The sequence below is a fragment of the Callorhinus ursinus genome, unplaced genomic scaffold (assembly GCF_003265705.2).
Source record: "Callorhinus ursinus isolate GAN/ISIS: 27379988/994484 unplaced genomic scaffold, GSC_fseal_2.0 scaffold9, whole genome shotgun sequence".
In the NCBI taxonomy this organism is placed as follows: Eukaryota; Metazoa; Chordata; class Mammalia; order Carnivora; family Otariidae; genus Callorhinus; species Callorhinus ursinus.
The window spans coordinates 37,596,709-37,740,887 of NW_027397071.1; the positions used below are offsets into that span (position 1 = coordinate 37,596,709).

Sequence of the window (144,179 nt, forward strand, 5' to 3'; positions counted from 1 at the left end):
TTAATATCTGCCTTCCCTGCTATTTCTAAGTTCTATGAGAGTGGGGACTGTGTTTATCTTATTCCCATCTGCATCCTCAGTTCTTAGCATATTCTCTAGCACGGGGTAGATGCTCAATGAATAACCATTAGGTAAATGAATGGATAAATAGAAATAGAACATCCATAATCTCAATACCCAGGACTAGAAACTGATAACATTTTAGTAAGCTTCCTTCTTATTTTTGCTTTTTTTTTAGATGGTTAAGAAATTATTCCATATAAAATTTTCTACATTATTTTCACTTAATATTACCTAGTTTTTTTAATGATTATTTTTATTTAAGATGCTGTATAAATCCATGAGGATTTCAGAGAAGTTCAAATAATATTGAAGAATGGAGAGTAGAAGCCCTCTAAAACCCCAACCTGCCTTCTCAGGTCTCCAGGGGATAACTACTGTTTACAGTTTAAGTACTGGTAGTAGTCCTCTTGCTGCTGTAATGAATTACCACAAACTTAACAGCTTAAAACAAACAAATTTACTATCTCATAGTTCTGGAACTCAGATGTGCAAAATGGGTTGGTAGAGCTGAGTTTCTTTTGGAGGTGCTAGGGGAGAATCCATTTCCTTGCCTTTTCCAGCTCCTAGAAGCTACTCATATCCTTGCCTGGTGGCTCTTCATCACTCTGACCCCTGCTTCTGTCACCACATCTTTTCTTCCCTGACACTCTTGCCCTCCCCTTATAAGTACCCCTGTGATTACATTGTGCCCCCCCCCGAAAATTCAATATAATCTCCCTTAGTCAAGAACTTAATCACATTTGCAAAATCCCTTTTGTCCTATTAGGTAGCATATTCACAGGTTCTAAAGATTAAGACATGGACAACTTTGGGGAGCCATTATTCTGCCCTACCAAAGTAACTTCCCTGCAAGTTTCTGTAAACACACAACTCCTTCTCCTCCTCCACACCACTCCTGTGTCTTCCTAAGAGAGGCCTTCCAGGATGTCCCATGTTTTATTAAAGAGTGTAATTAAAATATTTATTAAACCTTCTTGGGACTTCAGAGAATTTCACAAGATGCTTATTGGATAAAAGCAATATACAATTGAATAAAAATCAATTGAACAAAAGCAATTGCACTTACAGGAAATTTTCAGCTCATGGAGAGTTGAACTCTATCAGATAGCTTTGTACTGACAGAACCAGATTGACAAGAGATGATTACACTGCTAATGCGATATCAAGTTTTACATCACTAAAGCATTCAACATGATTTTCTGTCCAGGTCATTATGGCATTTTAATGACAACACAGGATTTCCAAAAATGAGACTGTGAAGGGCAATTGCTCTATTCTTACATTGAAGCATTGTTATTATGAGTTAGTTCTGAAGCTAATGAGAAGGTCATGAGATGGAAATTGATTACAGCAGGAAAACAAACTATTATTAAATGGCTCACTGGAAAGAGGGAGGGAAAGTATTTGAAGCCAAACTGAAATGGAATTGAAGGTGGTCCAATATCAAAATTAGTACTAGGAAATGATACAAATACACTGGAAAGAAAAGCCTTTTCCTTTATTTTAATTGATTTTTTTCTATTTATATTTTACTAAATATCTCATTTCCTTTTTGAATTTTATCTTGCCGGGGGCACCTGGGTGGCTCAGTCATTAAGCGTCTGCCTTCAGCTCAGGTCATGATCCCACGGTCCTGGGATCGAGCCCTGCATCGGGCTCCCTGCTCAGCGGGAAGCCTGCTTCTCCCTCTCCCACTCCCCCTGCTTGTGTTCCCTCTCTCGCTGTGTCTCTCTCTGTCAAATAAATAAAATCTTTAAAAAAAAAAAAGAATTTTATCTTGCCAAAGAACCATTTTGACTGTTAGAACTGAAATGTTGTATACATCAGATCCTTGTGGTGCTGATTATTGTAGGAAACAGTTTTGCCTGAAGCAATTAAACTCTAGGTAGTAAAAACCACATTGCAAAATCTCTCTGCCCGGCCATGTTCTGATCCTGATTAAATGTATCCTTCCCACTCATTTTATTTTGTAACAACATTTATTTAGTAGCCACAAAAGTATTGGTAATAAGTTTATGCAAGTTAGTCTTCCAAATTGTTTTGGGTAAATATTTAAACCAGATCTCACTTGTCTAGGAATCCTAAACCTGGTCGACTTCCTGTGATCCTTATGTTTAAAAAAAAAAAAAAAAAGGTACTACAAAACATTTGGTTGTACAAGTTGATATCCAAAAGTCATTCTTGAAATTGTCCTCTCTCCTGCTTTCGAAATATAATCCATCATTATGTTCTGTTGGTTGTGATCTTAAAATTCTATTGAATTTCTATCATCTCCACCCTCGCTGGTCCAAGCTACCATTGCCTGGACGGTAGCCATGGCCTCCCACATCCTCTACCTGCAGCCATTCTCATTGAAGCCAGCATGATTTTTGCCATTCTGAGGCTTTCCTCGACCTGACCCCCAAGGCTTTGAAGGGATGTGACACCTGCTTAGCAATGCAGTTTGATCTTGCAGCACTTTCTCTTTCATTCTTTGAACTGCATGCATAAAGTCATTCAAAAAGTTCCTTTAATAATCCAAGCTTCCTTCTTCCATAGGTTCTGTGTAAGAGCTGGTTCCTGTCTTGAAAGCTCTTCTCTTCATCTCTGCCTCATTAACTCATTAATTTCAGCTTAGTCCATTTCCTCAGGGAAGCCTACTCTGGTTTTTCTTACAAGGCTGGTTCCCTACTAGGAATTCTCTTGTTAGACTTTTACATTTGTTTAAGTGCTTCTACTGTTAATATCTGTCTCCCCTAGATGTTAAGCTCCAATGAGGAGCTCACTTTTTGCTCTCTCTCCTATTGCCTGTGACTAGCACAGTGCCTGGCACATAACTGGTGCTTAATAAATACTCTCTCAGTGAATGAATAACACAATGGTGTTCTTGGTGCAGACAGGAGGAGAGAGAAAAAGGTAACAAAAAAGAAGAAACAGTAGGGGCATAAATAATAAAAAAGAGCAAGAACGAACACTGATCTAACACTACGGTCAACAGAATCAATCTGAGTTATCATTTGATTGAAGAACAATAGTAACAACATGGATAGACTCTGGTGCACTCCCTGTGAGGGTCATGCATAAAAACTTTTATTAGAGATGCCATGGTTGTGTGTGATTTTGATCTCATAATCAAATGCTTGTTTTCTCTGTTAGTTGCTAAGTTAAGTCAATTATTCACTAAATGAGTAATTGAATGTTAGTCTAAATGCAGACTCTCGTTAACAATTTTTTTAATTGAGATATAATTGACATAACATTGTTATAGTTTCAGGTGTATAGTTTTTTCCTTGTGATGAAAACTTTTAAGATCTACTCTCTTAGTAACTTTCAAATATACAATACAGTATTTTGTGTGTGTGTGTGTGTGTGTGTGTGTGTGTTTTTAATACAATGCTGATTTTATTCCAGCTAAATAAAGCAGTGCACCAGTCGCCTGGGCAATGCTCACTCACGGGGCAAAAGCCAAGAAAGAAGGATTTTTCATGTTTTCTTTAATTATCAGTCACTACACACAGCTCTCTTGCATACCTCCTCTCAGAAAATGTGGGCTAACAAATCCTGTGCTAAGAAGGAAAGAGAAAAAGGGAAAATGGAATTCATCTAACATACTGTTGAAGGTGGTTTCTCCAATTTCTCTTCTATAAATTGCTCCATCAACACGGTCCATTCTGGATTATTTTGATATCATGACCACCTTCCCTGATTTTCATGCACAGAGTACACTCACTGGGATAAGCAGACATGTCCTTTCTGCACACAGGGCTAAAGTCTCTAGGGCATCCTGGGAATTTATACCAATCGCAGTTTGGTTTCTGTATTCTGAAGGCTGGCTAAACTCGAGTTCAGAGTCCAAAGAGGTCGCCAAGTCCCGGGCCAGGAGCAATAGCACCAAGTGCAGTGCCAAGAGCGCCATGCTCCCTCCGTGGCCACCATCAGGTTGCTGTCTGCTCCAGTGCCAGTGGGACACACAGTGTGCTCCAGGGTCCAGCAAGTGACAAGCTGGGGTGGGGTTGGGGCTCAGAATTATTAACTAGAGGGCACCTGGGTGGCTCAGTGGGTTAAGCGGCTGCCTTCGGCTCAGGTCATGATCCTGGGGTCCCTGGATTGAGTCCTGCATCGGGCTCCCTGCTCGGCAGGGGGTCTGCTTCTCCTTCTGACCATAACCCTTCTCATGAGCTCTCTCTCTCAAATAAATAAATAAAATCTTAAAAAAAAAGAATTATTAACTACAGTCAACATGCTGAACTTCACATTTCCAGGATCTACTTATCTTATACAGCAAGTGGAAGTTTATACCTTTTGACTGCTTTTACTCCTTTTGCCCACCCCTGCCCCCTGCCTCTGGCAACCACCAATCTGTTCTCTGTATACATGGTTAACAATTCTAACCAAATTTTAAACAATGCTATTTCACATATTAACAGATAAAAAAATTATTTCCTATGTTGAGTGGTGCTTAAAACTGTTCGTGTGTCCTACATTAGGGTATGAAGCTGGCTCTCTTCCATACTTGAAATCCAGTGATTCAATGAAAAAACAAAGAGAAATAGAAATCTACTTCTTTAACATGGCAATGAGTACTCTAATCCTACAGCTAATGATAGACTTAATGGAAAAATGCTAAAACCATCCCTTTTAAAACAAAAATGGAAAGAAAATCTTGCTATCAACATTATTAGTTAGTATTCAGCCATAATATAAGCTGTGAAAAAGAAATACAAGAAATAATATTGGAAAGGAAGAGACAAAAAGGTAATTTGAGGATAACATTAAAAAACTAGAAAAGCCAAAACGATTTGTCAAACAAAAGTTTTAAGTAGTTTTCATTATTAATATAATTAAATACTTCTTATTAAAATGATGGAAGAGTACTTGGACAGAAAAGATGATCTGCCTATCAGCAATAACTGATCAGAATACATAATATTATAGATATTACCTATTTATAATTATTATATATATGTATTTCCTATGCAGTGAAAAAAGAAATCCATTAAGAATAACAAATGTTAACAATAAAAAAACCCCCAAATGTTACCTATGCTTAGGACGTAGCTTGATTTAGATATCTCTGGCTTAAAGTTCTACTGAGAAATTTAAAAAAAGGAACCACAAATAAATGAGAGAGTTCCATATTCCAGAATGAAGGACTAAATATGATAAAGATATCAGCCTTTCTCAAATTTATTAATAGATTTTCTATAATCCCATTAAAATCCAAAAGTATTATCTTCTTGTAACTTGGAAAAATTATTATAAAATTCACTTGGAAAATTACCAGGCAAAATCACAAAAATCAAAGAATTTTTGTGAAAAATTAAGTATACTAAAATGATTAGCCCTAATGGCCAAATATTAAAGCATTTAAAAACAACAGCGGCTAAAATAACATGGTACTGGCCTCAAAATAGACATATATTTTAACTGAAGAGAACAGAAAGTCCAAAATACTTTACTTCTGATAAGTGTTTAATAAGAGAATTATTATGAGTCAATGGGTAAGGTAAGTGTTATGTAGAAAATCCTGTTGGGTAATGGAATACCAATTTTGATAAAAGTAGTAGATCGTTATGGCAATGGCTCCCTAGAATCATGTCTCCATTTCTACACCCTTGTTTCTCTAGCTATGGACACACTACAAAGTTTTGGGTGGTTTGTTATGCAGCAATAGATAACTCACATAACATCTCATGGCATACACTGAAATATAGTCTAGATAGTTGAATAGTTAAATATAAAATCAAAAGAAAATAAAACTTGATCTGAGACCTGCATGAACTTGTGACATTTCAGCTTGTAGGACACTCTTGGTAGTGTGCTTTCTTGGCTTTACAAGGGAAAACCTGAAATTTGACTACCTAATATTAAACACATCACAAAATACAATAGCAAAAGAAACAAAATGGAAAGAGAGACAAAGAGACTGGGAAAAACAATAGCATAAAATATGGCAAGGCTTAAGGTCACTTCATAAAGGTATTCAAATTCATAACAAAGCTATGAACAGAATATTTACATCAGAGTACATAAGAGAGTTTATAGACACAAGGAAAGACATCAGATTTTGATAGCAATCAAGGAACCTGAAGTATAACAAACTAGAGGTAACATTTTGTAGCAAGGAATTTAGAGGGAAAAAATGGCATAATTTGGTGTTAGGTTGTATTTTGATGGCACTGTGAGTGTATACTTTGGAAAGCGATATTATTGATAGGCACTAACATTTTTGTACCTTTTGGCTTATCGGAAATTATCCAAATAATATAATTCAACAAATGCACAAAGGTTTGCTTTACAATATTATTTTTGTAGCAAAACTTGGAAACTTTGTATTGTCCAGTAGAGGGGCAATTACTTTGTCTCAGGCAACAATAAAGGGTGGAATTCCAAGTTACCATTCAATTTTAAAATTATGAAGATCATGAAGCTGCATAAACATGTTTATGTAATGCTAGATAAAAATAATTTAAAATTGAATGCATATAATAAACATAATGGAACGAATACACAAGATCTTATCAAATCCTCAGACTCTCTTTGAAGTAAATTTTAGCTCCATAATTATGGAAGAAACAAAAATTTAAACAATTTCTCCACGTTCAAGCTTTTAATGATAGACCCCCAAGCCTGTTCATTGCAGCATCCACCCATTTTTCCGTTTAATCCAATTAATCATCCTTTTGTGCCCAAAGGCTTGCACTTCCCGCTACATCATATTTTCAAAGAATTGACAGCGCTATGCAAAATAGGAAATAGCTTTTAAAGTTTACGGGATCACAAGTTTTCCTCCTTCGCCTTTCAAACAACTTTTTAAACGTTATATCTATTTTACAATAAAAAACTGAAAATGCAATTAAAGATAAAGGATCAAAGTCTTCCAGCTATCCTGCCCCATCCACCCCTGGAACTTGAACTCTGTGCCAGTGCTGTTTACTAAAGGCTGGCAAAGGGCCGGCCTCAAGGAGGTGGGGCTGCGTCGCAAAAAAAAAAAAAAAAAAAAAGCCACGCAAAAACCCGCCGTGCTGCTTTACGGCACTCGCTCCGCCCCTCCAGGTGCGGGAAGCTGAAGCCGGGAAACATGGTGGCCGCCTGCTTTCTCAGCAAGGGTTTGACTACCCTGGTAGGGTTGTTGCTTTTGTCCTTCGGCAGCTTGGCCGCTAGTCAGATCGAGGTAGGAGTGAGGCCCTCCGAGCGACAGGGCTCTGGGAGGACAGCTCTGTCGTGGCTGTGAGCGCACCAGCAGATTGCGATTCACAGCAGCCGAGGGGAGCATCAGCATCTTACTAGGCTGACCGGGCTGTGTGTGGGGGAGGGTGTCTGTCACAGGGGATGGGATAGGACAGTGTCGATCTGTTTCGCCCTTTTAAAACGACGAATTTAAAGAATCAAATCTCAGGAGACGGGGGAGGACCTGATCCACTGCTCGGACGAGTGTGCAGTCCCTAGCAGTGGAAATGTGAGCACAGGAGTGAAGCACCTACCTTCCTACTACTAAACTACACTGCTCCCCTTTGATAGGAGTCAGATGTCTACGGTGTTTTATTTTTGGCTCACAGGACGTTCTGGCGCTTTATCAAGCTTTTACTCTATCCAGTACTCTGACAGTACTTAAGGCCAGTTCTACAGTCTAGATATTTTCAGGCCTGCATATCCTGTTGGCTAGGGGGCCGGGATAGTTGGCCGACATTTGAAAATCTATATCCAAAGTTTCATCTTCTGCCTAGCCCACCTCCTATGGGATTGCTACTAAGTCAGAAACCTATTTGTTGTTTTAATAAACTCTTTTTATCTCACGTGTTGATCACTAAATTCTGTGTTCTGAACTTTAAAAAATTGCTTTCACCCTTCCAATTCCACTGGCATAAGGTGGGCCTTGGTCATTTCTTGCCTACACTATTGCAAGAACTATCTTGTTTCCCCCCAGGCTTTCAAAGTCTCTCACTTAGATGCTAGATTAGTCTTCATAAAAGGCAAACCCAGTCAGTTTATTCTATTGATTTAATTCTTTTCCCATTGCATACACAGGAAAGTCTAAAAATCATAATCTGGTCTTTGCCCACTTTTTGATCTTCTTATTGGAGTCCATTCTTTCTACCGCCTAAGTACCTTGAGTTTAGACCAATGAGTTCTAAACTTTTTGAATGCATACCCTCCAGTTAGGAAAGATGGCGCATGCACCCTCTCTCCGTATCCATGAATTACTGCTAATCTACATAGTCAGTATTTATAAGGTATATTTTTTATGTAATACAAATATGAATAGAACTTCTGCTATTTTCCTCCTTTATTTCAGTGCATTATTTTGTATACTTCATTTTGGACACCATTATATTTTTTGTAGTTAGGTTGTTGCTGTGCTTTTTCACATTATCCATGTTTTTTTTTAACCTTTTGTTTCTTCTTTCTTTTTACTAAGATGCAGTAAAAGCATAACCTCTGTAGAGCCTTTCCTTATCCCTTGCCTTTGCTTATACTGTTGTAATTTGTACACTTATCTACTTAGCATTCATCTGCTATAATCCATATATGCTTTGCAGTATCTATTATTCCTTCATCTTTCACTTAAGAGTGCAATAGCTCCCTAACTGGTCTGCCTCAAGTCTTTCTTTCTGCCAGTCTGTTTTCCAAGCTGCAGCCAGAGTAACTTTTAAAAATGCAAATCAGATCATGTCACCCATAAACACCTTAATGTTTCCTTAAGGATAAAGAACAGAATCTTCATTATGGCCCATGAACAAGGCCCTTCTCTCTGACTTCGAGTTGTGCTAATCTTTTAGTTTCTCAAAGCATTTAAGCTCCTATCTGCCATTAGGGCGGATGTTCCTTCTGTCTGGAATTATCTTCCCTATTCTCTTCATCTTTTGAATCCTAAGCTAAATGTCACTTCTCTAGGGAAAACTTCGCTGATGCCTTCCCATGTGTTACTGCCAGAATCAGGTCAGGTCAGATCTATCTGGGAATCTATTGTGCTCTTTCATGATACTGTGTGTCTTATCTCTATAGAATTTATAGTTTGCCCTATTCTGCTTAATGTTTGTCTATCAAATTGGATAGTGTTCTCTTTGGAGGCAAGTACTATGAATGTTTTTGCCCATCATTGTATTCTGAGCACTCAGGACAGTGTCTGGCACATGGCACCCAATGAATGTGATGAATGAATGAATGTTACATTGCAGTGTAACATGTTTGCTTGCTTCTTTATTGAATTCTGGGGTTCTTGAGAGAAAGCAGCTTGCTTTTTAGTGATTTTTGTATCACTGTACATTACATGTAACTGGCACATGATAGGTGCTCCATTCATTATATATAGAATGAATAACTTTGCAATGCCTATATTGTGTAAACAATCACAAAAGAGTTTTGCCATATCAGATTTTTCACTAAAGTCTTAATGATGTAAGAATTTTCAGCTAGAAGGGACATGTGAGATTATTGGGTCAGATCTTACTTTCTACGAGGAAAGTCAAGTCTAAAGAGCTAAGTGACTTATCCCAGTCTCATAGCCATGTTCAAAATTTTAAACTAATGCTTTATCCACTATAGCACATTGTTTTCTTTTGCATCGAGGCAGCTCTTGAGAAAGGTTAAAAAATATATATGTACATATGATAAACAGATTTGAGGGAATTTTTTATTTTATTCTCCCTGAAATTTTCTTGCCAGATGAAAATTAAAACAGCTAACATTTGTTGGGCAATTACTATGTTCCAGTCACCATTTCTGCCTTCTGTGTGTCAGGTAATATTACTACTCTTTTATAGATGGGGAAATGGAGGCACAGAGAAGCTTTCCTAAGCTTTTACAGCTAGTAAATAATAGGGCCCAAATTTGAATCCAGGCAGTCTGACTTCTCATAATTAATACTGTTTGGTAGCAGATCTGGGGTCATTAAGGTTCATATTCACAGTTATTTTAATATATAATAAATATGTTCTTTTGGTGTCTGGATATTATTGGATGTTGAAGTTTTCTGCTGTTCCACAATGGCAAATATGGTTCAGACTTCTCACAGATTAGCGAAATGGTACATGGCAGCGTGCTAGAGAATGTGCTCAATCAAATATATTGATGTGTTCAGATAAAGTAATGGGAAGCATCCACTACAGAGTAGGAAATAATGAATGAGACTTCAATAAGAAGGGTATTAATTGGGGTGCCTGGGTGGCTCAGTCGTTAAGTGTCTGCCTTCTGCTCAGGTCATGATCCCAGGGTCCTAGGATTAAGCCCCACTTCCCTGCTCGGCGGGAAGCCTCCTTCTCCCTCTCCCACTCCCCCTGCATGTGTTCCCTCTGTAGCTGTCTCTCTGTCAAAAAATAAATCTTTAAAAAAAAAAGAAGGGTATTGTTATGTGGGGAATCAAGGCATGAAAATAAGTCATTCACAATTTGAAGACTGAATGGAAAACTAGAAGCATATGAGGAAGAGCTGGTTGTGTTTGAGATAAAAGTGTTTAAAAACAAGCAGCCCCCACTTCCAGGGCCCCCCAGTGAAAAATAAAATGTCCTTTATAAGGTCAAATACTAGAACTTTTATAAATTTGCATAATGTTAATTTACTGTCATTATAAACTAAAGACTCCATGAATCTTAACTGTTCTTTATCAGTCTTTATTCTCAGAAATGTGGCTTTTCTAATGTTTTTGAAATTATTTGATTTGTAGGATCAAGCAGAACAGTTCTTTAGAAGTGGCCATACAAACAACTGGGCTGTTTTGGTAAGTATGTTCTATAAAGGTAAATGTTGTTGTTCACATTAGATATGTGTTTGAGAACTTTTGTGTGAACCAGATTTTTGAAAAAAAAATTTTCTCTCCTTATTTTGATTTGACTATATTTTAAATTGACTTTATATCAACTAACATTCTGGCCTTCAGTATATTGTCAAGTGGTGATGTGTAAATAAACATAAGAGTATACTAGGGATACTATTGTTAAAGGAAGCATCTTATAAAATGTACAATTATTTTAATGATGGGAACTAGTAATTGTATTTCTTATCTCTAATATTAGTTTGTAGATATTCTCTATTTAGGCTATTTTTTTTTACTTTTTTTTTTCTGCCCACAAAAATAAATGATCGTCATAGAAAATGCAAATTATACGGAAAAGTTTAGGAGCGGACAGATTAATTTTATCTTAGGTGACTCTCCCCTCAATTAAAAAAAAAAAGGAAGACAGAAAATATCTTCAAGTCCCATACATACCAGATTTAATATTTTGATTCTTCTGGCCTTCTTTCCCTTCACATATAAACATAAAGATAAATGATTTTATGTAACTAGGGTCATCTAATACCTGTTATTTTGCAGCCCCATAGCAGTATATCTTGGAGATCTTCCTCTGTCAATATGGAGGTGCATAATCCTTTCCAAAGACTGTATTATTTTGTATTTTATGAATGAACCGTAGTCTCTAGTTCATGGGCATTTAGATTCTAAATTTTTTATTTTAAACAAGACTGTGTTGGACAGCCTTATACATACACCTTTGTGAACTTGACTAATTTTCTTTTAGGATAAATTCCTAAGCCATAAGACTCGTAAGTTATGGAGCATAATTGTTCTCTAGAAATGCTGTACCTCTTTTTTCTAATTCCAAGACAACTGTGTATTATTAACTTTGCCATTTCTTTTTGACTGCTGGGTAACAAATTAAATTTTGTTTTAATTTGAATTGTTTTGATTCTTAGTAAGGTTTGCTTATTGGCGCATTTTTTTCTTTTGCCTTTTTTTTTCTTGGTGTAAATTACCATCTTAATTTATCTAGATTTATAAGTTAGTATTTTTAATTTCCCTAATAGAATATATGTCATCAATTTTGTTTTTCCTGCACTTGGAAAGTATTTGGATAGTAGTTTCACTGCTGGGGATTTATTTAATGACATTTACATGATTAGGAGATATAATAAATTTGACTTAATGAAAAAATTGTAGAAAAGGGTTGACTGGAAGAAAGAATGAGGAAATAAGGAGGTAGGAAAGGAAGTGAATTTTTGTGAAAAAGAAAGGGGGCTCATGGGTCATTTTATTATTTTTCAACAAAGAACACCTATATGCTACTCCTCAAAAGAGATTTTATGAAGGAATCGAACAAAAAGGAATCCTTATCTCAAGATAAGGAGACAGGTTTTCAGTGACCACTTAAAAGAGAGGGAAACTTACCAGGAGGCAGGCCATGATCTACCAATTCCATGGGATAACTTGCTTTTCAGAAACCAAGGGCTTTTCAATAACTAGTTTCTCTATGGGAATTCCTAAAAAAAGGGAGTAACTGCCTATGTTCAGACAATTAATTGCCAAAGGGCTCATCCTTTAGAATAAGAGCCTATTCGCTTACACTGCACACACACACTGAAGCTTTCCTTGTCTGGAAAACCTCTAACTGAGCCCCTCTTCAACCTCAGTAACTTGAGTCTCAGATGAGAAATGAAATGAGGATGAAAAAGAATTATTACTGAGCATTTCACAATTGCAGTTTCGTATTGTGTACAATAGTTTACACATTAACTCAGACTTTAGTAAAGTGAGACTTTAGTGAATTGTTTTTTCTTAAATGAAAAATCATGAAATTTGACCAGAGCCAAGTTGAAAGTACTAAACATACATTTTTTCAATGTTATGTAATTCAGATTTTAAAAATACACGTTTTTCTCTACCAGTTTGAATTACTTTGTTTTTACTCTTGACTAAAGGATGAGAGGTAAATGGAATGCCCCTTTGCCACTGTACTGTGACTGAGAAACTTTCGCCACCAGAGGGAGATAGAAGGAAAATTGGATTCCATTTTAGTTTCAAGATCTGCTGAGTAAATCATTTTTGCTCCTGTTTAATAAAAAAAAGTTAAAATGATAATCCTTACTCATGGTTAAAAAAAAGTACAATGAGGAAGGGTATAAACTGAAAAATCATTGTACACTTCTTTGATTCCCATTTTTATTCTCTATGATCACCATTATTATTTTCTTGTGCATCCTTTCAGGAATTTCCAATGCATAAAGTTACATTTGTGTCTACCCCTCCCTCCTTTTAAAAAGACTAATGGATCATATCACTTGCTGTCTTACAACTGGCTTTTTTTTGGTATTTTATTTTGAGAATATGAATAATTTATATTAAGTTGATATTTCTTGGTCCCTTCTCTTTTGCCACCATTTCATGTCTAGTAAATTACTGGTGAAAATGAAGGCAGTTTCTTAGGTTTATGCTTAAATACTATAATAGCTGAGAAAAGCCTTTTGGGTGTGGTAAATTGCACTGAATATACAGGTTTTTATTATGACTAATTCAGATATAAATTATTTCTGCTTAAGTTATGTAATCTATAGATTTCTAGCTTTTTAATTTCGATTTTTGCTATACAGGCAATGTTATAATGAAAATTCTTGATTACATATTTTTGTATACTTATATAAGCTAAGTCGAAAGATAAATATATATTCAAACTTGATATATGTTGCAAATTACCCTTGTAGAAGGTTTATATTAGTTTACATTCCCAACAGTAGGATATGAGTTATTCATTTCCCCACACGATTGCCAATACTATGAATTGTCATGGACTTTTGAATACTCAATTCGATTTGTGTTTTTTAAATTATGATAAAAGTTGAGCATCTTTAAGAGTTTATTGTCCATTTTGAATACCTTTATTATGAAATGGTTGGTCTCATCCTTTTCCCATTTTTGAAAATTGGGTGGTTCATTTTTCCTACTGAGTTATAATTATTTCAAGTTTTTTTTTTTTTTAAAGATTTTATTTATTTATTTGACAGAGAGAGACAGAGGCAGCTGGAGAGGGAACACAAACAGGGGGAGTGGGAGAGGGAGAAGCAGGCTCCCAGCCGAGCAGGGAGCCCGATGCGGGGCTTAATCCCTGGACCCTGGGATCATGACCTGATTCGAAGGCAGACGCTTAATGACTGAGCCACCCAAGCACCCCTGTTTCAAGTGTTTTATCTCACTTAGGACTTTATGGTATTTTTGACACACGGAATTTTACATTTTAATGTAGTCAAAAATTATAGTCTTTCCTTATTGGATTCCAGGTTGAAAATTCATTTTAATAAAAAAATCTTGTAGTACCTTTCCGTTTGCAGGGGCAGGAACATTTATATGATTCTCAAAGCTGTCATTATACCTACGACCAGCAAAGGCATGTAGTAGGAGATAGGGAGGGTGCTCAGGGGTAGGTATACTTCTTTGGAATGGATTTCCCAGGGCGCTGATTTTTTGAGGCACGGTGTTAGATTTGCCTTGTACCTTTGGTATCATTTTTAGGAATCAGTTTGTTGTTGTTTTTTTAAATGTAAAACTTAATTTGGATTGTTTCTAGTTTTTTATTAGGTTCAACAGCTTCTTTATAATGTATTCTCTTGTGTACATGTAAAAGTGTTTTGTGTTATCTATCTATCTAATGTTTTTCATAACTAGAATTTGGAAGCAATCCAGAGTGAAAGGAACATTATATAACCCAAGAAAGTTAATTTTCTATTCTGTGAAGAGATTATGGGCATTGCCTTTGATTCTAAACAATTTAATCTTTTAGACTTAGGAACATTATAGAATCACGTAAATTGAGAGTAACTAAGTTGGTTCAGTATTTGATTAAATTCCCCAAAGATTTGGTTTCTCTTAAGCTGAATGGCCTTTTTATTTAATAGCAGTTATGAAAGACCTCTTTCTAGAGAGATTGTTTTTTTTTGACAATTCTTTATATGCTTTCCTGTTTGTAAGCCTATATTATGATATACTCTTTTTCTAGGCATCTCTAAATCCTACTTAAAGAGAAATAATTCTATAAGTTGGTGGCTTATTTTGATTCATAACAATAATGTATTTGTTTTAATACTTTAGGTATGTACATCCCGGTTCTGGTTTAATTATCGGCATGTTGCAAATACTCTCTCTGTTTACAGAAGTGTCAAGAGGCTAGGTATTCCTGACAGGTAAGAATTCTTAACAAAGCTTAACTCTGAACTTCAGGGAAAATTACCCCTAGACAGTTGTTATTATTTTTGCATTTTTGTCTTGCTTTGGAAGAGATAAAGAAACCTGATTTGAAGGGTTTTTTTTTTTTATTTTTGTTAGAGCATACCATCATGTATAAAATAGCTGTTACTTAAGACCATAATGTCAAATTATATAAAACAACAATCAGTACCTTATAAGGTGAAAAGATTTGATAAAGTATAATTGTTTAGTGTCATTTACTTAATTATTAAATGCTTCAGTCTTTGTGTTTAATTGCAGGCAACAGAAGACAATTTTGACTGATTCAAGTAGAAAAGTAATTTACTGAAAGCATATTGATTAGTTCACTAAGTTGCTGGGAAGGCTGTAAATGGCCTTAAGTCAGGACCATGTTAGATTAGGTAGCAAGAAAGACATCTGAAAATCCTGGCATAAAACCATGCATTGACAATAATGCTGTCACAGATTGCTGGCTAAACTCTGCTGCTGCATAGCTGCTACCATTACCTTGGGAAACTTAATGTTGCTGCTGCCAAAATCCAGCCTTTGCTATCCCAGCCTCTTACTGTCTCTAGCTCTTAATTTAGACTCCTTGGTGGGAAAGTCATATTGGCAGAGCACGGATTAAAGTGCCTGTGTTCACGCTCAAGGGGTGACAGGAAGAATGACTGTATGGCATTTTTAGCTTCTATAAATGGGGGCGGGCTCTGCCTTCTATGGAGACTCATAAAGTGGGATATTTCCTAATTACATGAGGGAGTTCAGGTACGAGGCAAAACCCCTGTGCCTCCACCCAGATACATGTTCTCTGCATTTGGTTTGTCAGGTACGATAGAGCTGTTTTTGCTACCACCAACATAGTTCTAGAAGAAACTGCATTCAATTTGCTTATTTAGGTTTGATTTATTTAGTCCTATGTTCCTCTCTTCCTTTGAGGCAGAATAGAAAGAACTTTGCAACCAGATAGATCTGAGTTTGAAATCTGGGTTAGTGGTGATTTTCGTTAAGTCACTTCATCATGCTAAGCCTGTCTCCTTGTCTACTACATGGTCATAATAGTACCTTCTTTGCAGGATTCAGATCCTCGCAGTAAAAAGCAAATAGAGATATGTATAAAGTGCTGCAGGAGCAGAAAGGAAGCAGTGAATGACTCAGGAAACAAAGATATGTTACATTCTATGTAAATAGATCACGTTAGCCTGAGACGCTGACAAGAACTCTTAATTTAATTCCTGGATTTCATCTGGAAATTAAAGGCAACTCAATAATATTACCATTTTAAAAATTATATTAAATTAAGTCTGAGAAAGAATGCTTTGCTATATCAAGTTTACAGGTATTATTCTTGTAATTAGCCAATTATTATAATTTGTCAATTGGTTCTCTTCTAATAGGGCTATGTGGTTAGTCCTTTGGCTTTGAACTGCCGTTGCTTCTATACCCTATGTCCTCCAAGGAGTTACTATGCACAGTTTGGCAATAGTTTTCACTTAGGAAATGAGTCTTTGGTCTATAGGTTATTATGATATGTTTAAATGGTCTAAGTAAGATTTAGAGGGACTTTTTAGAAGTAGAATATAATCGTAGGATGTATTTTATATATTATAATTGGTAGGTTTCCCCCGGGTTTCTGAAGAATGTTCTTTAAAAGCTTATTCCTGTTTCGCCTGTTAGCCTGTCTACGTCTCTATTTATGACATCTTTTTTGGGGAATGAATTGAGGATTTAAACCATTTGTTATTTTATAAACAGAGATCAATATAAAAGATTCAGTTTAGCTTTTAGCCTATTTATGGTGAATATTCCTCTCATTGGTGACTTGTCTTACTTTACTCCTACCTGGAATTAAGTATAAAGGTATCTCTAGCTAAATTCTTAGGAAGTAACAAATTATTATAAAGTAACAGTTTGGAAACTTAAAATCATTAAGAACAGTTTTTAGTTTTAAAGCTTGAATTTCAAAATACAGTTTGAATTTATTTTTATACATTATGGAACATTTTTAAGTTAAAAATGTTATAACTTTTGTTCATATTCGAGGTATGTATGCTGAGAAAAATGATTGTTACATTTAATAAAAATTATGAGTAGAGCTCTGTTTTGGTTTTGTTTTTTAATTTGTTTGATTTTCAAGGGAGCATTTTGCCTTTGTCTTGAAATGCAAGGATTTACATTTAATTTTCCCAGAGACTTCCATAAGAAATTAGTTCATGTCACAAATCATTTGTTGAAATACATGACACAAGTGATTGCCTTTTATTTTGGAAGTTCACGTCACTTCCATAGGTCTCATTTGAAATGTCACATTAGTCATGTCACTACTCTTGTTCTGATTCCTCTCTCATCTTCTGTCTGTATTTCACACTTCCAACCATACTGAGCCATTCTCTCTGCCTGGAATGGTTGTCTGTACTTCTGGCTCACTTCTGCCAAAACCGGGCTGTGATTCCAAATCTCTTGTGGTTAAAAATACAGATTTCTTGGCCCACCTCTGGTGATTCTAATTCACCAGCTCTTAAGTGACGCCTAGACACCAGGTTTAGATGGAGTTCTGATGCACAATCAAGTATAGGAAGCACAGCTTCAATTTATACCTGACCTTCCAAACTTACTTTACTCTAATACTTCTTTAAAAAAGCCTTTCCTGACGCCTTTCTTTGCTTCTGTGGTATCCTGTGTACATCTTGATTATAACATGATTATATGAATTATAGTATGTCTCCCTCATTAGATTATAAACTCTTTGAAAGGAATACGGATATTTTATTTCATTTTGTACTTCTAGCATCTAGCACAGTGCCTGACATATAGTAGACTCTTAATAGGTATTGGATAAATAAACAAGTGACTTGGAAATACTTTGTCAGGTAGGCAAAGCAAACACAAGTTTGTACTTTAAAAATAAAAATACTTCTCTTTCCTAAATTGTGTTAGTTTAGTTTTTAGCAAATGTTAATATGATATAAAAGACATTTTAATAAGTAGTTTGTCAGAACTTTATAATACTATTTCAAAATGTTGACTCAGGGGAAAGGATTTTAATGGTTATGGGGGAAAATAAAGAGACATACTGTTATTGTTTTTATAAGTAAGTTCCATGGAGGACAGGTGTTTTATACTTTGTGTCCATGCTTTCTGTAACCTTACCCGCCCTGAGGTACTTTTTTTTTATTTGCCTGGTTTTAATTCTTTAAACATTTTACTTTTTTGGGAATTTTTTGCTCTCAAATAATTGTTTTGGACTAAATCCCTGTTTTGCTACCTTTAATATGCTTAAAATGCTTAGGAATGAGGGAGAGAAAAGGCATAAAGCAGAGATTAGGCCCCAAAATTGGTATGTGAAACAAAAATTGAGCCAAAATTATTCTTGAAAGTTTCTTAAATAGCACATAAAGTACAATATAGTATTGTCTTCCATCAAGTCTGACACAGCCAGTTTTTCCTTAAGTGCTAGGGCAGAGTACTGTTTTCTTTTTCTTTGGTGGAGCACTTGATGAAGTGGTTTACTTAGGACTAGGGGATATGTTATGTGAAAGTACATCTCCTTAAGAGTAGAATTATAATGCTCATGCTGTAAGAGGCATACAGGGATTGAGACTGACTGAGAAGATATAGAATCAGAGCTTCCATCTCATGTTTACTTTGGAGAGTAAATGCATTGACTATTAGGGTGGGTGAGATCTGTCCCCCTACTTTTTTTTTGGCTGAATGCATAAGATTAGCTTTATGGAGTTAAATGTGTACATAGTTTTTCTTAAAATATGATTTAGCTCTACTACAAATAGGGTGGATGTGAGTTTTTGTAATGATCCCTGTCTGATAAACTATTTCTGTAGTTAAACCCAACAGCAGCTTTTCTGACTCCATTTTTCCTCCTTACTCTATATTTTAATCATTATGTAGGATTAATATTCCTGTTTTAAACCTTTTTCTTCATCTCCCCTTATTCATAAACTCTTAGTGTATGCAAAATAAAGTTCAAGTCCCCTATGCTAGTACTCAAGGCTTTTGTAGTCTGGTTCCAAATCTGACATTCTGATAATTTCATTTCAGTCCCTATGCTCCAGCCACTTCCTTCTTGCAAATTCCTGTATTGGCCTCTGTCATTGCCTTACACTGGTCATTCCACCTATGGTTCTTTTCTTCCTCCCTCTATCTAGTTTTCCTACGCCCAGATTCAATTTGTACATTCCCTAGAGCTTTCTTGGTCCTTCTTGCATAAATATTTTATTTATACTTTTGTCATGGGACTTTTTTTGTATGTATTGATCTAATTTCTTCAGTGCTGGTTCTCATACTATGTAATCCTCACAGTACATTCTTTAGTATACTGTACAGAGTTGAATGAATGAATGAATGAATAGTATGCTAAAAACTACTAGCCAAGTGGAATTGATTGGTCTAGGCTAGAAAGGAAATATTTATGAATACTGCTTATTTATATTCCTTTTATTTATTTATTTTTTTAAGTAAGCTCTACACCCAGTGTGAGGCTTGAGCTCACAAACCCAAGATCAAGGTCAACAAATTGTGTTGGGAAAACTGGACAGCTACATGAAAAAGAATGAAATTGTACCACTTTCTTTTGCCATACATAAAAACAAACTCAAAATGGGTTAGAGACCTAGATGTGAGACCTGAAACCATAAAATTCCTAGAAGAAAACATAGGCAGTAATCTCTTTGACATCAACCATAGGGACATTTTTGTATTTATGCTTCCTTTGGCAAGGGAAACAAAAGCAAAATTAAACTATTGGGACTATACCAAAATAAAAAGTTTTTGCACAATGAAGGAAACCATCAATAAAACCAAAGGCCAACCTACTGAATGGGAGAAGATATTTGCAAATGATGTATCTGATAAGGGGTTAATACCCAAAATATATAAAGAACATACAACTCAACACACACACACACACACACACACAATCCAGTTTAGAAATGGGCAGAGGATATGAACGGACTTTTTTCCAAAGAAGATATACAGATAGCCAGCAGACACACAAAAAGATGCTCAACTTCACTAATCATCAAGGAAATGCAAATGAAAACAACAAGTGAGATACACAGTTGTAAAAATGGCTAAAATAAAAAAATGGAAAATAACAAGTGTTGACAAGGATGTGGAGAAAAGCTTTTGCACCATTGGTGGGAATGCAACCTGGTGCAGCCACTGTGGAAAACAGTATGGAGGTTCCTTGAAAAACTAAAAATAGAATTACCATATGATCTAGTAATTCCACTACTGGGTATTTACCCAAAGAAAATGAAAACACTAATTCGAAAAGATGTATGCACCCTGAGGTTCATTGCAGCATTATTTACAATAGCCAAGATATAGCAGCAGACTATGTGTCAATCCACAGATGAATGGATAAAGAAGTGGTGTGTATATAGGCAACGGAATATTACTCAGCCATCAAAAAGAATAAAATTTTGCTGTTTGCAAGAACATTGAAAGATCTCGAGGATATACTGTTAAGTGAAATGAGTCAGAGTAGAACAAATGCCATATGATCTCACTCATATGTGGAATTTAGGAACCAAATGAACAAATAAAAGAGACAAAAAACCAGATTCTGGTTACCAGAGGGGAAGTGAGTGGGGGCAATAGGTAAAATAGGTGAAGGGGATTAAAGAGCACACTTAACGTGATGAACACTGAATAATGTATAGAGTTATTGAATCACTATATTGTATAACTGAAACTAATATAACACTGTATGTTAATTATACTTGAATAAAGAAGAAGAGAAAAAAATTAAAATAGTGACTCAGAATGGTTAAATGACTTGCTTAAGGTCCACTAAAGTTACCATTATGTAATAGAACCAGAATATGAATTCAGATCTTTGGACTTTATGGCTGGAGCATTTCCATTATATCACAACTATCTCTTCCCTAAGAAATTGCAACAATTAATATTTATGTGACATTTATAATTAGAGAATTCTTTTAATAACATTTAATTTTATTCTTATTCCAGTCCTATAGAGATTGGTATTATTATGCACACTGATCATTTTATACCTTATTAAATTAAAAGATCTAGGGGTGCCTGGGTGGCTCAGTCCCTAAGCGTCTGCCTTTGGCTCACGTCATGATCCCAGGGCCCTGGGATCGAGCCCCACATCGGGCTCCCCGCTCAGCAGGAAGCCTACTTCTCCCTCTCCCACTCCCCCTGCTTGTGTTCCCTCTCTCGCTGTGTCTCTGTCAAATAAATAAAATCTTAAAAAAAAAAATAAAAGATCTATATCTGCATGTTGAATGTAGTACTGAGGTGTTATGAAAGTACTTAATTTAATAAATATAAGGAATGCCTCTCCTATTTCCTCATTTACTTATTTTTTCCATAGTTTCTGCATTGTCTTAGTCTTCATTATTTGATGTGTCACACACTTCATACTTCTGTACATCATTATGCTTTGTAGCTGTAATACACGCTTCTGTACTTCAGCAGCTTTGTAGCTGTTTATTCCCTGTCTCTAGTCTTTTTTCTCTCTCCAACTCATCCTACACACAGCTGTTAGAATTCTTTCTCAGACACTGCTTTCATGTTTTCACTCCCACGATCAAGAACCTGCAGTGACTCTCTGTTGCCTTTCTGAAAAATCCAGAATTTTCATCCAGCCTTCAGTCTTTACTCCTTTGTTAATTCCAATTTACTATGTTCATTTGTAGATCCATTATGGCACCTACTACATAATATTTAGTCACTCTCATTTCTCTTTCTATGTATTTATATATATATTTTTTTACCATTTATCCCACCTAAAACACTTTATATCCTCTATGCCTTCCTTTCCACCCATATATCTTTCTTTCCTTTGTGTCACTGTGTAGAACATCATAGAGTACTCTGTATAGGGAGGTCACCGAGTGCTTAAAAAAATTGCAATTCAATTTATATAATTTTATAATTATATATTCAAAATTTTATTGTTACTATTTTTATTCTATGATTTTGTCTAATTTTGCATGAACAAAGGGACTGGAACTATAGTAAATGTGCTTTGTAAATAATTTGCAATATATTGAAGTTATTGTCAAGGTATAATATTAAGTGACGCCTTTGATTGTTCTGCTTCTTGCCTCCTGTCACTTCCCAATGGTTTTTTCTCATATACTCTGTAAAAATATAAATAATAGTGTTTGAATATAGATACTTATGTATTCTTAACAGTCTGTCATTTTATTCTCACGTTGGCAGCTGATCTGTCTGCCACTCCACATGATGTTCCGGTGAAGTGTATAATATCTTGAATAGGGGAACACTTAGAATAGTTAAGAAGTTGAAATGTGCTCTAAGGAGGAGAATAGTGACAAGGGTAAAAGGAGCATTTTGGCCACTGCTATCATGCTTTTATCTTTAAATAATTAGAAACCACTTGAAAGACTAAGAAGACTGTGAAGGATTTTATGGAGCAAAGGGGTAATTTCTTTATTGATTTGTAAATACATAGGAAGGTTTTGGGATGTCCAAGAAGCGAGAGATGCTTATTTCCTAATCAGTACCTCAATGTTTTTATTACTGAAACTAGCTTCTTATCTGGTAACTTGATTTCCTTGACTTTGTTCTTTTTTAGAATCATCTTGGCTATTTTGGGGTCTTGTTTCTTCCACATTAAGTTTAGAATCAGCTTTGCCAAATTCTTAAAACTCTGTTGGGATTTTGATTTGCATTGCAGTAAATTTTAGATTAACTTAAAATGGGCTGTTTATGGCATTAAATCTTTATGTATGTATAAGGTATATCTCCATGTAATTATGTGTTTAACAGCTTTCAACTAAGTTTTATAATTTTTAATTTTTCTCCATAAGCATTTTTGGTAGAATTTTGTTGTCTTATTTTTTTGTTGTTGATCTTGTAAATGTACCATTTAAAAAGTACTTTTCTTCTGTTGCACATACAGTTGGCTTTTGTATATTGTTCTAGCAACCTGCTGAGCTGTATTAATTTTAATAATTTGACTATAAATTCTTTTTTAGTGGCCATAAAATCTGCAAACAATGACAGTTTTCTTTCTTTCAAATCTTTATACCATAAACGCTTTTTTTTAAAAGATTATTTGAGAGAGTGAGAAAGAGCACGAGTGGAGGGGAGGGTCAGAGGAAGAGGGAGAGGCAGACCCCTGCTGAGCAGGGAGCCTCACGTGGGGCTCGATCCCAGGACCCTGAGATCATGACCTGAGCTGAAGGCAGTTGCTTAACCGACTGAGCCACCCCGGCACCCCAACCAAAAACTTTTTTTGAATCTTCAAAAGCTTTCATATTTGAAAATTTGGGGATAAAAATTATCTTTAAAGACCCCAAAATTAGTAATACAGAGAAACCTTTATTTTATCCATGAAAAAAATGTGTTCCTGAGAGATAATGTGATATTTAAGGTCAACAATTGTGTGGTGGCAGACATAATACTAGAATTCTGGTTATAGTGATTATATTTTACCATGTTGTCCAATTCATCAGCATAAATGAATGAAATATTAAAGAAAAAGGATAAGTGAAAGCAATTAATTTAAAATAAAGGTAAATGTTAATATGCTTTATGAAGCTGATATTTGCATGATAATATGCTTAATTTACTAATGTAAAGAATAATCTGATAACCTTACCAAAATTACAATAGCTAATCTTCAGAGCTTTTCTTGAAATAAGCTTTCTCTGGAGCTATTCATCTATTTCAATTTGAAGATAACTCAGAAAGTTATTTTTATTCTCACTTTGGTACCTCCAATAAAGTGAACCTATTGGTGTGGGTTGTCTCTAGTATTTATATGAATGTGCAGTACCTTGATTGCCTGAGTATTTGTGATGCTTGTTAAATAGTACTGGAGCACCTGGTGGCTCGGTCCATTAAGTGTCTGACTCTTGATTTTGCCTCGGGTTATGACCTCAGGGTTATGGGATCAAGCCCTGCGTCAGGCTCCATGCTCAGTGGGGAGTCTGCTTGAGATTCTTTTCCCCTCCCTCTCCTTCCCTTTCTGTTCTTCCCCCTGCTCATGTGTTCTCTCTCTCACTCTCTTTCTCTAAAATAAATTTTTTAAAAAATATAGTCTTATTGGATGCTTGTTTTAAAGTCAGTTATAAACCAATTTAAAGTTCAGGTGCTTCCAAGGATTGTGTAAATGTAAGGAAATCATAATTTAGATGGGAGGCAATTAGCACAGTATTTAAGAGTACAGGCTGTTAGTAAAACACTCTCTGTTTGGAGATGACATAACAATATATATAGAAAATCCTAAAGACTCCAACAAAACACTCTCAGAGCTAATAAACAAATTCAATAAAGAGGCAGGATATAAAATCAGTGTACAAAAATCTATTGTTTCTGTACACTAATAACAAACTATCAAAAAGAGAAATTAAGAAAATCCCATTTACAATTGTATCGAAAAATTAATAAAGTACCTAGGAATTAATTTAATCAAGGAGTTGGAAGACCTGTAAACTGAAAACTATAAGGCATTAATGAAAAAAGTTGAAGAACACAAATAAATGGAAAGATATTTTGTGCTCATGGATTGGAAGAATTAATGTTGTTAAAATGACCATACTACCCAAAGCAATCTACAAATTCAGTGCAATCCCTATCAAAATTCCAATGGCATTTTTCACAGACAAAAAAACAAAAATTTGTATGGAACCACAAAAGACCCCAAATAGACAAAGCAATCTTGAGAAAGAAAAAAAAGGTGGAGTCATCACACTTCCTGATTTCAAACTATAGTGCAGCAAAACTATAGTACTCAAAACCACTATGGTATTGGCATGAGAATAAACACAGCCCAATGGAACAAGATAGAGCCCCGGAATAAATCTATACATATGTGGTCAGTTAATTTACAACAAAGAAGTGAAGAATATAAAATATTGAAAGGATGGTCTCTTCGATACATGATGTTAGGAAAACTGGACAGCCACATGCAAAAGAACAAAACTGGACTGCTAACTTAGATTGTACATAAGCATCAACTCAAAATGGATTAAAGGCTTGAATGGGAGAACCTGAAACCATAAAACTTTTAGAAGAAAACATAGTAAATTCTGACATCAGTCTTGGTGATGATTTTTTTAAATTTGACAACAGAAGTAAAAATAAAAAAGTGGGACTGTATTGAACTAAAAAGCTTCTGTACATCAAAGGAAACCATCAACAAAATGAAAAAAATCTACCAAATGGGAGAAGATAATCTGTAAATCATATATCTGATAAGGGGTTAATACCCCAAATATATAAAGAACCCATATAACTAACAAGAAATAATCCAATTAAAAAATGGTCAGAGGATCTGAATAGACATTTTCCAAAGAAGACATGCTGATGGCAAATAGTTATATGAAAATATTCTTAATATTACTAATCATCAGGGAAATGCAAATCAAAACTACAGTATCACCTCCCGCCTGTTAGAATGGCTATTACCAAAAAGACAAGAAATAACAAGTGCTGGTGAGGATACGGAGAAAGTACTCTCATGCACTGTTGATAGGAATGTAAATTAGTACAGCCACTATGGAAAACAATAAGTAGGTTCATCAAAAAGTTAAAAGTAGGACTAACATATGATCCAGCAATTATATATCTGGGTATTTATCCTAAGGAAATAAAAACACTAACTCAAAAAGATATCTGAACCCCATGTTTATTGTATTATGTACAGTAGCTGAGACATAGAAACAACATAAGTGTCAATGGATAAATGGATGGATAAAGAAGATGTGGTATGTATGTACAATGGAATATTATTTAGCTATAAAAGAAGGAAATTCTGCTAATTGTGACAACATGGATGGACCTTTGAAGGCATTATGCTAAATGAGATAAAGCAGAGGAAAACAAATACTGTATGATCTCACTTATATGTGGAATCTAAAAAACATAGATACAAGGAACTGATTGGTGGTTGCCAGAGGCAGGGGGTAGTAGGTGGGGAAAATGGGTAAAAGTGGTTAAAAGGTGCAACTTCCAGGGCCACCTAGGTAGCTCAGTTAGTTAAGCCGTCTGACTCTTGATCTGAGCTCAGGTCTTGATCTCAGGGTCGTTTGGGCTCCACATTAGGCTCCATGTTGGGCTCCGCATTGGGCTCCACTGTGGGCATGGAGCCTACTTAAAAAAAAAAGGTACAGACTTCCAGTTATAAAACTAGTAAGTCCTGGAGATGTAATGCACAGCATGATGAGAAAAAAAAAGAAACGGTACAAACTCTAGAGTCAGGCCAGACTACAAAGTCTGATCTAACTTCAGAAGTAGGCAGGAATGATGACTTATGTTGCATTTGCTTCAGATTGCTACCAAACCAACAAAGAAGCAATGCGAAGTATATATGAGATAAGGATATGAGGAAGTGGCTACAGCTCTCCTTTACTTGTTTGTTACCGTGGTGATCCTGAATTTGGTAGTTTGTGAAGACCTGCAAAGCGTGAGAAACCAGCCAGGTCAGAGGGATCCAGAACAATCACCAGCACTGCCTGCCATCCCATTAGGCAATTTCTTGCTGTGCTTGAGATTTATACTTACATGTTTTATTTCCTACTGCATCATCAGGCCTTCAGCAAACCTGGAAAAGGCCTGTAAAAGTCCTAGCTAATTTGTTTATCTTGGATGAACTATTTAATCTCTCTCAGCCTTAGTGCCCTTGTTTATAAGATGGAGAAAGAAGACCTATAAGGGGTGAATTTTGGTGGTTCATCAATTGGATTGGGAGTAATTCCCAAATTCCTTGCATCATTCCACAATTTCATGAATCAGCCTATCATTTTTTCTGATTATTGCACTGGCCTAGCATCAACTGACTTGGCATTAATGTAATGATCCTGAATACTGGTTTTACTGTGACCGTCTTAATTACCATAAGAAAGGTCATAAAAGGGTATAGGTTTGTAAGTTGAGCCATTTTGAGTTATGAGTTGCCTGTATAGACCAGGCAGGAGTAACATGCCTCTTAGTAAGAAAAGGAGAAAGAAGCAGATGCTTGCAGAAGAGCCGAGTCACATTAGTGACAAAACACTGGCATCCATAATGTTTCACAGGTTTTTATTGTTGATATCTCAAACTACTTTCTGGTCTCTGTAGGGCTTTATTCTTGAATTTTCACTGAATTATGTGCCATGCTAATTCATCTTCCTTCTTTGAACTAGCTTTAGTGATTCCTTACAAATAAGAGAGCCTAACTAGAGTACCTATTAGGGAGTGGATAAAGGGTTAACAAAGCCCTTTTCTAATATAAAAAAAATGGACTTTTGTTCACTTTGTAACTCTGTTCTTTTGGATATCTGATAAGGTAGGCAACATTGCTTTTGGTAAATTGTTCCCTTACTGATTAGATAATTGTAAGTGGACCAGGATAAATAAATCATAAGTACTTGAGGAGAAGCCCATACCTTTGGGCTTCTCTGAGTGGGAGGATTCTTGTAATTGGGCTTGTTCCTTGGAGGGACCCTGAAAAGTATGTCTATGGAGTTATTGCACAAGAGGTTGACTCTAGTTGGGCATGAGGTTTCTAAACGAAAGTGGATATTCTGCCCACCCATATAAGTCTCACTGCCTCATCCTTGAGTTATCATCTGAAGCACCAAAAAGGATAGCTTGGGAGGATCACATACACATATACACTTATGCCATGCTGTTAGCTATAGCCTCTTAGACTTGAAAGAGAAAGTCCTGGACAGTTATGTATATTGCTATAGATTGTTGTGCGGGTACTCCCGTGGAAGAGGAATGTCTAACAGTTTTTATATTTTGTTGCTATAACAAATAGCCACAAATTTAGTGGATTAAAGTAATGCACACTAGTTTTGGATATCAGATGGCCAAAATGTGTCGTCAGATCTGTGTTCCTTCTGAAAGCTCTAGGGGAAAATCTATTTCCTTATTTTTTCCAGCTTCTAGAGGCTTCCTGCTTTCCTTGGCTTGGCTCATGGCCCTATTCTCCATTTTTAAAGTCACCAGCATAACATCTTCAGTGACTCTTCTGTTGTCATATTTCCTTCTTCCTCTTTGTTTCTGCTGTCACATTACCTTCTCTGACTCTGATGCTCTCTCTTATAAGGACCTAGTGGTTACAATGGGTTTACTCAGATAATTCAGGATAACCTCCTCATCTCAAGATCCCTAACTTAATCACATCTGCAAATTCACTTTTATCTTTAAAGGTAATGTGTTTACAGTTTCTGGGGATTAGGACATAGGCATCTTTTGGGGCCGTCTTTTAGGTCTACCTGTCTTCCTGGCAAATGTTTCCTGTTCTGTATCCTTCTAACTGAATTTGATGCCAACTGTGGTCATCTTGAATGTTTAATGGATCCTATCAAGAAGACACCTAGTGGGTGTGACAGATAGGAGTGTTTGGAATACTGGAAAAGCAAGGAATCATGAAACCCAAGAAGAGTTGGCCAAGAAAATAGCGCCACATAAGAGGTGCACTCAATTCCTTATGAATTAGATGAGTAGAATTATGATTATAATAGTTTGAAGAGTTAATGGGAAGCAAGGAAGTAGAAAAAGTGCCTGGAGGATCTTGACTGAGAATGAAGGAGAAAGGGAGCATAGACTGAGGGGACTTAGAACCGAGACAGATTTTTGTATTTGAGACAGAAGGACTTTATTTAGGGGAATATGCCAAAAGAAGGGAAATGTAAAAACTGGAAGGGAGGGAATAAAATTAATTTGGGGGTTCTTAGGTATCTGCATTGACTCTTCCATTTATTACACTGATTCTTTCTGAAGTACATTGAAGAATTGGGGGGGGACCAATAAAATGCCTGATGCATTTGAGGTTATATGACTGAGGATGGGTGCTAGGTTGGTCTGATAAATAGGAAGGAAGGCAACTGGTAGGGGGTGGGGTGGAATATGCACTAATTTAATTTACTTCTTTTCTCCATCTTCCCTCTTTCCCTTTTCCAACCAATAAATATATGTTGAGAGCCTATGGTGTTTAGAATACACTTGACGGGCACCTGGGTGGCTCAGTTGGTTAAGCGTCTGCCTTCGGCTCAGGTCATGATCCTGGAGTCCTGGGATCGAGTCCCACATTGGGCTCCCTGCTCGGCGGAGAGTCGGCTTCTCCCTCTGACCCTCTTCCCTCTCGGGCTCTCTATCTCTCATTCTCTCTCTCTCTCAAATAAATAAATAAAATCTTAAAAAAAAATAGAATACACTTGACAATTTGTACAATTTAAACTGAAGTGGAGATATAGGGAAGAGAAAAGGGCAGGAGAGTAAACTGTAGCCTCCAAGAAAAAACGTACATGTTTGGATGGTGGCAATGGGAGTGACCAAAAAATAAGTCAGATTCAACTTGACATTTCACTGTAAGTGGTGGTAATAATAAGTATTTCTAAGAGAGTTCTGAGGATCCTAATGGAGAATAGATAAAAACAATGTAATTCTCTGTCACGTTATATCTGACTCTTCCTGAGCTGTTAAAAGGGTAAGTGAAATTAACATTTGTGGACATAATTTGATTTCTTTGGAGAAAAGATATCTCACAGAATTTTGTATTAATGGTTTCCAAGAATTTGACCTGAGCATAAGTGGGAGGTTACTCAATTCAGTAAAAGGTATCCTGACATTAAATCCTTAACACCCACCCATTAACTTTTATTCAACATTATATCCATGCCCAAGGCTTCCAATCTTGAAATTCAGATATGTTATTTTAGAAAGTAAAACCCTTATTAATCAGAACTTAATTTACCTAAAATGTCAGTTTTTCTCCACTGTATTAGAAGCAAAGGACAATCAAATAAGACCTTAATAGGGAGTTTGTTCTAACAAATATATTTTAGGTTTTATCCTGGGCAAATAAAATCCAACTTAATTTCCTGCATTTCACTGAATTCTGTTTATATTGTTATATTTAATAAAATAGATATTCAAATGTTAGCTTTCATATACTAATAAAGATTTTTGTTTAATAGATTATTCTTATTTAGGAAAGTAGATACTGTCTTTTTTTTTTTTTTTTTGCATTTCACTATTTATTTAGATGTTTGGCTTTCACACTAGGTTTTTACAAACTGGTGAACCCTGACAAATTATTTCTCCCATGGAGCTGTAACTACACATTACAAGACAGTATAAATATATGGTTGAACTAACATTAATACACATTGCTTTTTGATCAGTTATATAATAAATTATCAAATATCTAAATACTGACTAACAAAAATCAATGGTTACATAAGCCTGATATACACTAGTATGACTGTGGGCAATGTAAATATAAAATGAGCAAACAAATAACCATATAGTCTTTGATTCCAATGTTTGAAATGACTGAAATAATGAACCACATAAGATCTAGCATGTTCATAGTTCCTAGGTTTTAGTTCTATATGATACTAAAAATATACAAGTGTTATTTGTATTGAGTATTTTGGTACCTAATCTGTCTATATTTCTTATGTATTGATAAGATTCTGGCATGGGAAAAGATTTAAAGACTGAAGGCTCAGTACCGTATGATTTCAGGAAGGGTCGGCTAGTACAAATGATAAGCAGATTTGAACTGCTGAACTGCTGAACTGCTAAGCGTCCAGAAAGGTTGGCTGTAACCTAAACAGAGGTTCTATGAAGCATGTAACCTGGTAAAACTGCTTTTCAGTATTCCTACAAAAGTTTCATTAGACTTATTCACCGAGCCAACTTCTTGGGTAATGTGCACAGCAAATTAGGTCCTGTGTGAAGTTCCACTTCCAAGACAGTAGCGTCAGGCACCCCAGTTTTATTGGCCATTGATGTTTTTGCAGCACAGACACATTCTATAGTGATACTTCTCTAAATACAGAAGTTGCTTGATGTTAAAGCTCCATGGCTGCTTTTGTCTTACAATCTGTACTGCATCTCTATGTTTCATTCCTGAGCACACAAGCATTGGAGCTCTCCCGTGGCCTGCAACACAATGAACAGCAGCACAACAACCAGGTTCTTCACAAAACTTGATTTTTGCAAAACTTAAACAGTTATCAGTAATCTGGTTGGATGGTGGTACAGCTTCATCAAAAGGCCACTCAAGAACATGGATGCCTTCCTTTTCCATAAGAGCAGTGTTATGCATTGCTTCCTATACTCTTACTATTGTGGTAATGCCCTGTTTCTTAAGTTTCTCAATAACTTTGTTTAAGGTCTTATTGGTTGGATTGTGTATAATAAGAAATATATTCTTGTATGGTTGACTTCCATGGGAGTTGAGCAGTTCATTCAAGCCATGTTCATTTAGTTTAAAATATTCGTTAGAGTTATGAGCTAATTTTAAAAATTGAATATAGAAATGTAAAGAAACTTCAACAGCCTCCACTTGAAATTCTCAGTGCTGTGAGTATGAAGTTGGGAGTAATGGGAAATGAAATGAACCTCCTAACAAGAAGCAGGAAATCTTCAATCCACTAATATTGAGCAAATGGAAAGGTAGTGCACTGAGGCTTACCCCATCTAGGTCAGAACTGGAAAATGCTTTGCGGATTTCAATTCAACACTTCTGTGGTCAGGGTAACTGCTCTTCTGTGGCTTCTTGGAGAGCTAATGAATTTCTACAGTTCTCTTGCCCTCATAAATGTCGTGCTGTGCTTGGCAGTAATCTTTCCTGTCCTTTAGAAATTTCATACATGTGTGATGATAGAAAAGAATATACTCACTCATTGAGGGTTGTAGCTTAATGCTACAGTGGGTGCTGAGGTGGCAGCGACACAGGTGGCCATGGCTACAGCCTCAGGACAGGGCGTCCATGGTGGCCAGTGGCAGGGTGGAGGCCGTGCAAGAGCTGCTAGGGGCACTGGGCCAGTATTGGGTTTTGAAAAAAAGTTGAAATCAGAACATTCCAGTCCCCGGCATTTTTAGTCAGATTTTTATTGTAATTTAAAAAAGATTTGGGGAAGATTTTTTTCCAGTTTTTTTTTAAAGGTGAAAACAGACTTAAAATCTGTAGCTCTGTAATTAAATTATTTATTTAAAATTTTAAAAATGTTTGTTATGAAGTTTAAACATAAATTTCATTGAGCCATGGAAAATAGAAATACTAAGGTGTGATTCTTATGAGGAAAAGTGATGTCCCTTTAATATTTGTTGATGTGAGTATTGAAATTATTAAAGATTTATTGTTGTTGTTGTTTGGCTCTGCTCATTACTTGGGAGTGGAGTAAAAGCCAGGGTATTCCATTGTGCCAAAGAATGTAGTAATGGATGGAAAATGTGTGGGCTTGGAAATAAAACCTCAACTCCCCTGCTTACCAGCCTTGTAACTTAGGGCAAGTGGTTTGACCTCACTGAATTTCCTTATCTTTAGAATGAAGACAAGAGTATTCTTCAGAATTGTTGTGATTTAGTGAGAATGAAGTATCTGACAGGACTGCAGCACAGTGCCTGTCACAAAGTCAACCCAGCAAATATTTGTTTCCACCATACTGTCCCTGTTAAAAGTTCCTGACTCAGAATTCTACCTTTCCCTTTTATTTTTAATTTGCTTGTCTACTAAAATTCTGTGTTCAAATTTGTTTTTGGAAGTTCTACCATATTGCTTGACATAGCTCTTCTGAATTTAAATCAGTTTTCTCTTTTACTCTCAAGAAATGAAGTACAGTGGTTCATTCTGTAGTCTTACCTTGTTTCCATTTTTCTATAACTTCTCTTATTTTTCAATAATCTTATTGAAATGTGAATCTATATTTGATAATTTCGAATAAATATTGTAGTAAGTGCTTGTACAATTTAATATGGAATGGTTAAATCAAATTCATGTCAATGAACACCATTTTATCGCTTTTAAAAAAACAAACTGTTGCATTACATTCCACTGAGATTTATTATTATCTTCCAGTTAATTACTCTTTTTATATGTGATAGTCTCCATTTTATATTTTTCTTCTTTAATTTTTGTTCTAGTTGATTCTTATGATCAAATTGAAGGGCAAAGTGGTGGCAAAATACTGTTCACCAGTGTTTGGTCTCTATATCTTATCCTTTGGCAAGTGGATTTTTAAAATAAATGATAAAACTGATACCTCAGAAGAAGCATAGCCATCCAAGTCCTCTTGATGAAAAGAATATCTAAATTCTTTTGCTTAATGCGCAGAGGAAGTTAAGAGGACCTTTTGATTTTTTTTGTTATTTGAGAATGGAAGTGTACCAGAGAAGACATATTGTGGATATTTGCATGTATTTTTCAGACAAAATTTGCAATTCAGGTGTTGTGGTCAAGTACTAGGAGAGTGCTTATAGCATTCTAAAAATTTTACATATAGACTGTTAAAATCTGCTGGTGCTAAGCAAGACTCCAAGATATGTAAAGTGGTTGAATTGGGGAGACCTGACTAAATCAGTACAGATCATTACTAGAAAAATAACAAAAGTAAAATTTCTGTTAAACATGAGAATATGTGAAAGACTGCACATAATGATTCCCATTTTGATGGACTATATGCAGTATATCAAGATTTTAAAAAATTTTATCCTATGTATTTTGACAAAAATAGGTTATGGTTGGTCAGTGGCATTCATTAATGCAACATTCTTTATTTGACTCTTGACCTTTCTGTGAGCCCATCCATAATGGTGGGGAAATGCAGTAACTTGTGATTTGGGTAATATAATGTACGGATTTGAATTCCAAGCCTTGAGGCTGGTGTGCTTGAGTAAGTCAGTAAACTAGTTAGTGGGAAGTTGAGCAATGGAAAACGGGAAGAGATTAAAAAAAAAAAATTGCCTACGGGAAAGGGGAAGGACATGGGTGAGGTGGCTCTGCTGCTTGCCCCCTACCCCATTATAGGAAGAGTGGTTGAGATTGGGGAGTGTTTGGAAGCAGAGATGAAGCAGGGAAGACTTAGGTAGAGGCTACAGGTGCTTGTGCAGATGGTTGAGAGTGAAGATATCAGGCCTGGTGGCTGAAAAGACCTGGTGAGGGAAGAGCCAGCAGCAGGATGTAATCCCATCACCTTTCTGTAGAAAAGAGTCAGGGGCTTTGGGGAATTGATTGGCGACTGTGTAGGACATTAACCTCTGTACCTCTTTGAAGTTCTGTTCTCTAATTTTTGCATTTAAGTGGGCACTTTTAAGTTATACCTTACTACGTTTAAAGGAGAAATTATATGCTTTAGTGCTGCTATTCTTTAATTTGAAAGTTTGCTAAGGTCTCTGGATGGTTCCATTTAGAATTTCAAGGGCCTATTTTATGTCAGTTATGTGCTATAAATATTGAACAGCAATAATGAGTTTATGCATTTACCTTAATTACCTGAGTTGATTAAATTATCAGTATAAAACAAAACACATCATTATATTCTTCCAAATCCTAGTTCATATAATTTAAGGGTAATACAGGATTGTTAAAAGCAAATAAATGATCATGTCAAACAACTGGGTTGGAATCTGAACTCTTCTATTTACTAGCTGTGTGACCTGGGACATGTTACTTAACTTCTGTGTGCCTCAGTTTCATAAGCTGTAAAATAGGGATGATAATAATACATATCTTGGAAATAATGTATGAGATAGTTCTTATAATGTGCTTATCTTATTAGTGTAGTGCTTGAGATATATACCAAATGCCCAATAAATGTTCTATTATTATACTAAATCACATGTGACTTTAAATACATGAACCTATAACTAGCTAGCTCTACCTTCATGTGATGTGTCTGCTACTGTTAATTTCCTGTCTCTGCAATGCAGTTTTTGAGTTTTATTTCTAATAATATAAGTATAAAATACTTGGCATCCTGTAGTCTAGTAACGCCAGTTGTCTGACATTTGGCAAATTGAAAGTAATTCAGAAAATCCTAATGGTCTAGAACCTATTTGGCTAGCAGATTTGTTATGATTAGTTTCATAGTACATTGGTGATGAGATTTATTAACTTGGAAATTCCTCAAGACATGGAATAAAAGGAGAAAAGCCTAAAAGTAAATTATTCTGGCATCAAGCTAATGATTATACAACAAAATTTGTTGAATTTGCTTGGTCCAACAGTCACTACATTGCTACAGAAGCAATAATCTACAGAATATCCTGAATAATTTATGTCAGGGGAAAAAAAAACCCAACACCTATGAGCAGAAACCCAGATATTTAAGAGAGCATCAGAGATCCCTATGATTCTCAGATCTGCTGCCTTAATTTCAGCTACTATTCTACACTGGGATGTTGATATTACTGAAGATAAGCCTGGTGTCCTAGCTCTGGGAGCTAAAGATGCTCTCAGGTTAAATATCTGATTAGTAGCATGGCTATAGAGTGGAAAGTAATTTTAAGTGAACATTTAAAAAACATTTTTACCAACACAGTAATTTATTTAAATTTAATTCAGTGAAAAATTTTTATTAAGGTTATATCAGTCTATTAATAAATGAAGAGTTATGCTTTTTGAAATGTCACACTCTAATGGTGTAGGGAAGTGAAAGATTACTCATCTTTTTTAAATGGGCTTTTTGGGGCTCCTGAGTGGCTCAGTTGTTAAGCGTCTGCCTTTGGCTTAGGTCATGGTCCCAGGGTCCTGGGATTGAGCCCCACATCGGGCTCCCTGCTCGGTGGGAAGCCTGCTTCTCCCCCCGTACTTCCCCTGCTTGTGTTCCTTCTCTTGTTGTGTCTCTTTCTGTCAAATAAATAAAATCTTTAAAAAAATAAAATAAAATGGGCTTTTTGGGTGCCTGGGTGGCTCAGTCAGTTAAGTGTCTGCCCTCGCCTCAGGTCATGATCCTGCAGTCCCAGGATCGAGTCCCACATCGGGCTCCCTGCAAAGTGGGGAGTCTGCTTCTCCCTCTGCCCTTCACCCTGCTCGTGCTCTCTCTCTCTCTCTTGATCTCTCAGATAAATAAAATCTTTAAAAAAAATAAAAAATAAATAAAATGGGCTTTTTTTTGGTTTTGTTTTAACCCATTGGTTCCTGGTTCCTGATTGGGTCAAGGAAGAACTTTAGGGAGGTGAGTAAAAGAATGGCCTAGCAGCCTTGATGCAGGGTTTACCTGTTCCTTTAATGTTTGGCAAATGTAATGGAATATATTTATTTTAGACCATTTTCCCCCCACATGTTTCTCAAATTGTGCTTCATGCCTTCTTTCTTTGAGAAGGTTTAAAGTTTCATTTTTATTTTAATTGTCCTTAAAATCTATATAAGCACGATCAAGGTATTCTTGATCAAGGTATTAAATCAGATACCAAAGAGTGGTAAGGGGTGAGAATATTAGTAGTTTTTTTTAAACTGTAAAAGGAAAGAAGTTATGCTTCACTAATACTCATTATATTTATTTAAAGTAGCAAATACATATGACGTACAAATTAGTATATATATTTAGGTATGTCTTCGTATTTTTTTAACTAACAGGAGTGCGTGATTTAAAATATGTGGAGGGAGGCCTGGGTAGCTCAGTTGGTTAAGTGTCTGACTCTTGTTTTTGGCTCAGGTCATGATTTCAGGGTTGTGAAATTGAACCCTTGGGTTCAGCACTGGGCGGAGCCTGCTTAAGATATTATCTCTCCCTCTGCCCCTCCCCTCCCCGCTTGTATGCTCTCTCTCTAAAAAAATAAAAATAAAATATGTGGAAACTCATATAAACAACCGACATATTGTTTGGATTCAAACCCAGTTTGAACTTTATACAATTTCTGTGCTCACTTTTTCTTTTGGTTTTTTGTTGAGAGAAGGCCATATTGCCATATGCTTTGTGGTGTGATATAGGTTTTGCAGGGCCTTGAATAGAGTGTGAGAGTTGAGTCATCACACATGGTAGTATAAGATTGCCAGACTGTAAGAATATCATATTCTTGTATCAATTGGATATATTTGAGGGATTTTGTCTTAATTTTAATAAGATACAAAGCAAGTTTCTGTCATTATTTATAGGAATGTAGTAGTATGTCTTCAGTGTAGATTTATTTTCTTTTGTCAATGATTGATTTAATACCCACTCGGTAAAGACTTAAATAACTGCTGGGATGCTAACTGGATATTCAAGTGAAAAAGACACTTTAAAGAGTCAACAAGTTAGATCTCATAATAACTGATGTTCGAAGAATATTTATTGGCAAAGTCTTAAATATAAGATCTGATTCCTGAACAATTAAATAACCTTTGAAATCATCTGTTTCCAGTCCTGTTTTTCTAATTGATTATCCACAAATGAAATGATTTTTTAAAATGTTATGTTAACCAAGGGCTATAGTACTTATATGGAGGCTCAGAATTATCTGCAGGAAAAATATTGATTGAATTTATGATTTTTTAAAGATTTATTTATTTATTTTAGAGAGAGAGAGGAGAGAGAAAGCAGGGGGAGGGGCAGGGGGAGAGGAAGAGAGAAAAATCCTAAGCAGACTCCCCACTGAGCACGGAGCCAGGAGGGAGCCAGAATGATGTGGGGCTTGATCCCACGACCCTAAGATCATGACTTGAGCTGAAACCAAGAGTCGGATGTTTATCTGAGCCACCCAGGCACCCCAAATTTATAATTTTAAGCTGAAATTACTATTTCTTTATGACATTGACATTGTATAGATATTGAATGATCACTTAATTTCATAGATTAAAATTTATAACTGTTAAATGGCCTGAAGGAATACTCTTATATTGAGATTTAGAGATTAGTTCAATCTTATTTAATAGTGGCTTATAACAAAAAAGGTGATTGATAATAACTTAATGTAAGTTAGTCATCTTAAGTTATGAAGAAAGAAAAGATATATTTTCCATTTTAAGAGGAATAACTTTCACCATTCTGTGAGCATGAATCAGTAACAGCTGACGATCTGATCTTTGAATGCGGCAGAGTTGGAACCCTTTCAAAATAGAAATCTAGCCAATTTTCAAGAAAAATCACAATGTTTCAGTTTTGAACTTTAATGTAGTTGGAACATATGCAGCAGAACACTTTCTTCTTGCTATCTCCTACCAAACTAATTATGTATACCACATTAATTTTTCCCTTATGTTTGGGAAGCTCAAGTATATGGTAGAATTGCCTGATTCATGTTCACCACTTTTAATGGTAAGATCAAGATTAAAAGTATTTAAGATAAATTTTATAATTTTCTCTCAAAGAAAATATATGCAAAAATGAAAATGTTTCATTCACTCAACAAGATATTTATTGAACACTTACTATATGCCAGGCTCTTTTACTAAGCCCGAGTGTGAGTGATACAGTGGTGAACAGGGTAGAGAAAGCCCCTGTCCTCAGAGAGCTTATATTCCACTAGGGGTGGTGGTAGGAGATGATGGGGATTTCAAATTCATAAATGAACTGTAGAAAATAAAACACGTAATGAGAATGGAGTAGCTCAACTGAGATTGGGATGATAGGAAGATTTGGGAGAAGTCTAAATTTATTTGGTGAGTAGCCCCTAAAGTGGGAAAGGCTTGGCATATTCGGGAAACAGAAAGGCCCGTTGTGGAAGGAGCACAGTGAATGTGGATGGTAGGAGCTGCAGTTAGAGAGGTAGACAGAAGCCACATTGAGTAAGCCTTTTAGACCATGAAAGGGGTTTCAGTTTTCCCTTAATTATAATAGGGAGTCTTTGGAGGATTTTAAGTGAGAAAGTTTAATGATTTGACTTATTTCAGAAAGATCACCCTGGTAGTTATAAGGAAAATACCTGTAAGAGGGCAGGAGTGGAAGCAGGAAGCCAGGGAGGGAGCTATTTCAGTATCTAGTCTCTTAGGGAGGTGGAGTGCAGCCAGTGAAGAGTGACTGAGCTGGGGGTGTGTTCCTGTGGCACCCTGACTGCACGTGCATGTGTTCATATTTAAGCACTTGGGATTCTGAAAGTTAATTTCTTTGCAATATCATAGTTTAATATGGACTCTGTAAGTCTTAAGAATGTCAAATATTGCTAAAATTAAAAAAAAATGAGGAAGACAGTGTTAGCTCCTTCAACTTCCCTTTGTTCTATGGCATAAAATACACTATACTGGGAAAATTTTAAGTTAGTAACTTCAAGTTCTGTGGATAAATTCATGCCAGATGGCTCTAATTTCTTTGCTTTAAAGCTTATACTACATCAGGATATGAAAACAAAAAGCTCTTTTTAAATATGTACTCAATAATTATTTTAAGTTATTTTTAATGAAAAGAATGAACATAATTGCCTCATGATAAAGATAAAATGTGTCTGCTCTAACTTACTGGTTTAAGTAGCATATTTACTGGAATTTTTTTTTTTCTAGTCACATTGTTCTGATGCTTGCAGACGATATGGCATGCAACCCTAGAAATCCCAAACCAGCTACGGTGTTTAGTCACAAGAATATGGAACTAAATGTATATGGAGATGATGTGGAAGTAGATTATAGAAGTTATGAGGTAACAGTGTTTGATTTAGCAACATTTTTGAAATGTAGTTACCATTACTTTTTTTTAATCATTACTTTTAAACTCTAAAATAGTGGTAGAATAAAGTCTTATTTTTATTTCTTTGGACTTTGTACATAATTGTCACTGAAGCCTTGAATATAATTCTGTCTCAAGTTCATATTAAGGAAACAATACATGAGTAAAACTAACACGGCATGAACATTTCATATACGTATCTAGGATAGGACAACTTTATCTTGGCTTTTATATTAGAGTATTTTAGTGAGTTTTCAAATGTATCAACTTTTTTTTTTTAACAGTAAATGCATTGTTTGTTTTTCATATTTGACCTAAAATTTCAAGTTTTGTATATTTAGTATATATATTGAGGAAAAATTAAAATGATTAACAATAAACTCACCCATATTTCCACTACTTAGAGGTAATCACTTTTGATATGCTTCCAGTGTTTTTATGCATATGATTAAAAATTAAAATGTAAATTTGAAAAATGGGATTATACTGTATTTTCCCCTTTGAAACTTCATTTTAAATTTCATAGGTAGGGAAGATGTTTAAAATTTGAAATCTTCCTTGGTGAAGTCTTCCTCAATAATCCTTCCCCTTTTACCAAGCCTACCAAAAGTAAGACAATTTTATGTGTTCCCAGACCTGTTCTGAAGCAATTTTAAAATCTTATCTATCTCCTCCCAGCCTGTAAGCTCCTTAAGGACGTGACCTATGTCTTATGTGTCTTATACCTAGCAAGTACCTAGCTTTTGAAGGCACTCAGAAATGTTTGTTCAGTAATTAAATGTGTATGAATGTTGGACTTTCTACTTGTTGATTTAGTCATCATAAAATATAAACCAAAAAGAAGTCCTATTAAAACATTTAGCATTTTGCTGTTTTCTGGGAAAAATATAAACCGAACATAATGCACACGTGCACAGAAACACATACATACACATATAATTTATATACTCATGATCTAGGGAAAAGTTGAACAAGAAAGCTAGATAAATTTTCTGCTTTTAAATTTAGATCTGGGTAATATGACTTTAAATATGCTTTCGAAGAATCCTAGAGGTCCACAAATTCCAGGTTGGGAAATCTGAATTAAAGTGTGATGAATTTTTTACATGTTGAAGATAACCCTAGCAAAATTTAAGTAACATAATACATTATGTTACTTAATGTACATAATACATTAAAAAAATCAAAGATACATGATTTGGGGATTATTTATGGATGGAACTATCCTTATGGTTTTATTTTTATGATTCATTATGGACCTATCTTTCAAGGTTTATCTAGAATTCACTAGGTAGTTGTACCAATCAACTGCAATAGTTATAATGTTGCTGAATTTATTTGCAAGTTTCTTTATTTTGTATTTTCCCAAAGAATTACCTATGAAGACATTAATCATTTTTAAATTTTGGGCAATATTTTGCATAGCATTTGAAGTTTTAAATTTAATTAACTGATTTTTCCCCAGGATAGTTTCGTTAGCTGTTAGTATTTAATGGAAGCAAGTTAACTTTGAGGTATATCTTTAAATAAATATATTTAAATTGAGTTATATTTCGCTTTATGCTTTGTTTTCAGTTTATGCTGAGTAACATATAGAGAAAGAAGAAGGAATGCTTTTGAAAATAAAAAAAAAATTATTACGTTTCCCCTGGTTCTGTTTCATCCCCTGATTTCTTCTTTTTTTTTTCAGGTAACTGTGGAGAATTTTTTACGGGTATTAACTGGCAGGATCCCACCTAGTACTCCTCGTTCAAAACGTCTTCTTTCTGATGATAGAAGCAATATTCTTATTTATATGACAGGTAATTTGAGAATTTAGATATTTAGAAATAGAATATATTGTGACTCTCCTCAAGAAGAAATCTTCATGGAAAGAAATTTAAACACCTTAAATGAATTTTGGTTAAATAATTTGTTTTGTAGTTCTCTTTTCTCATATGACAATTTGAAATGATATTTGGAGACAGTATAACATTTTATACTGTCCCTCAGTGTATTATCTCTATTTTTTTTTTACTATTACCCTAGTAAAGCTTATTACCTTTTATTCAGTATCTCTGCTATAGCCTTGTTGCCTTTGCTTTTGTCTCCTGTTAATTATCCTACTAAAGTAGTTAATAAAAATTGCAAATCTGTCCTTGATTTCCGTAAAACTTTACAATGGTTTCCGGTTGATGGAGTCTCATATTTTAGTGTGTATAAAGATTATTTGAATGCAGATACTCAGGTCTTTAAAATTCTGATTTAGTTTTGGTTCAGGGTGGGGCTTATGAAACTGCATTTTTCTTTTTTTAAGGTTTTATTTATTTTTTGACAGAGAGCAAGAGAGGAAACATAAGCAGGGGGAGTGGGAGAGGGAGAAACAGGCTTCCCACTGAGCAGGGAGCCCGATGCAGGGCTTGATCCCAGGACCCTGGGAACATGGCCCTGAGCTAAGGCAGACACTTAACGACTGAGCCACCCAGGTGCCTGAAACTGCATTTTATTTTTTCCTTTCCTTTTTTTTAAAGATTTTATTTATTCATTTGAGAGAGAGAGAGACAGACAGAGAAAGCATGATAAGGGGAGAGAGGCAGAGGCAGAGGGAAACGCAGACTCCCTGCTGATCTGGGAGCCCGACATGGGGCTTGATCCTAGGACCCTGGGATCACGACCTGAGCTGAAGGCAGGTGCTTAACCATCTGAGCCACCCAGGCGCCCCCTGAAACTGCATTTTTACTATGTTCCCCACATCGAAGCTATAATAGTCTTTTGTCTATACTTTGGGGAATATTGGAGATAAAGCCTTCATAATATAGTTTAGTTTTATTATTTATCTAGTTATATATATAATAATATATACTATTATTTAGTGATATTATTTGTTTCATTTTAGTTCTTGCACTTCCTCTAATTTTCTCCTAGGACTGTTTCTGTCCTCTAAACATTTACTAAAGCTATTGCCTTTGTTTATTGATGTCTTCTCAGTTCACTTTGTCTACCTGATTATTCCTTCTCTTTTCAGTCTTAGCTCAGGAGTCACTTCCTTTGGTGATTTTCCTCAGTAAGTCTAGGTTGATCTATGTCTCCAATTGCCTGGGACAGTTGTCGTTTACACCTGTTATCCTAATGTAATTATTATTATTATTTTTTTTTAGAATAACAAAAAATATTTTACTAAAACATAAGATTTACAGAAGTTTCCAGACAAGCCATACAAAATGGTCACAAGCTTTTTCTTGAAGGAAGGAAGGATTCTACACTTGACAGCAAGTCACAATGGTATTAGTGAGGGCTGTGATGTTTGTTTAATGTTCCCATTTTGGTTCAAACAATCAAGCTTGTCCATCTACAGTGTCTAAATAAAGTTAGACTTGGCTAGAGAGCATATTCTAAAGAACTGGTTAGCTGCTTTTAACCATTGCAATTAGATCACCATAAAAGGGGGGAAAGGAGCCCAAAAAATTAAAATAAAACTACCTCTCCCCCTCAAAAAAAGTAATAAAGAAAAACACCCACACCCCTGCAGCTAACCCTGACAACTACCTTCATTCACAGTGCTTTATACTCAAACCATGATGGGGAAATGAATAAAAGCAGAGAAGGGCCACTGCTTTTAAACGTTTCACAACAATCCGAACGGTACTTCTAGCCTCTGCTCATGCTTTACAACAGTGAATCAGGACAAGACATAGGTTTGCTAATGTGCATTTAATCACCAAAGGACTGAAGATGTCTGGGCTTTTATTCTGTAATGTTTCTAAGACTGTGTCCATTAAATGCAAACAAAAAAGGAAGAAGTCTTGGCAGAACAGGAGAACAGGAGAACTTGATGATCAGATCGATTTTAAATATTATTCATGGCATATAGCCTAGTCCATGCTCTAGCTGTTTCTATGGCTTGGGCTTCGTTGGTCTTCCACTGCTCCGCTACATCATTTGCTAATGGATCATCTGGATTGGGAGCACTTAACAAAGCCTGGATCGATAGCAGAACTATGCGGATCTGCAGTGCTGGGGACCACTTAGCTTTCAAAATATCTAAACATATTCTTCCCAACCTGTCTACATTAGGATGATAAATTTTGGTCATGAAACGTACTTTAGGGGCTGCCATCGGGTATTCTTCTGGTAGGAATAGTTCAAGCTTAAAAGTCCCTCCCTCAAAGGGGGAATCCTGGGGGCCAGCATTGACCACATGAAAATAACGGGCGTTGCTCTCATCTGGTTCTGCTTTAATGCCAGGAACTGGTTCTGCCAGCAAACGCTGGGTTTCCTTGATAATCCTGCAGGGCAGCCCGGCCATCTTGTCAGATCCCGAGTTCGGCCTCTGGTCTCGACTCCGGCTCTGCTCGCCTCACACACGAGTGGAAGTCCAGGGCTCCACTTCCGGGGGACCTCCTAATGTAATTATTAATATTGCTTCCTTTTTCCCTCAGAAGTGTCCTGGTATATATTTTGTAATGCCCAGAGACACTTCTTATGTCCTTGGCTGGTGTAGGCTCTCCTCTTTGCACTCCCATGTTAATCTGTAGTTTCTGTATGAGCATTTAACTTAACTACTTTCTTGTTTGGATATTTATTGCCTTCATTAGATTTTGAATTCCAAGATGTCATTGATAATGGGGTTTTCACCTTTTTATTTCTAGTGCTCTGTTTTATGGTGGTATTCAGTACATATGAATGTGGATCAAACAATATTTAAAAATGTCTTTGGAGGGCATTCCATTTAACCGATGATAAAACATTTGCAGAATGGTTCTTAGATGTCACACAGCAGGATGGTTACTGACTTCTACTTGGTGGTTTACTTTTCTTTGTCTATCATGGTGCATTTACTTACAGCTTTTCAAATTCAATTAATTTAAAAACTTTATAAATTAACAGAGCTAAGTCAGGAAAATTTTCATTTTAGTTTTTCTGACAGTTATAAGAAATTTTCAAGCATTTGTGGCAAATATTATGAAGTACAGTCTTATAGTTTAGCTTTATCTGATATACTAAACTAAAGGTTATACAACTTTTTTTCTAAGTCTTTGGATACTCTTTCAGGATAACTCCAGGTACAGAAGAAATTCCAATAGTTAAAGATAGGATTTGATAAACTGTGGCCCATGGAAGGGTTGCCTGTTTTAGAAATAAAGTTGTATTAGAACCAATTGTATCCACTTGTTTTACATATTTTCTATGGCTGCTTTTACACTACAATGGCAAGGGTCTAGTAGTTGCAGCAGAGACCGTATGGCCCATAAGTCTAAAACATTTACTACCTGGCCCTTTACAGAAAATTTGCCAACCCATGTAAGAGCGTAGGAGGCCTGACAATTATAATAAAATGATAATAGCTAATATTTAATGAGGCTTACTTTACCTCAGGCAATATTGTAAATCAGCGTGTGTATGAATTCATTTCATCCTTACAGCAATCCAAAGATTTAGGTGCTGTGATATATAGTTGTGTGGGTTGTGCACTGCAATAAGTGTTTGGCTACAGGGTTGAGTGGGAGCTGCAATCTAGTATATGTTTACACATAGTAAGCTATGTGCCCTGCCCTAGAGTTCTAATGGGAGGAAGAGAGACATAACTGCTAATCACCTTTGAGCTCACAGAACTGCATACATTCAGAGGGGCCACTGAAATAGACAGATTTTTCTACTTTGATGCCCTGTGGGAAGTACCTTCTAAAAATCCACACAAAGGAGCTTTATAGGCATGCTAATGATGGTGCCAACATATTTCTTACTTCACAGCTAGTGAAACTGAGGCATAGAAAGATTAAGTTATTTACCTAAGTTAACACAGTCTCATTAAGTGGCAAAGCTAGCATTTGAATCCAGACGGAATGGCTCTATCCATGCATTCTAAATGTCACAGTCTTCTGGTCAGCTCTCATGGAACAGTGGTTGATGGTAGTAAAAAGTTATATGTGAGAACAACACTTCCTAGTAGTATAGCATTCCAAGTATACACTGTGAATAGTACTAGCATACTATGGGACCAGCCAGTGTTTGCAACCCCTTTCTCACCAAAATGTTTGCCTGGTATTTGGGAAATTATTTATCTATAGAAACTCACTTCTGACATACTAATGGAGCCAGTGCAAAAATATAAATGTGCTTTTACAGAATGGAATGATAGAAGAACTTGTGAAGATATTGTATCTGCTATTTTTTGCACAGTCTATCATGATTCCATTTTTAATTGGTGTAATAGAAAATTATTTTTTTGTTTTCATAGCCCTTTTCATTTTAGAGTATAAAATAACAGATGATATTAAAATATTGCCATGAATAAGTAAATGTTTATATCTGGATGTATGCAGTTTGCATTTAAAAAAATGCATGTATTTGATCTTTTTGACTCTTCCTACAAGGACATGGTGGAAATGGTTTCTTGAAATTTCAAGATTCTGAAGAAATTACCAACATAGAACTTGCAGATGCTTTTGAGCAAATGTGGCAAAAAAGACGGTAATTAGCAAATGACTACTTTTCATAAGATAAATTAGTACCTAATTTTTCCATGGTTAGTAGATTTGTAGATCCTATTTTATGAGATTTTAACTTACTTTAAGAACTTCTTCTACTCTTTTAGATTTATGTTTGTTATTTCTACTGAACTATTTTTAAAAGAAACCTCAGTGTTATTAAAGAGCATTAAAAAAAGTTAACCTTTTAAGATCATCTCTCTGTTATTTAGCAATGTTTTTGGAGGAAATAAGAGTCCCACCAATCAGGTTCCCCATTATGTAGGGGGATTGTGAACATATATTTATTTTCCAACTTTAGCTTATTGTTACTTTTTGTACATTCACTGACTCTCCACGTGATAGCAATACATTATTTCTTCTTTGGAAAAAGTGCTGAAATTATGATTAATATAATATTTGTAACCTAACTCACATTAAGGATGATATATTGTTAGTAATCCATTGTAAGCACCTCTCTAGTTGAAAGTTGTCATATGAACGTGAATGAATATAAAGCAGCAGAAGTGCTTTTAACTTGATTACCTTCAATAAACACTTATGGGTTACCTTCTAAATACATGGTGCAGGAAGGAATATGATGATTATTCTGCCTTCACAGTGTTTAAAATCTAGTGGAAAAGAGAAACGTGTATACGACTGTTCTACAAATTAAATGTAAATATTGAATTACATGCATAAACAGAATGAATGGAAGTGTCAAAGGGAAGCTTTTGCTAGGTACTGGTTTTATCTTAATTCACAGTTTACATTTACTGGATGTATACTAGGTGCTAGGCGCTGTTTTGTATATGCTGTCTCATTTAATTTCAACAACAACCCCATGAGGTATATACTATTATTATTATTCCTGTTTTCACACATTAGTAAATTGAGGCATAAATAGATTCAGTAACCTGCCAGTCCAGCACTGGGACTCATTCCTAAGTGCTCCAGTCGTAGAGCTCTCTGAACTGTTTTACTGTACTGCCTCTCATAACCTTAGATGTTTCTGATCCTCAGGGGCCTCCACAGATTGTTGTCTGAGAACACATATGTCATATGAATTGTTCCTTTTATCACCTGCTTAGATATTGTGGCCCAAGATTTCTTGCTTTCTTTTCTAGGTACAATGTTAGCTGTTTACCTAGATCCGGTGTCTGAGAGAAACCTTTGAAAAACGTATCTGCTCCCTACTTTAATCAGCTAGGCAGCTCATTCTAAAATACAGAGCCGATCATGTTATTTTCACTTAAAAAAGCCCTGGTTGGCTGCCTCAGACTTACAAGATAAGATCCATACTTCATATGGGATACTACATAGATTGACCCTACCCTACCTTTTTTTTTTTAAAGATTTTATTTATTTATTTGACAGAGAGAGAGAGAGCACAAGTAGGCAGAGTGGCAGGCAGAGGTAGAGGGAGAAGCAGGCTCTCCGCAGAGCAGGGAGCCCAACGCAGGGCTTGATCCCAGGACCCTGGGATCATGACCTGAGCCGAAGGCAGATGCTTAACCGACCCAGCCACCTGGGCGCCCCTACCCTACCCTACCCTGCCCTACCTTTTTGAAACTAATATCCTCCATTTCCCCAAATTTACCGTAAATCCTAACTACATAGTACTATTCCCCTTTTCTGAAACAATTATACTTTTTCAAATTTAGGTGCCTTAGTAGAGCCTTTTTCCTCTCCTGGAATGTGCTATTCCTTTCTTTGTTAGTTAAAATAACTCACCCCTCATTGCCCAGGCCGAACATCACCTTTCTCTGACATGCCTTTCTTTACAGTTCCCTCTCTTCCTTTCTCAGTGCTCTTAGAGCACTTTGACTTTGTTAGACTCTAAGCTCTATGAAGACAGGGACTGCTGCTGTATCCTCAGCTTAAGATCAGGCATATTATAGGCTCTAATAACTATTTGTAACTCTTCCCACATTCCATTTGGTTAAATGAAGTCTCTCCTCTCTTCCAGTTAGATTTTAAGCTTTTTGAGTATGTTGACTAAGTCATATATGTTTTTTCCTGAATCTGGCTCATTTTCTAGGACAGCCGGGGTGCCAAATAAGTGTTTTTTGAATAGAGTATGCATTTGGATTCTGAATCATGTGGCCAAGATGAGGGAGGGGGAAAGAGTTGGGGCAGCCACTTTGTGGTACAACCTGTTGAGGTAGTTATAGCTTTAATATTTCTAATATCAAATTTGTATTGGGAATTCTGAAAACTCACAAATTTTTAACTAATGAAATGAGTAAGATATGATTTTAACATCTTATGTTTTGCAAGTATTATAAAAATATTAATGTTTGACTAACAGCATGATTCATGTTAAAGATAGTACCACTTTTCTTTCAGCTACAACGAATTACTGTTTATTATTGATACTTGTCAAGGAGCATCCATGTATGAACGATTCTATTCTCCTAACATAATGGCTTTAGCTAGTAGCCAAGTGGGAGAAGATTCACTCTCGGTAGGTGCATATTTCCCATTTGTAAACTGCATCATCTTTGGAATATGTAGCTATTTTGGAAATCACTTATATGCTTTATGAATATATCTTAGACTTTTTAATACCTTAGAAGGAAATATTGATTGCATTTAAAACATTTTCTTATAATGATGCTATTAGACGTATTTCTTTTTTCTGCTTTTAAAAAAATTTTATTAAAGTACAATTGACTACAATATTGTGTTAGTTTCAGGTGTACAACATAATCATTCAATATTTGTATATATTACAAAATAATCACCATAATAAATCTAGTTAACATTTATGACCAGACCAAAAAAAAAATGTCACCATACATAGTTAACAGAATTTTTCTTTCTTGTGATGAGAACTTTTAATGTGAACTTTCTTAGTAATTTTTAAGTATGCAATACAGTATTATTAACTGTAGTCACCATGCTGTACATTTTATCCCATGTCTTATTTATTTTATAACTGAAATTTGTCCCTTTGGCTTCCTTCACCCATTTGGTCTATCCTCTACCTCTCATCTCTGGCAACCACCAATTTGTTCTCTGTATCTATAAGGTTCATTTTTGTTCTTTTCGTTGTTTTTAGATTACACATATAGGTGAGATTATATGGTAATTGTCTTTCTCTGACTTATTTCATTTAGTATAATGCCCTCAAGATCCATCCATGTTGCCACAAATAGCAAGATTTCTTTTCGTTTTCCTTTCTTTCTTTTCTCTCTCTCTCTTTCTTTCTTTCTCTCTCTCTCTCTTTCTTTCTTTCTTTCTCCTTCCTTCCTTCCTTCCTTCCTTCCTTCCTTCCTTCCTCTCTCTCTCTCTTTTTTCTTTAGGGCTGAATAATATGCCATTGTATATGCTTTGTTTTTTCATAGCATCAACCTGATCCGGCAATTGGAGTCCACCTTATGGATAGATACACATTTTATGTCTTGGAATTTTTGGAAGAAATTAATCCAGCTAGCCAAACTAATATGAATGACCTTGTAAGTATTCGCTTGATTTGATTATAGCACATAGGTATGCTTAATGTGATAAGTGAAGTCCTTTACTCCCGGTACTGCCAGGGTACTGTTTCTTATGTTGAATGGTAGCCTTTTAAACTGTTTATGAGTCTCCCTTTATAGTAATCTCTCTCTCTTTACTACAGGAAGCCTAAAGTTTAGCCCAGTTAACTTGTTACTTTCATTCATTTGCTCATGCTCTTTTCTGTACCAGAAATGTACTTTTTTTAGATTCATCTACTGAAATTCTACCTATTCTTTGGGTGTCAGATCAGATCCTCCCTCCTCCAGGAATAGCCCCATAATTCTTCCCTGTTGGAATTTAAGTAAGATAAATAAAGTTTTTCAGAGCTTTATTTCTCTCTTCTACCATTTATCATAGTCTGCCTTTTTTTTGAACTTATTGAGTGTGAGTAATAGGACATTTTTGGAGGAAAAGGACTTTCTCTTACCTATTTTTGTCCACCCTTCAACTTCTAGTACAGTGTTTTTTTGTTTGTTTTAGATTTTATTTATTTATTAGAGAGAGAGAGTGAGTAAGAGAGAAAACACAAGCAGGGGGAGCAGATGCAGAGGGAAAAGCAGGCTCCTCACTGATCAGGGAACCCGATTCAGGGCTCGATTCCAGGACCCTGGGATCATGACCTGAGCTGAAGACAGACGCTTAACCGGCTGAGCCACCCAGGTGTCCTAGTACAGTGTTTTGATGTGGCTTCTTGAATTTAGTTCAATCTTTTTTCCTGACTTTTCTATGCTGATTGTATCTTTAAATAAATCTACTTTCAAGTTGCTATTGAAAGTAGGCATAATAAATAAGCTCGAAACAGCAATTCTAGATTGGATAATTACTGTGCATCTATGACTTTCACTCTTTTTTTCATTAATTTATACCCTGTTCTTTTATTCATAAACATTTTTTGAGCTTTGGCTAAGTGCCAGCCACTGGCTCTATCCTAGTGAAAGAGGCAGACACTGTCTCTACCTTCATGGAGCTTCAAAGTGGAAGGAAGGCTGAGTAGACCAGACTTGGATAGAAACATTTTAGGTAATTTTCTTTTTAATTAAAGAAGTTCTGCAAAATTCTAAAAACCACTGTTATGAGCTGTCATATTTGATAACATAGAACTACTTGCTACATTTTGAAGATACATAATTTGATGCCTGTTAAATCTTTTTTTTTTTTAAGATTTTATTTATTTATTTATTTATTTGAGAGAGAGAATGAGAGAGAGAGAGAGCATGAGAGCGGGGAGGGTCAGAGGGAGAAGCAGACTCCCTGCTGAGCAGGGAGCCCTATGTGGGACTCGATCCCGGGACTCCAGGATCATGACTTGAGCCGAAGGCAGTCACTTAACCAACTGAGCCACCCAGGTGCCCGATGCCTGTTAAATCTTAATGTGAACTTGTTATAATGCTACTTTATAAGAAAACTATAGTCACCTACGTTCCAGTTACTTTAGTTTTTAAATTTATTCCCATTTTAAATTATATATTGTATATTTTATTTAATATGTGACACACTGTCAAAAGTTTACAGCATATGCACTTGACACTTCAAATGTCTAATGGATTTTTTAAAAAAATAACTTCTTCCTTTGAAATCATACAGGAAAGACCGAAGAAACTTACGTTTTATTTGTTTATGTGGTTTTTTTCCCCACAATTGCTGTATAGTTTTTAATAAACAGTCCTTACTAATATCTTGTTCCCTAGTTCTGTTTTTTTAATTGAATGATTATTTTAATTGTGTTCAGTAAGGATGACCCATTTCTTTGAAGTTAAATATTCTAGTGATTTGATATATCTTAAGATGTTGTGGAATAATACCTATTCTGTTTATTATGTGTGTATAGGAAAATTCATTGGGTATCAGCTGTATTCAGAGTACAATATTAGGAGCTTTAGGAGCAGCAAAATTAGAAGACATGGTCCTTGGCCCCTTAACAATTTATAGTGTCATTGGTAACAGCTGAAAAGCACATTTATAGAGTATCACCTATTAAATGAAGTCTTTGTATCCTCCAGGTAATGTTCTTTCTTCTGTGAACATATAAGTCTTGCTATGTACCTTTAAGATGCTTTTAATACTGCTCTGTACTTGTTTATATTTGTGACGTTCCCTCGAGGCTTTGAGGTTCTTAAATAAGTAAAAGGACCATGTTTATTTGTAGATTCTCAGTGAATATTTGGAATGAATGAAGGGACATGACAACCATGCACATTTGTATGGTTCCTTTAAATACAGTGGGTTTGGTCTTTAAAATTTTTCTTGAAAGAGGTAGATTTTCAGGTTTGGAAGAAGAGAAGTATAGCATACCCTAGGAAAGTGGAATACCTGCAGAGGCACAGAAGTTGAAATCCTTGTCTTCAATAGTAAGCATATAATCTGGCTAGAGTGTGAAGATTCTGTAAGTGAAGGAGATTATTAAAAATTAATGTAGCTGAGGCTAAGGAAATCAGATTGATAGGATAAAATATCTTGAAGGAAGGAATAACTTCATAGAAAGTGGAAGTATGATCATTTTAGCAGCAGGAAGATAATACTTTTTATCTTGTTCCCAAGCTCATTCACCTATGCTTTTCCTGCTTTCTTCTGTGGTGCCTAAGAAAGCCCACCAAGTTGCTCGCTCATACAGGAATGCCTTCAGTATACATAGGACTTCAATCTTGTCTTTGTGTATTTTGTTTTATCTTTTACTATGTTTCTTCAGCCTTCAGTCTGTATTGTCCTTCCTGTTTGGCATTTTACTTTCTTGTAAAGTAAGTTTGGCATTTTATTTTCCCCACCTTTTTTGCCTTCAGTGCTTCTTAATTTATATTCGATCTCTTCTTTGTATTTCCTTTTATTGTTTTCCTGAACCAGGAAGGTATTGTGTGATATTAGGCCAATTACTTAATCTTTTTGAGCTTTAGTTTGAAGTAGAGATAATAATCTTTATATACCTCAAAGTTATTGGTAGTTTAAATCAGAGTATCTACAAATTGCTTTGCACAGTGCTTGGATCACTATGCTTCATAAATTCTAGCTGCTCTGCCCTTCCCCACCCATCTCCCATCATATTGGTGATTATCTATGCATATTGTTTTGTCTCCATAGGTGGGCAAGTGCTGTGGGCTGTAGGCCTTTACTAGCAGTCCTGTCATGGTTTTCTTCATACATCCTTTGCTTCTGCCAAACTAGGTTATTTGCCTTACACATCTTTGCAGCTGCTCCTTAAGAATGTTACTTTTCATCTGTAATCTCCCTTTTCCTTCAGAATGTAACTTAAATCCCATTCCTTTTTTCTCATCCTCAGGCTATGAAAAGTTTATCCTTTTCTGAAGTAGAACCTGTCACTCTTTTTTTCTACCTTGTTATGTTTATTCATCTCTGACTTGACTTAAAGCCTGAGGATAGGACCATTTTCTGTCAACTTTTGTATCCTCTGTGGAAGATAACAGTATGAAATATATGTAGTAGATATTTTTTCTGCTTTGCTGAATGAATGAGTACATATCTATCCTTGGTAATTCACTAATGTGGAATATTGGGGATATGATTAACACAGACATTATTATGAGATCTGTGTGAGATGAAGTCGTGGTTTTCAGGCTGTATTCTTTGAGCACTAGAGTATCTGGAGGTGCCTTGGATTTATTCTCTTTATGGCTAAACTAAGAAAGATACTGCTCACTGAGATGAATGTAGATGCAGAAAAAAAGCAATTCTTTTCGGAGTGTTACATGTAAGTTCTCGGTAAATTTAAAGTTCAAAATATATTTTGTAGCATATGATGCAAAAAAGTGAATATTTTCCCCCCCGGCCAGCTTCCCTTTTTCTCACCTGCTCTAATGTCTGTATAGCTTTCTTAGAATGTCAAGTACTACTGTAGCAATGAAACTTTAATCTTTAGAATCAGTAGTTTCTTCAGGTTGGGAAAGCTTTGAGAATACATTACAGTCAGGGTGCTAGGTGGGTCAGTCAGTTGAGCATCTAACTCCTGGTTTTGGCTTAGGTCATGATCTTGGGGTCAGGGGATGGAGCATCGTGTTGGGCTCCATGCTTGGCGGGGAGTCACCTTGGGATTCTCTCCCTCTCCCTCTGCCCCTTCCCCTACTCACTCACTCTCTCTCTCTCATAGATAAATAAATCATTAAAAAAATACACTACAGTCTACTATACTGTATTATTGAATTGATAAAAGTTGTATGGATATGTGTGTATTTATTATTGTTATATATATGTTTTTCAGTTTCAGGTATGTCCTAGAAGTCTCTGTGTGTCTACCCCTGGACATCGCACTGATCTTTTTCAGAGGGATCCTAAAAATGTCCTGATAACTGATTTTTTTGGAAGCGTACGGAAAGTGGAAATTACAACAGAGACTATCAGTTTGCAACCAGATTTAGAAAGCATGGAAAGCAGGTATTCATCTTGAATTATTATTTTATTAGAATATTCTAGTCTCATAATTTGTAAATTTTTATGTAACATGATGTTACATAATATTAAGAGATGAAAGTTGTTGTTTGTTAATAAAACTATACATTTCTACCCAATCTTCACTTTGTATAGGCCCTATGCTTTTCAGGTTTATGGGCAAAAGCTATAAATATTAAGGGGAAGCTACGATCATGATTAAGATTATGTTGTAGCTCCAAAATACAGTGTACATAGTAGTGATTTGAGACCTGCTCAAAAGGAACTAAAACTTTGCTTGTAAGTGGCTGAGATCCATACTTTTCATTAGTGGAGGTATGTATAATGGTTCAGAAGACCTTCATGAAAGGGCAGGTGTGCAAATGTTTCAAACATTAATACTCTAATGAGCGTGTATGCTTTCACCTATTGCAGTAGAAGGTGTTACCTGAAGTGATGTTGAATAGGGAAGTTGGCAGCTGGGCATTTAGAGTGTAATAAGGGCCCTAGGAATCTGGCAGATGTAAGGCAGATAAACATAAAAAGGGGAAGCGAGTGCCAAAACTATATAGGTGCCAAATACATATTTTAGACTATAACACAGTGCTTCCATGTTCAGAATTTCTGTGGGTTCCAGGAATCTGATTACTTCTCTGACTGCCATATATTTTGGTTCCTAGAGTCTGGGTGGTTTGTGAGCTGGGGTTCAGTGGTATCTCGGGCTTTTCTCTAGTGTTATATTCTATTAATCTGGAACAATTTATCTGGAGCTATTGTAAATTTGGAGTGACCCTCCCATCAACAGGTGCCACTGTTTCTGCTTTATTTAGGGGGTCTTGGTAATTCATTAGGGAAAGGATGGGAGGTATACACTAGGTTCTCCTTTCTTGGGGTAGATGCTGTGTGAGTGTGTAGTGAGTGTGCATGCATGCACATGTGTAGATTTGTGTGTTTATGTGTGTGAGAGAACACACAAGCAGGAGAGAAGGAGATTGAGAAAAATTGGTTGATTTGGAGTATGTGAATTTTAGAAATGTTTCATTTGTATATTTCCCTGTAAACATTTTTAAAGGCAAAATACTTTGTTAGGATTATATAGTGTCTCAGTTAATAGCCTCTTTCTTGAAATATATAGATGATATATTTTACTAGCATTAAACTTTGTTATTTGTGATTATCTAATGCTATCTATTGGAAACTCATACTCCTAGGAACTTTTCTGGACTGCTAACTGGCAACATAAATTACTCTCAATTTTGAAAATTTCAAAGACTTTTGATTAAGCTTACACATGTTTTAGGAATAAATTTAAAAATTAGCACAAAATGCATCTTTTTTGAAGATTTAAAATTGATATTATTAATCATTTCCTATTCTGGATATTCAAAGCCTTGGATCTTTTCTTTTCCAATTTCCTATAGCTATTAACTTAAAAATATTTTTTAAGACATCAGATGATACTCTACAGCAATATCACTTTTATTTGTTATTTTGTTATATTTTTTAAGATTTTATTTATTTATGTGAGAGAGAGAGAGAGAGACAGCGACAGAACAGCATGAGCAGGGCGGGGAGGAGGCAGAGGGAGAGGGAGAAGCAGACTCCCTGCTGCTGCGTTCCATCCCAGGACCCTGCGATCATGACCTGAGCTGAAGGCAGATGCTTAACCGAGTGAGCCACCCAGGTGCCCCTTATTTGTTGTTTTAAATACTGAATTTCAGATTACCCTTGTGAAATAGCTAAACCATATGTTGATACTTAGCAACTAAAATTGAAATGTGTCTTTTACCAAATTTATTTTGTAATTTTCCTTTGAATTTAAGCCTATGAGATTATAAGATACACCTTCTCTTAACCATCTGAACATTGCATTAATTTACTTTAAAGGCTAGGACCATCTTTATACTTCTTCTGAATTTATTTTCTGTTCTCTCAACTTAACACAGTATTAAATGCAATAAGTATACAATAAAAAGTTGTTTCAGTGGAATCCGAGTTTCATTATATATTCTGGAAGAATGGAATTTTGTCTCATAAATATTTCCGTGTATTAGTTCAAGAGCAAAAATTGTTGGTGCTGAAAATTATCTTAATTTATCTTTAATTGAGGAGAAAATTTTGAGCATTAAAGCCAGACACCAGGCACTGTTGAATTATAGCACCCTCTAGTGTTTATAAATAAATTTTATTTAGAATATTGTGTACAGATGGTTTCATGATGACTGGTATATGTTACCCAATTAATTTAGGAGAATTAAGTTTCCAGCACGCCTCAGGAATTTTTAAATGGATGCTACAAATATTATCTCATTGTACGTAGGTGGTATTTATATGCAAGTAAGAATGGCAATTGGATATTTGTTTAGAGAAAATTATATCCGTGAGAGATCAGATATCACAAAAAATATTTTATTAAGAAAATTATGGGTTAGGATGTATATGTATTTTTTCAGATCTTAAGTTAAAAATGTCAATACAGTCACTTAATAAAAGTGGCAGTTGTGCTTTAAAAAATATTACTGTTTACATATGTTAGGAAAACAAAGGAATTAATTCATTTAGACTATTCATATTTCATATTTTGCATACAAGAGTATATTAGACCAAACTCAGATATGATGGAGAACCTTAGTACATAAAATTGACTAATGTTATGGTATGATATTATTGTTATGTGTCTTCTGAAACAGATATTGAGTAAGGTACAGTCGTGAAGTTAGTAACAATACTTTGTTCCTGCATGTGTCTTAGTAGTTGTGTGATTAATTTGTTTGCAAGAACAGATGGCATAAAGTAAGGATTGATTGCAGTAAGTTTGGCTTATATAACTTGATTCTATATTGCTTCAATTGGGTATACATAGGTTGGCTTTTGATAAGTATGTAGACAACAGCCTGCCCTCCTGAAGGAGTTGGGCTTTTTAGAATCTAGTGATAAGTAAGTCCATGTTAGCATTATTCAGATTACCAGTTTTGTGTCTTTACTGTATGGGGAAAATAGCCTCTGGCTTGTGGATGTCAAAAGATAAGCACATTTTAATGTTACAAAATGTAGAAGTCTAAATTCAGTAGGCATTGCCCAAGAAAAAAGGGGAATCCAGGACAGAATTAACTGTAAAGATTGAACTTTTATCGTAGTTGGTTAGATGAAAACTTAACTAGTCTGACTTTTGCTTTAGGCTCTAAATTTGGGCACTTGATTCTGTTTATGAATGTTTTGTTGCTATAATTTTATTGTTATACTAGAATTTCTTTCTCTTTTGAGACAATCTTTAGCAATTGAAATTTTTTGAGTCTAGCAGGAAATTTGAGAATGTTGAACAACTATTTGTGGGAATGTAAAATGGTACAGTGACTAACAGAAAATAGTTTGAAAGTTGCTTATGAAGTTAATGAGCTACCATATGACCCAGCAAACCTACTGATGGGTATTTCATTCAAGTAAAATGAAAACTTATGCTTGTATTCAATTGTTTAGTACATAAAATGTACTAAACTGGACTGTTTTCTTACAGATTTCTTACAGACCTCCAACAGAAGGGTAGAATAAGGCCTCCTCAAGCTCAATCTGTGCTTTGAACACCAGAGTAGGCCTCTTTCAAGGGCTTGTTAAGGAAGTCCCCACCTCATGTACATCAAAGATCAGACAGTTGCAGCCACAGTCATTATATTTTGAGCCCTTTCTATGTGCTTCATGTTTTATATGACACATTAGCCAGGACTGTTGAGTTGTAAATAATGGGATCCAACCTGAGCTACATTATTTCCCTAGGGACATTTGTTACACAGATAATTCTGTGTTTTATGGAACCCAAGGAGTGACCCTAGGAAGGGACTGGAAACAGGAACCAGATGTCAGAAGCAGAGGCAGCACTCTCTTTTCTTTCTCTGATGCTCTGGCCATGTAGGGGGTAGAATGTGTACACACCACTGCTCTGGAGATTTATATCTCTTCTGTTGATGTTAAAGCCCAGATAGGCAATGAACTTGCTCATTCCTGATTCCAAGCTCCCTGGAGGGCATCGTAAATTAGCCCAGCTTGGGTCAGGTAGCCACCTTTGGTCCAGCTGGGCAGTAGTGGGGCTGTATCACACAAAATCAGGGCTGCTGGGGAGCCCACCCCAGGTGTGTAAGACCCCAAACAAGGTCTTAAGAGCTAGGCAGATATCCTGCCGAGGTGTTTATATTAATCTCCTTTTAATTCACATGATAACTGATGAGGCAGATATAATTTCCTCATTTTGTAGATGAGTAAACTGAGGCTGAGAAAGGTTAAGAAACCTGCCTGAAGTCACACATCTAACAAATGGTGGAGCCAAGATATGAATCTGGGAATGCCTCATGCTTCTAAGAAATATATTCTTATTTTATTCTCTTATAATTTACCTTGAGCTACTTGGCTTGCTTTCTTTTTAAAGGGTATAAAATATAAATGATAGCTTAATGAATTTTCACAAAACAACTACTCATGTAACCACCAGAAAAAGAAATAGAATAATGTTGGAAGCTCCCTAACCCCTGTGTCCTTCCCAATCTCTATCCTCTCACTCCCTATCAAAGTTAACCACTATCCTAATTTTTATGGAATTTACTTTCTTGCTTTTCATTTTATATCACGTAAGCATGTATCCTTAAACATTATGTTTTGATTCTTTTCCTAATATTCTGTTTTTAGAATTCATTTATGTTGTGTGCAATTGTAGTTTGTTCAATTTTTTAAAAAATATTGTATTTATTTATTTGACAGAGAGAGACACAGCAAGAGAGGGAACACAAGCAGGGGGAGTGGGAGAGGGAGAAGCAGGCTTCCCGCTGAGCAGGGAGCCCGATACGGGGCTGGAGCCCGATACGGGGCTCCATCCCAGGACCCTGGGATCATGACCTGAGCCAAAGGCAGACGCTTAACGACTGAGCCACCCAGGTGCCCCTGTTCAATTGTTTTGAGTTTTTAAAAATTGCAGTATAATTTATTTATAGTAAAATCACCCTTTTTAGTATATAGTTCTGAGTTTTGGCAAATGTATACAGCTGGATAATCACCATGCTTATCCATCACCGCAAGAAATTTCCTTATGCCCCTTTCTGCCCTTACCTATATCCCTGGAAACCACTGATCTGTTTTCCATTCCCATGGTTTTACCTTTTCCAAAATGTCATATAGATGGCATCATATTCTGTACCCTTTTGAGTCTGGCTTCTTGTATTGGCATAATGGATTTCAGATTCATCCCTGTTGTCACATGTGTCAGTAATTTATGTTCAGCAAACTACCATTCAGCAATAAAGAGGAACACAAACTACAGATACATGGGATGCAGGTTAGCCATTCACCAATTGAAAGACATTTGTTTTTGCCCACCAGTTTTTGACAGTTGTAAATAAAGCCACTATAAACAATTGAATACAAGCATAAGTTTTCATTTTACTTGAATGAAATACCCATCAGTAGGTTTGCTGGGTCATATGGTAGCTCATTAACTTCATAAGCAACTTTCAAACTATTTTCTGTTAGTCACTGTACCATTTTACATTCCCACAAATAGTTGTTCAACATTCTTAATTATACTTGGTATTGTCTTTTTAATTTTAGCTCTTCTAGTAGGTATGTAGAAATATCATTATGATTTTAATTTTCATGGCCCTGATAACAGGATGTTGAGCATCATTCCATGTGCTTATTAGTAATTCATTTTTCATGAAGTATCTATTCAAGTCTTCTGCTCAGTTTTGAAAAATTGGGTTGTTTCTTCTTAATTGTAAGATTTCTTTATACACAAGTTCTTTGTCAGATATATGTATTTCAAATGTTTTTCTTAGTCTTTGGCTTTCCTTTTCTATCCTTAATATCTTTTGAAGAGTAGGAGATGTAATGTTGATGAAGTTCATTTATCAATATTTTCTTTATGCTTAATGTCCTTCATGCAAGGATGCTTAATCTAATTCAAGGTCACAAAGACTTTATTTTCTTCTAGAAGTTTTATAGTGTTAGTTTTTATGTTTAGGCTATGCTTTACTTTAAGCTTCGAGTGTAGTGTTAAGTAGGGGTTGAAGTTCATTTTTTCTATATGTATATCTAGTTCATGTATTGAAAAGATTGAATTCCTTATCGGATTATATTGGCACCTTGTAAAAAGTCACCTGACTACCATATATGTGAGTCTATTTCTAGGTTCTATTCTGTTGTATTGAACTACATATCTTTACACCAGCATTATACTATCTTGATTATCTTAGCTTTATACTAAGTTTTGACATCAGTTTATATATACCATACAAACCAGTTTCTCAGGGTTCTTTTGACTATTCTAGATCCTTTGTGTTTCCATGTAAATTTTAGAACCAGTTTGTCAATTTCTTTTCTTTTGGGGGGGGGTTGGGGGAGGGACAGAAGGGGAGGGAGAGAGAATTTTAAGCAGGCCATGCCCAGTGCAGAGCCCAATGCAGGGCTCAGTCTCACAACCCTGAGATCATGATCTGAGCCGAAATCAAGAGTTGGATGTTTAACCTACTGAGCCACCCAGTTTGTCAATTTCTTAAAGAAAAAAAAAAGCCTACTGAGATTTTGTTTGGGATTGGGTTGACTCTATATTAATTTGATGAGTGTGGATACCTTAACAACATTGAATCCTCTGATCCATGAACGTACCTCTACATTTATTTAGAATTCCTATAATTTCTCTCTGTGTTGTTTAACAGTTTTCTGTGTAGATGTTTTCTACACTTTTCAGTAAATTTATTCCTAGCTATCTTTGTTTTTGATGCTGTTTTAAGTGATATTTTAAAAATTTATTTTTCATTTGTTGCTCAACTACAGAAGTACAGTTTTTATATTTAAAAAATTTTATTTATTTATTTTTGAGAGAGAGAGAGAGAGCATGAGCGGGGGAGAGGGGTAGAGGGAGAAGCAGACTCCCCGCTGAGCAGAGAGCCTGAGGCGGGATTCAGTCCCAGGACCCCGGGATCATCGCCTGAGCTGAAGGCAGATGCTTAACCGACAAGCCACCCGGGTGTCCTAATTAATTTTTATATTGACTGTGTTCTGGGATCTCATTGAATTTGGGTGTTGATCAAATCAAACCCAGTCAAAATCCCAGCAGGCTTTTTTGTAGAAATTGACAAAATGATTCCAAAAATTATATGGAAATGTAAAGGACCTATTTTAGTATTTCCTATATTACATGAATTTTAGGCTCTATTTATAATGTTTACTAGGAAATCAAATCAAAGTTTAAATATACATATTTAGTAGGGTCATGTTTTGGAGCTGGGCAAGATAGACTGAGGAATATGAAACATTGTGATCAACAATTCACTGACTATTGCTCATAGAAATTATAAAATGATTATGAAACCTTATGAACCAGAAATTCATCAAAATGGTTCAAGCAGTAGTTGACAGGATTTCTCCCCACTATTCTGCATATTAGTATATTTTTTCAAAGTGATTAACTTAGTCATTAGTATGATTCCATATTATCTTAAGCATCTTATTTGCCTATTCATTTTATATTGTTATTTATAATTGTTAGTCACTACAGTCATTCAAGAACTCATTAAATTAGAATTTGAGAGCATAAATTAGATATGATTATTTGATTTATAAAGAGAAAACTGATAATTCAATTATCCTTCTTGTCAGTTTGCATACATTAAAGTTTTTATTGTTATAGTTTCAAATAATGTGTTGATCATTTCATGGACATTTTTTAAAAGCAATTTATTTCACTACCTACAATTAAACGAAAACATCCATTGAGTTGGTTTATGACTTTTAAGAAATCAGTGTATGTGAATGGTATATAGCAGAATATAGTATTGTATCCCTTTGTGTAAGTAAAACTTCTCTGAATAGAAATTAGCAAATATTATGTTTCCTAGGGGTACTAATTTCCAACTGTTTATTAGTGTTTAAAACTGATCAAAGCAAAGTTAATTTTAAACACTAAACATATAGGACCTAAAAAATGTAATTGGAAAAAAATCTAAAAATGATATGGTATTATTTATAAAATAGAACATTAGGGGCACCTGGGTGGCTCAGTCGGTTAAGTGTCTGCCTTTGGCTCAGGTCATGATCCCAGGGCTCTGGGATCGAGCCCCTCATTGGGCTCCCTGCTCAGCGGGGAGCCTGCTTCTTCCCGTACTCATGTTCTCACTCACTCTGCACTCTCTCTCTCAAATAAATAAATAAATAATCTAAAAAATAAAAACAAAATAAAATAATCTATCAGGCTGTTTAGGGAATAAGGTTTGAATTACATGGGAAAGTAGATTGTTGGACCTTTAAGGTTTACCTCTTTGATTCTATGTTCTGTGACTCTCTTGGTCTCCTTACAAATTGCAGTAATGTTGCTCTATTCCACTAAATTAAGCTTTAGTGTCTTAAATGAGTTAAATCAACTTAATGTCTATTATCTGAATAGAGGATATTATAGCATAATAACCAAATTCCAGTCAATTCATTGGAATCAGCTCCTGAATTTAGAACGTTTGTCCTTTACTAGCTGTGTACTGTGGAAAAACCACATGATTGCTTTGATTCTCAGTTTCCTTGTCTGTTAATGGAAATAATAACTCCACATTATAAGGTTAGTAAGAGAGTTAATTTTTATTTTCCTTATAAAGGTCTTAGTTCTGTGCTCAAATATAATAAAGGGCTTAATAAGTGTTCAACATTAGTGAGAGAACATATCATATATACTGATAAGAATTATTGCTAGAATTCTATTTTTAATGTATTTTTGGCCATTTGCAAAAAGTATCTATTCTACTTTTATTCTAGTACTAGAAAGTACTCATTTTGTATCTGGGTTTCTTATTTGGAGTACTACAAAGAATTGGGAAATTGTGTTTAACCAGAAGATGGCAGTAGAATTACATGTTTGTACATATGGAACAGTCATATTTTTTTAATGCCGAAGATTGAGGTAGTTTGTATCTTCAAATAAATTATGATATTTGTTTCTTCATACCAGTGACAGGAGAAAAAGACTCTTGATATTGAATTTCAGGTTAAAAAAAGGATGATAAAAATTTTCTCTGTATGTAAGTTGTCTTGCTTTAATAATATATAATTTAAAAAAAATAGGTAAATACAAGATCTTTTTGAATTGCTACTCTGCTGGCATATTTTTAGTATATTATACTTTATCAAGAAATTGAAGAGTCATAAAAAATCTTAAGGTGTGTTTGAAGATCATTTATGATTAATTAGTAATAAAGGGAGCAGTTTTCACTTATAATTTATCAGTGGGGAAAACTGGATTCAATATTTTAAAAAAATTGATTTATATATAAAACTTTAGGGTTGTAGCTATTAGGTAAAGCAAGAAGCAGAAGACCTATTAATAATATAAATCTGTAATCCCCATGTCAGAAATTGCCATTTTTATTGAAATCATGGTACACCTTGTTACCTGGTCTTCAAGTATTCTACAGGTGAGGTATTGCCAATTGTACCTTCTAGTACTAGAAGGAACCTTTAAGGCAATCTGATGTAGTAGAAAGAGTATGGAGGTGAATGGACTTGCATTCAAATTCTGGTTTAGTTTTCTGCTTTTGTCTTCAGGAACATTATTTTATCTCTCTGAAACTCAGGTATTTTATCTCTAAAAGGCTGATCTACTCTCTCCCTCCAGAGTTATTGTGAGGATTGGGGATAATGTATATAAAAATGAGCATACTTTATCAATGCCTTTTTTAAGAGCACAACATGTAAAACTCATGGCAGCCATACTGATGTCTCTCCTTCAGTGCAAAAGGTACAGTGGGAATGTTACCATCTTTATTTGGTGTACTATATAGCACTGTTTGTATAACTTGGTTTACATTTTTATCAGCCATGCTACATATTGCTCATTGACGGGAATTATTGTTAGCTTGGCCTTCCCATATTTATGTAATTTATTTTTTTGCAAAGATTTTATTTATTTATTTGACACAGAGGGAGAGAGAGAGAGAGAGAGAGAGAGAGAGAGCACAAACAGGGGGAGCGGCAGGCAGAGAGAAAAGGAGAAACAGGTTCCCTATTGAGCAAGGAGCCTGAAGCAGGGTTTGACTCTGGGATCATGACCTGAGCCGAAATCAAGAGTCAATTGCTTAACCGACTGAACCTCCCAGCCACCCCTAAAGTGTGTGTGTGTGTGTGTGTGTGTGTGTGTGTGTACATATATATATGTATTTTCTATATATGTAGTAGATAAATTCCTACAAGGTAGCTGGTAATTAAAAATGCTTATTTCAAAATTAATTTTCTCATAAAATAAAGAAAAAACAGGAAACGGAAAACATTTGATTTTGGCTGTGTCTTGGTAGTATAAATAGTAATTAAATATTTATGTGAGAAAGGGAACATACTATGTTTCTTCGTGAAACAAACATTAATAATTTTCATTTGAGCTGCAGACAACATTAATCTATCTAACACTGGCTAGTTCTGTTATTTCTCCATCTTTGTTTGAGATTCAGTTATATAAACTTCTTGTCATACTCAATAATATTCCAGTCTTTGTCCTTTCTTTAATTCTATGAAATTGTCACATATTATTCTGAAAGTACTTATGCTAAAGAAAGCACACATATTGTTGTGGAATTTTTTTTTCAGTAAGATTGATCGACCTCATTTTAACTTCGATATTAAGAGTCTTTCTTTGTTCTTCATCTCATGGGATCAGCTTCTAATGTTTATTGATGTTTTCTAGTATGATTTCTCAAAAGTGAAGAACAAATGAAAATTAATGAAATAGAGTTCAAAGGATATGATCTCAGAATATGTCAATTTGTCACATGATAGTAAGTGTGGATGATGGCTGAGAATTACTTTGCTTGTCACACTGAGTAGTAGTGGACCTAGTTTAATGGGTATGAACACTGCCAGTCAGAGATTCAGATACTTGGTAAGCAGTTTAAACTAGGTTGTATTAAAATTAGTATATCTAATTTTTAAATGTTTATTCTTACACCAAATATATGTATATTAAGCATATGTATGTTGAGAGATGGAGTAAGAACATAGTATTTTACATTTCTATTAGGTGATTTAAGAACTGCATGCTGTAGGACAATCTTTTGCACTGTTACTATAAGATACTGAGACAGGTAATAATGAGCTCTATGGTGAGACATAAATTATGAGTATTAGCAATCTAAGGCCTGGAACTACTTCCCTCAGTCTCTGTTGCTTGCAAGACAAGGAGTTGTAACTGTTCTAATTGGGGTTTGCATAAATATTATGTAGACATTTAAATCTTGTGTCAAATGGTAGGGAGAATCTAACTTATGGTTTTTTTTTTAATTTTTTTATTGTTATGTTAATCACCATATATTACATCATTAGTTTTTGGTGCAGTGTTCCATGATTCATTGTTTGTTCATAACACCCAGTGCTCCATGCAGAACGTGCCCTCCTCATAACTTATGTTTTAAAAAATAACTAATGTTCATAGTGATTTCTTTTTAGTATGCTAAAACACTGTAGTATGTCTTCTGAGTCATAGAAAATGATTAAAATATATCTTGTATGACTTCAGTATTACAGGTAGTTTTTTTTCCTTTCTAATTTGTTGAAAATTAGGCATAATAAAACCTTGAATATCTAGAAATTAGGTAACTTCTAGTAATAAAGAGTACATGAAAGTTGCCAGAGTTGGCTCTGAATATGAGAAATCCCATTTTTACCTTAGATGTAAAAACACAACTTGACTTTAATGGCCTTTGGCATTCATAGTTTGAAATTTCATCAGAAAGAAACATTTCTCAATAAAAGAATACCCTGTAATATTTAGAATTAGATACATTTCACTTTCCCCAGAATAAAAAATGAATATAAATGAGTTAGAGAGGTGGTTTGAAGTTAATAATAAAGAACAATCAATTGACTTGAGTTTCAGAATTGTTGCTGACTGCATTTTTCTGAGAAAACTCTGATGTTATAAAATACCAAGATGCTCAGTAAATTGCAAAAAAAAGAAAGTACACTTTTAAATACATAGCTGAGCTACAAAGAAAGTAGTTGCTTGGAAACAACACAGTTTGATGGATGGCGTTTCTGGCTTTTTCCAGATTGAACTAGAACTGGTGGAATCCCCTTATTCAGTGGAAGTGCTGCTTGGGTTCAGTTTTGTATATAATGTTTCTAGGTAGTTGCAGTTGGAGTTCCAAACATGCAACTTCCCTAGGCATTTGGCAACAAGCTCAGATTCTTTGTCTCTCTTTTCTAGGCCTACTTAGACTTAATATAAAATGTTTCAGTGAGTTGGGTCCCTCTCCTATAGCCAACCGATGATGTGTCCAGGTACACCTTAATACATACATGCCTTTAAAAGAACCATGCTTTTATCTTGCTGTAGGCGCTTTTATCTCTGAGGCGGAAAGTGTTTATAAGAGCCCATTGCTGAATAGTGGTTCCCAGTAGGCAGCTCCACTTCCTCAGTGATAGGAAAATCTGTTGGAGGAATACATATAAGGAGCTAAAATCCAAGGGGTAAGTAAACATGGAAGGCGAGGCTCCCCTAAATGATAATTCCTGTTATAGAAATCTAGAGTTTTGAGTTAGAATGGCTTTCTGTGAGAGTCAGGACAAAAAGCAGTGGGTCCATTTGTGGGTAGTTAGGGTCAAGAAAATAACTCAGCTTAAAATTGATTATCCAGCTAAACTATGGTGAAAGAATGAACAAAGAATAAGAACATTTTCAAACATACAAAAGCTGAGAGTATTTTGAATCAATACACCTTACTTAAACAACACCTAAAGCAGATGTACTTCTTGAAGAAGGCAAAGGAGCTGGAGAAGTCTGAGTGGAAGGAAGAATGCTGAGCTTATTAATTAGTAAAAATGGTAGGAAATTTAACAAAAATTGAGTATGTTTTGTCATTATGATGATAATAATGATGATGATAATTGGGAAAGTAAGATAAATCAAAGCACTAATGTATTTAATAACAATAATACAGAAGAAGGAGAGGGGGAAGTGATGAGTTTTAAAGTATTCTGAGGTTTTTTTTTTTGAGGGGGAGGAGGTAGTAAGTTTTAATAGCTTTAGACAGTAAGGTATGTATGCATTTTACATTTGAGAATGACCACTAAATTAATAGAAATATAGGAAATAGAGTACAGGAGAAAAAATGGAGTTAAACAATTCCTGCAAAGAAATGAAGGTAAAACAAGAAAAGACTGGAAAAATAGAAATTATGAAATAAGAAGAGAAATAATTATAATTATGTTGCTTATAACAATACATTTAAATAAATTAATTTTAGTTAAAAACAGAAATCATCATATTAGAATAAAAACAAATCTAACTACAGACAGAAAACATAATGACATTAACTAGCTGAAAATAAAAGGATTACCAGGCACCTGCTAACCATAAAAAGCTTATATGGCTATATAAATATCAGACAAATAGACTTAAGGAAAAGGCATTAGCAAGCATAAAGAGGGTAACTAATGGTTAGAAGTCTAACTCATTAAGAAGAACATGTTAACTTTCAATTACCTAATAACATAACTATAATATATTTTTTTAATTTACATACTTAGAAGTTTGATAAATTCACCATTGTAGAAGAAGATTTCAATATCATATCAGAAACCTTTTTTCAGAAATTGGTAAAAGATTTCCCCAAATGTTTTTAAATTAAAATATGAGCAACATGATTAATAAGTTTGATCTGATAGATTCAACAATTAGAGAGTAAACATTCTTCTCAAGCCCAAATGTAATATTTTTAAAAAATTGAACCATAGTTGGCCAAACAAGCACATCTTAAAAACTGTAAAGTATTAGAATCTTATGAAACTTTTTTCTGTTCACCATATCATTATTACAATCAATAGCAAAAAAAAAAATTGTTTAAAATTTATATCTGTGGAAATTCTAAAACACACTTTGAATAATTCTTAGAATAAATAAAGTATCAATGGAAATTTTAAAAACACTTAGAAATGAGTAATAATGAAAATATTAAACATCAAAAGTAGCAGGATACAGTTTCTGATTCTGGATAGGATGAAATAATTTACAACAGGCTTATGTGATCCCCCACCAAGAACAAGTAGAAGAAAACAGACAAAAATATTTTTAAAGACATCAGAGAAATACAGAAGCAAAGAGGACTGAGAAGCTAAAAATCCAGATTTGGGAAAACTTCTCAGAGGTGAGCTGAAAATCTGTAGCCATTTTCCACTGGGTTAATTTACAGATTCTGGGAGAAGGCCAAAAGTTGAGAATCTGAGTTTGGTCCAGGAAGTGGGTTATTGCTTGTGGTTAGAGAAACCAACAGAATTTCTGGTGATTGTATGAGGCTAGAGTAACACAGTTGTCATTCAATTACAAAATCAGTTTCCCTTTCAAGATATTTGCCAAATTCTGAAACTAAAGGAAAGCTAACTCCTAAGCAAGAAACCTCTGAAAACCAGAGCTGAATTTACTGGTCCTGTAATTCTGAGGAGGTAAAGGTCTTCAGGGTGAGAGTTCCCTAAGAACATAGCAGCTGAGGGTTGACAGTTATGGGGACAGTGAATTGATACACAATTTATAGTTACTTTTCCTGTTGGGTATACTTACTGATTCTCGGTGCAGCAAGAACAGAAATTGGCAAACTACAGCCCTTTTGCCAAATCTGGCCTGCTGCCTATTTTTGTAAATAAAGTTTCATTGGCAAATAGCCATATTTGTTCCATCATTCATTTATATATTGTCTATAACTGCTTTCATGCTATAAATGGCAAAGTTGGGTAGTTGTGACAGAGATTATATGGCCCAAAGCATAAAATACTCTCTGGCCCTTTACAGAAAAAAGTGGTTCACTTTTTTGGGTTTGGCCTCTGATAAGGGTCACTAATGGGGACAGACTTTTGGCAGTTTAGTGGGCCTAGAATGCCTAATTCTGAAGATACAGGACAACAGGACAAAAACCTACACCAGAAACCTTTGAAAGCATAGTGGAATTTTCTGTAGTCTATCTTGTATTGAGGAGACAAAGACCTGCCAGGCTTCAGTTTACACCTTAAAGGTCCTTACCATAAGAATAGGGGCAAATTAAAGGTAGAATGAGTCTTATTAAAATTGTAAGGCAGTCTTAATTCAGTTCAGTCTCTGGTTGAATGGAAGTGATCAGACCCCCACTCTCAGCTGTCTAGCAGAGGAAAGTGTGGGTCTTTACAGATGGGAAGTAGCATTGTCAGTAGGTTTTTTATTTTTATTTATCAATATGCAGTGTCCTATATATGATCAATCAAAAATTACTGGGTACATACAAGATAGGACACTATGGCCATATACCAAGAGTAAAAACAAAAACAAAACATAATATACAAGCAGACCAAGAAGTGATCCAAAACTTTGAGTTAGTAGATAAGAACCTTAGAAGTTCATATTAAACCATGGTTTTAATATGTTCAAGGAAAAAAGGGAAAAAATTCTTGAAAACAGATGAAAGGATAGGGAAACACCAGAGAATATGAATATATCTAAAATAATGAAATGAACATTCTAGAATTGAAAAATGTAGTATCTGAACTAAAGAACTCAATGAATGACTTAATATCAAATTGGATGCATCAGAAAACAGGATTAGTGTGCTTGAAGACAATTCAATAGAAAACATCCAAACTGAAGCACAGAAAGAAACAAACAGAAAAGAGAGTAAGAAACAGTAGCTTCAGTAAAACAGTGTAACGTGTATAAATAGTGTCTTAAACTAGAGGACAGGTTGAAAATAGGGAAGAATCAATAGTTAAAGAGATAATTAGCAAAAACACATTCAGCTAACTCTGCTCACCCTGAGCTAGATGAACCACAACTTGGCACATCATAGAATGCTGAAAAATCATAGAGAAAAATCTTTAAAGTCCACCAGAGAAGAAAAGACATGTTACCTTTAATACTGATATAAACAGTGGAAACCAAAACAATAGGGTAGTATGTTTAAAGTGCTGAAAGGAAGAAAACTTCTAATCTATAATTCCATACACAACAAAAATATCTTCCAGAAATGAAGGTGAAATAAGATGTTTTCAGACAGATAAAACAGGATTTGTTGCCAGTGCACCTGAACTAAAATAAAAATTAATGGAGTTCTTCAGCCAGAAATAAAATGATCTTAAAGGGAAACACAGAAATTCCGTAAGGAGTGAAGAGAAATAGAATAGGTAAGTATATCATTTAATATAATCACATATTGAAGAGACAAAAAAAGAGATCTCGTTGAGTTAAAAAAATATTTGTAGAGTTAAAATATATAATAAAAATAATGCAAAAGATGGATAAATGGAAGTAAAATACTGTTCTTATTGGAGAAATGGTAAATATAATCAGTTTGATTAGACTAACAAGTCAAAGTTGGGTGTTCTAATGTACAAGGTAACCACTGTAATAAGGGTAAATATGTGTATCATTACCATGTTAAAAGAGGAAAAAAGGATTAATAAGATATTTGGTTAAATCAAAAGAAGAAGGAAAAAAAATCAAGTAGATGGGAAATAGGGAATAGTGGTTATAAATCCAGCTATATCAGTTATGAAATTAAATATAATTAGACCAAATACTCCATTTGAAAGAATAGGTGGTCATACTAAACTAAAAACAAAACCTCCAAATGTGAAATTTTCAGTATAAGGGCAGAAAAGTCACTTGGAATGTGGCTAAAGTAATATTTAGAGGGGATTTAGGAAAAAAGTAAGTAAAAAAAATAAGTTAACCCTCCAAGTAAAAAAAAAAAACAAAAAAAACTTGCTTTTTTTTTTCAATTGTAAAACATATATACCCTCTCTCAACAAACTGCCAACAAACAGTAGGCTTAAATGGTTTTTACCTCTGACATCTACCAAACACACGTTGAGCTGACGTTTGTGAACAGCATAAAAAAAAGAAGTATTCTACTTAACTCATTTAGTGGAACTAGTTAATTTTAAAACCAAAACTAGATAAGAAGAGTATGAAAAAAGTATAGAGCCAGCCTCACTTATGATCACAGATGTATAAATGGCTCAGTCCCAGGACCCTAGGACCATGACCTGAGCAGAAGGCAGATGCTTAACCAACTGAGCCACCCAAGTGCCCCAAGATTGAATCTTTAGGAGCATCTTAGTGATATTCAGACAAGACAAGCATGCATGCTATAATTTCATCAATTAATCATTTGTACAAGAAGTCCAGACTAATGCAAAGAAGACAAGGAGGCAAGGGAAAAGATAGGAGGTATAAGAATCAGGAAGAGACAAACTTCCCTTTTTTTTACAGACCATATAATAGAAAATCTAAGAGAATCTACCATTTCATAATTATTAAACTTAGTAAGAGTAGAGAAATAGGAGTAGGGAAAGATGTCATGCTACTCAAAGCATAGCAAATTTAAAAAGATTGATAAAGTTTACTGCAACAAAATTAAAATATATATATTTAAAAAAGTAAACAAGAGAAAGTGAGAAAGTGTGAGTGAAATTATTTGCAACATGTATATCAAAGAATTCTGTCCAAATTATATAAATAAATCTGCACAATGATTTAAAAAAAAAAGACAAGTCAATAGAAAAATGACCAAAGGAAATATATTTGGAAAAGAGGAAAGACTCTTGTTTGGTGACCATTTAGATATGTTTTTAAAAAGTAAGTACAAATTAAAACAATGAGAAACTATTGTAGAAAATTCAGAGGTAATGATGGAGGGAAATGGGAACTTACACATTTCTCATGGCAGCATAAATTGATACAGTCCCTTTGGATAATAATCTGGTTGTTTCTAGCAAAATTTAAAATGTGTATAAGTTATGACCTAGCAAATCCATCTTCTAAATAATTACTCCAGAATAGAGGTTGACAGACTTTTCTTGTAAAGGACCAGATAGTAAGTATCTTAACCTTTGTAGGTCATACAGTCTTGGTTGCAATTGCAAATGCTCTGCTGTTATAGTGCAAAAGTGGTCACAGATAATACAGTAACAGGTGAATGTCTGTGTTCTGATAAAAATTTATTTATAGATGCTGAAGTCTGGATTTTATATGTTTCATTTGTCATGAAATAGTATTCTTTTTTAACTTATTTTTTCAGCCACTAAAATATGTACAAACCATTCTTAGCTCATATGACATATAGAAACAGGTGACATGCCAGATTTGGCCTGTGGGCTATAGTGTGCAGCTGTTGTAGAACATCTCTTGCACATGTAGACAAAGTAGCCTGGAAGGATATTTATTGCAACATTATTTCTAATAATATATAATTGAAAGTAGATGTCCATTAATATTGGAGTATCTAAGTAAAATGGAGCATTTTCATATTATAGCATAGCAAACTAGGTTGATAATCACAATGATATGCTTGGATTTCAAAAGCATAATATTAAATGAAAAAAGCAAGTGGCTCAGTTAGACATAGAATACAATTTATTAATGAAACTATAGATATTCTACATACTTTTCATGTATCACAGATACAGCAAAATGAAATGGCTAGAAAAATACACATAAAACTAGTTATATGTACCTAATAGAGTGCCTGCTGCAGGGTAAAGTGCTCAGTAATTTTAACACGTTCCCTCTGACCACCCCCACACTGCTATTTTATAATTGTTTTTGACTCTACAAAGGTAATTTCTTATGTATACAAGTTAGCTGGTTTTGTGAACTTTTAGAAAGCCTGCCTACAACTTCTACCAGATAAGAGGTTACTTCTGAAGTGAGAACTAGAGCTTGGTTTTCAGGGATTTTGTTAAAACTTCTTGACTGAGTTGCTGAGGAGATATTCTTTTTTAACTGGTGTGTGCATTTTTTTTTTTAAGGATTTTATTTATTTATTCGACAGAGAGAGAGAGATAGCGAGAGCAGGAACACAAGCAGGGGGAGTGGGAGAGGGAGAAGCAGGCTTCCTGCTGAGCAGGGAGCCCGATGCGGGGCTCGATCCCAGGACCCTGGGATCATGACCCGAGCTGAAGGCAGATGCTTAATGACTGAGCCACCCAGTTGCCAACTGCTATGTGCATTTTTATACCACACTGCAAGCTGACAGAAAATAAGATGCATTTCAACAGTTGGGCCATAAGTTAATGTAATTTAGTTCTCTTGGGAGTTAACTCTTTGTTTTCTACCTCAAATTATGTCTCTTTCCCCTGGTTCGTCTTCTTCCTTGTGCTTTTTCAAAGTAAGTAATAGTCAAGATTATGTTCTAATATCTTCTTTTACAAGTTTTTAGTTTGATGATTACAAGAATGATGATGCTGCAAGTTTGGGAGGGGATTTCATTTCAAGGAAAATAATGCATTAGATTGTCATCTCATGGTATAACCAATATTCACAAAAATAATCTTCAGTGACTCTTGGGAACTTTCTGGAATTGTAATTGCATTTTGTGTTTGTCTCTATTAACCAATACATTTGAGTTTCTTTTCTCCCTTCCTTAAACTTTCAGGAATGTCATAGGGCCCAGGTTTTTCAACTGTATCTTGTACAACAATATATGTTGCCAATTGTATGAATGCTTGGGCATTTTTTAAAATATAGCTTAGGAGTGGAAATTTTTCCATCTTTTTTTTTAAAACAAGATTGTATTAAGAAATTAATTTGATTTCTTTATGTACTTTTAGTTTCAAGTAATGACTTTGAGTTATCATGTTCAAGAGGCTACACGAACTTTGGCTAACTTCCTGTTTTTGATATGTTTTGAGAATTTCTTCTTAGTGATTTTGGATTACTGTAGGTGATGTGTCTTGAATTATTTATTGATCTTCTTAATTTTTACTTTGTACTTGGCATAGCACAGTGTCTGCTTTCTTCTTCTTTTTTGTTGGGCCTATTTCCTGTGTTTGAAAAGGTTCTGCTCACAGTAAGCTTTGCCATTTTATGCACAGATAATCTAATCTCAATATGGCAATAAAGAATAAAAATCTTGCCTGTTTCTGAATCAGGATGGTCTCATATATGGACACAGTAAGTAATTTTACAGTGTTATTTCAGAAGTGCTTGGATAGCACAGAAAGATTTTTGAGGGCATCAGTGACAGAATAAAAGAACACAAGAGATGGGGCGCCTGGGTGGCTCAGATGGTTAAGCAACTGCCTTTGGCTCAGGTCACGATCCCGGAGTCCCGGGATCGAGTCCCACATCGGGCTCGCTACTCAGCAGGGAGTCTGCTTCTCCCTCTGACCCTCTTCCCTCTCGTGCTCTCTCTCTCTCATTCTCTCTCTCTCAAATAAATAAATAAAATCTTAAAAAAAAAAACAAGAGATGAGGGTGTGTAAAGACTAACTTTACAGGTGTCAGAATTTTGCCAGCAGTATTTTATTTAGTTATGCAGAGGATTTGAATAATATTTCAATTTGAGATGGTATCATCACTATATTGGATCCAAAACCCTGCAAATTCCACTTACTGTAGTTTTCTACAAAAACACAAAAAAAATAGTCAAGTAAAAAAAGGAATGCACAGCTTTTTCCACATAGAAATTACTCCTTTGTAAAGTTATTTAGGTAGATCTTAGTGAAGGATCTGGAAAAAGATAAAAGAAAAATTACATCCTTTTAGGAGAGGCTCAAATATTAAATAGAAGGAATACTAGGATGGCTTTAAGAAAGAGAACCTTATACTGCAAGAGAAAATTCCCAGTGTCCTTAGGATGGCAGCCATATATCCATTGAAATTAACATTTGTGGTTTTCTCCTTTTCTGAATTATACTGTAAGCATGAACTCCTTGATCAGAGGCCTGGCCTCTGGATTTGGGAGATAGGGCTTAGAAAGTGTGGCTGTCCTAAGGTGACAATTTGGGGAAAGCACTCATTCTGAGAGAATGGAAGAGACCTTAAAAGGGGTGGCAGGGAGGGTTTCCTTTGGAGGCTTGGTGGTGAAAGGAAAGAAAGAAGCAGCTGAAGATAAGGGTCCAAAGGAAATAAGATAAATTTTTTAAAAGGACAAATTATTCCCACTACCACCACCACCCCAAAAAGTTCCATTTTTAAAAGAATCTACACTTCACTGAAGCCACAGTGGAGGGTGCTCTTGAACTGAGAAACCTAATAAGCCAACTTACCTCTCTTCTCATCACAAGGTAACTTGCTATTGCTGATTCTGGAGAAAACCAATACAAATAATCTTCCACAGAAAAAGAAGCCAGGATCTGCATAAAATTGCTATAAGAAAACAAAATTTAAATAACACCTTCTCCACATACACAGAGGGGTTAGGGGGAGAGAGAGAATGAAAGGAAAAATAAAAACAAAAGAAAAGCCACAAAGCAAGAAACTTGAAACACACCACTTGAACATGAACAACCTGTATTAAACAAGCAATTGCATTATGAAAGGACAGTATGCATCAGAGTTCCAAAACTCACAATTGAAATGGACAAACAACAGGAAGGTGTATGAAACAGGAGCTGATTGACCTCTGGAAGGAAATCGACAGAAAAAGACAAAAATCATTTCAGAAATGAAAACTAAATTACAAGGTACCCAAGGGAAGATAGATGTTACCAAAAGTTCAGTAAGAGACATAAAGAAGAGAAATGAAAAAGAGTCAAGAAAGTGAAACTGAAATAAGAGTGCTGAAAGGATCGGAGAGAGAGTGATAGAGAAAATCCAATATATTTAGTTCAAGAACTCAAACTAGAAAAACAAATGGAAAATGAACAGACATAACATTTAAAATAATAAAAAAAACTTTTCTGAAATAAAAAGAAATCTTCATCTCCATATTGAAAGGGGTCCAATGATGGACAGACATTTTTAAGGAATTCAAAATGAGAAATAATTGTAATTTATTGTGAAAACACTGAATAAGTAAAAAAACTTCTAAGTCCATAGTGATAAGTGATACAAAGATAACTTGTGAATTGTACTTAGAGTGATTTTTTAAAAATGTCCTGCAGTTATTATTTTTTTTTTTAAAGATTTTATTTATTTATTTCACAGAGAGAGAGACAGCGAGAGCAGGAACACAAGCAGGGGGAGTGGGAGAGGGAGAAGCAGGCTTCCCGCGGAGCAGGGAGCCCGATGCAGGGCTCGATCCCAGGACCCTGGGACCATGACCCGAGCCGAAGGCAGACGCTTAACGACTGAGCCACCCAGGCGCCCCTGTCCTGCAGTTATTAAGAAAATTTTTAAACCTACCTTTGGTTGATACATGTGTTTAGATGTGAACTGTCATGATATCTGCAACTTACTTTCACATGTTTCAGAAAAAAATACAACAAAAAGAAAATACAGAAATGTGTCTGGAATTTTTCATACTATTTGGCATTTTTAAAAAGTCACTCAAGGGGCACCTGGGTGGCTTAGTCAGTTAAGCATCCAGCTCTTGGTTTCAGCTCAGGTCTTGATCTCAGAGTCGTAAGATCGAGTCCCACGTCAGGCACCACACTGGGCGTGGAGCCTACTTAATTAAAAAAAAAAAAAGTCACTCAAAGCAAATTGCTAGATTTCCAATATTTTTGTATCTTTTACAGTTATTGAGAAACATCTTGTGAATTAAATGTATTCCATCTTATACATTGTTACTTTACATTTTTGGAATAAGCAAGGAAAGAGTGTCTTTTTCATGTTTCTTTGTACTTTTAGAATTACTACAGTGATTTAATCTTTGTTTCAGCAGATATTTATTGAAATGGCTGGTGCCTTAACAGGACTCAAGGCAGTGGTACTGAACTGTACTGAGTGGTCATTGTATTCGTCCCCTCCATAGATACACAGTAAAAAAGAAACAAATACACACAAATATATGCCAATTTTGCTTACAAATCTCTTTGTTGATTAAGGAAAAATTCTTTGTTGAATGATTTTTTAAATGATTGAATTGTGAGAGCTATTTATATATCCTTGATACAAATCCTTTCTCAGATATATGATTTGCAAAAAATTTCTCCCATTCTTTTTTTTTTTTTTAATTTATTTGAGAGAGAGAATGAGAGAGAGAGAGAGAGAGAGCATGAGAGGGGGGAGGGTCAGAGGGAGAAGCAGACTCCCTGCTGAGCAGGGAGCCCAATGTGGGACTCGATCCTGGGACTCCAGGATCATGACCCGAGCGGAAGGCAGTCGCTTAACTAACTGAGCCACCCAGGTGCCCAAAATTTCTCCCATTCTTTAGGTTGTTTCTTCACTTTCTTGATAGTGTCTTTTGAAGCACAGAAGTTTTAAACTTCTTTTTAAGACTTATTTATTTATTTTACAGAAAGAGAGAGTGGGTGATGTGAGCAGGGGGAGGGGCAGAGGGAGAAAAAGAATCTCCAGTCGGACACCCAACTGACTGAGCCACCCAGGGGCCCCAGAAGTTTTAAATTTTGATGATTTTCAATGCATCTATATTTCTTTTGTTGCTTGATATGTATTTTATATACCTAAAAAGGTAGATAGACTTCTTAAATGTATACTGTGCAATTGTACATTTTAAAAAATGGTTTTTTTGGTAATGAACATTTATTTTATTTTTAGTTGTGGTAAAATGCAATGTATTAGTCTGCTAGGGCTGCCATCATGGAGTCCTACAGACTGGGTGGCTTAAACAACAGAAATTTATTTTCTCACGGTTCTAGAGACTAGAAGGCCAAGATCAAGGGGTTGGCAGGGTTGGTTTCTTTTAAGGCCTTTCTCCTTGCCTTATAGATGGCCACATCTTCCCTTGGTGTCTTCATTTGGTCGTTACACAGTCTGCCTCGGTGCCCTGATCTTCTCTTCTTATAAGGACATTATCACATTGGATTAAGGCCTACGCCAATGACCTCACTTAACCTTAATTACCGCTTTACAGACTCTATTCTGACTCATATTCTGAGGTACTTATTCAACATATGAATTGTGGGGGGACACAGTTCAGCCCATAACGTATATGTAACATAAAATTTACCATTCTAACCATTTTTAATATCCAGTTCAATTATCATGAACCGTCATCACTGTCTATCTCCAGAGCTTTTTTCATCTTTCAATACTGAAACACCCTTTGAACAATAACTCCCTGTTCTCCCCACCTTTACCCCTGGCAACCACCATTCTGCTTTCTGTCCCTATAAAGCAAGGTTTTAAGACAATTTTTTTCATCATGAGTGAGTCTTCAAAATTCCCCCAAATATTATACTAATTCTGCAAGGCATACACAAGCTTTTACCTAGTTAAGAGGTTCTTCAAACTCTTAAATCATAGGCAAAATTTTGTCCTTGTTTATCTGCTTTTTTTTCTGGAGAGATGCCACATTTCTCATCATCACATTCCTTAACTGCAGCCCTAGAAACTTAGACCAGTCTTGTTTGGTTATTTTTCAAGACAAATGAAGTTTTCAATTTTTAAAATTTAATTTTTTAAAAAAGTTGATAAGTTGCTGTGTAATTTACAGAAAAAAATGGGTAAAGGAGGCTTAAATATGCTTAAGTCTTACTGTTTTGAAATCTAATGATTATTTCCTATTTCAGAAAAGGGTCAAAAATTTTTAAAAACATTTTTTCTAATTCTCTTCATTTGGGGAGATTTTATTCTTACTGTGTACTTTACTATTTTATACTATCTTAAGTCTGTATTATGTCAACTCTGCATCTCACTGTAAATGTAGATAGTAAAGAAAATATTTTTCATATAAAATAATTTCTCAGTTATTTTGTCTTCATTTTATTCATACATTCATTCAGCAAACATTTATTAAGTAGTATATAGTAAACATTGGATATACACGAAAAAATAAGACATGATTTTTGTCTTCAGGGAGGTGAAAAATATATCTAGACAGGTTTAAATAATTATATTTGAAAGAATAGTAAATAAAGAAGGAATTGGTGGTTGGTCCCAACAGGAAACAGAACGGGGAGCATCCAAGAGGCATGGAGCTGCAAGGCCCACTGACAGGTAGCCAGTAGTTGGATGTGGCTGAAACAATAGACTGGTACAGTCTATTGAGAAGGAGTTGCTAGAGATGGAGGTTGAATGTGGTTGGAGCCAGGTTTTGAAGACTTTAAATACTGTATTAAAAAGTACACCCTATAAACAGGGAATTCTTAAATATTTTTAAGTCCCAGAGTAAAAGACAGGATCTGAGAATATTAGATGATGGTAGCTTATTATATAGTAATTAAATGTGTTCTGAATGTACTTATCGTTACGTCACTTAAAAATTATCACTAGGTGGTTTTTCACAGATTTTAATAAATACTGATTATCTCAGAAACATTAAATATAGATTTTTAATAGTTTTCATATTTGGCATATTTAAATATTTGCCGTATTTAAAGATAGTATTTACCTGAGGCATGTGTTTTTTAATTCCTTTTTTTCAGATATAAGAAAGACTGGATGGATGAGGAACTCATGGAACCACTGAAATATGCTGAACAACTTCCTGTAGCTCAGATAATACACCAGGTTTGCTTCTCCTGTTTTATTCTTTGGAAAGAAACAAGAGTTTTAATCTTTGAAAAGTAATTGCCTTTGTTAGGTTTTTCAAAATCAATGTGGAATAGCTGAAAGGCATTCCAGGCCATCTATCCCTATTTAGACCCCACCTATTACAGTTGGAAGTCTCATTCAAAACGCAGTATTAAAAGGCTACTTGCTGTGCATAGTGGGACTCTTATATAAAATACAGGGTAAAATCAGAATTATCTTTTGTTCATTACTTAACATCAAGACTTAATTTCAGAAAACTTTCATTTGAACCACTGTAGCACTTGTTAGTGACAAGGAAAAAGAGCTGAAAAATTGTCATTTGGTGTAATTTTTTTGAGTAGCTAAAATAAGAAAACAATCTTTCCTTACTTCCTTCACCGTACCCCATTATCAACTCTTGTAAAGTGTAATTCTAAATGTCATGTGGGCAGGTTTTTTTTCATTTCCAATTATAATGACTCTATCATCCGTTCTGCATAACTATAATCTTAGAGAAGGCAGTGTGGTAGGTATTTAAACTAAGATTTTATGGTGTGACTTTGACAGCATATAAAGTCTGGCTCTGTGCTGGCCAGAATCTAAGAATTCTAAGTGGTCTGTTGACAAGAGTCATGGCCTTCGGAACTGCCAGATTTTTCAGAATCTATAGATTATAGAAAATATTAAAAGCTCTTAAATATCAGAATATATCAGAATCTGAGGTGACTGTTAATTATTATTATGAGTCTTTCCATATATCTTTGTCAACCAAAATGATTTTCATTTAGTGGATTTGGTTAGAAGAAGTTCTGGTTTGAGCTAATTAAAAGAAACAGGCTTTTACTTTAAAATGTTGGCCATATAGATCTTTTCATTGGCATTGAAATTTAATATTAAATTCTATGAGAAATTACAAAAAAAAAATATGACCAGAAATTTGCTGCTTTGGGAAGCCTGTCTGTGTTTGGTAATCAAGTCCAGTTTATATGTCAGGAATTCCCTAGTGTTGTCAGAGCTTAAATGACCTAACAGCCTGCAAATGTCACATTTAAAATTCTGTCTTCATGCCTGACTCTCAGCATAAATGAATTAAACAGCAGAGCAGGCAGCAAGTCAATATGTTCTTAACAGTAAGAGTGAGCAATGAAACAGTTTGTGGTTTGTTCAGAATAGGTAGATAGAATCTACCCAGAGAAGTTCACCTGGAATAAAATCTGAAACAGGAAACAAGAATTAACCTTTAGGATGGTTGACCAGATGAAATGTCAGTCATATTTTTATAGCATGAATGAACCAGCAAACTATGCTTTATGTAACAGCTGCATTTTGCTATTATACACTGTATGAATTCAAAAATGAAAATTTTTGACCCTGGTAAAAATTTGCGTTATGGTATTTTTAGCAATATGAGAAGCTATATTAATTTTAACAGTGAATTATAACATTATAATAAAAATTACATAGTACCTGCAGTTACAAAATTTCAATTTTTAAGCAATTTGCAGGATAAAAGATTCATTTTCTTTTATTTTTATTGAATAAAATTAATTCTGTTCTCAAGGGGTAAACAGGAAAGGGCATTGTTAAACCAGGCTCTTATTTATTCTTCTTGTTATTTCCTTTTACTGGCAGTACTACAACTTTGGGACTGTTACTATCACCTGTCCAAGTGGTCTTTAAGAAATACAGGAGTTATGTTGCTAGAAGTTCACTTGTAAGTGAATTATTTGAAAACAGTTTTTTCCTCTAAGAAAATAGTAATACATATGCTAATTAGGTTCAGCCAATCCCTCAAAAGCTTTTTAATCTATAATATATCCAAATTATAGCATAATTGTCATATATAGGTAACCTCCACCTGTTACTCTTTCTATACTATAAGCAACTATTTTCCTCTGCTCTTGGTTCATGCCTATTTTGGAACATGTATCATTTATATTTGAAATAACATTATTGATTCATATGTCTTTCATTTCTTATTTGATTGTCTTTCTGGACGTTCTTCATTTCTTGATATTCCTTTCAGTATCTTACCTTGTGCGATGTATGCATATATCTGAATGTATGGATATGTATTTTTAATGGTACACTGAGAGCCAGCAGCACCTCTTTTCCCTACTACCCAGACATCAGAAGTCAGAGCCTCTCACTCGTAGCACAGTTTAGAAGCTGTAGGAAAGGAGGAGCAGGGATGGGGACTATAACATGAGGAATAACTTGAGAAACGGAAGAGAGAGGAATGGGTTCCAGTTTTCTGTGTAATTAATTTCTTTTTTCTTTTTTTTTAAAGATTTTATTTATTTATCAGAGAGAGAGAGAGAGCACGAGCAGGGGGGAGTGGCAGAGGGAGAGGGAGAAGCAGGCTCCCCACTGAGCAGAGAGCCCAATGCGGGACTTGATCCCAGGACTCTGGGATCATGACCTGAGCCGAAGGCAGACGCTTAACCGACTGAGCCACCCAGGTGTCCCTCTGTGTAATTAATTTCTTGTGTATGTTACCTAAATAGCATTTTACAATCAGGAGCTAAGCAAGATTCTCAGTGTTGCCATTTTATACTGTCAAATTATTTACCATTTTTAGGGGTCCTAGCAATACGATTAGGTAACACAAGAGACTCAGATTATAAACAATAGAATTAATAAAAGAGTCTGGTAAGATAGCTAGATATAAAGTAAATAAAAATGATAGCTTCTCTGTATTTGCAATAAGCACACAGAATGAAAATGGGAAAATTTTTCTTTCACAGCAATGAAAAGAACTATAAAATACTTAGGAGTAAATTTAGCAAGTAAACCACAGGACCTATGTAATAAGAATTATAGAAACATACCATGTTTTGTAAGCAGACATACCAAATACTAGATGGGCTGCAGGGAACTTAATATCATAAAAGTATAATTTCTTCTGAATTAGCAATTCTAATTAGAATGGAAACAAAAAAAATATTTTTAATGGTAGGAAAAAGTTGACCACACAGTTCATGTGGAAGAACAAATATCCAGGAGTAGCTAAAAAGGGAGATGCACCTGCCTTACCAGATATCAGAACACAGCCACTAGAATTAGATACATAAGAGCAAAGGAATAGACAAATGGATTAATGGAATATAATGGAAGAAATTAAGATTTCAAATTTTATTTATTATAACTCGCAATAAGAAATACATTTTACGTGCATCATGACCCTTGATGTGTTTATATGTTTGTGTTAAAAAACAGAAATAAAGGGGCGCCTGGGTGGCTCAGTCAGTCCAGTGTCCAAGTCTTGGTTTTGGCTCAGGTCATGATCTCAGGGTCATGAGATCACCCCACGTCTGGCTCTGCACTCTGCGTAGAGTCTACTTGAGATTCTTTCCTTACCCCCCTCCCACAGGCCCTCTCCCCACACATGCACTCTCTCTCTCTCTCTCTAAATAAATAAATGAAATCTTAAAAAAAATAGAAATAAAAGTTTCATGAAGCACTTACCCTTGTTATATATGATATATACTGATATTTTCTTTATTTTGTATTTTTTAAAATGCCAATAAAGCCTACTAAATTGATTTTAAAAGCAACAAGTAGTCCTAACCTGTGGCTTGAAAAACACTAGAATAGAGAATCCAGAGAAAAAATTCATTATATTTGATCACTTAATATATGATTAAGGGGCGCCTGGGTGAAGCGCCTGCCTTTGACTCAGGTCATGATCCTAGGATCCTGGGATCGAGCCCCGCATCGGGCTCCCTGCTTGGCGGGAAGCCTGCTTCTCCCTCTCCCACTCCCCCTGCTTATGTTCTCTCTCTCGCTGTGTCTCTCTCTGTCAAATAAATAAAATCTTAAAAAAAAATTATATATGATTAAGATGATACATCATTTCAGTAGAAAAATTATTTAAGTTTCTATTTCGTACTGTATATGATATAGATTTTCCATAAAGACTTAAAGTAAAATAAACAAAAATTTTAGAAGAAAATGTAGGTAACTGCATTTGTAATCTGGAAGTAAGGTAGAACTTTTTAATAAACACAAAAACCCAGAAGATATGTTCACTTCCAAAAAATGGAATATTTTATACAACACAAGATACCGCAACATTTAAAGACTAATGTAAAAATCAAGACAAACTGTTTACAGAGAAGACAATAGTAAATTAGTTAATATCTAAAATATATACAGAACTCTTGGAAGTTTTTTTTTTTTAAGTTTTTTTATTCATTTGAGACACAGAGATAGAGAGCATGAGCAGGGAGAGAGGCAGAGGGAGAGGGAGAAGCAGGCTCCCTGCTGAGCCAGGAGCCCGATGCGGGGCTCGATCCCAGGACCCTGGGATCATGACCTGAGCCGAAGGCAGACGCTTAATCATCTGAGCCACCCAGGAGCCCCAAACTCTTGGAAGTTTATAAGAAGCAAAAAAAGTAACTCAAAAAAAAGACAAGAGAGATGAAAAGCAGCTCAAGAAAAACAAACCTAAATTACCAATAAATGAAAGAGAAGAGTCTCAGACTCAGTAAGGAAGTGCACATTATAAAGTTGGTGGAACTATTTTATGCCCATCAAACTGGCTAAAATTAAAATCACACTTTGGAAAACAGTTTGGCAGTTCCTTAAAGGGTTTAAACATAGAGTTACCATATGACCTAATGATTCCAACCTAGGTATATAAAAACATGCATCCACACAAAAACCTGTACCTGAAAGATCATAGCAGCATTATTCATAATGGCCAATAATTGGAAACAACCCAGATGTTTATCAACTGATAAATGGATAAATAAAACACAGTGTACCCATACAGTGGAATATTATTCAATGATGAAAGGGACTGAAGTACTGATACATGCTACAACATGGATGAACCTTGAAAATGGTATGTTAAGTAAATGAAGCCAGTCCCAGAAGACCACATATTGTATGGTTCCGTTTATACAAAATATCAAGAATAGGCAAGTCTATACGAAGAGAAGGTAGATTAGTAGTTGCCTTGGACTGGAATGAGGTGGAGAAATGGGGACTGACTTCTGAATGGGTACAGGGTTTCTTTTCTTGGAGTGATAAAGATGTTCTAAACTTACTGGTGATCATTGCATAGATCTGTGAATATACTAAAACTATTGAATTGTACACTTTAAAAGGATGAATTTTATAATATCTGAATTATAGCTCAACAATATTTTAAAAATTAAAATCACCCATTTCTGGCAGAGATGCTAGGAAAAAGGTATATGTATACCTTGTTGCTAGGTATCTGAATCATTTCTACCTTTTTAGAAAGTCATCTTGTAACATCTCTTCACATTTAAGGTATTCAGTACACCCTTCAACCTAATGGTTCCACTCATGAGAATCTAGTCTGTACTGCTAATATATGAATGAAAGTACTAATATACAAGAATCTCAATACAATATTTGTGGCCACCACATATTGGAAACAATGTGAATGTTCCTCAGCATAGCTGATACAGTCGTATATGATTTTTAGAAGCCACAATTTGGTAGAGCAAATATATTTTTTCCCATATTTTCTTATAATTGGATTGACTTTCTTATCAACTAATCTTTTTCCTTTCTTTCCTTTCCTCTTGACTCATGACAGAAAGTTTAATATAGGCACTCACACCCTGGATTTTCTCCCTCTTCCACTCCTTCCTGGGATGATGAAATCACAGTTTAGGTGATAGGGGGTAGTTGATATAGCTTCACAGCACTGAGAGATTCAAAGTGTACCTACTGAGATATACTGTTATATTGTGCTGTTTGGGATCGGCATCGGTCTCCTCTGGTACTCATGGAGATGGTTGGTGTGCACAGCACATCTGTTGATACTTAACATACCACCTCTGCACATGGTGCAGAGCTCTAGCAATGTTAGAGGAAGAAATCAGGATTGACAGTGCAAAGACCAGCTCCTTATTTGTTGTCATTCCTCCTCTATCTTTTTTTATCCCTCTTGCTGACTTTCTCACTTTTCTTTCTTGCCCCTTTCCCCCATATTTCTTTCTATTTGAGTCCTGTAAGCTAAAGTTACATAAATTCTTCCCAAATGTTGGTGAATTTTGTTAGTATTTTCATTGGAAAGTTCATTTAAATGCAGTGTCTGATACATAGTAGACATTGGACAAGTAGATAACTATTGATTTTTGAACTTAAGGATCGTTGACATGCTAAGAAGCTAAGAGAGTTAAGGGATCTCCAAAGGTCACTCAGAGCTTGTTGACAAACCTATTTATGATTTTCAGGTTTCTTTCATAGCCAACAATGGTAGTATTAATTAAGCATTTTTGAGTATGTATGCAAATTGTAGGATTCATTATGTTAACAGTTTAGACAATCTACTAATTTAAAAACTACAAATCATAGAAAAGTGTAAATTTCCTTTACTGATACAAGGGACATTACTATATAGGAAACTACAACTAATCTTTTTAAGGATTTGAAGTTTGTTAGGACTTAAAATATTTTGAAGAAATAGAAAAACCATACAAAGAAAGTAGTTTGGTTAACCTTGCATGCTTATATTGATAATTTCTCTTTAAAGGTGATTATTTGGGGCGCCTGGGTGGCTCAGTCGGTTAAGCATCTGTCTTTGGCTCAGGTCATGATCTCAGGGTCCTGGGATGGAGTCCTGCATTGGGCTCCCTGTTCAGCAGGGAGTCTGTTTCTCCCTCTCCCTTTTCCTTTCCCCCCTGCTTGTGCTGTCTCTCTCTTTCAAATAAATAAATAAAATCTAAAAAAATTAAATAAATAAAGGTGATTATTTTTTCTCTTAATCTGCTTACTAGGAAAGCCGGTATAAAACTGTTACTGAGACAGATATAGAAGGAAGTGGATTATTTTCCCATATAAATGATTTTATATTTACATCACAGATGTTAATTTTAAAATTAAGCCACTTTTAAAAATAGCTTAAATTTAAGATTAAGGTTTGAAATATGTGACTCTACTATGGTACTTTTATGGAAAGTTGGTAGTTTTTCTTTGTAAAAAGAATTGCATGCAGAGGTGTCAGAGAACATTTTCTTTGAGAATTAAAAGTAGGTTCATTTCACTTTAACTTGTAAACATAAGTTGATTAGCATCATGTGGAATTTATTGAGTGATAAAATAATGATAAATAAAGATTTAAAAAATAGACACAAAAATCTTTTCAAAGGAGAAATTTGTTTATAGTTAGGAATGTATATTAGAATAGTCTTGAATACAGATGTTACTTAAGCTTTCTTTGAAGTAAAATATTTTAGAAATGTACTGAGAAATGAAAAGTTCAGTAATAAATGAATATGTATAATTTTTTTGGTCTCATCTAGTTTGGTGTGTGTTTTATTTTTTAAAGTTTTGTGTCAAGAATCAATTTTGCTTAGCCCTGGCAGATATTAAAATATCTAGGCCTGAGGGCGCCTGTGTATCTCTGTTGTTAAGTGTCTGACTTTTGATTTCGGCTCAGGTCATGAGCTCGGGGTCTTGGGATTGAGCCCTGTGTTGGGCTCCACACTGGGCCTAGAGCCTCTTGAGGTTCTCTCTGTTTCTCTGTCCCGCCCCTTGCACTAAATGAATGAATGAATGAATGAATAAAATATCTAGGCCTGTACTGTTTAGATATACAAAATGACACTAATACAAAAATATAAGTTTTATGTACAGAATTCATAGATGATCTCACTGTCCTAGAAACCTCCGTATGTGTATAGATTATACAAATGATGAAGGTCATATCACAGATCAGTGGGAAATTAAAGAACTATTAACAAATGATGCTAGGACAATTGATTAGGTATTTTGCGGGGAGGACTAGATTCTTGCTTTATAACACATGGAAAACAAATTCTAATTGGTTTATAGATCAATACAAAAAATGGAAAATATCAAATTAATGAGAAAGTATATTGGTAAATATTTGTAGATAAGGATTTTCTAAGCATGGAAAAATTACAAAGGAAAATTGACATATATGACTTTCTAAAATATAAAAGCTATGTACATCAAAATGAAAAGGCAAATATCAAGGTGGAAAAATACTTTCCTCAGAGAATTAACATCATTAAATATCACTTTTACAAAGTGATAATGAAAAAAACCTAACACTCCAGTAGAAAAGGAGCAAAGAACTTCTACAGATATGCCTCAGAAGTTGAAATCAAAATGGCTAGTAAACTGATGAAAACATGTTAATATTCATTAATAATCTAAGAATTGTTCATTTCAACCATGAAGTACCACTTTAAAAAAATCTCTTAGGTTAGCAAAGACATGAATTGTAGTAATACTCAGTAATGACAAAGCACACACACTACTATAGAGGAGTGTGCATTCGCACAAATCAAGGACAACATAGTAATTTGTACCAACATTTGTAAATAGGTTTATGAGCTATGTTTATATAACATGGCCAGTTGAATACACATGTTTATTTTCCTTCCTGAAAAACTCTACTAAAATGACAGTAAAGGCATAAAAATATATAAACTCCAAAAGACAAAGAAAATGTAAGAGGAGAGAAGAGCAGATGAGAGGCAATAGAAATTGGAAGAAGAAATGTAGTTGAACAAATTGTAACCAACCAACTTAGCAGAGTGGAAAAGCTGAGCCCTAACTTCCATCATGGGGGAGACCTGTAAAAGCAAGCCGATTTGTACTGTAGAACCCTGGAAAGGCAGGCACCAGGTTGGGTGCAAAGAGGAACTCCCAGTGACCTCCTCCTATAGTTCTCAGAACACTGGCATCTAGGCTTATATGCTATCAGATAGAAGGTTGGAGAATTATTTCCTGAATATACACCAGTCTAATAGAAAAATAATGTACATTTTAACATTTACAGGACCCCAGTTTAATACCCAAGTCGCACTGGTTTATCCCACTGGTAGGCCCAGTGGTTGATAAGTGTTGCTAATGCATGATTGCTGTTTTATTTTTTCACTCTAACTTTGAATATACAACTAAGAATTACCAGACTGTTGAAGAATGTCCTTATTTTGAAAGACAAAGATCAAAATAAGCAAATGGAACAGAAAAAAATTTAGTAACACTACCACCACCTTAGAAGGAAATGAGAAGCTATTTTATTTATGAAACAGGATGCTATAAAGAAAAGGAATATTCAGAAAGTAAGGAAGAGCTCTTGGAAATTAAAACTATGAGAGTAAAAATAATTTCAGTAGAAAGTTTTGAGGGCAAAATTAAGGAACTGTCTCAAAAGGTAGGACAAAAAGACAAAAGGAAAATTAAAGAAAAAGGGTAAGAAAATTGGAGGAATAACTGTTGGTAGACAGTTTTATATGGGTCTCTCATATTTCTCTACATCTTGTGAGCAGAGACACTGATAGGCTTTTGTTCTGTATTCTCTTGTCAAAGGTGTTTATATAATGAACAGACTTGGGAAACGAGACAGTGACTCCCTCAGGAGCAAAGGGCAGATTTGTTTGCTATGCAGTATGATAAAGATAATATTTCCCTCTAGGGCAAAGATTAGACAGATTTGTTGCAGCATCTTTTAAAAAAGCTTAGGATTTTCTGATCTGGGGATTTCCTAATCTGTTACCTAAACGTATTACGTGCATAGTATCTGCCTAGGCCTGCCACTGCATTGTCCCTATGGGACTTGGGAGGCAAGGAGAACTGGCACAACCATGAAGAAGCTTATGCTGCCATGAGTAATAAAGTCCCTCATCTCTGATCCAGGAGTCTCATGTCTTCTGCCAGTATCCATAAAACTGTTCCAGGCTAACCTGTTATCCTGGAAGCAGGGTAAAATTTCACACCTTTTACAGTTTTAGACAATAACTAGTGAAGTCCAACATCTCACTAATACAAGTGCTAGAAAAAGAGGACAGAAAAAAATGGAGGGGAGGATATATTAAAGAAATAACACAAGAAAACTCTTCCAGAACTCAGTGGCTTACTAAGTGATCAGTACTATGAACAAATAGACCTAATACCAAGGAACATCATTTTGAAATTTTAAAACAGTAAAAAATAAAAAAGAGACTCTAAAAATTTCCAGAATGGGGGAGAGAGAGAGAGGAAAAAAAAGGCCACAATAAAAAAAAAAAAAAATCAGAGTGTCATCACACTTCTCAGTAGCAACACTTAAAACAAGAAAGCATTGGAGTGATGTCTTCAAATTACGTGAGAAAATATTTCCAATTTAAGATTCTATTCATTGCTAAATTATACGTCAAATATGGTATAGAAAGATATTCAAAGTTTCAAAGCTTTTTTTTTTCCTCTCTCAAGAAGTTACTGGATGACTTATTGAATGAATGAATAAACCAAAAAACCTGAAAACATACCATCCAGGACACAAGAGATTGATCCATCACCATGAGATGCTAGTGAAACTCCCAGACTGATGGTGAAGGAAGTTTCGGGTGACAGCCATATAGAAGCTGTATTCCTTAAATATAGACTATTCAATTATATGTCAGTAAAACTTGGGCGGTGGAGAGTATGAACTGGAGCAGGATGATGGAGTGCTCCAGGATGATTGTCCGTGGGACCAGTGGAGTGATGACAAATTATCTGATGTGTTTAACCATACTAAGAGAAGGTTTAGTAATGTCTTAAGAGTAGATTTAGTAATAGCTAGAGGAAAGCCAACAGAGAGTTAGAAGTAACTATTAACTTCAGGAAAGAAAAAAGTTGCGTGAAAAAAGATGTAAAATGAGACTGAATTTTGTGGCTCAACTCAAACAATAGTTATATAGTTATAATAATGAAACAGTAGATTGTTTTACCAGAAATTTTAACATAAATATATAAGGAAGATAAGAGGAGAACTGATGGGGGGAGGGGAGCATGATGATGTCAAGGAACAAATTTATTGTGCATTGGAGATCAGTAGATACAGTATCTAAGATTGCAAAACAAGTCAAATATTGGTATAAGGATATTATCTAGAAATATTGGAGGTAAATACCAGAAGAAATAGATAACTTTGAGGCAGGAGAATTGGAAATGAAGTAGTAATGGATATTATTTTTTGTTATGAAGTTCATGTCACTAGTTAGCTTCTAGAACAGTGTTCAGGCAATACTTTACTAAATATAAAAATTCACTAAAAATAAAAATTAAGTGAAAAACGATAAAGAAAAGTCAATGAAACCCTTTGTTGTTTCTTTGAAAAGATAAAACTGATAACACACTTAACTAGCCTGAATAAGAAAATAGAAAAAAACTACCAAAATCAAGAATTAAAGAGGGAGCATCTCTACAGCCCCTTTAGAAATCAAAAGGATTCTAAGTAAATTTTATGAAGACCTTTATCCCAACAAATTAGATGACTTAGGTGAAATGGATAAATTCCTAGAAAGATACAAATATTAAAAGTGACTCAAAAAGAAACAGAAAAGCTAGACCTTTATCAAGTCAAGCAATGAATTTGTAAATTAAAATCGTACCACAAAGAAAAGTCTAGACATTCATGGCATCAGTAGTGAATTCTATGAAACATTTAAGTAAAAAAACCATACATAATCTCAGGAAAGTGAGGAGGAGGGAACACTTCCCAACTCATTTTATGAGGCCAGTATACCCTAATATCAAAAACATCACCAGAGAAGAAAACCACGGATCAATATCCCTCATGAACATAGACACAAAACCATAACAAAGTATTAGCTACAGGAACAAGAGACAACCTGTATAAGATCAAACAGCTAGTCTGTGGTAAAGCCGAGAGTTGAACATGGACGTTCTAGCACCGGAGCTTGTATTGTTATACACTTGACTACATTGCGCTATGAAAGCAACAAAGATATGCTGTGAATTCAGTAAATACTGACTGAATTTAAACCTCCAATGAGTCTGTCTGTTCTTGGTCCTGATGATTATTGTCCCCATTTGTGAAATTAAATTTATCTTACTATCTCAGCCTGTTTCTATATTAGACAAGCATATATATGCATGATTTAAACATTTTGATTAGAGACCTTTCAGTAGATGCTTTCCTGGGATTTAAGATCTGGGAGAAATTCAAATCTGTGACGTGATAGCATGAAACAATTTTAACTTTTTCATTAATTCCAGACCCTCCACTAAGGCAAAGTCTCTGTGTAAACAAAGGCACAAACCCATGTATGCTTTAAAAAACTTCAGCTTACTCAAATGTTATGTATCAGTGAATACGTTGCCTTAACAGAGATATATTATCCACTCCCCCCCGCCGTGTTCTTACCCATATTCCAAGCTTTCTCTGAATCCCCCTATTTCAATTATAAGTCTCCTTACAGTCCTTTAATATTTTTAAAGATTAGTGGATTGCAAGATCTCTATTTTAATGTATCTCTGCACAAAATGGATATGCAGATGACGATGCAGTTTAACCTTACTGTTCTCTTTCATTCAGACAAGCTGCTCAAAAAATTACCATAGAGCTCTGTATCCATTAAAGATGAAGTTTACTAGACAGAGGCCTGTCAGGCCCCGGTTTAAAACACAGAAGGTTATCTTGCAAATGTTGTTTCATCTGTGCTTTCTTAATTCCTTTTTAATCCTAGATAAGTTTTTTTCCAGTATAACCAGTCTGTATAGTGCCCTGGTATCTGCATTGTTTCTCTTTGGGAGTACTCTTGGCATCTGAGTGGAACAGTTCTTTCACTGTGCAGGACCAGTCTGGGCATCACAGAATATTTGGCATTCCTGGTACCATTGGCACTTCTCAGTCATTATGATATCAAACAATGCTCTCACCTTTTCTGAACTCCTCCCCTCATGGAGGGCAAGACCTCAGCTTGAGAACCACTGCAGGTGATGATTTGCAATGTATGCCCAAAGAAACTTTTATTTGTCTAATCCAGTTTCTTAATCTTGTAATTATGATATTTAAATATATATGTAATCAGAATCTCTGCTCACTTGTCTAAATTCTGAGGTGTTGTCTTAGACTCTACAATTCTAGCCACTATATGAAATGGATTCAGATCATTTTTCTGTTCTTTTGTCCTTGTTTATGATTACTCTTCATCTTGTTTTACTGTAGCAATTTTGGCATTTTAATGTTTTTCTATTCCAGTAATACCTACCTCATTATAGCTAAATTTTTCCAAAGGTGACTGAAATGTCTATCAAGTAGAAAATCTGACAGCTTTTTAGTAATGTGCCTATTGAATTATCGATATCTGGGAACTCATCAAAAGGTTGCTGAATCCATATCACTCTCCCTGCCTAAGGACTGACTAAGATTGCTTTCAAATTTTATAGAGCTTTCCCTAACGATTGCAAATTTAAAACGGAAGTCTAATGGAAAATAATACTGTTCATTTATTTTCATTCAAATTATAAGGCAAGTAATAAAAATTAAACTACTTGAAGGTCATGTGCTGTTCTTTTAATATCAACTGGGATATGATTTTAAATTTATATAAATTAACCTCTGCTTTTATATTATAACTTATGATAGTCACTTCCAAAATGTCACTTTTCAAGGGAGAAATGAAATGGTAAAGCTGTTTGAAAATAGTGATCAATATTTCAATACTGATATTTTATCAACTCTATGTAAGTTTGAAAAATTTCATTCATCTATAAGTTTGTCACCATAGTTTCTGATATATTAAATTTCTGTATTAGAAATGAAAAACGTGAGGGGGCACCTGGTTGGCTCAGTTGGAGGAGCATGCAACTCTTGATCTCAGGGTCATGAGTTCAAGCCCCACGTTGGGTGTAGAGATTACTTAAATAAATAAATATTTTTAAAAAAAAGAAAAATGTGATCCTCACTAGTCAGTAAGTATTCCAAAATAAAAAAACCAAACAAACAGATACCAGTTTGCACCAGATTTGTAAAGATTTTTGAAATGAGAATTGTTGATATTGGTGAAGAGGCAGTGCGGTGGGCGATGGCCATGCTCATAAATTGCTGATGGGATTGTAAGTTAATACAGCCTTTCTGAAAAGTAGTTTGTTAGTGTGTGTGTATTTGTAAATAATAATAATAATTCTACCTCTAGGATTTTATTCCAGAAGAAGGAATGAGATTAGGACAGAAAGATTTATGTTTAAAACTGTTAAGTTTGTTGTAGCATTTCTTAGGAAACAACATAATGTAATAGAGTGAACTGGAATTGAATCCACGTTTCACCATTTAATAACTGTCCCATCTTGGGCAAGTTTCTCTCTCTCTCTCTTTTTTTTTTTTTCTGAGAGAGAGAGAGAGTACGTGTGAGCACATGCGATTTGGGGGGGAGGGGCAGAGAGAAAGGATGTGAGAGAAGCTTAAGCAGGCTCCATGCCCAGCATGGAGCCTGACAAGGGGCTGGATCTCATTACTCTGAGATCATGACCTGAGCTAAAATCACGAGTCAGACACTTAAAACAACTGAGCCACCCAGGCACCTTGGGCAAGTCTTTTAATCATTCTTTTTTTTTTTTTGACATTTTATTTATTTATTTGACAGAGACATAGAGACATAGAGCCAGAGAGCACAAGCTGAGGGGAATGACAGAGGGAGAGAGAGAAGGAGGCTCCCTGCTGAGCAGGGAGCCCTGTGCGGCACTCGATCTCAGTACCCTGGGATCATGGCCTGGGCCGAAGGCAGACGCTTAACCTACTGAGCCACCCAGGTGGCCTCTTTTAATCATTCTTTTGCAGCTCATCCTTTGGAAATATGATAATGATGACAGTGGTTACAATAATGTCTTGACAATGTCTTGATGATGACAAGACAGCAGACTGCTTCATATGGATAAAATGCTGCTAAATATATCTAATTAGGTCCCTGTCCAGTTTTCCATAGCATGTGTTACAAATATCTGCTACAGTCTTTATGCCTCCACTTCACTTCTATCCCCTTTAATGCTCAGCTTATGACTTAGTCTCCTAAGTCTGGAGAAAAATGAGGTCATTAGGTAAAAACACTGTCAGTATTCCTTTCCTGTATCTTCAGACTCATTTGTGTCTTCATGAGTCTTTATCTTTTCTGTCCATCTCAAAGGAAGAAGTGTGTGAATTGTATCAGGGATACCTTGCGTACACAGTCAGGAACCTTGTTCCTTTAGGTAATGCCTCTCTCTCTTGTCTTTACACTCTCCACTGTTGACTTAGGTGTCTTTAGTCCTTAGAAGTCTTCCTCAGTTCTGCTTTCCCTTAAGGCTTTACTTTTTTCTCTTTTCTCTCTTGTTGATGTTTTAAAAATAAACTAGCTCTCAACAACAGAAAAATAATCGATCCAGTTAAAAAATAAACAAAGGACTTCAACAGACATTTCTCCAAAGAAGATATACAGATGGCCAATGTGCACGTGAAAAGGTGCTCAGCATCACTAATCAATGGGAAAATGCAAATCAGAACCACAATGAGATACCTCTTCATACCCATTAGGTTAGCTGTTATGAAGTAAAATAAAATAAAACACAGAAAATAACGAGCATTGGTGAGGATGTGGAGAAATTGGAACCCTTGTGCGCTGCTAGTAGAAATGTGAAATGGTGCAGCCACTATGGAAAACAGTATGATGGTTTCTCAGAAAACTTAAACAGAATTACCATATGAGCCGGCTGTTCTACTTCTGAGTACATAACAAAAAGAATTAAAAGCAGGACGTGAACAGATATTTGAACCCCAAGATTTATAGCAGCATTACTCATAATAGCCAAATTGTTGGAACACCCCAAATGTCTATCAGTGAATAAACAGATAAACAAAATGTGGCATATACATACAATGGAATACTATTTAACTTTAAAAAGGAAGCAAATTCTGACACACGCTTGAACTTTGAACATGTTATGCTAAGTAGAAAACACCAGAGACAAAAGTACAAATGTTGTATGATTCCATTTATATGAAGTGCCTAGAATAGTCAAATTCAGAGAAAGAAGCTAGAATGCTGGTTGCTAGGAGCTGAGGGAGGAAGGATGGGGGAGTTATTGTTTAACAGGTAGAGAGTTTCAGTTTGAGAAGATGAAAAGTTCTGGAGATGGATGGTGGTGATTGTACAACAGTGTGAATGTACTTACTGCCACTGTACACCTAAAAATGGATAAACTGGTAAACTTTATGTATGGTTTGCCACAATAGAAAAAAATAAACTAGCTCTCTTCATTTCTTCATTCCTATTTCAACTTACTTTATTCAAGCTTGTAGTTCAGCAGCTGCTCGGTAACTGTTCTTGCAAAGTTTACTACAATTCCTTAATGTTCACGTCATCCTAATCTTTGACTTCCTTGTGGTATTTGCTTCTGTTAGTTAATCTCTCTGAAACCTGTTTTCTTTCCTCCTGAGCCATCACTGTATGCTTCCTCCAATGTCTGATCACATCCTTCAAAAATCTTGTGTTGGTATCTTCCTAGGCCTATCTCTAGGATTCTATCCCTTTTACAAATTCCTACTAGACATGTGCTCCCTACTGTTTGATCTACCGTAACGGTTCTCAGGTATCATGTATATGCCAGTGATCCCCCACACATCCTTGTCTCCTTCTTGAGTTGCAGAACAATATTTTATTGTCTGTATGATAGCTCCACCTAGATGTTGAACACATTGTCTAACAGAATTCACCCCCTTCCTAAAGGGTTCTTCTACTATGTTTGGTATCTCAATGCTACTGTATTCTCAGTAATGTTGCTTTAGAATCTTGGGTTGTTTTTTTTTTTTTTCCATCTGTCTGTCCCCCCTCCTCTCCCTTCCTCCCTCCATGCTCTTTTTCTCTCTGCTTATCTCTTCTCCCTCTCACAATGTTCATCCCTCCCATTTATTCTGTCCCTTAAATGTCTCTTAAATTCATCTGCTTCTTTTCATATTTGTTGTGCATCTGCAAGTAGGTGCAAAACATATTTTTTGGCTAATCATAATTATCATCAGAAAATAATTAGTACCATTAAAAAAGTTATCACTCCCATTTTGTGCATGGATGAACTGAGCTACAGAATAGTTAAGTAACTTGCCTAAGGTCTTCCATGTTGTAAGTGACAGAGCCAGAATCTGGATGTAGGTCTGTTTGACTTCACACCCTTCCTCTTTTTTTTTTTTTAATTTTTTAAAGGTTTTATTTATTTATTTATTAGAGAGAGAGAGAGAGAAACAGCATGAGAGGGGAGAGGGTCAGAGGAAGAAGCAGGCTCCCTGCTGAGCTGGGAGCCCGATGTGGGACTCGATCCCGGGACTCCAGGATCATGACCTGAGCCGAAGTCAGTCGCTTAACCAACTGAGCCACTCAGGTGCCCCATACCCTTCCTCTCAACTACTATGCTCTAGTACCTCCTATGAATATTGCAAAGTTCTTATAAAGGAACTTTGTGCCAGGAAATGTGATGAATGAGGTGTCAACAGATGTAATGCATGTTATGGTTAGTTGAAACCGTATTTTGGAAGGCATAAATATCAACAGTTAGTTCAGTATTCAGTACGTGACTTTCCATTTATTTAGAAACTGGCCTAAAGAGAATCTGTTACCTTCACAATTCTGTTCCTGATTTCCTTCTCCACCCCAGTTGTCCTTGGCTCCCTGGTGAGGGCTTGAAACAAGATAGAAATGTGAAAGGATGTGGGTACAAGAGGTGATAGGAGAAGGTGCTAAAGGTAGCTTGATTAATTTAAAATTTACCTGTAGTTAACTTGCTTGAATCAAGAAAAGTCTCTCCTATGTAGCCACCTGATCTGAGGGTCCATGTTTAGTTCTCATAGTTCAGCAACAGTAAGAATTTGATAGCCTTCTGTGACCTGTCCCAATCATCTAACAGCCATTTATAAGATGATTTTAAAAACATCTTTTCCAGTTTCCATAAAACTGATGATAAAAAGGATGTTTGGAATATAATTCATTCACTGTTAGCCTGTACTAAGGCTTTATCTGTTCCCCACCACTGAGAGAGGCCTAACAGATAGTGGTTTGTCCAAAGTTGTAAGAAAAATGCGTGTCACAGAGCCCTGATGATCTCTAACTTCTATGACTGGACCTTGAGTACTTGAGAATCTTCTGTACACAACTAAAATAAACAACCAGTGATTAAAAACAAATATACATTTCTTTCATAAATTGAAGTAATTTAAGAGTTTTTCACATTCAGAAAGCAAATATCCCTAATGAATATTAGACATTTGACCCTTTGTATTGCTTTAAATATTAAGAATTTGATAATAATTAACTTTACTCCCTTTGCAGTATAGCTTCATCATCTTAGTTACTAAGACAAAAGCCTTTCAGAAAACCTTTTGGTGTCTCTTTTTAGAAAGTATAAAATTTTAATTCTTTTAAGATATTTTCTATATGTAGTGAAGACTTTTTAAAATATGTCTTATAATGAATTTTCATTTTATTAGGATACCATGATAGAATTGTAATGGCAGTTCTAAATTGAGTTTTTGTCTTTTAAAATTCATTGTAATTTTGCAAATATGCCAAATATAAAGAGTATTTTCATTTTCTATATTCCATTATATCAAAATGTATCACATAGCTTCTGATGTCCTCAGCTTTTTCTATTTGTCTTGAGGATTAAGTGTAGTCCACAATATTAGGGGCATAAGTGTGCTTTGGTGGAGGATTATTGGTGAATGAATACATGCTGACTTTCTGGGGATTGAGACAAACAGTATGAAAAGTGAGGAGATGTACCCTTTTCCAGCTCCAGGAAATGGAAAAGTAATGTGCTCCTTGGCCAGTTCCCTAGCTATATATTTGTACCAAATTTTTAGAGAATCTGTACAAGGAAGAAAAAAATATATTATACAGTGAGGAAAGTAAAACCAGATCACTCATGCCCTATGCATCCTGTTTCTAATAGGAAGGTTTTAATTTACAGTGTAATAAGGTAAGTTAACATTTTAATCTTTAAAAAAGTGAGGGAAATACATTGTTGCTTGTATCAGTTGGCTGTCATTGTTAGATGACTAGCCTAATGAACTTGACAGCAGTTAAACCCAGGGATCCACCAAAAGCAGAAGTAACATGGAATAAAAAGAAAATGAAACCCAAAAGAATCTCTGCCCATATAGATCGAGAAACTGGCTGTTTGGATATAGACATGCTGAGATACAGTACCCTTCAGCTTCATGCTACATACTCGGCGGTAGTTAGAGTAGTTAGAAACTGACTAGCAACAGATCAAAGTAGTGTAAATAGGAGTTATTTAATCTGTCATCCAAATTGACCTGAAATCACCTTAATGTGCTTCCCGATAGGAGTTTAGATTATCGTTCACTTTAAAACTGATATATGCATGTCAGAAAAGTCATTTTTTATATTAAGGGAATCAATATCTTTAGTTACAGATCTTTAGCACTCAGTATTAACTTTGATTTCATTGTACCAGTCATGTTTGGTGGGTAACTCGTGTAGTATATTTCAATTTTAATTTTGGATAACTTTTAGATAAGCATAGATTTCTTTCAAAGATTTTTTTTACTTTGATCTACATTCAGATGTATTTATCAGTACATCAAGGTATTTAATTGTTTGATTTTGCTTGTGTATCTTTTTTACCAGTTCTATCTCCAAGGTTATTAATACTTTGTGAAAATAATATCCATGTTACCTAATTTTGATTAAGAGATTTCTACCAAACCAGAGAGGGAGACAAACCATAAGACACTCTTAATCTCAGGAAACAAACTGAGGGTTGCTGGAGTGGAGGGGGGTGGGAGGGATGGGGTGGATGGGTGATGGACATTGGGGAGGGTATGTGCTATGGTTTGCGCTGTGTATTGTGTAAGACTGATGAATCACAGACCTGTACCCCTGAAACAAATAATACATTATATGTTAATAAAAAATAAAAAAATAAAAATAAATAAAATAAAATGTGCCAATAGACACCTTAATCTTGTGGAATAAACATGTTTACTTTTAGGTAGTGTTATTAAATCTGTAACATTGCTAGAGAGATGTAATAATTTATAAATGGATATGTTAGACACTAATTAAAATTTTTATTCCGGGAAATAGCTTTGTTTACCATACCTAAAATTGTTAGTCTGTGATAAAGTAGATCTCACTGACATTTAACAACTCATTTTTAAGAATTCTCAGACTTCTTATTTTACTTCTTTCCTTGGCACATCTCAGTTGGCTGTTCTGCCAAAAATAAAATAAATTAGTAATTGTAATAGACTATAAACCTTAGCCTGCTGTTTTCAACTAGTATAGAAGTAGAAAAGGGCTGTTTAAGAGTATTGTCATTGATTAAACCATATACAGGCCCTTTTTCATAGGCAAGATCATTACTAGTAAAGTATGGGGAAAACAATTTTAAGATTTGTTTTTGTGCAAATATGTTAAACAATCTTATAATTACTACCGTGACTAAAAGTGACTACTTTTGTTAAAAATACTTTCTCAAACTTTAATTTATTTTAAAAGAAATTGTTTATAATCTTTTTAGGAATAAGCAGATGATATTGCAGAAAAATTAACTGAAATTAATTTTTGTCTCTGAAGAATGACTTCACAAGCACAGAGGAGGCTTCCTGATTTGTTCTTTAGACTGTATATTTCAAAAGAGAAGATGCCAATCTAACACTTAAAAGCATTTTGATGATTCTCTTGGGAAACTCACATTGAAGAAGTTATGAAAATTCTGTCTAAAAACAAAGATTTGAAATTTAATTTTTTCTTAAACAGCAAAATGACAAAGCCCATTATAGTAATTTTTTTCTTAACTGTTTACCCATTTAGAAATAATTGTACAACTGGAGGCAAGCATTATTCATTATTGGTGTATTAGGGTTGGTTTTTTTTTTTTTGGTACAGCATAAAATGTAATTAAATGTACTTTTTGGATTTTCAGATAAAGTAAGTTGTAATAATTAATCACTGACAATTTTCACATCAGAGAAAATTTTCCTAGTGGTTTGAAATCATAAAATAATGTAAGAGAGTATATACTGATTTCCCACTGCTTTCGTAGAATGTAGGCTTTTTAAAAATCCATCCAATACTTGCATCTCTTAGATGACATCTCTCCAAAAGATTATCAAGTAAAGGACAGATTCAGATAACTCTAAAAGAAAATCACTATACGGTTAGGGAAGGGCAATCTTTCTTCTACTCTCTTAAGTTCTGTGGCTGGGCCTGAGAATTAAACAGAAATAAGACAGATAAACAGGAGAAAAACATACAAATTTTATTTAGTATTTTTATGTGCATGTGAGGGTATTCATAAGGAAAATGAATACCCAAAGAAGCAGTTAGGACTGGGAGCTTGTATATTTTAATAAAGAAACAATGCTTTTGTGGAGAAGTGATGAGACAAAGGGGCTTGGAATAGGGGCAGTACACTGAGGGGAAAATGACTAGGAAATATAGGAGGGAAACTAATGGAAGGTAAGGGCTATTTTAGTAGGTTAGTTTGTATAGACTGATTTTGGTGTTGAGTGCCAGTATCCAGTGATAAGAATGTTGTCTTCCTGGAACAGAGAAAGCACCTTTCCATGGGAAATTTTTTGATCGGCTTTTAGGTAGAAAGGTGGAGATCAGAAAGCCCTTCCTGCATCTGCTGTTTCTCAAGTGCCTTCAGTTCAAAATAATCACTATGCCAAAGTGACTCATTTGGGGGTGGTATGTTCCGAACCATTAACAACCGTTCTCTAGAGCATGGGTTGGCAAACCATGGCCCACAGATAAAATCTAGCCTGCCACCTGTTTTTATAAATAATGTTTTATTGGGACATACCTAAATCCTTTTGCTCACTATTGTCTACAGCTAATTTTGTACTATGAGGCAGAGTTGATGAGGCAGAGTTGAGTACTTTGCAACAGATTATATGGCTGGGAAAACCTAAAATATTTACTATCTGGCCCTTTGCAGAGAAAGGAAGAAAGAACCCTGCTCCAAAACCCTTTCTTCATCTGTAAAACAGGGTAATAATATTATCTTAAAAGCTATGCTTTTAAAATTCTTAAAATAATGCATGACATATGATAAACATTTAAAAAGTGTTAGGTTTTATTACCTGCAATTTCTACTTGACTCTTGGGTTCTTCCCTAGGCATTCTTAGTGGTACAGATCCCTTTTGTTTTACACTCTGACTGAAAATCCCTTTCCTCGTTCTAGACTGAGGCTCTTCTTTCCAAATCCATTAGGAATATGGAAATCTGTGTAGACTTTACAGATATACATGTCTTTTTTACTCTCTGGCTTAAAACTAGATAAGCTGATGTATCTTTCAAGGCACCCACTGTCAAACTTATTGCCATAAAGTTATTTTTGTATATCTTTTTAATGTCTGCATAATCTATAATCATATCCCCTCTTTGATTCTTCTCTCTTTTTTTCTTTTAATCAGTTTTGCCAGGAGTTTTATCCATTTTACTGAACTTTCAAAGAAGCACTTTTTTGGTTATTGACATTTTTCTGCATTTTTTTGTTTCAGTTTTATTGAACTCCACTTTTTTTCTTTTTTCTGCTTATCATGGTTTCATTTGCTCTTCTTTTTCTAGTTTCTTTGGGTGGAATCGTAGATTACCGAGTTTAGAAATTTCTTCTTTTTTAATACAAACATTTAAAACTATACGTATCTCTGTAAGCATGTTTTATGTGCCTCCCACACATTTTGAAATGTATTTTCATTTTCATTCAGTTCAGAATAATTTCTAATTTCCCTTGTGATTTCTTTTTGGGTTCTTTAGAAATGTATTTAACTTCCAAGTATTTTGGGTTTTTTCCAAATATCTTTTCTATTAATGATTTCTAGTTTAATTCCACCATGTAGAATACTTTGTATGATTTTAGTCCTTTAAAATTTATTGAGACTTCTGTTATAGATCAGAATTTGGTCTGTCATGGTGAATGTTCCATGTGTACTTGCAAAGACGTTGTATTCTATTGTTACTGGGTGGAGTGAAATAATATCAACCATATCAGATTGGTTGATAACATTCAAGTTTTTAATATTCTTACTGATTTTTTAAATTTATTAATTCTGGGGCACCTGGGTGGCTCAGTCAGTTCAGCGTCTGACTCTTGATTTCAGCTCAGGTCATGCATGATCTTAGAGTCATGAGATGGAGCCCCATGTCAGGCTCCACACTGGGCATGGAGCCTGCTTAGGAATCTCTGTCCCTCTCCCTCTGCCAATCAATCAATCCGTCAATCAATACTTGTTAATTCTGAGATTGTGCTGAAATATACAATTATAATTTTTCCTTTCCTGTCAGTTTTTGCTCTGTGTATTTGAAGTTCTGTTGAAGAACATACACATTTAGAATTCATGTGTCTTTTTGATGAATCAGCTTATTGGTATGTGAAGGTCCCTTTTATCCCTATAATATCCCTTGTTCTAAAGTCTACTCTGTTCTAACATTAATACAGCCTGCCCAGCTTTCTTTTCCATGGTATGTCTTTTTCCATTTGTTTGCTTTTAATCTATCTGTGTCTTAAATTTAGTTTCTTACAGGTAGAATATTATTTTTATATTTTTAGTCAACCTGCAATCTTTTCCTTTTAATTGGAGGGTTAAGATCCTTCCACTTAATGTAATTATCAGTATTTAAATTGCATTTAAATCTGGTTGGATTTAAGTCTACCATATTGCTATTTGTTTTCTGTTTGGTCCGTCTGTTTTTAGTTCCTTTACCCTGCTTTTTCTGCCTTCTTTTGGACTGAGTGTTTTATATGATCCCATTCTATTTCCACTTTTGGTTTGTTAGTGAATCTACTTTGTTGCCATTGTTGCTCTAGGATGTATAACATATACATCTTTATTACAGTTTCTTTAAATATTATACTATTTCATGTATAACATAAGAACCTTATAATGATATATTCTTAATCCCTTCTTCTATCCTTTGTGCTGCTGCTGCTGTTTGTTTTGATTCTACATATATGATGATCCCTGTAATACATTATTATCATTATTGCTTCAGTCAATTACCTTTTAAAGAAACATGAAAATGAGGAAAACTATTTTTATATTTATCCACCTCTTTGTCCGTTCTCTCTCTCCTCATTCACTTGTGTAAGAGTGCATTTTTGTCTGATACAATTTTCCTTCTGCTTGAAGAACTTCTCTTAACATTCCTCCTCATCTAAACCTATGATAGATATACCGTAGAGAGTATAGGTATTTGGTATATACCACCGTGTAGTATAGGTCTGTTGAATTCTCAAAGCTTTCGTCTTAACTGAAAAATGCTTTATTTCACCTTCATCCTTGAAAGATTTTTTTCACTTCGTACATTTTCCCTAGAATTCTAGGTTAACCGCTCTTTTCTTTTAGTGCTTTAAGATGTCTTTCCACTGTCTTCTGTCCTCCTTCAGTCATTCTTTGTTCCTCTGTACCTTTTTCTTAAAGGGCCAGGTAGTAAATATGTTAGGCTTGTAGGTCACGTCATATTTTAGGTTTGTAGGTCATCTGGCCTTTGTTGCAACTACTCAACTTTGGTTTAGTATAAAAGCAGCAGTAGATAATATGAAAGTGAATGAGTGTGGTTGTATTCCAGTAAAACTTTATTTATAAAAATCACATGACTGGCCCATGTGCTGTGGTTTGCTGAACCCTGCTCTCTAAGAACAAATCTCTTTTTATCTGACTGCTTTTAAGATGTTCTCTTTATCATTGTTTTTTGGCATTTTGATTATGATAGTCCTTCTGCATGGTCCATGTTTATTATGCTTGATTTTGAGCTTTGTGGGTTTGGTGGTTTATAGTTTTTGTGAAATTTGGAAACATTTCAGTCATTATTTGTTGTAGATATTTTTCTCCCTCCCCACTTGGGACTCCAGTTGCACAGATGTGATCCTGCTTGATACGGTGCCACAGCCCACTCTCTGTTTATTGTTTCCTGCTCTTTTCCTTTCTATGCTTTATTTGAATAATTTCTGTTGCTATCTTAATAGTTCTCTGCTAATTCTTCTATAGTGTCTAATCTGTTAATTCCATTCAGTATATTTTTTCATTTCATATATCATATTTTTCATCTCTGAAAATCCTATGTGGGCCTTATTGATGTATTCTTTTTCTCCCTTCATATGTTCATGTTTTTCTTTATATCCAGTTTATAATAGCTATCTTAAAAGCCCTATCTACTAAATCCATCATCTCATTTATGTCTTTTTCAATTGATTGATTTTTCTCCCAGCTATGGGTCATGTTTTTCTCCTTTCCATGGCTTTTTTTTTTTTTTTAATTGGATGCTAGATATTTTAAGTTTTGTTGTTGTTGGATTTTGGATTTTTGTTTTATTCATGTAGCAGTGTTAGATTTTGTTGTAGGATCAGTTTGAGCCCTTTAAGGATTGCTTTTAAGTTGTTTGAGGCAGATCCAGAGCAGATCCTTCTTTGGAAGGTGGGGTGGGGAGATAACCCCACTATTTCTGATTTATTCTGCTTTACTCTGCATTAGACTCAGTATGAGCTGTGACCTGGTGCTCTGCATATTATGAATTTTAGGAGAGTGTTTGGCCTATTGCTTCTGGTGTTTTGTGTTGTTTTCCTCTGCCAGCTTCTTGTTTTGCATGCAGAGATGACACTGTGCAGAAAACTCCAGAAGACCGTCTGCAAATCTCTGGAGCTCTGTCTCTGTGCTGCCCCCTCCTCTCCAGTGGTCTGCCCTGCAAACTCTAGCTGCCCAAACTTCCCTGAATTCTAATCTGTGTCTCCTCGACTCAGCAAGACTGCCAGGTTCTGTTTGGGTCCCCTTCCTTGTGCCACAGCTTGGAAGCTTTCTTCAGGCAATAAGCTTGGGCACTCGAGAGACTCACTTATTTCCATTCTTCCAGGGGTCAGAAAAGTGCTGCAAACTGTCCAATATCTGAAAACCATTGTTCCTTACCTTCTGTATAATTTTCTAGTTGTTTGGAATGGGTCGATAGTTCCTGTAGCTTTTAACCCTACATCAGCAGAAGCAGAACTCTGATTATCTCTTAACAGACACAGATAAATAACTGTTGATAAATGTACTTTTATTATTTATTTGTGGGAACAGTGGATTCTTTCTTAAGAACTAAGAACTAAAAAACAGATTCATTTATTTCAAACTTCAAATTGTTTTCACATTTATTAAATAATGTTTTTAATTTCTCACTAGGGATTCTTAAAATAGATTATATTGTTATTTGATTAATGCAATTCTTAATCTTTTCCTTAAGTCATAAAACCAAGAGTATAAACTAGTAGATTAGTACTTAATATTTGAATATTTGTATTTCTTATTTTCAAGAAGAAAATAATATGTAACTAAGACAAGTTGATTGCTCTATTGTATTCAAAGCCTATGAGACCTTGATAAGGTTCAGAAATGGGTAAGATACCACCAACAGATCACAATGTGGTAGAATCACACCCACAAACTGACTATAGTTTAAGATAAGCGCCAATTACCTTTGGTGCCTAGAGAAAAAGAAATTAATTCTTACTGGGGTGTGAGAACAGGCTTCAGTTGGAGGTAACATTGGAGGAGGGTCTTAGAGAATGAATAGATATGGAAGAGTAGGAGGAATTAGACTAGAATATTTCATTCTCTTCACTTCTATTTTTTGAACATATAAAGTTAATATCTTAATCAGTTATTCACCCAAGGAAGAGTTACCAGGCATAATGAATAGTTTCATTTCAAGTCTTGGTTGTTAGTTTTCTCTTGCTGTGTAACAAATAAATTTAGTGATTTAAAAGCATTTATTATCTCAGTTTCCACGCTTTATGAGTCTGGGCAGAGCTTAACTTAGTCCTGTGCTCACGGTCTAACAATTCTTTGATTAAGGTGTCAACCAGTATGGCAGTGTCATCTGAGGAGCCTCAGGGTCCTCTTCCAAGTTTACTGGTTATTGGCAGAATTCAGTTTCCCATGGTTGTAGGGCTGACTGAGTTTCTGGGCTCCCAGAGGCTGTTTGCTTTCTCTGCCTGTCCTGCACACCACAACATGGCTGTTTGATTCTTCATGAGCAGCAGGAGAGCATCTCGGCGGCTTCTAATGTATTGACCTCTTTGACTTCTAGCTCTGATATACAGACTCTCTTTTAAAGGGCTCACTTTCTTAGGTCAGCCCCTCCTCCCAGGATAATCGTGTTTTTGATTAACTGAACGTCAACTGATTAGGGACCCTAATTATATCTTCAGAATCCCTTCATCTTTGCTACATAATGTAACCTAATCATAAGAGAGATAGCCCATCTAATTTACAAGTTCTGTCCACACTCAAGGAGAAGGGATTAGACGGGGAATGTACACTAGGGAGAGGGAATCTGGGGGCTGACTTAGAATTTTGCTGACCACAGTTTGATTTATACTATTAATATAATTTGAAGAGTACAAATTATATTTTATAGAGAAGATATAGAGAAACTGGAAGTACTAATGAACTACCACAGATCAAACAATTGGAAACAAACAGCTGTTTTCTAAAGTTATTAGACTAGTAGCTTCAGTATATTGTATTTTTTTTCCCTTTACTTAAAAGATAGTTTAACTGAACTGATGTGATCATTCTATTTTAAGAAAAGAATTTCATCAAAACTTTGAAAAATTTTCATTTGCTTCCCGGTAAACACGTACAATTTTGAAAATCCTCAGTTTCTTTTTTGTACATAATTTTAGTGCTTAGATCTATGCTCCGTTAACTATTTTGCAGTTCTATGGTAATGTTCTCCTAGCAACATGAAAAGGGAGGTTGAATATTGTGCACAATTGGCAGTGCAGTGTTGCTTAGCTACCTATCTTTTTAATTTGAAATATTAGGCATTTCAATAATAGGTAGCCCTTAAGCTCTTAAGTGTTTGCTCATGACACAGTGCAGTGTTTTATGTGTGCTTTTCACCTTTGTATTAAAGCTGTTATTGTGAAAGTTTAAAAAAAATAGTGTATTTAATAGCAGTCAGTAGAGTACTTTAACTACATAAAATCAGTCATTTTATGAGAAGTTCTAATATGGACACAAATGAAATTATAAGCTATACTTTAATATGAACTTACCTCAGATGCAGCGGTACTACCAAATGCAATAATTATACCAATCTGTCATTTGATTGCAAGGAAAATCACTGTAGAATGTCTAAAATATTACCTATAGTTGTTTTAAAAATAGCAATCTTGTTATACTCCAGCAGTATCATTAAATACATACTGAAAAAGCACTTTATTATATTATGTTGCTGTCATGCTATTCATGTTACATTTTCTTAAACTTAGGATACCAAGTACTAAACAGTATTATTGCAGTGCATCTCCTAATTTGGAAAAGATGGGTATATGGAGATTCTTCTAAGTGGATTCTTTCAATAGAAGTTTTTCCTATATATTCCCTTCCCCCTACACACACAAAAAATAATTAAAGAAATACATATCCATTGTAGAAACGTATTTTCAAAAGTATATAGAAGTTTAGAGAAGAGATTAAAACTACCTAATTCTATTTCATCCAGAGAAACACTATTAAGACCTTAATATATTCCTTTTCTTTGAATATTGTTTAGAAGATCATATTTCATACTTAATTTGAATCTTGCCTTTACTTTCTTATTATTACAGCATAAGTGTGTTTCCAAATCATTAAAATTGTTTGAAAACATTTTGATTACTATTTATGTAGATGTACCATATTTCCTGTATTATTATTTATGTGGATTGTTTTCTGTTTTTTTATTATGTAAATAACACTGAGAAGAAAATCTTTGTGCAAAACCTTTGACAGCATTTCTGAGTTTCTTAATGTAGCTGAGTGTAACAGTTCCTCTGAATGAAAAGATACAAACATTTTAAAGACCTCTAAACATGTTAATAGATTATTTTTCTGAAAAGTTGACCATCCTTATTAACATTTACTAGTGTAATTTTTAAAAGATGAAGAAATAGTTAATATATTATTTTTAATTTGTTTTTATGATCAAGAAGATTGAATTTTTTCAATGTTAATTAGCCATTTGTAATTATTTTGTGAGACTTTTCATTTCCTTATTTCATTTATTAATAAATCTTTGTGTCTGTTGATTTTGGGGAAATCTTCATGTACTAAACTTATCCCCCTTTCTATCATATTTTCCCATTTATTCACCTTTTGGTTTGTACACTTTGCAAAATACAGAGCTTTCAAAAAGTTCTTTTAAAAGTCTCTTCACCTTGGGGCACCTGGGTGGCTCAGTCATTAAGTGTCTACCTTCAGCTCAGGTTATGGTCCCAGGGTCCTGGGATCGAGCCCCACATCGGGCTCCCTGCTCTGCCAGAAGCCTGCTTCTCCCTCTCCCACTCCCCCTGCTGTGTTCCCTCTCTTGCTGTGTCTGTCTCAGGCAAATAAATAAATAAGATCTTTTAAAAAAAACTCTTCACCTTTTGGTTAATTTTCATTTATTGCTTTTAGATTTATAAATCCCTTTAGTGTGCAAATTCTCCTACATTTTATCTCTTTTTACTCCATTCACCTGTGGGTGGGCACTGACTCAAGCTAGTAGAAGCTTCAAATCCCAGCTCACAACTGGGCATTTACAGAATGAATCTTTTTAGCCCTTGATGCTTGCTACACCCAAAGGGCATCCATTCTTTCAACAATGTTTCCCAGTTGCTACAGTTCTGGCTGGTCAGCAGCAAACTAACAGATATAAATCTCCACCATTGTGGATCTTCCATCACCTTCCTTCTGCCTTTCAACAATGCCTGGCTTTTCTCATCACCTGACTTTGCTCTGCTCTTCACCAACCCAAATATGACATATTGTTCAAGGGCCAGCTCTCCCAAGAAGTCCTTTCTGAGTCAGCTTGCAGGCCCTTGGCCTCGTGTTCTGCTCCCCATAATGAGTTTCCTCTGCCACTGCTCTCCACTGGTACTTTTTTTTTTTAAAAAGATTTTATTTATTTCTTTGTCAGTGAATGAGAGAGAGCAAGCAGGGGGAGCGGCAGGCAGAGGGAGAAGCAGGCTCCCTGCTGCGTAAGGAGCCTGATGTGGGACTCAATCCCCGGGCCCCAGGATCATGACATGAGCTGAAGGCAGACGCTTAACCGACTGAGCCACCCAGGCATCCCTCTCTACTGGTACTTTTAACATAGCTACCATTAGAATGTGTCCCTAGGTGCCACTTTACAAAGAAAATTTAAAAAAAAATGTTTCTACATCTAATATTTTTACATCTAATTCTAAACCATGTAAAGTGTATTTTGGTTTATAATGTTGGGCTAGCAACAAATCTGTTTTTTCCAAATGTTAATCCAGAGCACCAGTAAGAATATTTTCTTGCCCACTTTTTTGTGATAGCTCTTTTATCATGTACTAAATTCTTGGCTACTGGGCTTGATTGCCTGCTTTTTATTCTGTTGCATTGATCTTTCTATTTTGCATGAGAACAACATTTTAGATTAGCTTTATCATATCCTTTTTTATATTCTGGACTGTTTACTTATTTTTATAGGGTAATTTGGATTGTTTACCTTACATCTCATGTTACGGCTATTTGTTATTTTATGTTTTTTATTGCTGTTGTGAATGGAATTTTTTTTTTTTCTATTCTGTTTTTTGACTCATTTTTGGTAACAAGTTGAAAGTTTTTTTTTTATATTTATCTCAAATCTGAGCTCTTGGGGGCGCCTGGGTGGCTCAGATGGTTGGGTGTCTGCCTTCGGCTCAGGTCATGATCCCGGGGTCCTGGGATCGAGCCCCACATTGGGCTCCTGGCTCAGTGAGGAGCCTGCTTCTCCCTCTTCCTCTGCTTCTCTCCCTGCTCATGCTCTCTCTCTCTCTGTATCTCTGTGTCTCAAACGAATAAATAAAAAATCTAAAAAAAAAATCTGAGCTCTTTATTTTTCATAATTATGAATTGATTTTGTAGAGTTTGTTGCTATCTAATCATAATATTTGCAAACGAAAATTTACTTCTTACTGGAACTTAAGTCTAGATTGGCTAGAAATTCCAGAGCACTATTAAGTAATAATGTTAACAGTGGATATTCTTGTCACGGGAAAACTAAAATCATAGATTAAGGAAAAACTATGGTCAATTTTATATTTAACAAATTATAGTAAAAAATAAAGCATCTTTAATTATCCTAGATTAGATTAATTGCTTTGCAAATTTACCATGAGTAGAATGCATCAAAATCCTGGGAGATGTTCATTTCCCCAGCAGGGGGCAACATCTGGGTAACACTAATTACTAACTTTAAAAGGAAAGGAGCTAGATATCTGGTCTAGATTGCAATTGAGAGGAGGAAGGTTAGAGGAAGCTAGGTGAATTAGTCTCTGGGTTCCCCTATTTCATTTCCCGGAGAGCAATTCCTGGCATGGTGGCAAGTAGAGTCAGTCTGTTTCCAGGAAGACCATAAGAGAGAACTGGAAGAGCATCAATATAGCTCCTTTACTGGGGAGGTTGTGCAAAGAATATTCATGAAATTTACCTCTAGAAGACGTATAGCAGGTATTTTTCCTGGGTGGCTTCATCAGAGTCTGGCTCTAGATAACTGTTCAGGTGTGACAGCTGCTTTAATGGGACTGGATTTCTTATTCGAGGAGGGTCAGAGGAGATTATCTTGTCAGACCACCCCCCCCACCTCAGCAAAGTTCATGGTGGACAAAGGTTGATTAGTTGCCCTTTATGCTGTTCTTATTTGTACCATTCCTGCAGAAATCTGAAGCCACAAGTATGTAGATGGGAACTTTATTTTCTTATGATAAAGAATCAGGGTGTTTCCTTCCACATTAATTATATCAGTGGTTGTATTCCATAGCTTTTGATGCATAATAAACCACTCTAAAACTTGGTGGCTTACAGTATCAACCATTTTCTTAGCTCATAATTCTACAGGTTGACAGTTTAGGCCAAGTTTAACTGGGCAGTTCTATTCTCAGCTGAGTTCCCTCATGAGTCTGTGGTCAGTCCTGGATTGGTTAGGCTGGTCTGCTTCTGGGAGTTGGCTGGTTCTTGTCTGGGGAACCTCAGTTTTTCTCCACATGATGTCTTTGCCTCCAGAAGCCTTGCCTGGATTTTTTTCTCATCGTGGTAGCAGAGTCTGAGAGAGCAGAAGCAAGCAAAGTGTTGGAATTAGGACGCTGTTGCTTGTGTTGCATTTTGTCGACCAAAAGATGTCACAAGGATATAAATTCCATTTCTTGGTGAGAGTTGCTATAACAGCACATCTTGCAAAGGGCATGGATACAAGGGAAGTATGGAGAATTGGGCCATTTTTTTGCCACCAATCTGCCATAATTAGGTGAATGAAGGACTCAAAGATGTGCTTAGGGCACTTTTTTCCTTGTTAACGTGGATTTTAATTTTGCTTCCTTTTTATCTCAGCCTGTTGCCCTTGTATAATTTTTCTCTTCATACCATTCTTTTATTTTCAATTTCTTGTGCCTCTTTATTCAAGTCAATGCCAAATAAAATTTTTCTAAAATGATCTTTTGGTTCCTGACTACATCTTATTCTGAGATATATTCTCTGCATCTTCAGGATATTTCTTTATCGTGTGGGGGAATATTTTTATTCATAGACCTCTCCGTGTTTTTTCCTTTTTCTTAGAACGCTGTTGGTATGTGCCAACAGAGTACGTGGATGCTTCTCCCTATCTACTTCGGTTTGAATGCCTTCTCAGACCTGCATCTGAAGAATAATTTGTTATACATTTCCTCTGATTGGCAGGCAGTCATTAAATGTGGTTTTGCTAAACTAAATGAGGATCCTCTGCTATCATGCTACCTATGTATGCCTGGCATGGGAGCACTTTAAAATGGTGAAGTGTATGGAAAAACCTGTTTCTTAACATGCCCTACTACAAGGATTTTTCCTATATTTTCCCTTCTCCTTCAGAGCTCTTCATGTGGATATTGAAACTTCTTAGATGCAGTGAACCATTGTCAGTGCCCCTCTACCTTCTGACTTGTTCTTTACTGGGAACTGTATTCAGATGGTAAAGAGGTTTGCCATTGCGGGGTTAGGAATGAGTTACACTACTTTGGCTGCCTCATCAAGCCACCCTTCTACTTTGGAAACACAATCCCTTGAATAGCAGGCAGGAAAAAGGAGAAAGCAAAAGTCCCTTTCTCAGTTGACAGAATTATTGTGTTTCCCAGCGCAAAGCAATCCTTTGTCAGAAAACCAGGCCACTATTAATTTGTTTGCAGACCTGGTTTCTAGGACTTTCAGATAGTGAAGTTATCTGAGGTTTCTCATCAGAGGTTAAATTAATTTTAGTAGGATGTGCTCTTGTCTTTCTGTGTCTTCATACGTATTTTCCTGAGAAGATGGGAAAGGCTGCACTGGAAGAGTCTACGTAGATGCCATGTTAAGCTAAGAGTCCAAGTTGTATTTAATTAATAATTCATTTACCATTTTCTGTTAATCAAAAATATGTAATACAATAAAAAATATAGCAACTGCAAATAGCCATTTTTGAAAGCTGAGATTTGCTGCTCTTTGTTAGTCTGTACAATGTTATACTGTAAAAAAATACAAAATTCCGTTATAATTTTGGAGTAATCACTCCAATACATTTCTTAGTCCTCCATTATTACATTCAAAGCTCTAGCACTTTGCTCTTCTCTCTGGTCCTCTCCTGGGCATCAGTGGTCTAAATATGGGACACATCTTATTGAAGGAACCAGGAAGCAATGCCTCCAGATTCTCTGAGCCAGTCTTTGGAATAATAGATCAAAATAGCTGCCAGGACCAGTCTTGGGAGAAATGATAGTGACTTCCAAAGAAGCTTTCGTTGTCTTCTTCCTGGCAACTATTTCTGGCTAAGTTTAAGATCTAATGATACAACTCTGACCTCAGGGAATCCATCTCATTGGAAAGTAACTAGTTTCTACAGCTGCAGAACTAAGATTGCTATTAACTACTTGATTATTATTTCAGTAATCTCTAATGAATCATAGAGCTTAAATGATGTTCACCTTTTTTTTTTTAAAGCATGAGTTGGTTTAAATACTATCTGAAAGTTACACTATTTTTAAACTCTTGAAAGTTCACATCACCTGAACTCTTTTAGCACTGAAATTCATTAAATTGGTTTATGGAATAATTGTCTGTATTGTATATTATAGCCTGTCCTTCTATAGGTAAGAGTTTAATGCCAGATTTTGATAATATTTATTTAAATTTTTTAAAGCATGAACCTGTGTGTGTGTGTGTGTGTGTGTGTGTGTGTGTGTGTGTGTTTTCAAATACCATCCAAATCCGAGACTCCTAGTTATTGGGGAAAATGTGAATCTTGTTGCCCCAATTAGGTCATTACTCTTAAACTGAATTTCCAGGGAACATCTGCAAACTATTGTATAAAGGTGTGCTTCCTCTAATAACTAATAATGACAATCTTTTCCCCGTTTATGGAAAAAGAATTTTTGGTTTAGCTTTTTCAACCCTTTGGCATGGATTACAAACTGTTTGAATAATAGAAAATAAACATGACAAAAACCAAGCAGTAGTAAATCATGTTTAGTTCACTCACTTGTTTTTCATTGTCACATGCTTGTGATATCTACCTTCCCTGTCTTTAATATAACTATGCTTTATATTAATCTAGATTTTCTACTGGAATTAAATTAAGATTTTTCATAGTGTTTCACAAAAGCTCTTCCATCTGAAATGCCACTGGACTTACCATCTTATAAGATACTAGAGGGAAAGAACCTCTGTCATCATCATCATTTCACATATGATCAGAGCCATTGCAGAGTTTTGAATAGAAAGTAACAGGAGGAAGAATTGGATTACAATATTTTTGGTGTTTGGGGAGTTGTCTGGAAGGAGTGGGAGGGGGTGAGAATAGAATTAAGAGTTAGGGTAGCACGTAACCACTGTAAACAGTATTGTCAGTTGTGTTTATATTATGTGGTTGATTAAAACTCCAGCATGATATGAAAACAGTAAGGTGGATTCCTCTCTTAGTTTGACCAGTTAATTTTGAATTAAAATTTATATAAAAATCAGATTGTTTCAAACATTGTTCCTCATAACTAACAAACACAGAAGAAAGTTATCTAAAAAGTACTCTGAGTTTCAAATCATCACTTTTCTAGGTAGGAACAGGTAGTTATAGACCGACTACGTTCTCAGAAAACACATCATTGCTGTAATTGTGCATTCATTCATTCCCAGGAGGTCTGTGTCACTATGCCCATTTTATAGATTCAGAAATTCAGAGTGGTGAAGTGGCTTCACAGGTGACATGGACTTTAAGTGTTAAAACTAAACTTTGAACCCAAAAAAGTTGTTTCTAAAGCCCATGCTCTTTGAACCACACCACACTGAGCCCTCGTTTTTAAATTATTTAATTTTTTTAAATGACAAAAGTAATGTGTGCTTAAAACAAACAATACCTATGTCCATACATATGAGGCTTTTATTATTATACAAATATGTATACATATTTTACAAATATATATTTGTATTTTAAGAAGATGTGTCTAGCAGCAGTATGATTGATAGATGGGAAAGAGAGGGCATCTTGGAGGAAGAGAAGCTAGTTAGGACACTGTTTCAGTGATCCTGACAAGAAATGATAAGAGCTGGAACTAAGGTAGTGGCAGTGATAATAGAAAACTTAGAAAGGACAGACATGATAGTGAGAAAACCTGTAAGAGTTAGGAACTCATGGAAATGGGAAGGTCTGAGAGTTGGGGGAGCTAAGAATGACTTCCAGTTTTATCACCTTGGCAACATGGTGATGCCCCTGGTATGGATGGAGTGATGGAAAACGGAAGAAAACAGAATTGGGTGGAGGACTCAGGAATGAATTTGCTCTTGGCTATAGTAAAGTTTGTGATCCTTTAGAATATCCAAGTAGAGATGTCTGTTAATTGTACATAAACCTAGGGTTTAGCGTAGAGTTCCATGTTAGTGATGTAAATTTGGGAATCATAAGCTTGCTGACAGAGGTCAAAACCAGGGTACAGATGTCACCCAGAGAGATTATTTATATAAAGGGAGAGAATAAATGGCTGAGGGCAGAGCTGTAGACAACACGAGCATTTAAGGAGCAAAGAAGACTGAAAAGGAATAGTTAGAGAAGGGAAAAACCTGGGGAGTGTATCACTGAAGCCAAGAGAGAAGAATTTCAGAAGAGAAGGAAGAAGTTGCAGAAAGATCATCTAGTTGAAAACCAGGCATTTCCATAGATAACTTCTCCATTTATAAAATTAAAAGAAAAATAGAGTTTCATTGTATCAAAATATTCTTTTGAATTCTTTTAGTGGGTTTATAATGTATACATTAAGCAACTATCAGATATTTTAAAGCATAGATAATAAATATAAATAGCTATAGAATGTGGCAGGATATTACTAGCATGGCCCTTACTGACAAATTCTGGTTGATTTGACTTGATTTGTTTTATATTTAAGCTTGCCTGCCTGCCTACCTGCCTTCCTTCTTTCCTTCCTTCTCTCCCCCGCTTCCTCTCTGCCTGCGTCCTTTCCTCTTGTAATGTGATGAGCTTAGGATTGAGTAAAGAACATTAGGTGTCCTGGTTATATATGGGAAACCAAACTATAAGATGCAGATACCTCTAAGAGATTTATGAACCTTCCTTGGCTAGTTTACAAGGTGACTAAAGAAAATTTTAGATTAGTTTCTCTTCACTCAGTTCTACTCTAAAATATGATTCTAGGGGCCCCTACGTGGTGTAGTCAGTTAAGCAACCGACTCTTGGGTTCAGCTCGGGTCATGATCTTGGGTTGTGGGATCGAGCCCTGTCATGGGCTCCACGCTTAGCGCCATGGAGTTTGGGTTTCTCTCTCTCCCTCTGCCCTGCCCCCCCATCGCATGCACGCTCTCTCTCTCTCTCTCAAATAAATAAATCTTTAAAAAATATGATTCTCATATCATAACTATCCTTATAATCTTGGCCAGTAGTTTAGGAAGTAAACCTTATAAAAAGATCATAGTTACAGACCTCCAATTTCAGGGACATAACATAGCTGTTGCAATGACAACTAAAGGGAGAAGACTGGTCTGCCTTTCCTTGCTGGACAAAGAAATATACAGGACACTTGGCTGGGTGTTGAGGGGTAGGGAATGGACAAAGGGATATAAAATGAATACAGCCAGACATTTCTCCCTGGAATTTTGCAGGGAGATAACCAATAAAAATAATTATGTTACTCGATAGAAGTAAGAGTAGAAGGAGCTACACATTCAAAGAAGAGAATATAGCAGGTGGGAAAATCTGAAGGTGTTGGCATTTTAGTTGGTGAGTTTCAAATAGGGTTTGGAATGGAGCAAGGAACATTCTGTCTCAAGGGCTTACCATGACCAAAGGTATGGGCCCCAAACAAGTATTTGTTGAATATCAGAACAAATGGAATTGGATAGCATTTGTTTTTCCAATGACTTAATCAGTATAATATATGTATGTCTCCTGTGTGCCAGGCGCCGTGACAGGTGGGTGCTGGGAATACAAGCACGATGACCTTCATAGAGCTGTAGTCTGGTAGGAGAGACAGACAAAACCAACAAACTAATGAATATATAAATTCAAAGTGAGAAGGACTAGTAGGCTAGTGAAGAGAGCTGTTGGGCTGGGTAGTCAAGGAAGCCTCTTTGGAGAAACAAAATGGCATCTGAAACTGACCTTTGTAAGAACCACATTGAAATATTTACCCAGTTAGAAGCTTTTGTTGTTGTTGCTGTCCTAATACATTTAATTTGGCTAAATTACTTCCCCTTCAAACACAGCCTGTGAAATTTCTGTTTCCCATCAGTGTTTGTTTGACCCATTATTGTTAAGTTTACTGTGTCCTCTTTGTTTTGCAGAAACCAAAGCTGAAAGATTGGCATCCTCCTGGGGGTTTCATTCTGGGATTGTGGGCACTCATTATAATGGTTTTCTTCAAAACTTATGGAATCAAGCATATGAAGTTCATTTTCTAGACATGATGTGTGAAGAAGACGGCATGGAAGACTGCAACCTTGGATAAAATTTTATGTCATTATGCTTTTTAAAAAGTATATTGTTCTTGGGGCGCCTGGGTGGCTCAGTCAGTTAAGCGGCTGCCTTCGGCTCAGGTCATGGTCCCAACGTCCTGGGATTGAGTCCCACATCAGGCTCCCTACTCGGCGGGAAGCCTGCTTCTCCCTCTCCCACTCTCCCTGCTTGTGTTCCCTTTCTCGCTGTGTCTCTCTCTGTCAAATAAATAAATAAAATCTTTTAAAAAAAAACAAAAACATTGTTCTTGTGTGAATTGGGCAAAAAGTATAGGGAAACTAAATTTGAATGAACTATTGATTTTATAACTTAAAGATAAATAACTGTTAATGCAAATGCTAAGTGGCACTAACTATACTTGTTTTTTGTTGTGCGTGTTATTAAAAAGATTGGACACAGATCCGAGTATATTTAATGGCTGTTTTTGAAAATAAAAATTTCCCCTAATCTTACCCCCTTTTCATTCAGAAAAGAAAAAAATGTGAAGATACCTAAGTTCTCACTAGCAGAGGTAATTTCTTGTCAGGATTTTTGTGTGTGTCCTCCTAGTCTTTTTTTTCAATGTACACATTTTTTTCCTAAATAGAGATCGTATAGAATATTTCACTCTGTAACTTTTCATTTTACAGTATGTTATCAACCCTTTCCCTCTTCTTGGACATTTTTCAGAACACACTGTGAATGGTTGCACAGTATCCATTTTATGAATGTACAGTAAGTCATTTAACACTCTTCTGTTGTTGGGCCTACTTACCTTGTTCTCAGAATCTTCCTTTGGTTGATTCTTCAGTGGGTTAGTATTTTACTCTCAGCCATTCATGGAATTCTGCAGCTTTGATTTTAAGTAAATATAAAAAAATGAGTTCCTTAACTTAGGGTACTGATAGTCTTTGGGACCTTATTTGCTGTCAGTTTGCCTGGAAAATATAAGACCTTTGAGAATTTCATATTATTGACTGCTCAAGAGAAACAGACCCCATCATTTTTCATTTCTAAGCATTCTGTGATCCTCAAGAATTGATTTCCTCCTCTTCAATTTCCATATTGAAAGAGACGTTGTTTCATTCTGTTTAAGGTAAACCTTGTCACTGTCTGGGTCTGTACTTTTCCTGAGATAATCCCATAGAGTGGATGACTGTCTGGAAAGGTCACACGTAGGACCCTGCCTTTTTGTTTGACTGATGCATCACTTAAGGCAGAAAAGACCTTTTTGCTCTCCAAGAAGATTTAAGAGTTCACATCTTCATCGCTGATTTCTTTTAGCTCATCAGCCATCTGCCTGTCTTTCTCATAACTGGCAATAGTATTGAGATTGTGTTTTGCCATCAGCCCCAGATATTGGTTTTTGTTGTTGTTGTTGTTGTTTTGCATATAAGGGGGAAAAAACCATGGAAGTTGAGTATTCATGTTCCACAGGATACCTTTTAGTATTTTATCTGTTTTTTTCCCCAAGAATTTATGTGTTAATCTTTATTCATTACAAAGATCTGATTTATAATTAGAGGTAACATTAAGAAGACAACTCTTCCTCCACAATAAAACCTCCTAAAGTTAATATTCCTTAGGATTTGTTTTCCTTTTACCACTTAAAATATTGCCTTTTAATTACATGCAAAACGGTCATACACTTCACAGGCAGAGGATTAACTGTTAACTCTCAGGTTAGAACAAATGATATTAAGGCTTTTTGCTGGCTCTGAATCTTCATTTGAATTGATCTTTTTATTGGTGTACTCGATAAATTCAGATATTTTATCTGAATAAATGGAGAGGGATTCTTTTGTACATAGAGGGAAAAACAAACTTCCTCTTGACTAGCCAAATCATAGTAGCACTAAGAGACAAAAAAGGTTGACCAGAGCACCCAGCAAACATTTACACAAGGTCATGAACACTAGGGTAAGGCGGAGCTACTTAGCGTCAAAAGGAAATATGATTGATCTTGAGCCAAAGTAATTTAGTTTGAATATAATGAAATACACCCTGACGGTAAAGACCGCTGGAAAGTATAAGGCTTCCTCTCCAGAGGCTGTAGAAGGTGCCCTTCTTAGTTAAAACCAAACTGGGAAAAGTAATACTGGATATAATATACAGGATTAATTTTGCCCAGGCAGAGTTTCAAAGGGCAGTTATTTCTCTTTCTGTTTCATTATTGAATTTTCAGAATATAGTTAAAGCAGAAAGCTTAATCTATGTTAAATGTTCAGCTCGTAACCATAATTTTTTTACATAAAGTATATTCTGCTTTCAATAATAAGTAAATCCGCTGCATGTGGTAAGTGGGTAATATTGTAAGTGCAATTAAATAGTCCAGACTTCAAATTATACCAGAAAAGCGCGTCTTAAATATATTCTGGAGCCAGAAAGAGCTGAACAACGGAAAGGGGTTTTCTTCTTGCCTTTCCCCCAGTGTTGTTGTGAGGATCAGATGAGATAATGTTATGACTAAACACTTTGGAAATTGTTAATATATGGTGGTGCTATTTTCCTTATTTTGGCTTAGGAAGATACCAACAGGGAAGTTAATGATCCCACTGTCCCTTGTTCCACTGCACTTGCTTACCGTTAAGTATAAGCTACTTAACGTGCTTCTTGTTCTCTTGGTGTTCTTTTTCTCCCCCTCCCGCCTTGGTGTCCTTTGGGGAGACGAGGAATATAGATAATTTATCTATAAATTATCCATGTCCCAGCAGACATGGCTGACCTTTTAGGGGAGGGACGGGATATAATAATGCCATTTGGCAAAGGCAGCCTGCAGGAGAAAAACCAAACGATGTGGGTTTTAAAATTATGAAAGGCATTCGTTTACAGTTTATGAAAGGGAAATGCAGTTTGGATGCAAAGCTGATTAAATTGGATCAAGAAAAAGTGGAATTAAATACATAAAATAATGCATGCATTTATGGTTTCAATTTTTTTATATCCTCAGCTAGTTGAAAATGATGATTCCCACAACAAGCATAACTCAGCTTGTTTCTGCTTACTGAGTATTTTCTACTATGGTATATGTTGATAACATTTCTTCCATTATGTATGTTGTAGAGCAGAGTTACAGTTACTGTGGGAATCATAATTTGAAATTTTGACTCGTATGTTTCTGGAATCTTTACAACAAATGTTGCATTAACATACAACTTTTTCCATTGATTTTACCAAAATTTAAATCCATCTGTAGCAGTTTCTGTTTTAACTTGTGAAAGAAATATTTTATAAACATACCACAAGGTATGGCTACAAAATAATGAGATCAGCATCCATTTTGGCTCTCTGAAATCAGCCTCATTACTTCATTGTCGCATCTTTTACCCGAGGGCATTTCCCACAAAGGAAGTGTTCTCCGGGGTCGCTGTTCTGTTGCTGCCTGCCCTATCTGCGCATGTCCTTGCCTTGTAAATACGAAAGTCTTTCCATTCGTGGATGATACACCGTGGTGGTACCCAGTCTTTTATCTCTCAGTGCAAAAATGTTTCTGTTTTGGAAATGTGCTATGAAATGTTCAGTTTATTTCAACTGCATAGACCCTTGAATATGGGATTGATGTAGTTGAAGGTGTGACCAAGACACTGGTTATTAAAAATTCACTCAGTGCAAACATAGCAAGGTGGAAACAGTCATAAAAAGGAGCTTACTGTGTCCTGTGGGCTGCCTGCAGCCTCAGTGACCTCAGGGGACTTCCAGATCTGCCCGTGGCATAGCCAGTCGTAGGGCCTGCCGCCTGAGGCTCATGTGATGGGGCTCGTGCTCATGCGATCTGACCTTTTCCGACTGTGGAAGTGCCAGCTGCTGTCGGCGCTGGGGTTTCAGGGACAGCCGGCAGAGCAACGTAGGACACTTTCCTGGGGACATTAATTTGGGTCATCAAGGGAAAGCATGTCATACAGTGCCTAACACAGGAAAATTTCGCCCCTCTGTTCTTTGCTGGCCAGGACTCTACCTAGCCCTTGTTTTTAACCTCCACTCAGGCCCAGGGGTCACTCTAAAGAACATTAGCCATGGTGCTCCCAGACTCTCCTATTCCCTTCTCCTCACCGAGCCTTAGAGGTTCATGTGTTTAACTCCCTCTGTGGCCTATCCACTTCGTTCGAAATATACCTTTAGCATGATTGAATGGACAGTCTGTCCTCACCCCAGGCCCCTGATGTCTGGATAATAATCTAGTCCAAAGTTTTCTGATGTCCCCCCATCCCAGTGGGTACTGCATTTCCAGGAGACATCTTCTCCCCGCACTCCATGTTAGTTAGGACTTTTAAGTTTCAAATGATAGAAACCCTACTAGAACAAGATTAGACCGAGAAGGGAATTTGATGGGGGGTCTGGCCTGAGCCTCACCAGGGACTGGAATGGCACCTGGATATTCTTCTCTGCATTTCTTCATCCCTCCCGGAGACTGGCTTTCTCACATGGCTGGTAACACCAGAGCCTTATGTCCTGTGCTTCAACACAAGAGAGAGGAACATTACTCTTCCATTATTTCTATTCTAAGAGGCTTGTAGAAGAACAGACTAATCTTGCCGGCATCAAGGGTCCACTTGGCCAGAAGGTCCGGGTCCTGTAAGCACATCAGGATGTGTGGTGGCATGCCCCCGGCTGTTAGGGCCTCTTCTAGAGAAGGGAGCGAGCACAGGAGCCGGGTAGTCACCCCTACTACTGCCTCCGACTAGCTTGCTATTCGTGCGTGGTCCATGGCTCGCTTGGAAACGCAGAGCGTCAGGCCCCACCTCAGACCCCCTGAACCAGAATCTGCATTTTAACAAGGTCCCCAAGGAAGTTCTCATGCAGATGAAAGTAGGAGAAACACTGATCTGCTTTATCTTCCTAGACTAAACAACCCAGCTTTATCCTAAAAGGAGACTGTAAAAGATAGCAAATACTTGTAAAACAGCCATGGGTAGCATATTTTATGGGTTTAATTGACTTCTCAGCATTATTATTGACTTCTAGTCAGACCTTTTAAGACAGCACCACTCTCATTTTTTTTTCTTTTGAGCCTTTTCCAAAATGTTTAATGGTTAAACAGGCATCTAATTAGCACTTACTGTATGTAGTATCTGCAAATTCTTTGACACTCCTCTCATCAAGAGGTGGAGCCTAAATGCCCCTCCCCTGAAAATGGCCGGGCCTTGGGGCCTAACTCAAATAAATAGTATGTGGCAGAACAATACTGCATGACTTACAAAGGCAGATCATACAACGTGATCTAGCATCTGCCTGACTCTTTTTCTCAGGACGCTCGCTGTTGGAGCCCAGCCACCAGGCCCTGCGGAAGCCCAGGCCACACGGAGCAGCCACGCATGTGTATTCTGGCCAACAGCCCCGGTTAGGTCCTGGCTAGTAGCCAACAGCAAGCTCCAGAGGGATGAGGGAGACAGCCTGCAGAGGCTTCCTGACTGCAACCACTGAAGAGGTGGAACCCCAAGTGAGCACCACCTCGTTGATCACCAGAACTGTGAGACAATAATAGGGGGAAAGAACTATTTTATTCCGCTAAGGTTAGTTTGGTTTGTTGTACAGGGATTGTGGTTGAAACACTGTGTTAATGTGTTACCCACTCTGGCAGATGCTTTGAGCGATACAAAGAAACAGGGTTCTTTTTTTAAAAGAGTTAAAAATTACTTCTTGAAAGACTCACATGAAGAGATGAAGTAACTACATAGCCCAAAATGACAAGTGCCATTTAAGGCGTTTTAGAAAAAAAAAACAAACCTATTTGTAGTTGATATATACATGTTATTAATACTGTTTACTTCCAGGGGAAGGGGCAGAGAAGATTTCAAGATGGAAGTGAAATTTGACTAAGCAATCAGATTTCTGTATTTCTCTCCCCCCCCCCCATTTTCCACTACTGCTCTTTCAAAACTATAGATTTTCTTCATTGCTGTCCCAATGACTCAGACTTTCCAGTCATTGGAATATTTTGCTTTGTAATCTGAAAAGGTAATTGAGGGAAGGTAACAGGCTTAACTTCCTTCTCTACTGCCTGCAAATTGACCTCTGTTTTCCTCCATCCCATCCCCCCCCGCCCCCCCGCCTTTGGTCTTGGAGATTGAGTCATTGACTCCATCCTTTCTTCCGGGATATTGCTTACTAATAAACGTACCTCTCCTTATCCCGCAGTCAGTCTTCCTTTGCATGGATGTGATTTCCCTTATGTTTTCAAAAATGTTCAAGCTTTCTCATCTTAAAAGCTCAAGATCCCACTTCCCTTTTAAAGACAAATATAGAAATGCTATATAGTATAGAGTTCTTTTCTACTTCATTTCATAGCCTATTATTTTGAATGAATGGGTGGCATTCTGACTTGACTTCCCTGCCCTGTATTTGTTTGTGAACCTTTCCACGAATCTAGCTTCTGCTTCCACCACAGGCCCGAAACTATTTTCTTTACTGATATCAATGATCTCTTAATTTGCCAAATCTGGTGGAATTTTTCTGCCTGTACCTTTCTTCTCTCTCCCTAATATGTAGCAATTGTTGATGACTTCCACTTTTAAAAAACATTTCTTCCTCTGCCTCCATGGTACTGCTTGCTCCCCGAGTTTTCTTCATTCAGCCTCTCCTTTTCGGTCTTTGACATCCCACAGCAGCCCTTCTGCAGAATTCTGCCCTCAAAATCTTCCGATTCAACACTGTCCCTGTGTACTTCCATCCCCATCTATGGTTTCCACTGTTACCTCCACGTCACTGGCAGCCAAATTTCTCCATCTCAGCATCTCCCTTGGGTTCCAGAAATGCCCTTTTGTACTGGAAAGCCCCACAGGCATCTCAAACTCAGTATAACCCAAACTGAATTTATAATCTCTCATTATCATCTCACTACCCGGCTCTTCTCTATTTCTTTTTCTCAGTTTAGATTCTGAATCCTCTTTGAATAGGGACATATTATAAAGATATCTCTGTCCCACATAAGTGCTCACAAAAGCATGTACTGCAGAGGAGGCTCTTAGTAATCAGGTGGACAAAATGATATATTCTGTGGGTGTCAGTTAGCCTTTTTTCCCAGGGCTTGCTCACTGGGCCCATGGCGGGGGGAGGGGATGTGGTTATGGTGGCCAGGATGGAGACTATGGGCTCAACTGAGTGGTGCCTATTCTACCGACAGCAGAGACCTGCATTAAAACTCAGCCACTAATTGGTGCTTCCATTCCCCAGCTGACCAGTAATAGGTTAATTATATTGACCACCATAGAGTGGGCAGAAATTCATCCACACTGAAACAGACACATATATTGGGTATGGATTTGCATTCTCTGCTCTTAAAGCTTCTACCAGCATCACCATAAATAGACTCACAGACATCTTTATCTACCAGCATGGCATTCTGCACAGTATTGAGTCTGAGCAAGGAACTCATTACCCAGCAAAGGAAATGCTTCGGTGAGCATATGACCATGGAGTTACTTGAACTTACCACATACCCCATAACCTGGGAGTGGCTGGCCTAACTGAAGAGGGAATGGCTCACTGAAGACGTAGTTATGCCCCCACCTGGAGATAGCACTCTGAAAAAAGGGGGTTCTGTTTGACAGGGTAAATACAGGCTTTGAACCAGAGACCACTACATGGCATTATTTCACCCATGGCCAGAATACACAGCTCTGGGAACAAGGAGTAGAAAGGGCAGCTCTTCTCACTCTTACACCTAATAATCCATTCATGGAATCTCTGCTTCCTGTCCTGCCAACTTTGAGTTTGCTAGTATGGCGGTCTTAGCCCTGAAGAGAGGAATGCTTTCATCCCGGGGACACCACAGTGGTTCCATTAATTTTGAAGAGAAGACTGCCACCGGGCCATTTTGGACCCTGATATCACTGAACATGGCAAAAATAAGGGGTTTCTATAGTGGCTGGAGTGATTGAGGCCAATTACCAAAGGGAAATGAAGTAGCTGCTACACACTGAAGGCAAGGGGGGTCTATATGGCAAAGGGATCTCTTTGGGGGTGCGCCTTACTAGTTCCATGACCAAGAGCAAACATTAATGGAAAGCTAAAACAATCCAAAAAAAAAAAAAAAGCAGGATGATTGAGGACTCAGTTGTCTGAATGAAGGTTTGGGCCACTCCACCAAGTAAAGAACTGACTGATTCAGCTTCTGGCTGAGAGCAAGGGAAATAAATAGGTAGAGGAACATAGGAAGCCATAGATATCAGCAATAGCCCATGGCCAACTACTGAAATGAGGATTTTGTAATAGCTTTACAGATCTCCTCTTTGCCTATTACATGTTTATTTATGTGTGCCCGCTATTTCTCTCTCTTTCCCCATTTTTATTTTATGCAAGTTGGTGGTGCTTAACCTTATAATATAGTATTAAGATAAGAAAATATTCAGTGGGACTGGTGGAAGTTAGGGGGTAATTAATAAAGCCAATAGTGTATACAGTGCCATTTCTGGCTGTGCATCTCCTTATTTGGTGAAGGGTGAGAATGTCTTTGCTTGGACAAATAGAAACATCGTGTTAGATGGAAATATAGAATTGTATCATTATTGTACAGGTCTCAAATGTGTGTGGAAGAGTGAATACAGAAGCTAAGTAGCCAAAGGGGTATACTGGTCCAATTATCAGTTCATTGTCTCTTAGCTCCAGATCCACTCATTATCCATCTGTGATAATGGAGCTGAACCCTTAAGAAGTTCTTTTGTGGTTAACATGATGTTAAGCTTTGTCAATAGAGGGTGCTGGGGGAGCGTGGCAGGAAGAAGGAGCTTCCCTTCCTGCTTCTGGTGTGCTCCTCCCATGTCTCTTGCTGTCCGTGTGTTCTCTGTGGCGCCTCATGGCTGGCCCCACAGAGCACCAACCAAAGGGTTGCTGGGCAAAGCAACTCGTCCTGAGTGGCTGGCTAGCTCCGGCAACCTGGCTCCAGCAGCCTTGCGGCAGAGTACATATGGAGGGCACCTTCCCCCAGCACACGTCCGTGGGCGTCTCCATCATGGCGTGCTGCTGGCTGGGCACCTCCTCCTGGACAACTTGCCCCACCCCCTACAGGTGGCTGATTTTCAGGAGTTCTTAGGTGTGGCTTCTTTCAGAGGATAGCATTGCCTAGCTCTCCAGAGAGCAGCTTTCCAGCAAGTTCCACGGAGATGACCTCTCAGTGAACCTCTCTGCCGTCCAGTGAGCCCCACTGCACCCTCCCCAACAATGTCTGGACCTCAGCCCCCTGAGGGGTTCCTTCTTCCTTGGGCCCCTCTCTCAGCCAGAGGGCTGGTGGCTGCCTCCATACCTGCTGTTCTTCTAGTCTGTTGAGTTCTCTTTCTCTCTCACTGGCAAATGTCCCCTTACTCTTAGTCCTTGTTCACATTGCTATGGGATTTCTGTCTTCTCATTGGACTTGGACCAACACACCTCATCTCAGGACCCCAGTGGCATTAAATGGTGAGGTTCTTGGGCACAGCCATTTAAATTGTTCAAATTATTCCTCTGGCTGGATTCAAGGGAAAGCCCTCTTCCCTCCCAGAATGCTGGACAAAGGATTAGAGCCCCTTTTTACCACCTCTGCCTCATTCTGAAGGCCTCCCTGGGAAACTTTCACAGAGGGTTAAGAGATGGAGAAAGTACTTCCTTCCAACACAGTCTGGCAGCTGGGGCCAGCCCAGGTGAAGAACAGCCTCATCATACGTGTGGAAACCATCCAAAAAGGGGCTTGTCGACTCTGTTTTAAAAACTCCAGATTCTTTTGGCTCTAGGCGCTTCTTCTTGCTCTTTGTAATAAGTACATGGAAATGAAAAGATTCAGGCAACAGGATTTCTTGTAACCCTGCCAAGAGAGAAGATGGATCAAAGGGGAAGAAATATGTTAGAGGTACACTGGTGGGGGAAATATTCTAGGTCGGTTAGTGAGGAAAGTGCTTACAGAGTAAGAAGGCTGAAGAGAATAGTGGTTAAGAGCCTGAGTTTTGCATTACTGTAGCTTGTCAGCCTGATAAATGCACATTACATAAGGAAAAGAATAATTAAAATTACAAATAAGAAAATACACTTATAAATCAATAAAACCAAAGGCGGGGGAGAGAAACTGAGGTTGAAATAAGGGAAACTAAATAAAAGGAATAAAAACAATACATTACACAAGTTAAACAACAAAACGAAAATCTCAAGTTACAAAGTATAACTGGGGAAAATGAGACTAAAGAATCAAAATTTTAGATGTTAGAATCAGAAGCTTAGAATTCCAAGGATGTATTTGTGAATAAAGCAGAAGTAGGAAAAGGAAACAAAAATGTTTTAAAGTAGCAACAATGGAGGGAAAATGTAAATGGAAGCAAGGTAGCTGAAACTATTTTAAAGGAAGATAAAACTAAAACTAAAACTAGTCAAAGGAATCTAACATTCTCTAAGTGCTCCATTTAGAGAATGAAACAAACTAAAAATAAATATGGGAAACAAGGGATGAACAATTTAAAACATGAGAAGAGCAACATTTTTTTTTTTAAAGCAAACTGCCTGCTTTTTAAGAGACACCTGGCTTTTGTTACTTTTATTCTCCAGATACTCAAGCATCCTCCAATTCTAGTAGATTACCTCTGTAACTTTAATCCCCAAGGTCAAGTTTTTTGCAGAGTACACCCTTGGGGCTCCTTTAGGCCTAAAGCCAAAGGTAACAAGCAGTTCAAAATGTTTAGCCTCCTTCTCCAAAGGCTCCTGGCTCCTGTGTCTACATGACTTTTAACTGGTACCTTGAAGGGCTGGGCCAGGAAATAGGCAGGAAAGATACAAGCCCCATACAAGCCCCATACAAGCCCCGTCCAGCCCTGTGGTCGGCCTGAGCTCTACAAGCAGCTGCGCGCATGTGCCAGTCACTGACTGTCTAGAAGCCCAGCAGTCCTTCTACAAATACACTACCTGCCTCCACACAGCTTGCAGGGCGGCGATGATGAAGCCCCCTTCCTTCTCTTCACATTGTGGCTGCAGCTCAGTCATACTGTTTTGTAATATTTCGGGCCTTAGGGAGAAAGCTGATCAGTGGTTTTCAAACTTCTTGGCTACTACCCACAGTAAGAAATATATCTCCCATCGTGACTCCTTTGTGAGGTAGTAAAGATGTTGGGGTTCGGAGCCGACGGCCAAGAAAATTCTTGAGACGTCTTTGGTGCAAACAGGTGGTTTTATGAAAGCACGGGGACAGAACCCGTGGGCAGAAAAAGCTGCACTGGGGTCATGAGGAGGGGCCCATTATATACTTTCCAGTTGGGGGGGGTGGGGGAGGTTAGGGATGGAGTCAGTCTCTAAGGAATTTTGGAAGCAAGGTTTCCAGGACCTTGAGGGGGTTAGCTTTTGTTAGGAAAAGGGCATTTATTACTGTTTAATAAAGACTCAGTCATGAGACCCTTCAGATATATATCAGTGGGTCATATGCTTGGGGGATGATTGTCAACACATATCTTGGGGGGTAGAGATAAAGGAAGTTTCCAAAGAAATTTTTGTATGTTAAAAAAGACTTAGAGGATCCCGGCGGTAGGGCCAAGATTGCCTTTTGCCCTTAGCAAAGCATTCACCTTGACGCAGCTGGGTTCCTAGAGGAAGGTCACCCTGCCTGTTTCAAGGACTCATCAATGGGCTGTAAGTAGTAAGGAAATTTAATTTTTCTTTTGCCTTTGTTTCCTATATCACTACATATAGGATTGAATATATACATATATGTATATGTATATTTATATATATATATGACTAAAAAAGAAGTTACACAAAAGAAGTACCCTCTCTAACATCCTACACTCTGTTATTTTCGATCCTTTTATATTCTGTACTATAGAATTGTCTCAGGTGGGAGCCAGATCAATAGTGTTCAAAAATATTGTGCTTCCCATCTGCAGTAAGAAATACATTTTACACTGTGGCCTAATGCACATATATGTGTATATATCAACATAATTAAAAGTTTTACAGATGGGTACTGACATTCTTCCTAAAATGCACCTTTTCATTTTCTATCCTATTATATTATAGTTTTATTGATGGCTTCCCAGTAATATCTGGCCATACTTGCATCAACAAACTTCCTACCAAGAAGATGTAATGAAAGCCTGGAGAATCACAGCCAAGAATAATACCCAACAAGGGTGGTAAATTATTACAAACATCTTTGTACTGATAATGCACTTCACTGCTCCCTGGTGCTGCTCTGTGTCCTCACATTGTGTCCTTATTCCTCCACCATTTGCCGAGTACGAATACCTTCTATGTGAATGGCACTGCCTCTGTCTCTAAGGCATTTATAGTAGGGGAACCAGAACACTGGTGAAGAGAGTTCCAGGAGAGATTCTAGAAGGTGTCATTGAATTGACAATAATGGTTGGACACAATTTTTCAGAAAGTGACAAAAACCCAACACAAATATGCTTAAATAATAATTTTTAAAAGTATTTATTTACATCACTGAATGTCCGGGAGAGGTTTGTCTTCAGGCTCAGCTCGATCCAGCACTAATGACATTCTACGCTCTATCTGTCATATCTGCTCCCCCTGGGATGGCTCCATTCACAAGGGGATTCCTCTTGTGGTAGCAAATATGGCTTTAGCAGTCTCAAACCCCAAAGCACCATGAGCTGGGGGAAGAGTTTGTATCCCTGCATAGGGCCATGTTCCCATCCATGAACCAATTATTGGGTCTGGGAGACTGGATATGCCAATAGGTTTAAGACAATCAGAGACTATCCCTGGAGCTCTATCTAGAATTAATCCCTCATTAACTACATAGTGAAGAGTGGAGGGATTGATTTTCCAAAGAAAATATGGGGACCTATGGCCTGAAAGGTGGGAACATGGAAGCTGGGCTGCCAGTGGCAGCAGGTGTTGGAGCCAGTGTGCAGCCAGGGGCAAGAGTTGTGTGGGGAAGGCTTGTCAGAGATGTGAACACAGGAGAGGGGGTGCACTCAAGGTGCAGGAGCAGCATGAGCAAACCTGGAGCCACCTTAAATCAGCTGGTGTAGCTGGAGCTTCGGGACACATATGGAGGAGCCGTGAGAGATGGGACCGAAGCTAATAAGGCAGGCCGTGGGTCCCGAGTCCGGGCTATGGCAGGAGACTAAATCAAGCAGCTAGTCAGGATTCAGAGAAAGGTTCCAAGTGAAATTTATACTTGATGAGACTCATTTTGCCTTGGGGAACAAATGAGATGGAGAAAGGCAATCCTGGAAGGCCATGGTCGTCCAGGCCAGAGTTAGTTAAAGGAGCACGGAACAGGGGAGCAGTACCTGTGAGTTGGGGGGAGGGGACGAATTGATGCAAAAACTCTCTTTTTCCCAGAACCCTGTGATATGGACTTTCAGTTGGGTTGGCTCATGCAAAGGAGGGAGACATCCTTTAATTTTTAATTGACTTCAAACAAAGATCAAATAATTGCCAAAAGCTTTACTTTTCGAAGGGGGAAGAAACTACCTGTTGGGGGAAAAAAGCCCATTGTGATGTAACTCATCATACAAGTCTATCCCATCAAAGAGTTAAATTACTTTGCAATAAAGGAGATGGACTAAAGACATTTCTAACTCACCAGACAGGCTCTTGGGGCAGGATTCATCTCCTCCCTATCCCACAGAGCCTTGGGTTCAACTGTCTTGTTATCAACATTCCATGTGTGCACCTTTATAACCCACTAGATTATGAGGGGGACAGAAACCTCTTCCTGTTGACAGAAATGATTTTTCTTTTCCTCTCCCCACCACTTGCCCGAGCACCTCTACTTGGATTAAGGCATCACGCAGGCGCCGGAGACACAGAGTTGAATCCCAGCTGGACCTGAACCCACACTCCCTGGTTTTGGGGTGGGTTCTAGTGTGGGAAGTGAGACATTTAATGAATGCTAGGAGAGACATCTATACAGAATAGAATGGGAGGAAGGGTCAGCTCATGTGGTGAGATCAGGAAATGCTTCATCAGAGGCAACTCGGAACATGAGTTTTAAGGCTAGTGGTCAGAGAAGGTGGGCAGGAGAGAGGAAGGGCATTGAGTGGGAAGCACTTCTCGGGTAGGCAGATGTTTTAACATGGGGGAAGCCATAGCGACTTTGACCTCACGGATGTCTACGGATCTATGTAGCCGTTTCTTTTAGGCACTTTTAGAGGACCCCTCCACCCATGTTGGGACTGAGTTATCATGAGCCCTTCGTATATTCTTATTTAATTCTTACCATAACACTAAAAATGGAAACAATTGGAGGGACCCCAGTTTTACAGAAAATAGAGATCTAGCAATGCGGTTGAGAGGCACCCAGCTGGGAAGGGGGGGAGCCTGGGCTTCTGACATCGGCTGGCTTACAGGCTTTTGCTTCACAGGGGCACACAGCGACTACCCTGAACTCTGTGAGCAACGACTGCCCTTTGCAGCTGAATCAGATTGGACAACGAGGGCTCACTTTTCTGCCCTCAGCTGTGTCACTTCTCCATTTTATTTGCCAGAATCAGACCCACAGTTTCGATACCTGCTCATAGACAGAATAAACTGTACACACACACACACACTGCCACCCCCACGCACTGCGCGCGCGCGCACACACACACACACACACACACACACACACACACATTTGGCAATAGTGATGGTTAATCTATGGTGAAAGACATCTGGTTTTAAGGATACAGGTTTATTATTACTAAAATAAGCCAAACAAGATTTTTTCTCTCCACATTACAATCACTTACAATTAAATGGAGAACAAGGAATAATCTTTTAGAAATTGAAGCATTGATACTTAGTTATTTTGATGTTTTCCTTTAAAAAATAATTCTTAGCAGAAGAAAAGTTTTTAGCATTCCTAGAAACCCATGAAACATTGCTTTATTCCTATGACTTCCATGCTTAACAAGCTTCAGTGATACACGGCTAACATCACCAAGTCCACATCTTCATCATGGAATTCAAGGTCGGCAACAATAATAAAACCAAACGGACATTGAGGTAGCTATTTTAATTGCAGAAAAATAGAGACTTTAAGGAAAAGGCTATGGTAGGGATAACAGTGGTTAATACCAAATGATAAAAAGTAATTTAACCAGGAAGAAAAAATAATTACAAACTTGTCTGCATCTCACCATAGCTAACGCAGTGTTTGTAGACTACTGGAAGAAAACTCAGTGTCATGCTGGAGGGCTTCAAAACACTTCCCTATTATTATTTGAGCAGACTAAAATTAGTAACAATATAAAAAATTTGAACAACCCAATTGGCAAACTTGATTTAATGGACAAATATAGGAATCTAGACCACCAAAAATTTTAAAATACACGTTCTTCTCAAGTACTCATGGAACACTTACACAACTTGGCAAATGTAGTATATAAACCAAATATCGAATATTTCAAAGAATTAGCATAATGACCACATTCTCTGACTATAACAATTAAGTTAGATATTACCACACAAAAATTAGTAAAACTTTATGTATTTGGAAATTTAAAAAAATTGTATTTTATTTTATTCATTTTATTTTACTTTACTGTTTTACTTTATTTTGCTTTGAAGGTGGAGATGTGTCCACCTTAAACTTTTTAAAATTGAAGTATAATTGACATACAATATTGTCTTAGCTTCATTGTGATTCAATATTTATATACATTACAAAATGATCACCATGATAAGTCTAGTTACCATCTATCACCATACACAAAAAGTTTTTACGGTATTATTGACTATAGTCCCTATGTGGTATATCCCCATGTCTTATGTATAACTGGAAAATTGTACCTCTTACGCCCCTTCACCTATTTCATCCATCCCTCCTACACCTCTCCCCTCTGGCAACTATCAGTTTGTTCTCTGTATCTGAGTCTCTGTTTTGTTTGTTCATTTGATTGGCTTTTTAGATTCCACATATAAGTGAAATCATATGGCATTTGTTCTCTCTGACTAATTTCACTTATCATAATAACCTCTAGATCCATCCATGTTGTCACAAATGGCCAGATTTCATTCTTTTTTATGGCTGAGTAATATGAGTAATATTCCTTTGTGTGTGTGTGTGTGTGTGTGTGTGTGTGTGTGTGTGTGTATTTATATCTCATCTTCTTTATCCATGGACACTAAACTTCCTTCCATATCTTGACCTTTGGTCTTTGTAAATAATGCTGCAATGCATATGTATTTCTCAGTTCTTGTTTTTGTTTTCTTCTGATAAATAGCCAGAAGTGGAATTGCTGGATCATATGATAGTTCTATTTTTAGTTTTTAAAGGAATCTCCTTATTGCTTTCCATAATGGCTGCACCTATTTATATTCCCACCGACAATGCATTTCAGTTCTCTTCTCCACATCCTCATCAACGTTTGTTATTTCTTGTCTTTTTAATAATAGCCATTCTGACAGGTGTGAGGTGATGTCTCATTGTGGTTTTGATTTGCATTTCCCTGATGATTAGTGATGTTAAGCACCTTTTCTTTTGTCTGTTGGCCATCTGTATGTCTTCTTTGGAAAAATGTCTATTCAGGTCTTCTGCCCATTTTTTAAGATTGTATGTTCTTTTTGTGCTGAGTTGTGAGAGGTCTTTGTATATTTTGGTGTTGACCCCTTACTGGATAGATCATTTGCAAATACTTTCTCCCATTCAGTAGGTTACCTTTTCATTTTATTGATGGTTTCCTTTGCGCTGCAAAACCTTTTTAATTTGTTGTAGTCCCATTTGTTTTTTCTTGCTTTTGTTGTTATTGCTGAGGCCAGTGTGAAAGAGCTTACTGCCTATGTTTTCTTCTAGAAGTTTCATGGTTTTAGTTCTGACATTTAAGTTTTTAACCCATTTTAAGTCTACTTTTTGTATAGTGTATAAGAAAGTGGTCCAGTTCATTCTTTTGTGTGTAGTTTTACCAGCACCATTTATTGAAGGAACTGTCTTTTTTCCATTGGATATTCTTGCCTCCTTTGTCATAGGTTAATTTTATAAGTGTGGGTTTCTTTTTGGGCTCTATTCTGTTCTATCATTCTACATGTCTGTTTTTGTACCAGTGCCATACTGTTTTGATTACTATAGTTTTGTCGTATAGCTTGAAATCTGGGAATGTGATATTTCCAGCCTTGTTCCTCCTTCTCAAGATTCTTTGGCTCTTCAGACTCTCTTATGGTTCCATACAAATTTTAGGATTATTTGTTCTAGTTCTGTGAAAAATGCCATTGGTGTTTGATAGGGATTGCATTGAATATGTGGATTGCTTTGGGTAGTATGGACATTTTAACAATATTTGTTCTTCCAATCCATGATCATGGTGTGTCTTTTCATTTATTTGTGTTGCCTTTAATTTCTTTCATTAATGTTTTACAGTTTTCAGAGTACAGGTCTTTTACCTCCTTGGTCAAATTTATTCCTAGGTATTTTATTCTTACTGACACAATTGTAAATGGGATTGTTTTCTCAATTTAAAAAATCTGAATAAATGGGAAGAATGGATGGCTTTTTCTTATAGCACAATTCCTAATCTCAGGCAAAATAAATATAGAATAAATGATGAAAATACAAAAAAAAAAACCCTAGCATTTGTCAGGTACCACAGTAACAATTATTGCAGCAAGAATCATCTATGGGTGCTAAAATTAGTGTTTATGTTGAGAAACAGGAGATTTTCATATTTAAAAACATCTTCCTGCAAGATACCTAATAAGTATAAAGGGGGAAATAGTAGTGGAGAATAGTGGAGAAACCTGAGACATCACTTGCATGAGTCAAGGTTTTCCAGAGAAACAAAATCAATAGGCTACATCTATCTCTACATTTCTCTATCTATCTATAGAGAGGTTAATTTTAAAGACCTGGCTCATGTGATTGTGGAGGCTAGCAAGTCTGAAACCTTGGGCAAGCAGGCAGGCTAGAAATTCAGATAGGAGTTGATGTTATAGTCGTGAATCTGAAATCTGCAGGACAGGTTAGCAAGTAGGAAACTCAGGCAGGGTTTCTATGTTGCACTCTCGGGGGAAACTTGCTTCTTTTTCAGGAAATCTCATTGGATGAGTGCCCCCCCCTGCTTCATACCATGGAGGATAATCTGCTTTACTCAAAGTCTACTTTGATTGTCAGTGTTAATCAAATCTAAAAAATATCTTTACAGCAATAGCTGGACTGGTGTTTTTCCAAACAACTAGGCACCACAGCCTAGCCAAGTTAACACATGAAATTAACCGTGACACCACCTTAATATAATGATCAAATTTAGCATCACTGTTAATGAGACATATTGACATCTTGTACCTCCTGATACCATGCACTTAAAAAAGTACATCACTTTAATGGTACTACATGGCCTTCATTTAAACTTGACAGTCGCTGAGTTCATTTAGCTCTAATGCTGAATATAAGATCTATACAAAAATCAATTGTATTTTTGTATATACTAACACAGATAGAAAATTAAATTAAAAAAATCATTTATAATAGCACCAAACCTATCAAACACCTAAACAGATATAAGAAAAGATGTGGAAGATCTCTAAATGGAAAACTTCAAATTGTGTTCATGAATTGAAATACTTGACATTGTTAAAATGTCAGTTGTCCCCAAACTGATCCATAGAATCAATGCAATCACAACAGAAATCCCAATAGGTTTTATTAAATATGGAAAATGACACTCTGAATCTAAAATTCTATGTGTATGTGGAAATACAAAATGCCAAAAATAGTTAAAGCAATATTGAAGATGAATAAGCTGAATACTTCCTACTTCTAGATATTGAGACTTATGAAGTTATAATAATTAAGATAATGTGGTAATGGTGCAAGAGATAAAAATGATACAGAATTCGAAGAGACAATCCCACATATATGTGGTAGCCTATTTATCACCAAAACAACACTAATTCAGTGGAGAAAGGGTGGTATTTACAATAAATGGTGCTGTTTCACTGGATTTCCTTAAAGGGGAAACAAACAAACAAACCCTTGACCCCTACCTCACCTCATATCCCAGAATTAATTTGGGATGGATCACAAATCCAAATACAAAAGAAAAAAACATAAAGCTTTTAGGAGAAAACATAAGAGATGGCAAGGGGCCAGATAAGAATTCTTAAATAGGACACAAATTATATTATACGTGAAGTCGAGATTAAATTAGAATTAAAATTATTAAAATTAAGAACTTTCAGTCCTTAAAATATACCATTAAGACAATGAAAAGGCAAGTCACACACTGCAATATATATAACAAAGGAGTTGACACTAGATTATATAAAGAATTCCTGTAAAGAAGAAAAAACATGACAACCCAACTAAAATAATGGTCAAAAGCTTAGACTAGGCATGTCACAAAAGGGGATATGCAAATATTCAATAAACATACGAAAAGATGCTCAACTTCATTGTTCATCAAGGATATGAAAATCTAAAACCATGGTGATTTACCACTATATAGCCAGCAAAAGGGATACGTTTATAAGGACTGCTAATACCAAGCACTGGTAAATATGTGGAGTAAGTGGAGCACTCAGTTATTGCTGATGGGAGTGTAAAATGGTGCAACTAATTTGGAAAACTGGCAATATCTAGTAAGTCCAAGCACAGGTGTACCAGTGACTCAGCAGTTCCACTCCTTGCAATATACCCAACAGAAATAAGCTCTCTGTCCACCAAAATGCACATACAAGAATGATCATAACAACTGTATTCATGGTAGCCCTAAGTTGGAACCGACCCAAAGACCACCAATATTAGAATTGCTAATTCTGATGCAAGGTCATACTATATAGTCACTAAAAAGAACCACTGCTATATGCATCAACAGAGATGAATCTTACAAACATAATTTTGACTAAAAGAAGCCAGACACACAAAAAAGTACGTAACAGATAATTCTATTTATATGAAATTTAAAAATAGGCAAAACAAATCTACATGGGTGCAAGTAAGAAAGTTCTTACCCTTGACAGGGAGATCGACTGCAAGAAAGTATGAATGAGCCTTCTGGGGTGCTGGAAATGTACTATGTTGTCATCCTAATAGTGGTGACATGGGTGTACAGATATATAAAACTTCATCAATCTATATACATAAAGTTTGTGTACATTATTAGATAAAATACCTTGGCAAATATTATTCATTTAAAAAAAAAGAATGAGCAAGACATTCTTCAACATTCAATAAGGTGAGGGGAAAATTGCCCTACAAGATACCAAGACTTATTATAAAGCTATGATAACTAAGACTGTGTGGTATTAGTACAAAGATAGACAATTTGGTTAGAATGAAACAATAGAGAGGACAGAAATAAATCCTCACATATACGGAAATTTGCTGATCACTGGAGAAGAATGAATTCTCAGTAAATGGTGTTAGGACAGTTGATATTTATATAAAACAAAAGTGATTTCTACCTCACTTGATGCAAAAATATAAATCCTTTACTGCCACATGAGAGACGAAAACTTTGAAATTTTTAAGAGTAAAATATAAGGAAATAATTATTGATCAGGAGCAGTGGAAGATTATTAAAGAGGGTGTAAGAAGCTCTAATCATATAAGAAGATAGAAAACATGACTACATTGAAACGAAAAACTTCTGTTCACTGAAAATCACCATAGAGAAAAAGGAAAGAAAAGCCACAAAGTGGAAGAAGATCTTTGCAAACATATAGTCAACAGTAAGTGCCATATAGAGTATATTGAGAATCCTTTAAGAGAAAAGAAGAAAAGTGAACTAACCAGCAGGAAAGTAGACAAAAATAGGTAGGCATTTTACAGATGAGATAATACTAACTGAAGAGAAAACACGCTAAACCTGGTAAGAAATCAGGGAAATAAAAGCCAACATTTCAAGGAGACACAATTTACATGTACCAGAGGGGCAACATTTTACAGCCTGAAAATGCCAAGTCAAGTTTTAGCAAAGATGTGGACTAGGAGTTGGACAATTAGGAGTATAGAGTAGAGTACAAACTAGATGCGGGCATTTAGGAGTATAAAATGTCCAAACACTTTTTGAAAACCATCTGGCGATATCATGCACATGGGTACAATTTTACTCTACAGCTCAGCAGTTCTATTCCTAGGTCTACTCCCTAGGAGTATAACACTTCTTACACACATGTACCAAAAGAATTTCCCAGGATTGATCACAGAAACTTTGTACCTATTAGCAACAAACTGAAAACCCTAATGTTCACTGAAGGAGTGGAGAAAAATAAGTTATGGTATATGCAATCGTGAAAATAAACCAGTTACATGCAGAGAAAATGGATACATCCTGGGAAGAAAAAGCAAGTTTTGGAAGACTATGTACAATGTTATAAGTCTTATAATATTTATTACTATGTAAAACTAAATAATTTATTGTTTATTGATATATCTGTATGTAATAAAACTATTCGGAAGGTAAGAGAATGGTAAACTGAAATTCCAAGACACTAGAAGGATCACTCAAGTGGGCTTCAAGGATAGTGGTGATATTCTCCTCATGTTTGCTTCATAATTTACATATTTGTCACTTATTTAATATGTATCCAAAATTACATACACTGTGAATATTGATGTAATAGAGTATTTTAATATTCTAATAGAAATTGCTACGTACAGGTTAAATTTCTGGCAGGAAGTACATGATGACTGAAGGCAGAGACTCCAGCGACAGACCCGGTCGCTTCTAACCTAACTCCCACTGACTAGCTGCATGACCTTGGGAAAGTTACTCATGTGCCCTGTGCCTCGGTTTTCACATCTGTAAAAGGGGAATGATAAAGGAACCCATTTATTAGGGTTATTGTGAGGATTAATTGCAGTTACACACGTAAACCATTTAAAGGTTGCCTGAGACATGGAAAGCCACGTGTTAACTCTCATCTTCATTGCCCTGGGGGCCGGATGCACTAATCTTACTCTCAGTGTACAATGAGATAATAAGATTATTGTGAAATAATATATATAAAGCGCATGACATTGTGCAGACCACCCAGTAGATATTCAGTGATAAAATATGATTTTAAAAATTTGGATTCAATCTCACAGAAAACAAAACCTATGTTTGGTTTTAAAATGAAAGAACTAGGGGCGCCAGGATGGCTCAGTCGTTATGCGTCTGCCTTCGGCTCAGGTCATGACCCCAGGGTCCTGGGATCGAGCCCCACATCAGGCTCCCTGCTCGGCGGGAAGCCTGCTTCTCCCTCTCCCACTCCCCCTGCTTGTGTTCCCTCTCTCACTGTGTGTCTCTCTGTCAAATAAATAAATAAAATCTTTAAAAAAAATAAAATTAAATTGAAGGACTAGTCTCATGGTAAAGCAGTAAAGATGCTGACACTTGGGATGATTTATGTATATAGCAAAGACATTCTTTTAAGTGTAGTTAGATGTGGCATTTACCAGATTCTCCAACATCTCAGTTGGGATTCTGTTTGAAATCCTATTACATCTTTGCTAATATTTTATGAAATAATATTTTGTGATTACAATAAAATTTTTGAAAATGTGGGAAGATCTATAATCCTGTCCGTTCAGAAAGAAGCATTCTCTGTTTCATGTAGTGTCCTAGCCCTTTTTCTATGCTTTTCAAAATGAGACTGACACCATACAAATAAATATGTGGAAGAATAGGCAATGAAAAAAAGAATTCCAGAGCGTCCACATGTTCAAGAAGGTAATGATTATGGTTCCTTGTGGAGGCCCCCGTCAGCCGCTGGCTCACCTTTACTGACTTGATTCCGCCTTGCCCTGTCTTGTAACCAGGAGGTAACTGGACACCAGATGCTGGCCAGTTAGGGACTCAAGATGGTGACCGGGGTGCTCCACCTGAGGGCAACTTCTCCCAAGAGTTCTCCTTTCCCCTCACGTTCTGGTAGGGATGAAAGCATTTGGGATCTGCTTCATGGAAACAAAAGGGTTTTGGGGGTTTTTGTTTGTTTCATTTTGGTTTTAAGATAAACGTATACTTAATTGTTATAGACCCTCAGAAGTCACCAGTTGGAATTCCCAGCAGCTTTGGGAAGCTGTCAAGTTTAAGATAGGCTAGAACTCATCTCATTTTAGCCTCCCTTTTGTAGTTGAACCAGAGGAGTCAGAGCCTGGGCTGCCTCTACATGTGTTATAGCATTTGTCAATATTAAATTTAACTTGTGCTAAGAGCAGCTTGCTACCAGCGAGAACACAAAGCTTGCTGAACTTCACTTTGTGTGTTCAGTACAGCCAACATTAACAAGCCTAGTGAATTCAGCTACATTATCCTACCCAAATCCAGGTCAGTTCTGTTGATTAAAAACATTATAGGTTTGAGGACCGACCCTGTAAAAACCCACTTAAAATTTAACTACTTCATCACCTATTCTGTCTCCTGCACTTCTCAAATGGAAGAATACCTACGGGTTACCAATCCAGTGGGCCACCATTAAGAGGTCATCATCAACAACAGACATTTACTGAGCGCCTATTGTGTGCAAGACACTGAACTAGACTCGGGGCTACAAAGACAAAGGAGAAACAGTCCCTGCTCTCAAAGAGCTTACAGTCTAATTAGACTAATAGGACAAATACATAAAGAGACAAGAACAATCCAAGGTAGAATAGAATATTAGGGCACTGAGTAAAAACAAACAGGATCGCAGCCTTTTTTTGCTTTTCTATGGTGGCTCAGTGCCCTGAGTAGGTGGGGACGAGTGAGCTGGAATAGAGGGCTTGTTCCTATTCATTTTCAAGCCCACAGACACTCTCTCACCTCTCTCCACTCCAAAGTATCTTCTGGCATGTGCTAGAACCTGGGCAGTGGATTCACTTTTCCCCCCAGTGCCTCAGTGTTATAGTTCTCTTTGAGGTGGCTTTTCAGTAGGGTGACCCACTGTCCCAGTTTGCCCGGGACTTGTCCTAGCTTTAGCACTGACAGTCTGTCTTGGAGCTCCCCCCACCCCTTCCCCCAGCCTGGGGTGAACCAGGACGGCACTTCTGAAGAAGCTAGTCCTAGAGCCAAATGTAGTCCCCCCGCCCACTACGCTCATTGCCTGGCAGGGTCCACCCCAAACGTGTTCCCCGGGTAGGTCTCTAGTTTAAAAACCTACAAGGAAGACCTTAACAGCCTCCAAAGACTGCTGGTTGAAGAGCCCAGGGTAGACAAAAGAAGGCAATCAGGAGAAAATGATGGCAGGATGGGATTGAGGTTCCAGAGAGAAGCAGTGAAGATGGAAGGAAGAATTGGCTCAGCTACGAAATAAGTAGGAGTGTTACCCTCACGTCCTAACAGTGCAGAGAGAAGAGGAATCTCAGAGTAAGTCTGAATTAACAGTCTGAATCACCACCCCAGCGGAATTCAGGGTATATTTCCGAAATGAGGTCACTCCTACATAAGGGCAATTATTTGGGTGGGTATTAAACAGGTATGGATATGTTCACATAAGACTATGAATTCTGACAAAATTCCAGTTTGTTCCTTTCACTTTTACTTAGCATTCATTTAGTTTCCAAATCAATAATTCTAACTTTTGAGGTGAGTTTTTACTTCAAAATAAGGTTATATCCTTCGATTTTAATGTAATTAAAATAGATCGGTAATGGAGAATATTTCAGGAAACAAAGGCAATCTGTCCCTGAGAGGTGTTGTTTGGAATCTGATGCATGTACCTGACAGTAATGTCAGGATTCCGAGAGACCACACACAAATTTCTCTTTCAGGTACAGTATTTTGTGTTTTGCTTTCATTTATTTTTTTGAAGAAAAGCTCTCACTCTGAAATCTGAGGACCTTGGGAGTTCCTGAATCACTCTGGTTTTATGTCTAGCCCTTAGGAGCACATCCCAGGGTTAGTGAAGCACAGGGACTTAGTTACCAAACACCCATTAACCATAATAGAAATCACACAGCAAAGTCCCCGCACAGCACACTGAGTATTTACCTCCTAATGTTCTTTTAATGTACGCTTTCTTGGGTGAATATTTGCTGTAGAATATTAAATGTAAGATTCTTCTTTTTATAGGCCATTTGAAGTGATTGATTTTGTTTGTGAATTCCTGTATCTTTGCCCATAATGGCTATCTGTTATAATGGCCTCTGCCAAATGTTCTTGCGTTGAAATCACACAGGCCATGGATTGACCAGCTGTGGCTTTGTATTACTGGGGTCTTAAAAGCTAGGAGGTAGCTTTTATGGTAGGTAAAACCTAGGAGGTAGCTGTGATGACACAGCTGGGAAAGAAGAAAAAGGTGTCTAACATAACGAGTATGACTAAGTCTCCCAGTACAATTGGATATTGAAATCACTGAGGTCTGTAAACATGGTTCTATCACCATCTTTTATATCAGATATCTATCTTTTATAACACCATGTTTAATGGTGTTGGATGGTGTTGAGATGGAAAGTCAGGAGATGATAGTGGCAAGATAAGAATTCAGTTGCCCACAGCCAGCTCCGTTGGCACAATCTATTCAGAATTCTAGGCATTTTCTTGAAATGTTGTAATAAAAACCACCGCCCAAGTGATTGGTCTCATACCTATTTATACCATATTTTTAAAAATATAAATTCCTATACTCCCATATGTTAGCTACATTTAGATTTAAGCTATTTCTCAGTGAAGCTAAAGATTTCAGAATTTGGTTGCTTTACACTCTTGAGTATTTGGGAAGGAGGAAGAAGTTACAAAAAAGATGGAGTTATCATATGGTCTTTTTAAAAAAACGAAACAAAACAAAAACCAAATCCTAAAACCTAAAGACAACATAGACATTTGAGATATTATTAGATTAGGTAATACAGCTACATTTTTGCATGTCCCAATTACACTTTTCCAAATTTCCATAAAAATAAAACTTGTTAAAGGAGCTACTTACATCTGAACAATGTAATGTCTTCAAGTGATGGTAAAGGTGGCCTATAAATCCATCACATGAAATTCATACTCTTTCATACGTCACACAAAGTATTGTGTGTCCAGAGTACATGCTGCAGAAGAGATTGTGCTGGAATAAAATTCTACAGTCTCTTTAAAAACTATGATAAAGTTTAAAGAGAGCACATACATTTCAATTGTACAATTTAACAGCTCAAGCTACACCACAATAATCCCAACTTTGTTTCTGCCATATAATCATCCAGACTGTGTTTGCACCCCAACCACAGTACCCCATATAATTAGTAGTACTAGTTAGTGCAAGGGAATGGAATCTTAGTACTAATTAAGGAAAGGAAAAGGAAGTGGCAATGTGAAAAACCTTTAATCACAGGTCAGGTCATGTTCTGTAAAACAATGGCAGTCTCCATATGTAATACTTGCTGGTGCCTTCGATTTGGGCATTGGAAAAAAAAATGCATGCCTTCTAAGTCGTGTGGGAAAAAAAACACTGGTATATTTAAAAGACTATTTTTGAAGAATTTCACTTGCTTAAATGAAGGTCCTTCATACTGCTATCTTGGTTCTGAATAAAATAAGTCCTTCAGACTCCTCCAGACCAGGGAACGGCTGTGACTTGCAAGGAGTGAATCTGAATAGTACACAGGATAAATGAGTCATATGATAGGGAATCACCTTGTGTTCTGTTCTCCTTCTCATAGACTCAGAGAAAGGATGTTCCTTGTTCCTATAGCCAGGGAATACCACAGAGGTCCTCTCTCTCTTAGTTTCCCCCCCCACACACACCTTTTTAGGTGCAAGAAACACAGAGAGGCAGGGGGTAGACAGTAGCCAGTGAGGAAGTTATGTTCTTAACCACAGAGGGAGATAGATGGTAGGAGAATAAAAAAAACCCCTAAAATCAGGCTTTTGCTACTGTAGAAACCATATCATTCCAAGTGCAAGGTCCTCAAATGGGTCAATGAGAGGCTTACAGAATTTTAGATTTGGAAGGAAACTTAGGCGGCCATCTGGTACAGGGACATCATTCTAAGACGAGGAAACTGGGATTTATGCCAAGTAACCTACACCAACTATTACTAAAGACAACTATCTTTAAGTTTCTTTTGTTAGTATCTTTTTGTTGTAATAACACAGTTTTTGGTTTTCAGTTTTGTCATTTGGAGAATTTCTTTACGTTAGAAAATGTCATAGTTCTTCTTGAAGCCTAAGGGTTCAAAAAACACAACACGACATTTCCAAGCCAACCGCATGCTAACAATGAGCGTCGTGAACCCAGTCACTCACCAGTCCCATTCTAGGTGTGTTCCAACCATCACTCAGTGTTAAAGAGTTAAGAAGGAAAAATTACCACATAATCATCATCTATAAAAATACTGGCCTAGAGTTACACTAAAAAACTCTTAATAAATAAATATTGGGCATTTGCTTTATGAAAGTCAGTGGAGATGTGCTCTTCAGAAATCATGTCGATACTTTCAGACTGCTTTTTACAAATGACACATACAGAGCCCAACAGATGACAAAGATTATAGATCAGGTTAGGATACAACAACTTGATAGAAAAACATCCTTCAATTGGCATTTCTACAAAGGAACACAACTAACATGGTTGAGTTGCTCGTGTTTCAGTTTTGAAGGCAATAAAGAGATCCAGAATGTTCTTTAGCCACGGCAGCATCACTGACATGGGTGTTTCGCTCCTAAGGTAACCCCTTTTGC

The 144,179-nt window shown here is 36.2% G+C and overlaps 3 protein-coding genes and 1 pseudogene across 3 annotated transcripts in view; 1 reads left to right on the forward strand and 3 right to left on the reverse strand.

Annotated features, from left to right (window-relative positions):
• Nucleotides 1-7,085: 7,085 nt before the first annotated feature.
• Nucleotides 7,086-116,756, forward strand: PIGK (phosphatidylinositol glycan anchor biosynthesis class K). The gene is made up of 11 exons (XM_025871921.2): nucleotides 7,086-7,216; nucleotides 10,706-10,759; nucleotides 14,897-14,988; nucleotides 39,171-39,306; nucleotides 41,024-41,135; nucleotides 45,687-45,783; nucleotides 48,129-48,246; nucleotides 49,130-49,240; nucleotides 53,491-53,663; nucleotides 78,903-78,987; nucleotides 116,565-116,756. Exons 1-11 carry the CDS (start codon nucleotides 7,124-7,126, stop codon nucleotides 116,679-116,681), a joined length of 1,188 nt encoding a protein of 395 aa, XP_025727706.1. The 5' UTR covers nucleotides 7,086-7,123; the 3' UTR covers nucleotides 116,682-116,756.
• Nucleotides 30,652-31,231, reverse strand: LOC141373368 (protein tyrosine phosphatase type IVA 1 pseudogene; annotated as a pseudogene).
• On the reverse strand, nucleotides 43,005-43,653 carry LOC112824163 (ubiquitin-conjugating enzyme E2 N-like). Its single transcript, XM_025871967.2, has one exon. It carries the CDS (start codon nucleotides 43,616-43,618, stop codon nucleotides 43,160-43,162), a length of 459 nt encoding a protein of 152 aa, XP_025727752.1. The 5' UTR covers nucleotides 43,619-43,653; the 3' UTR covers nucleotides 43,005-43,159.
• Nucleotides 116,757-143,607: 26,851 nt separating the features above from the next.
• ST6GALNAC5 (ST6 N-acetylgalactosaminide alpha-2,6-sialyltransferase 5) overlaps nucleotides 143,608-144,179 on the reverse strand; it is a 169,116-nt gene continuing 168,544 nt past the window's right edge. Inside the window, 1 exon segment of the mRNA XM_025871960.2 lies at nucleotides 143,608-144,179. This exon segment is cut by the window's right edge and continues 451 nt beyond it. The gene's annotated coding sequence lies outside the window, so the exon portion shown is untranslated.

Excerpts from the sequence above, each read along its gene's own strand:
- LOC112824163 (XM_025871967.2), bottom strand. The coding sequence starts at position 43,618 with ATGGCCGGGCTGCCCTGCAGGATTATCAAGGAAACCCAGCGTTTGCTG.
- PIGK (XM_025871921.2), top strand. The coding sequence starts at position 7,124 with ATGGTGGCCGCCTGCTTTCTCAGCAAGGGTTTGACTACCCTGGTAGGG. Across the intron at positions 41,136-45,686 it reads TATTCTTATTTATATGACAG|GACATGGTGGAAATGGTTTC; the intron begins GTAATTTGAGAA and ends TCTTCCTACAAG. Across the intron at positions 45,784-48,128 it reads CAAATGTGGCAAAAAAGACG|CTACAACGAATTACTGTTTA; the intron begins GTAATTAGCAAA and ends CTTTTCTTTCAG.